Below are 144,179 nucleotides of genomic sequence, written 5' to 3'. Positions count from 1 at the left end.
AGAAAGCAATGCAGTCTGACGGGATCAATCTTGGAAGATGAGACAGTGGGTCTGCATCTCAATCACAGAAGAGAGTGTGAAAAACGATAAGGGTTTGGTCTATTCAGTTTAACCTTAACATTAACATTAAAATCAACCCTTCCTAAGTACCCCCTTTCACACTATATCTCTCTAACCAGCGTAGCACAAGCCCAATTCATGCACGTAGCCTTTGAATTCATTTGTGCAATCATTGTAACAACAGTTCATACTCATAAGCACTCAAATAATCATAAAAGTGTTGTTGCTACCAAGACACTTTCTAATTCCCACATCAAAAATTATTTTCTTGCACTATGCACAAAAGGCACAATTATCAAATCCCTTGTAAATCTCAATCTTCTTGTAAAAGGATAGACACTGCCTGAGAGTTCTCATGGTAAGACCTCCTACCAAAGATGACTGAAGTGGAACATGTAGCAAAATTTAATGGTGAAAATGGGATTTTGGACATCTCTTCTGGAGCATACAACTTTTGTCATCTCTCTTATACAAAGCCTCTTCCAGGCATACACAATTTGATTTCTCAACAGCTCCAAATCCAATCCATAACATGGGCATAGCATTCCCATACATGTAGACACACTCCAACATAATCGGGCATCATAAGACCAACAAAGCTAACCATAGAAGCATCAAATAGAGTGTTTCCTTGTATTTCCAACTATTAAGCCTCAATCAAAATAGAGTAAATGAAGTGGTTAAATATATCCTATTGCTCATGTTGGGAGTATCTCATTATCTATATATGATGGAAAAGTTAAGCGTTTGGTTGATGTGTCGCATGTGCCTAACACTACAAGAATTTGGTTTTTGTTGGGAAAATGGTTGGAGAAGGTATTGCAAGTAAAGTTAAATCAAGATGGGTACTTTGTAAAAGATTTCAAGAATAGATATAAGCTAGTTGTAAAAGACAAGAATGTGGGAAGAATATTGACCTTAGATATAAAAGCACTCAAGTTGACAGTTGCTATGTTTGCACAAGGTCCATGAGTTGTAGTGGATATTGAAATTTTATATAAACACATTGGCCATGAAAATATGGAGTGATAGAAGAATATGCAATCATGTGAAATTGTGAGAAGTTTGCCTAAGTTCAAAGTGAATTAAAACATATCCAATTCTAATTTCCTTAGGGAGGGTAGTTTGATAATCGTCTAGGGACCAATCCTAGTTACCACTATTTGAAATGAGCAGACTTAGGTGACTAAGCATTCCCTAGGTCTACCTCGCATGTAAAGCATTGAGCCTTATTCCATAAGGATTAACTTGCAGTTCCCTAAAGACATAACTATGGTCTTTAGTGGCAACCTAACATCAAGCTTAAAACAAATGCATTTTGCGAATCATCCAAGGTCGTGGTAGGTGAGCACTACACTTGGTTCAATGAGTGAGAAACAAGTAGGAGTTGAGCATTAACCCCTTTGCTTTTGGTATCAGGCTGTTCAAGGATCCTATCACCTTGATATGCTTACGAGGGGCCATTGTGGATGGGAAGGATGAGAAAAAGAAAGGATTTCTACGTAGGGGAATGATGCACAAACTATTGCTAACTGCATAATTTCCTCATCTCTAACTCGTAATTTTCATTCCCTCTCTCTCAATCATCGTCATTGTGTGTTGGAAATGAGAAGAGAGGTCCTCATTTAAATAGTTTTTAAGGGCAATTTTGCCTTTTAGTAAGATTTCAATAATAGAAAACTATTTTTATTTTATTACCTAAGGGTTTTTTTGTTTTTATAAAAAATAAATTTTAATTAATTTAGTGTAAAAATTTTTACATATATTTTTATTTTATATGAAGAAAAGGGGGAAGGTTTTTTTTTTTGTTTTGTGGTTGGGGGGGGAGGGGGACGTCGATGTTGATTGCGTGAGGGCACTGCAAAACGATGGCCTCTCTTCTTGCTTGTATTAGTCTTCTTATTGAGGCTTAAAGCCTTTATGTGTTTTTTTGGTGTGTGTGTGTGTGTGTGTAATTAAATTAAGGGAGTGTTCTTATGACATTAAATAAATTTGGAAAAATTGTGAAAAAGATTTTAGAATTCAAGAGAAGGTCTAGATTAGTTTAAAAAGAAAAGAAAAATTAAAACTAAAATTAGTTTACAAAATTCATTAAAAATTCAAAATAATTTCAAAAAATTAATCATAATTAGAAAAAGCTGACTAACTAGTTCTTTCAACCTTTGGGTCCAACTTACATCCCACTTATCTTGCATGTAATTAGATTATGATGACTATAATCCTTTTGCTCTATAGCCAATAGATACACACTTTTTAGCCTCAAATACTCACTCTCTCCATGCAAAAGGGTTGTAGATGTTATAATCCAATATCACATTTCTACTCATCCTCTTGCATGGATGTAGTTATAGATCTTATAGATGTTGCTTGCATGTAAGTTGGATCTAAAGGCTAAAAGAACTAGCTACTAAGATTTCTGTGATTATGATTAATTTTTTGGAATTATTTTAAAATTTTAATTAATTTTCTATATTAATTTAATTTTTTGATACTTTTATATTTTTTAAATCCAAAATCTCTTTAAAATAAATCAAACCTTATCTTGAATTTTATTTTTTACTTAAAAAATCAATGTCATAAAAATATACCCTTAATTTAATAGTAATAAATAAATACGCACGCACGCACACACGCACACGCACACGCACACGCACACGCACACGCACACGCACACGCACACGCACACACACACACACACACACACATGCATGCACACATTTGTAAATACTCACCTTCTCCATGCAACAGGGTTATAGATGTTATAATCCAATTACATGCAAGATAAGAGTGAGTAGAAATGTGGTATTTGTTTGTATGAGTAGTAGTTATGGAAAAACAAATTGTTGTAGTTGATGTAAAAGAAAAGGTGGTTGTAAAAAAATGGGTCCACAATGAGATACATTGAGTGGGCTACAAGAGTCCTCATCTCTAGTAGGTCTATTGAGAGACCACAGAGTGGCAAGTTGCAAGTAAATAGTACTCCTATGAGGGTAGAAAGTATATCACAAAAGGAAAAATAAAAAGTGGTTGATCCACTTGATGTATAGATATTTGTACAAGTTATTCCCATGTAAATGGTGAGTCTAATGGCTTGGATTGGAGTATGGATGAGGAGTTTAGGATTCCACTTGTTTGTGCACCTAGTGTGAGGAAAGCCAAGGCTAATGTAAAGGGATCAGAGAGTGCTCTGCAAGTGCGCAAGTCAACTAGAGTAAGGTGTCCTATATGCAGAGGTTGAAATATGATGGTTATGTTTCTCGCCATTATGCATGTATACTGAATGTTATACAACTAGTTGAGCCCACTTATTTTATTATTGGTCGTGTGCATTAGGAGAAAGCCATGTATGAAGAAATGGTTGCATTGGATAATGAAACTTGGGATTCGATACCATTCCTCAAGGGAAGTAAAGCTATGGGCTATAAGTGGATTTACAAAGTAAAACATAATGCAGATGCAAGTGTGAGTAGGTACAAACAAATATTGGTTGCCAAAGGTTATGCATAAACTTATGGAATTGATTATGGGGAGATATTTGCTCTAGTGGCAAAGGTTGTAACTATCAAAGCTATCATTGTAGTGGCTATGATAAAAGGTTGGGTCTTGCATCAAATGGATATAAAGACTGCATTCTTGCATGGTGAGTTGCAAGAAAAAATGTATATGGAGAAGCCATACGGTTATGAGAGTATAGTTCATTCCAATTATGTATATAAGCTATGCAAACCCTTGTATGGGCTGAAATAGGCATTGAGAGTATGGCATGATAAGATAGCATACTATCTTGTCTCTATTGGTTTCATGTTGTCAAGAATCGCATGGTGGGGGGAGTTGCTCAAGATGCTGCGCCGAACACTCATAGAATGCACAAGGAGAAGCTCTCTCAAGAGACAAGAAGAGAGATGGAGGCCAAAACGTTTTCTTGCTAGTTTCTTCTTCTTCTTTCACACTCTTTTCAATGTACACAAAGTATAGATAAGATACAACATAGAGGAAAGTGGCCTATTAAGTCAAACAATGCATAACCGAGTACACTAGTCGACTAGCACTATAACTATGCTAGCTGTAAATAGGTGTAACAACCTGAATATAATAAGTAATGAGTCAGTGGCCATGTGAGAGTCATAATGACCACTGACGTACTAAGTGTTGACGTGTGGACCCATCTAACCAGGCGGTCCATCATCAATGTCCGCATGTGTTGAGCTTGTCATCTCAACACTCCCCCTCAAGCTCAACTGCATCTCTGCAACTCCAAGTAAGCTTCGAAACTTTTGAAGCTTCTCTATACCCAATGCCTTCGTGAAGATGTCAGCTATCTGATCCTGTGTGCTGACATACACCAAGTCAATCTCACCTGCTAGTACCTTCTCTCTCACAAAGTGGTAGTGTACCTCAATATGTTTTGTCCTGGCATGTAACACAGGGTTCCTAGCCAACTATATACTACTCATGTTGTCACAATAAATGACAACTGGACCTTCCACTTGCACATCCAAATTAGCCATTAACTTTTATAGCCATACTACCTCACATGCTACAACAACAGCACCTCTATACTTAGCATCTGTACTCGACAAAGCAATTGTAGATTGCTTTTTGCTACTCCAAGCAACTGCTGCACTACCAAGAGAGAACATGTATCCGCTGGTAGATTTTCTATCAGACATACTACCAGCCCAATTTGCATTTGTGTATCCAAACACCTGTACATCTGTACCTGCCTCATAGAAAAGTCCATAATGTAATGTGGACTTCACATATCTCAATATGTGTCTGACTACATCCAAATGTGGCTTTCTAGGTACTTGCATAAACTGACTCACAAGACCAACAGCGTAGCTCAAGTCTGGCCTTGTAATGGTCATGTAGATCAAACTCCCCACTATCCTCCTGAACATAGTAGGGTCTTCTATCGCATCCCCAACATCAGCACTCAACTTTACATTCTGCTCCAACAGGACTGAAAGTGGTTTGCATGCTGTCATACCATACTTGGACAACATATCCAAGCCATACTGTCTTTGGGACAGCCATATACCATCATCACATCTGATCACCTCAATGCCAAGGAAGTACCTTAGCTCACCTAAATCCTTCATCTCAAACTTCTTCTTCAAGAAATCCTTGACTTCAGCAATCCCACTATCACTATCACCTGTAATAATCAAGTCATCCACATAGATGACTATGATGACCAAACCTACATCTCCCTTTCTCACATAAAGTGAGTGATCAACATCAGAAACATAAAAGCCAATATTGACAAGATACTCTCTCATCTTGTCAAACCATGCTCTAGGTGCTTGCTTGAGCCCATTAGAGCGCCTTCTTCAACCTGCACACATACGTGGGATGCTCTAAATCTTCATAACTTTCTGCTTGATCCATATACACTTCTTTATGCAAATCACCATGCAAGAAGGCATTCTTCACATCCATTTGTTGCAACCTCCAACCTTTGGCTGCTACCAAAGCAATCACACATCTAACAATTGCCATCCTAGCAACTGGACTGAAGGTTTCTTCATAATCTATGCCATATGTATGGGCATAGCCTTTTGCAACCAGCCTAGCTTTGTACCTACTAATAGAACCATCTGCATTGTGCTTAATCTTATAAACCCACTTACATCCAATAGCTTTCTTACCCTTCGGCAATGATACTAGATCCCAAGTCTTATTGGCCTCTAATGCAACCATCTCCTCATCCATTGCTGCATCCCAATGAGCATGACCAACAGCCTCCTCAAAACATGTGGGCTCAACATCCTCAATTAGTTTCACCATATAAGCATAATGGTGAGCTACATAACCTTCAAAACCAAATCTTTTAACAGGGTATCTGACCCTGCTAGATCTGCGTACCACCGGATCACTCAATGGAGCCTTTACATTACTATGAGCTCTCTGTACACCTGGTGTCCTGACAGAAGGAATACCAAACTCATCATCCAAGCTCTCTGAGCCATTGGAGTCTCCATCAAGAACTGCATCAATGCCATCTGACACTTTATTCTTTCATTTGTCTTTACCTGTAGTGCTACTAGATGCACATGAAGATGTAGAGGTACTCCTTAGTCCCCCAGACCAAGGACTACCAGATGATGTCTCTGGTCCACTAAGAGTCCGTGATTCTTGCTTTTAAGCCTGCACAAAAGTGTCATGATCATCATCATCATCCAATGCATCACCACTAGATGCATATCAACTGCTTATTTCATCAAAGATGACATCCCTGCTCACTCTAAACTTACATGTGACAGGGTTATAACAGCGATACCCTTTCTACTCTAAAGAGTATCCAATAAAAACACATTTTTGTGCCTTTGGATCAAGCTTCTTCCGTAGCTCATCTGGCACATGAATGTATGCAACATAGCCGAATACGTTCAAGTGCGATACATTAGGCTTCTTGCCAGTAAAGCATTCTTCATGATTCATCCCATGAACTGCAGCTGTGGGAGTTCTGTTCATAATATAAATAGTAGTATGAACAGCCTCAGACCAAAAATGCTTAGGCATATTCTTTTCAGCCCCATCAAGGCGTGTGCAACTTCTGCAATATGCCTGTTTTTCCTTTATGCAACCCCATTTTGCTGTGGGGTATATCTGCATGTTAACTGTCTCTTTATCCCATGAGACCTCAGAAAATCACTGAACTCATTCGAGAGGTACTCTCCCCCTCCATTTGACCTCAAGCACTTTACTTTCAAGCCTGTTTCTCTTTCAACTGTAGCCTTGAAAGTTCTAAAGTGCTCAAACGCTTCACTCTTTTCCTTCATAAAATATACCACAACTTTCTAGAATAATCATCAATGAATGTGACAAAGTATGAGCTCCCTCCAAGAGACACATTTTGTGTAGGTCCCCAAATGTCTGTATGCACAACATCAAGGATATTTCTGCTTACATCTCTATCATGTGAAAAGGGTTGTCTTGCCTGCTTACCAAACTGACATGCTTCGCATACCTTATGAAATTCTGCAACTCTAAATGTAGGCAACCCTTTGGACTGCATTAATTTTAGCCTTTGGACTACCTGTAACCAACCCTTTGGACTGTATTAATTTCAGCCTTTGTACATTTGCATGTCCAATTCGTTTGTGCCAAATTTCAATATCTGCAACAACGCCTTTTCCTTTAGCATACATAGCAGCATTCATAGTAGGAATTCCAACATCCAGTGTAAATATACGTCCAACTCTACTTCCCTTTGCTACCAACCCGCACTTGTCATTGAAGTCTTCTAAAAAGCAGCCCTTTGCATTAAATCTGACTTGCAGCCCTTGCTCTACCATTTGACCGACTGACAACAAGTTCTTTATAATAGATGGCACATGTAATGCATCTGAAAGACTCTTTGTCTTACCATCATGCAAGGACATGGGAACTTTTCCAATGTGTGAAATTGGGTGGCATGAATCATCACCCGTTTGCACATAACCTACATTTTGCAAATATTGTATCTCTCCAAACCATTCTGCATGGCCGGTCATATGATTAGATGCACCTGAATCAACATACCAAACATCATCATGTGTTCCCTTTCCTGTAATAGCATTCAACATATGCTGCATAATAAATAGATGTTCATTTTTATCATCATTCTGTCGTGAAGACGATGCATAGTTTCCTTGTTGCAACTTACCACTACGAATATCATCTTTCTTAGCATAACATTGGGCTGCAATATGACCTGTTTTGCCATAGTAGTGACACACAATACCAGAGTTGTTAGAGCCTCTGTTCTGCCATCCACCTCTTCCTCTAAAGCTCCCCCTGCCTCTAAAGTTACTACGACCTCCTGAAACCTGCATATCGCCAAATTGCTGATTCAATCTGTTTTGCTGGTTGTCACTACCATGTCATGTATCATGGCCTCTTGAAGAGAACCTACCACGTTCCCTTTCTGAACTGGAGTAGAAAGCTTGGACATATTCACCACTTCTTTCAGATGTCTCACTTTACATGTTGATGCCTTCAGTGATCATAAGGGAGACCAACTCATCGAAATTTGGAAATGGCTTTCTGACATATACGAAAGTTACAAAAGACTTCCAAGCCTTTTCATTGTTAAGTCCACCCAAGGTAGACGACACCAAATCATCATCATCGGGCATTGCATCAATTGCTGCTAATGCATCTGCAATGCTCCTTACCTTCAATGCATACTCATTGATAGACATCTTCCCTTTCTTCAATGTATTCAACTCTTGCTTGAGTTGAATCTTTCGTGCCTTTGTATTTACGGAAAACATACTTTCAAGTATGGTCCAAGCTGCATATGAATTCTCTGCATTTCTAATATATCTCAGCATATTATTGTCAATTACTGCAGACATCCAATACATGACCTTCTTGTCTTTTGCATTCCATTCCTTTCGTGCCTTTGTCTCTTCTGCAGTTGGAGGATCACTCACTTCCGGCTCCTTTTCTTCACCTAAAACAAACTCCTAGATGCCTTTTCCAATAAGGAAGTTCGTGACATGGAACTTCCATGAAGGGTAGTTGTTCTTGTTAAGCTTCTCAATGATGGGGCTTCCACGGTTCTCTGCCATTATCACAAAACTAATACCAAACAACAAGCAAATCTTCCACAACCCTCGACCTGTAGTGCACAACAATATACCAGACAGCCTTTTTCATTGTCTACTCAACAATACATGCAATCTGCAACATGTTTGCAGATAAACCTTATGTTTGCTTCCTGTAAACACCTCAAGAATTATAGATTCGCAATTTGTAACCTGCGCACCCACTTTTGTTCAAAATAGCCGAAATCACAGTGTACCCTGAAACTACTGTCCACAACCTTGCCGCTCTAAAACGGGGCCTGAAACGGCCTCTCAGATGCCCAAAATAACTGCGGGCTGGCCCTTAAGGGCTTATTTGTAGAATACACAGTGCTCTTCACGCACACCGAATCTCATTGCAATTTGAGATTTTTGCTTTGCCCTGCTTCCAGTGCCTCCACAGGCACTATCCAAGAGAAAGAGTGGAAGGATGGGAGAGCTTCTTACCCGTGGCTTGCTTGCTCAAACCTTGCTTCTTCTCCTTCACTTCAACCTTTGAAATCAGCCTCTCTCAGTGGCGTGGCTCTGATACCATGTCAAGAATCGCGTGGTGGGGAGTTGCTTAAGATGCTGCGCCGAACACACACAGAATGCACAAGGAGAAGCTCTCTCAAGAGACAAGAAGAGAGATGGAGGCCAAAACGTTTTCTTGCTGGTTTCTTCTTCTTCTTTCGCACTCTTTTCGATGTACACAAAGTATAGATAAGATACAACATAAAGGAAAGTGGCCTACTAAGTCAAACAATGCATAACCGACTACACTAGTCGACTGGCGCTATAACTATGCCAGTTGTAAATAGGTGTAACAACCTGAATATAATAAGTAATGAGTCAGTGGCCATGTGAGAGTCATAATGACCACCGACATACTAAGTGTAGATGTGTGGACCCATCTAACCAGGCGGTCCATCATCAATGTCCGCATGTGTTGAGCTTGTCATCTCAACACATGTTAGAAATGCAAATCACTCACTTTATGGGCACTATAGTGATAGGGGTATTTTGATTACCTTGCGATTTGAGTGTTGGGGGGACAATGTGCAAGAGGTGGATATGTTGACAAAATATATTATGGCTGATTGTAAACTAATCTCAATACCATTAGATTAAAATGCAAAGTTAAATACTAATTAGAGTGAGATATTAGAGGATCCCACAATGTAAAGGAAGTGGGAAGTTTCATCTTTGCAAGGAATCAAACACTATGTGATGGAATGATTTTTGTGGATTGACTTTATCTTTGGCACTTTTGCTGAACTATTTGCAATAATTGTTTTGGATCTAGGAAAATGATGAGATAGTCCCAGTAGCCTCCTAGTGGCATCCCACTCGGTAAGAGCAAGAAAATTTGTACTGCAAGAGAATCCTTATCTAGAAGTAACTCTCATGCGAGCTCCCCAAAAAAAATTTACAAATATAGTGAATGCTTCCTACTTACGCACTTGATACTAAACTCAAGCAAATTGGAAAATTCAAGCAACAACACAATTCTCTAAGCTATTTCATAAGGAGTTGGTACACATATAAAAATATGACATGCACTATGGTGCGCTCTCACATACTATGAGACCACATCTATTAGGTCAATTATCAAATCATACAAACTTGACTCGCCTAAGGAGTGGCTATATCAACTGCTCCTAGATAAGTCCTTGACTGAAGAGGAGTTATATGTTGCTAATTATTTGAGCAAACCCTTATTGCACGATATTAATACATCATACCTATGTGTGGTCATGGTCCAACCTTTTGATCTAGATGCTCTCATTGAGTTTGAATATAATCTTGACTTTTATGATTGGTAGCTTTCTAAAACAACTATTGTGGATAAATAAATATCCCATTATATGTAGATCATAATTAAAAAATATTTTTAAAACCAAAATAAAATCAAAGAAAAGTTATGCACACACTTTAATCGACTCCTCCAAGCTTGAAAGCTTGAGTGCTTTTTCTACAAGGGAGGAAAGCTCAAAGCTATTGGACTTCCTCCACACCCTTCATACATCAAGGCTTTAGCCAACCACATGGAATGATTTGTTGAGTAACTTGATGTAGAGGTAAAAATAAGGTAATGTTAAAAGTGGTCATATCACAAGTTCACAAGCACCCACGACCTTATTTATGGGCACTCTCTTTATTCTTTATTTGGTAATTGACTAGCCTATTTTGTGGTTTGACAACTCCTTTATTTTTGTCTATAAAGGAGAGAGTGTGGCCACGGTCAATCATTCAATCCATTTATGTACTTGTAGGTTCTTGGTATGGAGAGAGGGATCTTGTGGAGTGTGTGAGTTGGCACTCAACCATTGTGCTCTTGTCATAGTGGATTCCTATTTCCAATTACGCCTTCCACATTTGTCTCTTTCATCGATCTTGTGTCTTTCATTATTCCATTGCATGTTTTGCTCTTCTAACATGGTATTAAATGTTTAGGTTGTATGTAGGATATTTGGTTGATTGAATATGATTGCTCATGCTTTCTACTTTTGTGGATAGGTGATCTATTATTTTGACTTTTGTTTTGCTACCATCACCTTGTGTTGTTGTTGATGATGTTGAAGTATTTCTAGTGTAGATTATCAATCAATTGCATTTATTGATGTGTGACTTCTTGTGTTGGCTGGTAATGGCAGTCTCGTTGTTGCTAGTGGTCTAGTTGGTGTGTATGTGGTGAGCTTTTGCTCACATTGATCTATGCAATTGTTTGTTTGACCCTTTTGATTGTGTTACTATTTTGATAGCTTGCGATCCTATGTTGACTTTTCATGAATGATGTGTGATGTTGACCTATGTACACAATTGTGACACGTGCTACATGTATCCTACGCTTACTATGCTTATGGCATGCACTGATCTGACCTAGTCACACTTGTTATCATTGACTGCCACTTCTGATATGTTGTTGCTTGTTGATTATGTGTATTGTACTGCTACTATTGATGTATCTTGATGTGGATTGACTTGGTGGCATTGCCTTGATGGTCAACTATGTTGGATATATGTTGGATTGACATATCTTGATGTGGATTGACTTGGTGGCATTGCCTTGGTGGTCAACTATGTTGGATATATGGCACTAGCTTGTTGCCATTGATTTGTTTTCTTCTTTTGTACACCTAGCTTGTTGTGGTAATGTGAAGTTGTCGTTTTGGCCAGTTGGTTAGCTTGTGTTTCTGTGTAGCTATGTGCTTTAACTTGGCAATCACTTGTGTTTTACCCTGACCTTGATTGCCTTTTATTGTCCACTCCTTTGGACATTTTTTATTATTTAAGCCTTTTTTCACATGTGGAGCTCATTTTGATGTGGTTCATGCATTGCACTTGTGTGATTTGTTTTGATGTTGAATTGGTTATATGAATATGTATATTCACTTGTTATATACAAGCATTCACACTCCATTTTCTACTCTCTCCTGACCGAGGTAACGTGCAAATACTCTTCTTTCTCATTTGACTTCATTATGATCATATATGTTTCCTTATGTGATTGCATGATTCACTATCCTAACATATCTTATGGAGCTATGGTTGACTGTTCTTGTGCTCACTAGTGATTTTCAAAGAAGGTATCAGATTTCTCCAACCTGTCAAGGACTCTCTACTTTGACCATAATGGGACATAGTAGAGGCTATGTATATAAAGGTGAAGAGATGAATGGTGTGGCTTAGTGTCACATTTGAAGAGAAGGAAGATATGAAAGGCATGCTACTACTTTGTGTGGTGGATCTCATGATTGTGCTTGGCATAGCACAAGACCGCATGCATGTTTACATCCTCTTGGTTCACTTGAGGCCTATTGGTGGCTTGAGTGGATGTTTCTTCTCCACTCTAGTGATGTTGCATGCCTGCACATGCTCCTAGCCAGAAGGGGCAAGTGTGTGGATGGAGAGAGGGAATTGTGATGCTCTTTTGTTATTGGTGGATTTGATGAGTGTCATCAAGTTCACATCTTCTAGTGATCCAAACCTTGTACGAGTGGTGTGTCTAGCACCAAGTTCATGCTAGGAAAAGTGACATGATGTGTTCATGTGGTCTCACATGAGGGGACTTGAAGGGAATGCTAATGCTCTAGTGTATGAATCTTGGTATCATGGTGAGCTATCCATGGATCTTGTGTGGCTAGAGGAGGTGTAGGTGGCTAGCTCGACTAGTTTGCTTTTAGAGAGGGCTTATAGCATTAAAAAAAGACAAATAAGATTCGAACTACTATATCCCAACCAAAACAAAAAAATTCAAATATTAAACAAGCTCACCTTTCTACCACCAATACAGAATTTGAAGCTCTCTATATGAATGTTTCCCATCAAGACAAGATGCTCCCACAGATTTAGGAGTCTCCAACAATCACTCACTATCATTGACTTGAACAGTCCACCTAGCACATGAATTTGAATATCAAATTCTTGTCCCATTTTTTCAATGGACTCCAAGTGAATCCATAGCCTGCTTTCTTCATCCACAACATTGATAATATAAGTGCATCTACAATGATGAACATGCAATTAAGTAATAAAATATAACACTAGAGACCACCAATCTACACAAAAACATACCAACCTTTATGTACCCCATCCACCTTATTCCACCCTTCTTCAAAATTGGAATTAAGAAATTCCTCAGTTATGTCCTTACAAATGAACATGGAGGGACATTGATGCGCATTACTGCTTTCAAAGATATATGCAAAACATGAATTGGTACAAATTATGAAATACCCGTTGATCTTGAAGCTCTCCCAAATCTCATTGAGCTATGGATTTCATGTACGATATTCATTTTTAATGTTTGAAACATCCACTCATCTGGAATGGGCCATTCCAAATAATTGAGAGATAGACAAGGAAGTATTTCAAGAGAACATATGAATTAATTGATGTAGGCACTATATATATGAACTTGTAGAAAAAAAGCTTGCAATGTAAAATATATTGTGATGACTTTCCAATCATCATTGTCTCACCCACATCCACATGCAGAGCTTTGTATATCCGAGACAAGCTTCCCAAAGGCTGGTCCTCAACAAGATTCAAAGGGAGAATATAAGCAATGACTTACAATTCAAGGGAAAAAATTATCGAGTAGTCCTAGGAGTAGCTTCAAGTAATTCACACCATGCAAATATCGAATTGACACAACGAGACTACCATCTTGAGCCTCCCAAAACCCAAGCACTTTGCCCTTCCAATAATTTTGTAGTACACCATGACAATGAACTTGATGAGGCCCTATTGCCAAAGGGTGCTCCTTCCTCAACAATGCTCCTTCCTATTTTCCATGTTCATCCTTTGCATTGTGTGCATAGACATTAGACATGGAATCATGGGGTCACCTTTGCTGACATGTAGATGTTATTGGAATGGTAATGAAAGTAAGAAGGTCTATGTGGCTATGGCTATGTGAACACAAAAAGATGAGAAATTTTGTAGAATGAAAGAAATAAAATTACTATGGAAGAAAGAGAAGAATTTGGGTGATGTGTGGCTATGATTGGGAGAATATGGGGGATGTGTGGCTATGGCTATGCTCAAAAGAAAGAGAGAGGTTGGGTGCTATCTGGCTATGGTTGGGAGAAGCTAGGGGCTGTGTCACTATGGATGTGTGAGGATAGAAAGATAACAAGATTTATGGAATGGAGGTAAGAGAATGACCATGGAAGAAGGTGTAATATCTCCGCACAATAAAAGTTAGTTGGTTGGTTCGTAAGTTAGTTAGTCAATTAATAAGTTAGTAAGATTACTAACTAAAGACTAACTAAGGTAAAAACTAACTAACATTAATTATTGACAATTTTTATTTAATTTAAAATATTTTATTTAAAAAAATCAAGAGTCGTAAATTCGATGTTTTTCTCGAATTGGCAAAGACCGTAGCTACCCTTCACGTAAATTGCAACGTGAACGAGACTTATGAGTTATATTAATCACTAGGCTGATGTGTATAGTTTAGATGGTCCAAAAATATTAGATTTTGGGCAAAGCTAGTATATTTTAGATATTTTAGATATTATCCTTTAAAAAAAAGATATGGAGATTTTTAGAACTAGATGTCATTTAAAAGAAAAGACAAGTGATATTTTAGTTAGTTTGAAGATTTTATAAAAAGAAAAATAAAGAAAAGTGAATGGCGAAATCGCGTGCGCCGCGATCGCAGTTTACAAGTAGTAGACAGCACTTCGAACAGAGAAAAGAAGAAGGAGCGAACTGAGAGCTTTCTAATCAAGTGTCTTGGGGTTTTACTCCCCTTTCGGAGCCAATGGAACCATCAGATTTATGATCTGAGCATCAGATCACTGATCTTTCCAAGATCCCCCTCCACAAAGAGCTCCACTTCTCAACCACAAGCCCTCTTCTCTAATTCACTATAAATATGAGGCATGGGAGAGGCATAAAAAGAATAAGGAGACCCCGAGAGGCTGCGAGAGAGAGGTAGAGAGGAGGATACCCCTCCAAGAGATTGTGAGGAAGAGCTTGAAAGAGAACTTGAGAGAGAGAAAGAAAGAGAGAGAGAGAGAGAGAGAGAGAGAGAGAGAGAGAGAGAGAGAGAGAGAGAGAGAGAGAGAGAGAGAGAGAGAGAGAGAAGAGTCACCCCGAGAGGCTGCAAGGAAGAGAATTAGCTCAATTCCTTCTATCTCGAGCCTTGACTTAACCATCTTCTCTTACGCTCTCCCATCTTGAATCTATTCCACCTTCTTAATCTCTTGAGTCTACCTGCGGATGATGGCCTCCAAGTGAAGAATGTCGCGTGCGGATGATAATCTTGCAACCAGCAACAAGGCTTCGAGCAAAGGCATCACCGTCAATCCAACTGCGGTTCCGGTCGTAAGTAATGTATTTTCAAATTGATTGATGCTTGCTTTGATTCTCGTATGAGATACGTTAGGCCCCATACTATTGCATGAGTATAGGTAATGGGAAAGGATAAATTTCATCTCACCTATTCGGAAGATGGAGTTTGTGAAGTGCATATATCAAGGGAAGATAATTGCACCTAGTTACATATGACTTATTTGCTAGTAGAGCAATTACAAGGAAGAATTAGTCAAGCGTTATGAATGGCATAGTCGTCAAAAGAATGACATTAAAAGATTGGGCATATAAGTGCTAGATTAAAGTATAGTCAAGGGTTATAGATAGCATAATTGCTAAAAGAATATGACATTAGGAATCATGAATGGAGAAGTACTAGTTTAAAGTTTAGATACTTTAAAAGTACTTAGCCTAACAGGCCAAATACTAAGAAAAACTAGATTCTAGGTCAATGCGAGGCCTATTGGAGTCTAATTACTTGAGATCATCTCACACTTATCTTATCAAGTATTTATATGTTATGCCTATAACATGTTTGATATATGAGGATAATTTTCTAGTTGCCTCATGACTTGACTCAGAGCTAGTACAAGGAATTGATCATAAGGGTTAAAGCTAGGATGTCTTGAGATCCGTTGGATAACGATGACTTTTGCCAATCCAAATTCAGGGTTGGGTTATCGATCAAGGTAAGTGACCTATAGAACTTACATCATGAATAGTGTTTGAACCCTTAACATATACCCTAGCCGAAGGAAGGAAGTGTTAAGAATATTTTTGCATAATATTGCTCTTAGATCCCAAGGGAAAGAGCAATTATGCAATGGGAAATATTATTTCATCTACTCTTGCATTGTTTTGGAAAGAATGCAATTGGTTTTGTTGGTTGATCAAACAATATCCTAAATGCTTTTACATTCAACTGGTTGTTAGTTGTTGTTTGGATGATTATTCCAAGTGCTTATGATTTATGGTAAATGCATGGCAAGGGTCTGTGATGACAAGTCGCCATGGGATTAAAGGAATGTTTTCTTAGAAAATGATATTAGGCTGAATGCCTTGTTTGTGCTTGATTCTTAAAGGATTTAATTAAGGAAGGATATATTGTACGGGTGGATCACCTCCATGGTCGCACCGCGTAGTAACCCGAGAGGGCACTGCTCGATTCATGGGCCGAAGGTCGAGTGGTGAAAAGGCCAACCACGGGAATGATGTTTCGCTCCTAGACAGCTTGTGGGTCAGTTGGAGCTCTGGACACCCCTTGCTAGGTCAAGAATGGAGTTGAAGACCTCCGTGGCCCCCAACATCTGGGCATGTTGGGAGATCCTATTCTAGATAAAGGATTGAGTTTTGGTGCCATGTGAATTGGACCAGTTACTTCTGCATGGCAGAAGAGATACTTCTGTTGGACAGAAGCGAAACATAATTTCTCCTGTATGGGCAGGAGACAAAGATTAACTTGAAGATAAGTTAAGGAACTTGTTTGAACTTGTTTGTCAATAGATTGCTTTGCTCTGTTTTCGTGTTTGTGCTATAATTTATGCGAACGAACCTTGTTCCCTAAAAGGCTTAATTAATGAAGCTGATTTTAATTGTCACACATAAATGTGGTAGGACCTAATTAGAAAACTAAAGCTATTAAGGGAAGCGGGTGGACGGAATCCCCGATGGGTCCGTTCTATGGCAGGGTGGTCCCAGAGAACTGGGAGGCTTCTCACAAGGTTTTATCGTCATTCGACCTTTAGATATTGATAGGTTAGAACCCGATTCATGCCGTTTTAGGGGACCGGAATGGGATTATGCCCTATGGGCAGAGAGGTTGAGCAATGCATCCCTCTCGTTTTCCATTCTCTTTGAACCAAGTGCGGTATAGATCTGCTTCGGGTTGGGTATCTCTGCGTAAAGTAGGATGTCCAATACCCGACGCTAGAATGCTAACAGGAGACCTTGACAACTAGGAACCCAAATTTCAGGTCGATCCTAGTGGGTTTGGTCGTGAACGTTCCGCTGCGAGGCGGATTCGGGAAACCCTAGGCGACAAAACTCGGAACATTCCTTGGGAGTGCCGGGCAGCGACGCTTAGATTCGTTTCTCGATAGACCGCTAAAAGAGTGCCTAGAAAGCCGATGGGCGGGCACCTCACAGAAGGAGAGAAGATGGGGGTTGTGTGGCTATGGTTGAGAGAAGTTGGGGCTATGTGGCTATGGCTAATTGGGACTAAGAAATTCAAGCACTACATCCTCTATGAAAAGGTAGTATTCTATACGAAGGCGGAAGGACTTAGATTGCTTATCAACAAGCTACAACCGCCTGATCGTTTGGCAAAGTGGTTAATCACTTTGCACGAGTTCGACTATGAGATTAAGAGTAAGCCACTGAGGTTGCAAGGTATTGTGGAATGCCTTGTGAATTTCGGGGAGTTGAAAGAGACTTTGGCTGAAGGAAGTGATATTGAGGAAATGTTTAAAATTGATACAACTTCTATTCCATCTTGGTATGCTGCTATTATGCACTATCTATCAACAGGAGAGACGGGAGCTGGTTTGTCAAGGTCTGAAAAGAGGAAAATCAAACAATAGGCTTTGAATTTTTCCTTGATCGCAGGGACGCTATATCGGCAAGGTGTTGATGATATTTACCACCGATGTGTGATGCCTGACGAGGTTCCTTTTATCTTGGAGGAGTGCCATGACTCTGCATGTAGAGGGCACTTTGCAGGATGGTTGACGGCGCAGAAAGCGTTACGAGCTAGATATTGGTGGCCGTCTATCTTCCAAGATTCTTTTGAATATGTAAAGAAATGTGATACATGTCAAAGGCATGACAGTATAGAGAATAGGAAATGCCCACTTACTCCTATCATGGCTATTCTTCCATTTGAGAAGTGGGGCATTGATTTTGTGGGTCCTATTACTCCGTTGTCTACTACCCAAAAGAGGTATATTATAGTAGCCACTGATTATTTCACAAAATGGTCAGAAGCACGGGCGACGAGGCAGGACAATGCAAAAGAGACTGCAAGTTTCCTGTTAGAGCAGATTATCTGCCGTTTTGGTCCACCGAGGGAATTAGTGTCGGACCGTGGCACTCATTTTTGGAACAAAGTGATTAAAAGCTTGACAGAAGCTTGGCAAATCAAGCACAATAAAACGACTCCTTATAATCCGCAAGCAAATGGGCAAGTTGAAAGTACTAATAAACAGCTTATGGGGATCTTGTCTAAGATAGTCTTTGAGAAGAAACGAAACTGGGACAAGAAGCTGTATGTGGCAATATGGGCGTACAATACCACGTTCAAGCGAGCTACCGGCCATACTCCATTCAAATTGGTTTATGGGGAAGAGTGTGCGTTACCCCTTGAAATCGAGTTGCCAACCATACGGTTTGCAATTAACCATTCGTTGGGAGATAAGGATTCCCTTTTTGAACGTTTCACGACCTTAGCCCACCTGGATGAGCTGAAGTTGCAGAGCTTATTACACAAGGAGGTAGCTAAACGTCAGATGAAGCAGCTACATGACCTTAGAGCGAATAAATATACCTTTAAAAAATGGTAATTAGTCCTCTATTATGATGCGCGTAGGGAGTTGTTTCCAGGGAAGCTGGAACCTAAATGGGATGGCCTCTATAAGATTGTCAGGTTAGGGAAGAATAGGTCTACGGCCCTATTAGCTGATCTACAGGGAGTAGAGTTTAAGAATAAGGTTAATCTTAATAAGATTAAACCTTATTATTTCTAAGTCTGCAAAGAAATGCATTGCGAGTCCATGCTAGAGATATTGAGACTCAAAAGAGCTTAAAGTCGGTTGATGGGGCGGTTAATCCCTTATTTGGAGCACCCATATCTGGAGCAAAGATACCATCAGGGGAAGCTCATCTGGTGGAGCAAAGGATAGACAAGCTATTCAGAAGACGAGACAAGACACATGTAATGAATCAAGGCTACATAAACATCTTCTGCCATCACTGCTTGCGATTGTTGAACAGTATCCTTGTTGAGTTTAATGAAGAAGGTGGGATGGAGCCATCCATTCATCCTCTCAACATCCTAAACTTTGATTACCATAATTACGAATAGAGGAGTTCGTGATGGCAGGCTGTGTAAACCCATTGTGGACGTATACATTATATTTTGACGGAGTGTCCAGGGGCCCTAATAAAAAAGGAAGTGTGGGAGTAGTAATTCGAGACCCCTGACGTAGAGTTATGATGAAGTTAGCACCTTATCTCGGGATAGGATTCACTAACAATATGGCGGAGTATAAAGCCTTGATTATGGGACTGCATATTGCCAAACAAGGTGGTATTTGTCGGTTGTTAGTAAGAGGGGATTCCCAGTTGATCCTGAATCAGCTAGATGGGACATACACAGTGCGGAATCCCATTCTTTGTATGTATCATCGGACTGCGATGACCCTACTTGGAGAGTTTGAGAGAGTGTCTTTTCAGCTGATTCCACGTTACTGGAATCAGTTTGCAGATTCACTGGAAAATCTTGCTTATGAGGAAGACCTCTTCTTTAATTGTGGTCCTAGATTGGATATTGTGATCAATAATGAAACAAGACCCAGTCGCTTGTGGGGTACGTTATCAGAGCATGCAATATATGGCAGACGATGGTTGATATGGGTGATGCAAAGAGTAGCTGGAGCCCCGAGAGGAACACCAAGGAAAAGGGAATTCTCTTGCAAGAAAATCTATCTTGTAACATCAACAAGCTTGTTTATCATGTTTCATATTATCACAATGAAGAAAAGAACACCAGACACAACAAATCTTCATGCAGCATCATGTAGATCTCCCACGGTTTTTAATAGAATCAACCATATTCTTCAACATCTTCACAAAATCCATCAATAGAACAAAGAAAGCAAAAGAATACACCATCTTTGAATGGAAATACATCACATAGTATTCATCTTCAATATCTTCATAATCTTCTCTCTCAATCTCTCATATACAATCACTCTGTTTGAGTAGAATTGGCTATCTCTGACTCTCTCTCTCTCTCTCTCCATCAATAATACATCATATCCTCACTACAATCTCTCAAAAATCACTCTCAATAATCACTCTTAGGTTGTGGATACCCCTCCCAAGAGGTATGTCTGATATGAAGAGTCACCAGAGCCACTACAGTGTCCTTTCATAGCTCACTACTGTCACTTCACTCTAGTCTTCACTTGAGTCTTCAGCAGCTACTTCTTCCACTTCTTTCAGCTCTTTTGCACTTGTATTCACCTCTTTCCAAGGCTAGAAAACTTTCCCAAAGTCACACATAAATTCCACAGAACACTTACAGAAGCATACAGAACAGTACCAGAACAGCTACAATACAGAATAGAACAGAAACAGAACAGAACAGAAACAGAACAGAAGCAGAAGCTCTACAGAAGACCTACAGAAGGTTACAGAAGGTCATCAAAACTACATAACTCATTCTCAAACCATTCCAAACTCTCACAAACCATTCAATAAACTTTCACAATATCTCATTCTTCATCAATCAATACTCTATCCCTCTTCACAGAAGACAATCAGAACAAAACAGACCAAAACATAGCAAAACAGAAGGTATACAGAACCATTCAGAACCTATCAGAACATCACAGAACCACCAACAAACATCATGATCTTCCAAAACACAATCAATATCATCCAAAACATTCTCAAACCACTTCCAAATCAATCAATCATCTCATAAAATCAACCATTCAGCTCTCAAAAACAACAAAAATCAGCCAAAAAACAAGTCATTTCAACACTCAACATATCCCCACACTTAATAAGGAAGCATCCTCGCGACCTAGGAAAAAGGGAATACAAGTTCATGGAAAAGCTCAACTTTGATCTTCAATATCTTCTAAAAAATAATCCATCCACCACGACCCCAACTTATAACCTGTTTTTGATATAAAAATACAAAGAAAGGAAAACCCTTTATACATTAACACCACTTATCAAACAAGAAAATCACAACAAATTTGTAAAGGATATAAGAGTTTGCTTCTTCTTCATCAGCATCAGCTTCAATTCTCCATCCATGACCCCATCACCACAAATCTCCAAAATGTAGCTCGTACACGAAATTCCATAGGAAACCACCACGTTCGTATGACATAAATGAACTCACAACACAAACACTAATACACAACACAACCATCTGAATGACTCCGTCAAAAAGAGAGTTTTTTTTATGAAAAGCTTCCACCATACATTGGAAAGGTATCAATGAAGATGATCCCTCTTAAAAGATTGATGTTGTCGGAATCGATCCATAGATAAGGATTCATCTACAAAGTTTTTGGGAGGATTTTGAAAAAATTGGAGACAGCACATCCTTTCCAACAGGACCAGGTATCTGCTAGGCAAACAAAGGGCATGAAAATACAGTATGTTCAGCTGTTGGGAATCAATGCTAACATTGACATTCATGCACAACTTTGGAATAGGCTTTGAATCATTATGAGAGTGCCTATGCATATACGCCAGGTACCAAGCAAAGTGAGTAGTTAATCTCACTGAGGGATCTGCAGACTGTGAATACTGATGGGCAAAATGAACATAGTTCTGATAAGCTTGACTGGAAGCTGTCCATTCTCCTGGAATTACTAGCCAATTAATCTGTGGTCCTGTAAGGCAATCATCCGAACTCCAGCCCCTTCTTCTAGAAATCTGATTATCAAACTCGTCACAGTCACTAACCAACTGAGGTGGTTGAGATATGGAAGTGTTAGGAGAGGGTAGTGGAATAAGGGAAAGTGGATGTAGGGAGGGATAGGAAAAATCATAAAAGGAAGAAAAGGTTAAAGAAGGAGTGGCAGAAATTTGTAAGGAATCACTAAGGAACGGTATTAACTGATAAATAGGAAATGTGGAGGGGACATTAATGAGGGGTGAAGGACAGGGTGGAGAAGGGGAAAATACCCTATCCTCAATAAAGGAACAGTAAGTGAAAATAGGAATTTGAGGGAAAGATGAAGGTTGGAAAAGAAGGGGTAAAATAGTGGTGGAATTAGATTGACAAAGGGAAATATATATAGCATAGCGGTGAGCCATTTGTTGGTAATAGAGGAGGGTAGGAACAGAAGGTCCTAAGAGAGATCGTCTATGATAGGCATCAAAGAAGGTAGCATCAAATGGATTATGCTTTGAAAGATAGGTTAAGAAATGCATCCTCAGTTAGTTAGTACTCTGGGCAAAGGTAGGAGCTGTGTTTTGTCTTTGATTTAGGACCACCGAATCAATCATGGGATGCCACGAATTATCATGACAATCAGCCACTTTGGAGGAATAACTTTGAAACATGTCAGCTATGCGTAACTCCAAATGATTGACATATAAAACAGCCTGTAAGACCACATCCCCCACATACCATGCCATATCTACCTCATCTGGAATTAACAAATCTCCTCAGAGATACATGTATGACATCAACATGGTATCTGGTGTGACAGAATCTTCAAAAACCATTCTGACTACCTCTGTCAACAACTCAGCAGACCAAGCCCCACTCCAGCCATCCTTTGGAAAAGGTAAATCCATCGTGGAAAGCTTCATGTAGAAGACCAACTTCTGTAAGTGGTAGTGGACAAAGAAAGAATGGTCTGGTAAGACATATTCCTGAAACTGCTCAAAGGTAGACCATAACAAGTCCATTCTGGATTGCAACCTTTCCACTTTATCTTGGAATAGAGGGCACAAAGTAGCCTGTCTCTGAAGAGCAGCCAAGTCCTGCTGTGAAAGAGAAGGAATTAATGGAACAGGAGGGCTTGGAGGAACAGAGCGGGACTTTGCAAGCTGATCTTGCAACTGCTGGATTTGGGAGGCTTGGTTGGCCACTGTGTCATTAGCAATCTGTAAAGCTGAAAGCTTGTCATCTAAGATAGCGTGGAATTCCGTCGCTTCTCTGGACATCCTCTCCTTCTCTGCTGAAAGGCTAGTAACTTGTGACTGAGCCTCGAATAACTGGGTCTTTAATGAAGAAATCTCATCGCTTTGGGTGGCAACCAGTTGGGTTTGCTGTTCCATTTGCTTAAATAAATCTGCTAGGGTATCCTTAGCAGAAGCTAACTCAGATGTTGCCTTATGCAACTGGTCTTTGGACTGCATGAGCTCTGAACACAGGCTGTCACTGACAACTCAATGGAACTTTGAATATCCTTGCAGAGGAAAGGAATGGCATCTCCTGAGACGAGACTGTTCAGGGAAGGAACTGAGATCTCCAAGGATCCTTCTCGATGTGCTCGGAATAGGTTATTACAAGTGAGATACCCAGGGAGGTCACTGCCAGAGGTAGCAGGGATAGGTACTGAAGGAAGTATGGAAGGAGCTTTATCTGCGACCCTCTTCAAGCGTTTGCGCTGTATGACCAGGGGAGGCGGAGAATCATCATCCCCAATGTCAATGGGTGCTGACTCTTCTGAAGGTGGAGGAGGAGGTACTGGATCTGATGGAGGAGGTAGAGGCACAGTCTTCTGTAAACCTGAATAGGTCAAGAAGGCAGACAAATATGATCCATATGTAACATTGGTAACATTACCCCTGGTGACTTTAACAAAATGCTGATCCATTTTAGTAAGGAGGTATGTGCTTCAATCAATAGCAACTCCTTTCAGCACCATCCTGGAAGCTGTGAAAAGCTCTTTGGACAAATAATGGGATGGCGTTTTGGCAGGCATAAACCTGTCCTGAAGAAACTGACACATCGTCTTCCATACGGGATCAATAATCATAGAAAAGGAAACTCCGTAAGAGTTTATCACCTTCTTAACATCGAGGATTTCCCTTGTCTGCTTCTGCAACAGCTTTAGAATCTCTTCATTAGAGAAGAGCTGACGAGTGGTCACAAAAGGTTCTCCTTTGAAGGGTAGAGACAGAGCCTTCCCTAAGCCTCGAGATGTCAAAGTCATAGACATGCCTTGGACTATGCCTGTCTTCTTGCTGTAAGAGGCCAGGAACTCATCACATAACGACGGATCCTCTGGAAGCAATGAAAAAGGAGTGGCCACAAAAGCAGCAAGTCCCGCCTTCGTGAGGGGCTCAAAAGTAAGTAGGGAAGAGTAATCCCTACTAACTAATGGGACGTACTAGATAGGGGGAAGAGCATGAGAAGGCGCCATTCAGATGGTTACACACACACCACAAACACAGACAATCAAGGAGAATGCCTGCAAAGCAACAGACAAAAAACCAAGGATAAGAGAATAACCAAACAATAAAACGTGACTCGACCAACTAACCCCAAGCAAACCACATCCTAGAAAAAATTTGACATGACCTTGAGACAAATGCGACCGAAAGCTTCATGCGATGCATCAGACAAACACCCAGAACCCCGTATTAGGCAAGAAAAGAAAAAAAAACTGCATACTGTACCCATAACCGTAACTAAGACAGGAAACCAAAATAATACCACATTCGACACATATCAAAACTACATCAGTGATAAACCAAGACAGGACCATGGAAAACAACTCTAATGACTGCTCATACCCATCCCACGAAACGGTTCATTGAAAAGGGGAAGTAAGTGCAGTGAGGGGAAATTAATCGAATGAAGGGTTCATTTTAACAAATTATTAAAAATAGGTGAATTTTTATTAGGTGATAAACCTTAGCAAGAAAACGGCGGTTCCTTATTAGAAATTTAATTACCAATTATTAGGTGAAAACGGTGCTTTTATTCGATTCCCAGACTTCGATTCCCGACTGGGTCTCTAAATGCAATTCATTGATTACAAATTAAGGTGATGTGGAGCGCTTTTTTGCCAGCGCGTGCTCATGTGACGGCTGGTTTATTTTATTTAAAATTTTAAAGTGCCTCTTTAGCGCACGTAGCGCGTGCTAAGTGAACGGTTGGTTTATTTTATTTTAAAAGTGTGTGTGTGTAGCGCAAATGCACGTGGAAACTGTGGGTGAATTAAAGGGTTTATTTTAACAATTAATTTGTGATTAAGGGAAAAAATGAAAAATAAATAAAGCACATAAAATAAATACCTGAAAAGGGTGTGTATGTAATGTAGAAATGTGCACGGAAGAGTCTCCCAAAAGAAGTGAATCCAGTAAAGGAAAAGTAAAGATCACTGATGAAACAACAATAACAACACCTTAGCGGATGTGTGGATTTGGGTTGTGTTGGTTGTTTATTTTGATTTTTATTTTTTATTTTTTATTTTTTATTTTTTATTTTATTTTTTTGTGTGAAAAGTTGTGATTATTTATGGTTGAATAAATGGAAAATGATCAAGGGAAGTGAGGGGAATTTTTTAGAATTTTTTTAGAAATTTTTACTATTTTTAAATAAATTTTCTACATTTATTGGCAATTTAGGGGATTAAATGAGGAAATATTTAATTTTCAGAAATTTTAGGGTAGGCAATTGCCAGCAGACAAATTCCCAAAAATTGGCAAAGAACAAAAGGAATTTTTAGAATTTTTTCTGATTTTTTTTAATGGAAAAATTAATGTAGTGATTAGTTAAATCACCTAAATCACATTAATCAAATAAGTCAGGTAGGAATAAGTCAATTAAGTCTGGTTAGTGGGGGTAAGTCATGTTAGTCTACCTAAATCAAGTCAGGTAGGTTAGGCAGGTTAGGTTAAGTTAACTAGGCTCGGGTAGGCAACTAGGTGAAGTCAGCTAACCTGACTATGGTTAGTTAAAACTAACCTAGCTAGGGTTAGGGTTAATTTAGGGGTAGGGTTAGGAGTAGTTTGAACTAACTAGGGTTAGTGGTCCTAGTTAGGTTAGGTTAGTGTGAACTAACTAGGGTTAGTTTAGGTTAAGTTAGTTAGGGTTAGTGACTAACCGTAGTAGGGTTGGAGGAGGCAGTTAGGGTTAGTGGTGGTGGTGGGGAGAGGAGGTGGTGTTGGCGGCGGGGAGGGAGGCTGCAGGCGGTGCGTCGACGGCTGCAGCGGCGACGGCGGGGGACTCCACGGGCGGTGCGACAGCGGCTAGAGAAGGGCGGCGGTCCGGGGCACTGCCGGCGGCGACGAAGCGGCTCCTGGGCGGCGGTGGCGACCAGGCCGGCGGCTTCGGCAGCAGAGGAGGTGGAGCGAGTAGGTGACAGCGGGGGAGGAAGAAGAGGAGGGAGAGAGCGAACAGGGAGGGAGAAGGTAGGAAGGGCGGGCAGGGAGGTAGGAGGGAGGGAGGGGCAGCCGCGCAGGGAAGGAGAAGGGAGGAGGGGAGGTCGCAGGAGGTCGGGGGAGAAAGGAGGAGGAGAGGTCGCAGGAGGTCGGGGGAGAAGGGAGGAGAGAGAGGTCGCAGGAGGTCGGGGGAGAAGGGAGGAGGAGACGCAGCAGGAGGAGGTTGGCGGAGAAGGGAGGAGAGAGAGATGGTTGAGGCGGGAAGGGGTTTGTTGCAAAATAATAATAATAATAATAATAATAATAATAATAATGAAATGGGTGGGCGGGCAGGAGGGGGTGAAGGGGAGGGTCAAAAGGGGGTGGCTAGGGGATGGACAAGGGGTGGGCAGGGGGTCAAACGGGGGGCGTATCCCCGTCCCGCGCACGTACGCGGGGCGGGGTAAAAAAAAAATTTGCCGTGACGGGATTGAAATGACGCTGGGAAGACGGTACGGGTTATGCGGACACGACTGGGGCGCGTGGAGACTCGTAAAATCGAAAAAGGGCGCGTTCACGCGCAAAACAGGCGCGCGAATACACGTAAAAATAAAGAAAAATTAATAACTCCCAATCCGGACGTCAAAACGAAATAGCGTAAAAACAAAAAGTAGGCAAGATGGCAGGTGAAAAACAAGGAAAATACGGGACGGAGATTCCGGGAGGGGGAAAGGGCGGTCACGTGCAAAAAACACAAAAAACGAACCAAAAAATGCAATTAAAAATTAATAGCGAAAAATCCGTGCATCGGAATGAGGTGCAGAAAAAAGAAAAACTGTGCAGAAAGATGTGCCCGACAATCCTATCACATCAAAATAGAGTTCGGACTGAGATAAGACGCGTTCACATGGAAAAAACCCAAAAAAACCCTGAAAATAGGATCGGAAATTAATATCGGACGAACCGTTCATCGGAAAGACAGGCAGTAAGAAGAAAAAATGTCCGCAAAAAGGAGTGGCACAAGGTTATCATGTTAAACCGCAGTTCCGGTGGAAGTAGGAGGGGTTCACATGCGAAAAATGCCAAAAATACGCCCGAAAACTGATTTAAAAATTAATACGTAAAAATCCGAAAGTTGAAAAAGGGTGGAGGAAAAAGGAAAAAGGTGGGGGAAGGCACAGGGGACACGGCTGTCAGATCAAATTGGAATTCCGATGCAAATAGGGCATGTTCACATGGAAAAATAGCAAAAAGACGCAGGAAAAAGTCTGAAAAAACCGGAAAATTAATAATGGACAAACCGTGTATCGGAATGATGCGGAATAAAAAGAAAAAATGTCAGGGAAAAAGTGATGGTCAGGGCTATGACGTTAGAGCATGGTTCCGAAGCAAGAAAAGTACGTTCACATGGAAAACCGGCTAAATTGCGCAAAATGCTTCAAAAATTAATAACGCAAAAACCGTGCACCGGAACAGGGGTAGGTAAAAAGGAAAAATGGTCAGTTCAATGGGAGGAACAGGGCTATAAGGTTGGATTTGGACTTGGTGAATGTAGGGTGCAATCACATAGTAGGACCTCAAAATCAGGGAATGAAGGAAAACTGCAAGGGAACAGCCCCAAGGGTGGATGGAACATAAACGGGTGGGTGGGAAGGTATCCCATGAGGGTAAAAGCAAGTCAAGGCATGCATGCATGAACAGGTTAAGGCATATGCAGAAGGGTATGCAATGTAGACGCGCAGGGACGCGTCCCCACACTTAAGACCTTAACGGACAGGGTTAACCAAGCAATAGGGACCTAGGACCACGCCACAGACCATCCACTAACTTTCCCACACTTAAAACATGAACATCACTAAGAAACAGAAGTTGTAGGGTTAGAAAAACTTGGCCCGTTTCGTCAAGAATCAAGGTTGAGTGTTGACGGCACGTCCATGGTGGTTGACGGCGCTGGAGGGACCAAGGCATCTTCTTGGCACACGTCCGTCATGGCAAGGACCACGCGGCAGCACCCAGGGAGGTAGTTGATGGAAGGAATCGCAGGAAATTCGTCAATGATGAGGGATACTACACTCAACTCACAATCACTCAATTGAAATGAAAGAACAGTCACTCGCCCTATGACTAATATCACCCGAGGAATAAGGATTGAAATCCATATCTCATACCCGGTTGAGGAATCGACCAAGGGGGAATGGTGCAGAAGGAGTATGCCAGGGTGCACAGTTGATGGTGCAGTAGTGCGTCCAACCCGTCTGGCATAGGTGCAAGGAGGAAGGCAAGGGAGCCTTACAGTGCAGTGCACAGAACATGGTGATGTGTCTTGTGATGACAGCAAAGACCCATCCCGTGGGTGCACAGGGAAAGTGGAACATACCTGACTCCAAGTGTCGTAACGTCCCTCAAACGCACCTCTCGGTAATTGATTGAAGAAACTCCAATCAAACTCAACCCACCCTCTGTCTCACTCTCTGTTGATAGATACAGGAGGGCAGACTTTTCCTGAAACCCATTGATATAATCCTCACAGTCACTTGTGCAAAGGTTGTATGCCTTGTGCGCATTTGATGGTGCAACTGTGCATCCCGCCCTGTGCCGGCATACGATGCGAGAAGGAAGGCCAGGGAGCCTTATAATGTAGTGCACAGAAACAAATTGTGCTTTGTGCTGTGAGAGGCCCATCCCGTGCGCGCAACACTTCATTCACACTACTCACCTCTCATTTGATTTGAAGGGAAAAGACTGGTCTCTCACCCCACCCTCTGTCTCATGCTTGGTTGATAATTACAGAGGGTAACCTTACTCACTTCCCCATCCGGTTAGGATGAAAGCTCACATCACTCGATTGTTTGTCGATGAAGATCGTATCATCAGTTGTTGAAGAGGCGTACCCAGGGAGGTAGCCATCAAATCGAACGTTGTGTTGGACAAGAACATGTCGTCTGCTAGAGGACAGTTAGACACTTTGCAGAGAGACCCAGGATGCAGTGTAGCAAGGGAGGCAGCTTCGGAATTGGATCCTGGAAATATCAATTAATGAATCCACTTCTGGACTGCTGGGTGTTACCACCTTTTCCACAGCCAGCTTCTCGCCCAAGGGTGTTTATCACCTTTTCTTGGAACGAGGCCTGCTATGACAGGGAATTGCTTCCTTTTCTCTCATGACAGATTTGTTTTTCTTGTTTTTTTTTTCTTCTTTCGTTTTTTTCTTTTTCTTATTTTCCCCTATTCCCGAGGGTGTTTCCACCTTTTCTCGAAGAATAGGTCGGCATGACAGGGACCTAAGTCCTTTTCTCCCATGACCGATATGTTTTTTTTTTCTCTCTCTTTTTTTTTCTCTGCAAAGTGAGCAAGGGAATGGTAGAAAAACCATGTGTCAGAACCAACCTCTCCACTGATGCTGGTGGAAAATAGAGGATAAGAGATCAAGGCTGGAAGGGGGGTTTAAGGGGACAGAGGGTTGCGCCCACTTCATCAGGAATGATTGAAAAACGGCTATCAGAAGTAGCATCATAAGAAGTACAGTGCCGCACCAACGAGGGAAAGGATCAAGCGTCCGTAATTGTCAAGATCCCCAAGGAGGGAAGTACTTCTTCAAGCGATATCCATTGATCAGAAAGGGATCATCAGAGGTATCAACGGTCTGTACTTGGACAAAACCATTAGGGTTGACTGCAAGTACTTTATAGGGGCCCATCCACCGCTGTTGGAGCTTGCCAGGAAACTTGCCAAAGCGTGAATCATAGGCTAGGACCAAATCACCTTCTTTGAACTCCTTGTGCTTGATGAAGCTGTCATGGTAAGCCTTACGTCGAGCTTGCGTGGCTTCCATGCACTGTAGAGCCATTCTACGAATTTCGTCCAAACATTCCAAGTGCAGGAGACGGCGTTGCAGTGAATCATCCTCCCCCAAACGCTCTTTGATGGCCACTCTCAAAGAGGGCAATTCCAGTTCAATAGGAAAAACAGCTTCTGTACCATACACCAGCTGGAAGGGTGTTTGTCCTGTTGCTGCTTTATGGGAGGTTCTGTACACCCAGAGGGCCTCTGTAAGTCGATCATCCCAATCACGACGATGTGCGGCAATTGTTCTTGTCAGAATCGAGCAGAGGATGCGATTCGTGACTTCGACTTGGCCGTTGGCTCTGGGGTAATAAGAAGTGGACTTGCGATGGCGGATCTTATACAACCCTGTCAATTCTTCCATGACTTTGTTAAGGAAATGAGTGCCTCTGTCACTTACCAGCTCTAAGGAACTGCCAAAATGGGTGATGATATTCTCGTACATGAACAGGGCCGCGCTGTTACCATCGTCTCGCTTTAGGGCTTTAGCTTCACACCACTTTGTGACATAATCCGTACATACAAGGATGTATCGGTTCTGTTTCCTTCTAGTGGGAGGATCGATTGGACCTACGAAGTCAATACCCCACTTCTCAAACGGCTTCAAAGAAAGGATAGGTTGCAGTGGCATGGCACTTGTCTTTGTGGGTTTCCCCATTCTTTGACAAGCATCACATCTTTTACAGTAATCATAGGAATCTTTGTGAATGGTAGGCCACCAATATCTTGCTAGCAGAGCCTTCCTGGCTGTAGCTTCTCCTGCAAAGTGACCTCCACATGGCTCATCGTGGCAAGCCTTCAGAACAATCCCAATCTCATTTCCTGCAACACATCTTCTGAGCACTTCATCTTTGCCTTTCTTGTACAGTGCACCGCCTAGCAGGGTGTATGGGGCTGATTCTAGCATGAGCTTCTTCCTTTCCTGACCAGAGATACCAGGAGGATACTGTTGGGTTGCCAGCAGATTGGCAATGTCTGCATACCAGGGAGTTACAGTTTCTACCAAGAATAGGGAAGCATCAGGGAGGTCTGGATCATCCTGCTCCTCGTCTGCAGTTTGTGGGATACGCGACAGATGATAAGCCAGAACATGGGAACGACCAGGCTTAGTAATCACCTCAAAGTCGAACTCCTGGAATAAAAGGAGCCATCTCATCAATCGTCCTTTCACATCTGCTTTGTTCATCAAGAAGGACAGGGCCTCATGATCCACATAAAATTTAAAGTGGGTGGATAGGAGGTAATGACGAAACTTCTCTAGGGCAAACACCATTGCCAAGCACTCCAACTCTATCACTGTATAGTTCCGTTCCCTATCAGTGACTTTTCGGCTTGCATAATAGATCAATTGATCCAACTTCGAGGAGCCCTTTTGGCAGAGGACAGCACCTAAACCTTCAATTGATGCATCAGTGTGTACATGGAACTCTTTCGTCCAATCAGGAGGTTGCAGAATGGGTGCCTCTATCAGACACTGCTTCAAAGTGTGGAAGGCTTTGTCACATTCTTCTGTCCAAGTAAACTCTACATCTTTACTCAGAAGCTTGTGCAAGGAAGTTCCCTTTGTCGCGAAATGGGCTATAAACCTTCTGTAGTAACCCACATGGCCTAGGAATCCCCTCAACTGTTTGAGGTTGGTGGGTGCTGACAGAGCTGCAATCTTTTCGATCTTTGCAGGGTCTGTTGATATCCCTTGTGCAGAGACAATGTGGCCCAACAGGACTCTAGAAGAAACCCCAAAGATGCATTTGTCAGGGTTGAGGGAAATCCCATACTCCCGGCATCGGTCAAAGCATTGTTCCAGATGTTCCCAGTGTTCACAGATCAAGCTATAGACACAGAAGTCATCTAAATATACCTCAATAAAGTCGTGCAGATGATTTTGAAATGCGGCCATCATGACTCGTTGGAAAGTAGCAGGGGCATTGCAGAGCCCAAATGGCATCACTTGGTAAGCATAGGTCCCCCATTCTGTGGTGAAGGTTGTTTTGGACTGGTCTTCTTCTGCGATCTGCACTTGGTTGTATCCGCTGAATCCATCCAGAAGGGAATAAAGCTCATGTCCTGCCACTATGTCCAACAGTTGGTCTGTGAAAGGGATAGGAAAGTGATCCTTCTTTGTCTTGGAATTAAGCTTTCGAAAATCCACACATATTCGCAATTTGCCATTCTTCTTGGGTACAACCACGATGGGTGAAACCCATTCACTATTTGCCACTGGATAGATGAACTCGGCTTCCAGAAGCTTCAGCAGCTCCGCTTTCACCAATGTGGAATAATTCGGGTTCATTCGCCTCTGTCGTTGCCGTACTGGCTTGGCATCAGGCTCCAAGTCAATATGATGTTGACATATTGTGGGATCAATCCCCTTTAGGTCTTTGTAAGACCATGCAAACACGTCCAAATTTTCTTTCAACAAGTTGTACAAGGTTGACAACTCCTCTTCTGGGAGGCTGCTACCCACCTTCAAGTGGCGTTCAGTGCCTTCTGCATCCACAAAGGTTAACTGCCTTTCACCTTCTACTTCACAGATAAAGGTCCCGCGGACTGCTTCTGGGTAGAGATCCGACTCCTTCAAGGGAGTGGTATCCTCTTCAGATGTCCCACTAAAACCAACTTCTTCGTTTGGTGGAGACTTAGGTTGCTCTTTAAGATGTTGGAATGGGATTAAAGCTGTTTCAGGTTTGGTTTCAAAACTAATTACCTCTTGGCTTGAAGACTCCTCTTCTGATGACACATCCAGGAACGTCACATAACAGGGACCCTCTGATGCCTGTTGGGTTTGTGGGATTGGTGCTGGTTGGCACGGTGCATCATCATCATCTTTCTTTGGCAAGGATGGGTTAGGACGGCAGGAGCCACTCTTGAAAGACGGCTTGTTCTTCTTAATCCATTCCTTATAAAGGTTTTGCATATGAGAAGATCCATTTACCAGACCAAATGGTACCATCACCATTCTGTCCCATAGCATGAGCTCGTCGGCTTCTGATGCTTTTGGAACTTCTTCCTCAAATGTATCATCTTCAGGTGGGATAGACCCTTCCATTTCACTTTCATAATCTTCTTCGTCCATATCATATCCATCCTCTTCTGTCTCTGTCTCTGTCTCTGCTTCTGCTTCTGCTTCTGTAGGAGCTCTGTAACAGAAGAACAGATTCTCTGTTTCCTCTCCTATCTCTGTCTCTAGCTCTGCTATGGCCATATAACAGGGAGAACAGTACATCCATGCTTCTATCTCACTGTCAGAAGTGATTTCAGAAGTCATTCCCGGTTCAGGCAGAAAGTATTCACCCATTGATAATGGCTTTGCATCTTTTGGAAGTCGGCTTACAGTATCCACTGTTAAGGAATGTGCCACTGTTTTCTTGGGAAGGATCTGTTTGACAGCATCTTCGTCTACTGACATTCCATCCGTAACCTCATTAGGGGAGTCAGAAGATAATTCCAAGGAGGTGGATCCATGTCCTTTTTGAGAACCATACAGTTTCAGCACCACTTTATTGGGTCCTCTGCCCAAGGTCAAGGTTCAAAGAATCCGTCCTTGCTCTGGCTTCAAAAAGCCATGGTCTGCCCAGTAACAGAGGATAGGATGTACCATAAGAGTTTGGCTTCACCACCAAATAGGTCAACCAATAATCTTTTCCAGCCACTGTAGTCTTCACATATGGAAGAATGCCCAAAGGTTTGATTCTACTCTGATCCGCCAGTCTGATGAGCCATTGGGTGGGTTGCACACCTTGTAGGCCTAGATCCTTCATTGTCACATCCGTCATAATGTTCACTGATGAACCACCATCAATCAGTGCATTTGCAATGAAGCAGCCTTCTATCCACGCGCCAGTCTCTGGGGTACCCGGATCTAGGAAAGCATTAGCCACATCCACTTCTTTTACAGGTTCTGGAGCCTTGTTGGACTTTGTTGCTATTGAGGGAGCAATCCTTAAACCATGTCGTCTTGTTAGTATACTTTTGAACCTTTTCCGGCAACTGGGAGACAACATCAATAATTGTCGAAATGTAAGGTTTGGTTTAAAGGTATCTAGATCTCTGACCAGATCGTATTCCTTAATAGGATCCACTGGCTTCTCTAACCGGTTAGGGAATGGAGCAACACCCATTTTCATTTTCCCTCTTTCTTCCAACAGAGGAATTACAGGAACTTCTTCTGCCACTTGTGGCACTTCCTCCTCTTCTGTCTCTTGGACCTCTGGTCCTGTCTCTGTAACTGTCTCTGTAACTGTCTGTGGCACTGTAGGGCTCTGTACGACACTGTTAGGCTGTGTTCAGTTCTGTTCTTCTGGTGGAAGATTGAACTTCACTGTTCTGGCAGGAGGGTTATTTTCTTTCTGGATAGGTGGTTCCTTCTGCTTTGCACGCGTGATGGCAGCAACTTCCAATTCCACTAAATTGGAGGTAGGCTCTTGAGCCTTGGACGAACTATCAGTAGCACTGTTTTTCACTGGGGCTGGGCTTGGACAATCTTTTGCAGTGTGGCCTTCTCCTTTGCATCGACTGCATAAGGGCTTGTAATCCACTGACCTTCGAGGATTTGGACAATTTGGTGAGATGTGTCCCTTTTCTCCGCATCTATAACATTCCACTTCTGATCTCTGACCACCGCCAGACTGTCTTCCTCTGTAACTTTGGGAAGGAAATCTTCTGGGTCCGAAACTAGGACCAAACTCTCTAGGCTTGGGTCCAATATCTTGTGTTGTCATTTTGGATTCCTGCAAGTTAAATCTTGCGTCTTCTTCCTTCCTTCTCCTATCATGCATCTCCTTCAGAGAGCAAATGTCCTCTGTATGATTCTTCCGCAAACAGTAGGAACAGAAGGCTCCAGGGATGGTTGGTTTTTGTGTACATTCAGTGGCTAAATGGCCTGCTTGATGACACTTACCACACCAAGTATTTGACCGCATCACATCTCTTCCTGCTCCTGCAACATTGGATATGCTAGCAGTATTCACTTTCAGCTTCTGTAGTTGTTCTGTAATCACATCCATCAACTCCTTTTTTATGTTTGTAACTGAGTTAGATAAATAATCCTTCAAGCTTTCTCCTCCTGACGTACTGGCAGGAGGGTTTTGAGGAGTTTCTGTAATCACTGCATAAACTGGTTGGGCTGGTACAGAGGGGTCTCTGTTCTGGTTCTGATTCAGAGCTCCTGTTTGAACTGTTGGCTGTTGGCTCCAATTGGTAGGATTCCACTGTTGCTGCTGATTTGCCATTGAGGAAATTGGTTGGGACCATTGTTGTTGTGGTTGAGCCACCATTTGAGGCATGGATTGTGGCCACTGTGGATTTGGTGCACTGTACTGTGATACCGGGGGCATCTGTTGGTAGGGGTAGGGAACAGTCCCTGGGACTGCATTTGGTGGATACATCATTCCTGGCATCAGAGGAGGTAGGACTTCTCTTCCTGTATTCATCGCTAATCGAGCTTCCACTTCATCGTACAGTCTTGCACCTTCTGTTGTAGCTTGCAGGGTGGCTGGTCTTTGTAGCTCCACAAACTTACGGACTTCTGGTTGTAATCCTCTGAGAAACACTCCCTTCTGAATACCATCATCTAGATTATGGTTAGTCCATCTCTTCAGGATGGATTCCATTCTTGAGACATAAGCTTCCACTCTTTCTCCAGAGGACTGACTTAGGTTCATAAATTCCTCTCTCATCCGCTCTTCAAAACCTTCACGCCTGAATTTAGTGAGGAAGGCCAACTTCAGGTCGTCCCATGTGCCAAAAGTTCCTGCTGCTTGTCTCTCATACCACTGAAACGCCGCGCCCTTGAAAGTGGCGGGGAATATTGCTAACCAATGCTCAGGGGTTCTGGCATTGTTAGCCACACACGCTACCATAAACTCTACTACATGAAGATCAGGGTCTTCATTGTACTCTCCCTTAAAAACTGGCAATGGGACTACATTCGCTGGTCTGTCATCAATATTTCCAGGACGGATCTGGCTTGGAAGTGGACCTCCAGCAGGAGGAGGAAGGGCTTGATGTGCCATTGGGACTTCTGTAAAGAGTTCCGCAAGGGCGTCAAAGGCGGCTTCTGCTGCTAGCTCGTTCTCAGCCTTGATTTTTGCTTTCTCTCTTCTCACGTACCTCTGGACTCGTTCTAACGCTTGCCTCTTTATTGCGTCATTCATCAGGGGATTGGCTCCACTTATGTTGTTAGTGCTCCACAGAGGGTTAACAGAAGGCCTCAGTCTCTGTAGGACTCTCTTGCCAACATTTCTTCTACTTCTTTCTTTTCAACGTCCCTGAATTCTGCTTTCATGCCACTACACAGGGGAAGGTATTCGGTTCTGAAGGTGTCAAAATGCATACGTCTGAGCATTGTGGTGGTGCCATCATCATAGTAATGCCAGCTTCTGATGGTTTCAACAGTGTATGTTGTGAAAAACACTCTGTCTACCAACTTCCAGTGGGTTGCTAATTGAACAAACAGAAGATTATCAGTACACCAAGCATCCCATGTATCTTGCTGTTGAGCATCCACGAACAAATTCCAACTCTTTTCCTTCTTGTCCCTATGAACCTCTACAGACCAAGACTCCTGAAGCTTCTTCACAATCTCCCACTTGATGTTGTCTGGAAACTTTTCAATGAATGCCAAATCTTCCATGGATGGTCATTCTCTCTATTTCTGCTCTTCAGTTTGTTCCCAAACAGTTTGCCACCAAGATGCAAGTTTCTGCTGCTTCAACAGGAAGAGGAAACTGTCCACCACATAAAGCATGCATCATGATGGTGATGTGTTTCCGCCATTATGGGATGAACTTCTTGTGGAAAGTGGCTTTGATTATGAGGAATTCCAACTCTTCAGTGGAAGAAGGAACTTTACAAACATCCATTGAATTCTTCTCTTCTTGGCAATGCCATTTCCTTCATTTTCAGCCTCTTCTAGTGCTTGTTGATGGCAAGTTTCCCCGGCTGCGCACCAAAAACATGGAGCCCCGAGAGGAACACCAAGGAAAAGGGAATTCTCTTGCAAGAAAATCTATCTTGTAACATCAACAAGCTTGTTTATCATGTTTCATATTATCACAATGAAGAAAAGAACACCAGACACAACAAATCTTCATGCAGCATCATGTAGATCTCCCATGGTTTTTAATAGAATCGACCATATTCTTCAACATCTTCACAAAATCCATCAATAGAACAAAGAAAGCAAAAGAATACACCATCTTTGAATGGAAATACATCACATAGTATTCATCTTCAATATCTTCATAATCTTCTCTCTCAATCTCTCATATACAATCACTCTGTTTGAGTAGAATTGGCTATCTCTGACTCTCTCTCTCTCTCTCCATCAATAATACATCATATCCTCACTACAATCTCTCAAAAATCACTCTCAATAATCACTCTTAGGTCGTGGATACCCCTCCCAAGAGGTATGTCTGATATGAAGAGTCACCAGAGCCACTACAGTGTCCTTTCATAGCTCACTACTGTCACTTCACTCTAGTCTTCACTTGAGTCTTCAACAGCTATTTCTTCCACTTCTTTCAGCTCTTTTGCACTTGTATTCACCTCTTTCCAAGTCTAGAAAACTTTCCCAAAGTCACACATACATTCCACAGAACACTTACAGAAGCATACAGAACAGTCTACAGAACAATACCAGAACAGCTACAATACAGAATAGAACAGAAACAGAACAGAAGCAGAAGCTCTACAGAAGACCTACAGAAGGTTACAGAAGGTCATCAAAACTACATAACTCATTCTCAAACCATTCCAAACTCTCACAAACCATTCAATAAACTTTCACAATATCTCATTCTTCATCAATCAATACTCTATCCCTCTTCACAGAAGACAATCAGAACAAAACAGACCAAAACAGAGCAAAACAGAAGGTATACAGAACCATTCAGAACCTATCAAAACATCACAGAACCACCAACAAACATCATGATCTTCCAAAACACAATCAATAACATCCAAAACATTCTCAAACCACTTCCAAATCAATCAATCATCTCATAAAATCAACCATTCAGCTCTCAAAAACAACAAAAATCAGCCAAAAAACAAGTCATTTCAACACTCAACAGTAGCCGAGACCAATCTACCGTTATTATCCTGGACCCATATGTTAATTAGACAACCTATTATGCGTACACCTCTTGCTATATATGTAGGAGGGATGGGTCATAACCTTATGCATTTAGTTTAGGGCTACGAGCCTGTTTTTCCTCCTTGGGAGGGAACCTATTATTGTATATCTGGATTCTTTCAGGGAAGGATGTGTAGGTGTTATTCTGTTTGATCTCGTTAGGCCAAGAGGGCCTGTTTTGCGAGGTTTTACTGTTTTATTTCATTAGGCCAAGAGGGCCGATTAAGTTTTGTAGTGAAATGTTTTATTTCGTTAGGCCAAGAGGGCCAGTTTTCTGTTTAGTGCAGGTGCGGTTAATGGTTTCTTGTTCTAGTTCCGTGCTTGACAGATTCCGTGGAGTTGGAGGGAGCCTTTGTAGCGGCATCGACACTTCTTGTGGCCAGTCCAAGTGACATCTCTTCTTTATGAGTACTGTGGTTTTCATGCTATATGTGTGTGTGTACTTGTTAAGGGAAATCTCTTTTCTTATTGGGGATCGGCGACCAAGGCATGAAGTCCCAGGTTTAGGTTCAGTATGTTTGAGGGAGGTTGGAGTAGTCATTGCCTCCTGTAAAGACATTTTCAGGCATTGAAAGACCTGTTCTAGAAGGGAGTCCTAGTGACCCTGTTTTGATAGCCTGCTAGGTGGCTGTTCTAGGAGTTCTTGTTAGTTGTGAGGCAGTCAGAGAAGCCTACCGAAGAAGAAAAATAATGATGATAAAGGGAAGAAAATCCTGAATAACTTAAAGGCAATAAATATATACAAAGGTGTGTAAAAAGGGGTTCTAACCCCTATCAAAAAAGAAAAGAAAAGAAAGGAAAATTTATGAGCAGTTGATCATTGCCTTGTGAGGGCCTGGTAGGTTCCTGGGGACGAGTGCCTTGTCTTCCTAGGGGTGGCTTTTTGCTAGGAACGAAGAAAGTAAGGAAGGTTGGAGCGAAAATAAAAGTGAGCGTCAAAAAAGGATTAAGTGTCGCCATGCGAGGGCTTGGTAGGTTCTTGGGTACCGAGACAGGTCCTGAGGCTGATGCCCTGTTCTCCTTGGGTCACTATGCTCAGCTCCCTCCTTTTTACATGCCCGAGTATGGATAATAAATAAAAAAACTAAAAAAGAAAATATACTGAAAGAAAATACTTCTTGATCGAGCTGTAGGAGTCCTCACCTAGTAGGAGCTCCTAGTTGTGTTGTCCTTAGTTAGGTAGGTAGTTTAGACCACCACTTAGGGCAACCTCTTTGATGGATCTTTTTAGTTTGGCCGTGTTGGAGTAGTTGGTTAATAACTAGCTTGGGACATTTTTTCAGATTATGCTAGGCCTACTCCTTGTGGATGTCATGCCTTGGTTCTGTCACAGGGGGTAGGGTGAGCATTGTGCTGTGTTTAATATATATCTCTTTTGTATCAGCTTGATGCTTCCTTTGGTTGTTTTGTGTAGATTTACTGTGGGATTCGACGGGCTGAGTCACCCTATCCCGTGGTCGCCAATGAGAGTGGAATTTTGATGCCGAGAAGTGCTTAAAAATAGCTAAAAATTACGAATATCAAGGGAAAAATATTCAACGTTGAAGGCGGTGGCTCGATCTAGGACGATTTTAAGCGTCAAAGTGCTTTAAGGACGCTCATGCAACACTTGCAGATTTTTAGTAATTTTTCCGTGTGCCTGTACAAGTGACGGAAGTTGCTGGTTAGTTTGTGGACTCAAGACGGTCGCGTAGGATTTTTCTGGGCTCGAATCGGACGCCGGACACGTGAGATATGGAAAAACCCGGGAGGGTGCCCAAAAAAAGGGCCAGAAATGAAAGGGTGGCCACTTGAGGAGTGAAGCACCCCCCCAAAAAAAACGTGAAAGGAAAGGAGGGGGGCATGCAGTAGCGCACGCGAAAACCCCCCCCGGATGGATTTTCTGGCTGCAAGTAAGCCATATCAATGGCAAGGCAAGGCTGATCTACTCCTTCTCTGCTCCGTATCACCTCCTCTCGCGTGTCAAATGGTGGACTGTAGAGAGAGAGAGAGAAAATCAGTCTTTCTCTCTCCTCCCTCTCTCTCTTCTAAGTGCAGATTCATGTGGTGAAGAAGAAGAAGAAGAATGGATGACGAATGCTTGTCCAATGAAGACGGGATTGCTCCGTGGTTCAAGAGGAATGAAGATTGCTGATTGTGGACTGTCAACATTAATGGCTACTGGAAATCAGTCCCGAGACATAGCAAATAAAAACCCGCAACCCGCAAAGAACGGTAATTTCATTTTTACAAAGGAAATTGATGTTTTATGCAATTTGCTTCATGAGTATTTGTTCCCATGGGATGATTATGCATTATGATGTTGCTTGCTATGAGTTTGATCAGTTTATGCTCATAAAATTAGAAAATCATAAGTGTTGTGAGACTGAAATTAATGGTGTAAAGACCGTAAAACACGTGAAATATGGAAAAATTGGGTGATTTTGATATATAAATGGAAAATATAATAAGACACACCAACTAAATTTGTGTTTTTATTGCAAATGAACCTAAAGGCCACAGCCCACAACTCATTTTGTATTTTTAGTTATTTAATATTGGAAAAAAATACAAGAAAAATAGGAAAAAAGGGAAAAAATAAGGAAAAAATGGATTTTGAGTGCCAAAAATTAAGGAAAAATAAGATTTATGTTTTTTATGTATGGGGGGTCTGAAGTATGAGGTTTAGCCTTAGTTCAGCCCTACCTTTATGTTTTAGTGAGTTTCTTTTGCTTTTCATACAACAAAAAACATGGAAATGTTACCCTAAACCTATGCATCGTGCACAACCTAAACGGGTGAGGGGGTAGAGTGTATAAAATGTGTTTAAATGCTAAATGAAATGATGAAAGGCTTGTTGGTTTTTTATGCATACCATTTAGGTTGGTCGATAATTAAAAATTAAGAATCTAGTAGCACGAGGGTTTCTCGGTGCTAGGTTCATGCAACATCGCATACGAGCGATAGTCAAATTCATTGAAAGAATGCTTTTGCACTAAACAAAAATGCTGATTTTTCTTTGTTTGAGCACATGGACATTCACAATTTGCATGAAGCATAAAATGATAAAAGGTATCAGACAATACCTCTTGGATGCATAGCACCTGTATTCTCTAGATCGTGACCAACGTTGAGTGAGACAGGATATCCCAAGCTGTAGGCTAGGCGTTGGGTCTAAGGGGAAAGTAAAGTGAGGTATGGTACATTCTTGGATATGATCAATTGGTACCTTGAGTGGAAATATGTGCGATATTGTGTTTTATGTTTAGCGACGCATCGAGGGGCCAATCCCCAAGGTGTAGGAGAGTCGCAATGAGGTAGCGACAGTCAGCCGTGGGAGGACCTCCTATGTTTGTACTTCGTGCTATTTTGGCAATGTGCTAGGGACTCCCTCTGAGGAGTGTTGATTGGGTTAGAGTTGGATTACAAGATGTTTAGGAAGGCAATGTATGATGTATGTGTCATTAATGCTCCTGGTCCGCGAGGCCGTGGGGTTTTTGAGCGCATGATAGAGGTCCTAGTGCATGAGCAAGTGCCGGGCCGTTTTAGGTCCCATCAAACATTTAGGTTATGTTACGTTGCATAGGTGTAAGGGTTTTATTTTGTATGTATTTTTCGCATAAAATGAAAAAACATGAGCTATGGCACATAAACAAAGCCAAAATGAAGCCAAACTTCATGCCTCAGCTTTGTTATATAGCCACAACCACGAATCATAATTTTTTAGATTTTTATAACGCGAAAATCCTTTTTTTTTCCATTTTTAGTTATTTTTCTCTATTTGTTTATGCATAAAAATAGTTTTTTAAATTTATGATTAGTGACTGATTATGACAGCTAAAAGATGTTTTGCCTCATAATTTTATCCCATGCGCATCTCTTTTCCCCACCCGAAACCAATAAATCCTTCATTTTTACACTAAAAATACACTTTTTGGGCCATAATTTAAATATTACGACTATTTATCATTACGGATCTACATTCCTTTTATGCATAGCTCTCAATCATAATACAAACAAGCTCCAAACAAATTTTTGTTCCATATGAATTCCATTTCAACCATCAAACATAAACAATAAGCAAATGTCCTTTGTAAAATGAGGCATACCGCTTATTTGCGTGTTGCGGGTTTTTTGATTATTTTTCCGGGTTGCTAACAGACCGATCAGCAACAAATCTTCAATGTTGAACATCTCCCCTCAGTCTCCTCTTGATCTTGGAGCAATCCGGGGCAAGCATCCTTCAACCGGTCTTCATTCTTCTTCTTGGGCATGAACTTTCCCTTAAGGGAAGAGAGAGGGAGGAGAGAGAAAGACTAAAAAATGAGATTTTTAAATCCTCCATTAAAACGGCAAGCTTGTAGCCATCTTGTTCCTCTCCCTGCCCTGATGATCGAGAATCTCCCTCTCTCTCTCCAAACGGGTTTGAATCAGAGAGGCATCGAGCAAAAATGAGGAGGTGCATTGACGCTTCCCTTTCGACAGTTTTTGCATTAGTTTCAATGATTTTATTAAGCCTAAGGTTTAAAAATGGTTTATCTTTTTGTGTTCACACTGTCTCGCAAGTGGATTTTTTCACTTTTGAAGGCCCAAACGAGCTCCGATTTGCAATCTAACAGGACACGCGGCTTCGTGGCATCGAACTCCATCAACTTGGTCTCTCCCACGCACTTTACGGCTTCCTAATCTAGTAGCTGCTTTATAACGCCGAACCTTGCAGGGATTAAATAGAGGGTCAAACAACCTTTGATTGATGAATCGAGACTTGTGTTGGATTGCTGATGTCGAAATGCATTTAGAAAAACTCTAGCTCGGCCATCCACCACCGTTTGATTTTTCATGAAGATTATCTCTGTAACGCCTCTTGGGCACTTTTTGGCTTCAAAACGGGCTCCAACGCTCCAAGAACGGGTCCAAATCGGGGCAACTCAGCCCATCGAATCCCATGAATAGATCTGCACATGAACATAACCACAAAGACCATCAAGGTGATACAAAATAGATACACAACAAAACACATCACAGCTCTCCCCCTACCCCTTGACAAAACCAAGGCATGAAATCCACAAGGAGTAGGCCTAGCACAATTTGATAAGAGGCCAGAGCTAGTCACTACCTACTGCTCCAATACGGCCAAGCTACAAAGAACTATCAAAGAGGTCATCCTTAGTGGTGGTCTAAACTACCTTTCTAGCTGAGGACAATTCAATCAAGAGCTCCTCCTAGGCAAGGACTCCTATAGCCTAAGCAAGAAATATTGTCTTTTAGCATATTTTCCTTTTAGACTTTTATATTTCATAGTCGAGCATGTAAAGAGGAGGGAGCTGAGCATAGTGACCCAAGGAGAACAAGGCAGCGGCCTCAGGTCTAGTCTCAGTATCCAAGAATCTACCAAGCCCTCTCGAGGCGACACTTAATCCTTTTCTAATGCTCACTTTTATTTTTGCTCCAACCTTCTTTTAATTCCTTTACTTTTCAACTAGTTGCTACCCCTAGGAAGACAAGGCATCGACACCGAGTCCTGTCTCATCCCGAGGAACCTACTAGGCCTTCACAAGGCGATGAACAATTGCTCAATGATTTTTCTTTCTTCTAACTACCTCACACTAACAGGATCTCCAACTACCTAGTAAGTCAGTAGAATAGGTCACTAGGATTGCCTCCTAAAATAGGTCTTACAGTGCCTGACAATGCCTTTGCCGGAGGCAATGACTACTCAGACCTCCCTCAGAAATACATAACCTAAACTTGGGACTTCATGCCTTGGTTGACAGTCCCCAACAAACAGAAAGAAAGCACCCTCACATACACATGTATCATTATTTGCTTAAGGGAAAAAGACTCAAAAAGGAGAGGAAACCATTGGGAATGGCCACAAGAAGCTTCTTCGTAGCAAAGGCTCCCTCCAGCGACTTCATCAGTCTGTATGGTGCAATCACTAAAACAGAAAACCATTAAACGTACATGCACCAAATAGACATATGGCCCTCTTGGCCTAACGTAGTTCGATCATAATATCCAAAGCAACTAGCCTTCCTAGCCTAAAATAGATAGGTCATTCTAATCCATGCAATACATGGTCTGCTTGGCATATACATCACATCCTATCAAACTAACTAGGATACCAAGGATAGCATACAATAGGATGGCTAGCCCCATGCTACTCATGCCACGTAGCTTAAGGCTTGATCTTGGGGCTTTTGTAAATCCACTAGCCCAAGCCTTTCTACTGATATAACCTCGATATGGCCTATCCTTCCTTGGGTACCTTTGGCTAGGTGAATAACATCATGGGACTCGCATGTCCCACATTTATTGTCATCCAAATGAACTGGTTGTTTAAGCGGCTTAGAGGCTCCTTCGGTAGAAAGAATCACAACTTCGTTCTCATTCAAACCTTCCCTATTTGGATTTTGATATAAGTTAGTGTTGCAACCCAAACTAGGTAGGGTTTCAATCCGAGACCCATCACATAACTTTATCCTAGAGCGGTGCATATTGTCAGATGTATCATTATGGCCTTTTATCACACCTACCTGGGAATTGATCACAATATATTTGCATGGTGTTATTGACCTTGTATCTAACGCACTAGCCACATTTTGAGAGATCTTGGGTTTCCAAACCCATCTCACATCCCTTCTTACATTCTTAGGTTGCCTCGACTGCCCACATTGATCCAATGGACTCATTGTGGATTTATCACTATTATCAGATGGCCTCACAGCCTTTTGGCTTCTATTTAGTACAGGTGGACCTTTGGCATGCCGCGTCTTCTCTACACGAGATGTCTTTACTTGCCTTTGTCCACTCCGCAATTCCCTATTTATAGGAACCATGCTCTTACTAGTAGGAACAACATCTACTCGAAAGCATGACTCATTTAAAAATGGCAAATGTCTCTTTAGAGCCTTTCCATTGGCAAAACCAAATCACCCATAAGATACTTATCCACATTCCTAGGCCCAATGGTTCTATCAATGTTACTGTCACAACTACCTCTCATGGGAGCATTGCAAGCCTTGATGGGACTTATTGGGCTTGGAATATTTTTATCCCCAGGGGATATATTATCCCTACTATTGCCATTTTTTGCTTGGAGATTTTGGCTACCAACGTTCCCCTCATAGGCTACCTTGGTATCAACAAGTGAATTGTCTCCTTGTAGAAATGGTTGAAAGCTAGGGTGCACCTGTACTGAGCGGGGAAAACTCCAAAAGTTTTCCCAACATCTTTGAATATGTCCCTCATAATCAATGGTATGCATCTTTGGTTCCCTTAATGACTTAGGATTCCGCATTCCCACTTGGATTTGCATGTTAATCTCTAAGCCACTCAAAAAGAGCTCAAATAGCACATCACCTAGCAATGCAGTAGCTCTTCTTGGCCAAAGCCTTAGAATATCATCAAAGGCTCTAGCGTATTCTTTAACAGAAGGATAGGACTCTTGCCTAATCTGCATCAGCTACCCTAAAAGGATTTAATAGGAACCTTCTTCTCATATTAATCTAAAAATTGATCACTCAACTCTCAAAGGATTTAATAGACCCCCTTGGGAGGCTCTAGTACCATTTTCTAGCCTCTCCCTTTAGGGTACTTGAGAATACGAGCATCCAATGAATATTATCGAACCCACTTGCAAAGCAAGTTAGGCCGTATTCTCGTAAATGCACCATCAGATCCTCATTAACTAGCACATGAAACACTGGGAGATCCCTATGACGAGGAGGCCATTTAGTCATTTCCTTTGGGATCATCACTGGGCCATTAAAATCCTCGTATTCCTCTTGACCTAGTACCAACATGTTAGGGTCTTTAATTTCTTACACTTCCACCTTTACTGGTGTTGAAAAGTCATTGGCTCCATGAACTTCCCTTTTTGCCAACTCATAAAGTGGTTTAGGGAGGCCAACACTATGCAATATGGAATCTATCCCATCATCTGCTAGTGGTGTTTTAGTAAGCCTATTCTCATCTGCCCCCACTTTGCTCGATCCTAAAAGAGTCTTCCGTGCTAACAATGGTGTTCCACACACATAGACATTATCCAATGCTTTATGGATCTTAGCAATCACACTATGATACCCAACTGGGTCGGGCACTAGCATTAGATGTTTCTTGAGATCATAGTCAGCCTGTCCTTCTATGTGCATATTGACCATTGTTATCACAATCTTTCCTATGACATTATCATCATGAATGATCATAGATGACTATGCCATCTTAGCATTACTTTCAATTTCTCATTTCTCTAATCCCCATGGGCTATTAATCTTAGAGGTAGCTCCATGGATATTTTCCCATAGTGACCCAAACTCAAGCATGGTGTCACTTTCGGGGCAAAGACTAAAATAGTCAATCACATGACACATCCAAGATCCCACTAGACCATTCAGGATAGACAAAGTATCTTTTGGGTTCTCGGGATTTCTTGTATTAATCGTTGATTTGTAGGACGTCCTAGCTATCGAGTCTTGCTAGGCAGGCCTTGGATCTTATGAACAGACTGCCAAGTCGATATACCCGCCGATCGAGTGGTTCTGGGTAGAGGTGCTAATCGAGTAATAATCGATGCTTAACCTGAGTCTCCTCAAAGTGAGAGAGCTCCTTTATCCTCTACTGAATTAGAAACAGTAGATGATCCATCTAGTAGTGAGACATCATCCAGTGATGAGTCTAAAGAGGGGTCCACTACAGAGGATATTTATCAGATTACTCTAAATGAGCCGATAGAGCCGCAAGATAGGATAAGAGACACAAATGTGATTGAGTTGGACCTTGGCACGCCGAATGATTCGCAGCCAATTAAATTAGGTTCTATGCTCAGTTCAGCAGAAAGGGAGGACTATGTGTCCTTAATTCAAGAATTCCGCGACATCTTTGCTTGGAGTTATGAGACTCTGAGGCATTCCTCCCAGCCTGGCTGTTCATACTATTCATGTAAAAGAAGGTAGTCGTCCTGTGCATCAGAAAGTAAGGCGTATGCCTTTTGAATTGAGGGATGGGCTGTTTGAGGAGTTACAGAAGTTACGGAAAGCTGGTTTAATCTTCTCTGAACAACACACAGAATGGTGTTCACCAATTGTTATCAGGAAGAAGAAAAACAACCAGATCCGACTATGTGTAGATTTTAAAGAGTTGAATAAGCCTACGGTTAAGGATTACTACCCATTGCCATTTATTGACCAGATTTTGGATCAATTAGAGGGTAGGAAAATATATTCGTTCATGGATTGCTTTGCAGGATACAACTAGATGGCAATTGCAAAAGAGGATAAGTTGAAAACAACTTTTATTATTTCTTTGGTACTTTTGCGTACCATGTGATGGCCTTTGGTTTGTGTAATGCACCTGGATCATGGCAACGAATAGCAGACAAGACCTTTGGTGACATATCCCTAGATGAGTTGAAAGTATTTATCGATGACTTGGGGGCAGCCACTATGAGGGAAAGGATGTTGATTATTTTAAGAAAGTGCTTTGAGCGCTGCAGACAATTTTATATCGCTCTTAACCCACGGAAGTGTGTCTTTGGAGTGCCTTATGGGCTATTGCTTAGGCCATGTGGTTAGTTCAGTAGGGATCGCAACTGACCCTGAAAAGATCAAGGGTATAGTCACTATGAGTCCACCATGCACTCTGAAAGAGGTACATAGCTTTCTGTCATTGATAGGGTACTATCAGAGGTTTATAAATGCCTTGGCAGAAAGGACGTTGCCATTAACGAACTTATTACCCTTTAGCTGTCTATTTGTATGGAGCGACCCTTGTAAGGTAGCTTTTGAGGATGTGAAACAGGAGCTAGTAAAAGCATTAGTTTTAAAAGCACCTAAAAGAGGCGAGGTATTTTACATATTTTCAGCAGCCACCATGCATAGTATCTGTTGTTTAGCCCAAATCTGGGAGGAAAAGTGATATCATCCGATAGCTTTTGCTAGTCGAAAATTGGGCATATCAGAAATTAACTACACCTACATGGAGAAGTTGTGCATGGCGATGGTCTTTGCAACTAATAAATTCAGGCACTACATCCTCTATCAGAAGGTAGTTTTCTATACGAAGGCGGAAGGGCTTAGATTGCTTATGAACAAGCTACAACTGCCTGATCGTTTGGCAAAGTGGTTAATCACTTTGCAGGAGTTCGATTATGAGATTAAGAGTAAGCCACCGAGGTTGCAGGGGATTGTGGAATGCCTTGTGGATTTCGAGGAGCTGAAAGGGACTTTGGCTGAAGGAAGTGATATTGAAGAAATGTTTAAAATTGATACAGCTTCTATCCCATCTTGGTATGCGGTTATCACACATTATCTATCAACGGGAGAGACTGGAGCTGGTTTATCAAAATCAGAAAAGAGAAAAATCAGACAACAGGCTTTGAAGTTTTCTTTGATCGCAGGAACACTATATCGGCAGGGTGTTGATGATATCTATCGCCGATGTGTGATGCCTGACGAGGTTTCTTTCATCTTGGAAGAGTGCCATGACTCTGCATGTGGAGGGCACTTCGCTGGTGGACGGTTGATAGCGCAGAAAGCTTTAAGAGCTGGATATTGGTGGCCATCCATCTTCCAAGATTCCTTTGAGTATATTAAGAGATGTGATACCTGTCAAAGACATGACATCAGAGAGAATAGGAAATGCCCACTTATGCTTATTATGGTGGCTATCCTTCCATTTGAGAAGTGGGGCATTGACTTTGTGGGTCCTATCACCCCATCGTCTACTACTCAGAAGAGGTACATTATAGTAGCAACTGATTATTTTACAAAATGGTCAGAAGCGCAGGCGATGAGGCAGGACAATGCAAAAGAGACTGCAAGTTTTCTTTTAGAGCAAATTATTTGCCGTTTTGGTCCACCGAAGGAACTAATGTCGGACTGTGGAACCCACTTTTTGAATAAAGTGATCAAAAACCTGACTGAAGCTTGGCAAATCAAGCACAACAAAACGACCCCCTATAATTCGCAAGCCAATGGGAAAGTTGGAAGTACTAATAAGCAGCTTGTGGGTATCTTGTCTAAAATAGTCTCGGAGAAGAAACGAGACTGGGACATGAAGTTGTATGTGGCAGTATGGGCGTACAATACAACGTTCAAGCAAGCTACCGGCCATACTCCATTTAAATTAGTTTATGGGGAAGAGTGTGTGTTACCCCTCGAAATTGAGTTGCCAATCATACGGTTTGCAATTAACCACTCTTTGGGAGATGAGGATGCACTCTTTGAACGTTTCATGACCATAGCCCACCTGGATGAACTGAAATTGTAGAGCTTATTACACCAGGAGGTGGCTAAACGTCGGATGAAGCAGTTGCACGACTTTAAAGCAAAGAAGTATACCTTTAAAAAAGGGCAATTAGTTCTGTACTATGATGCGTGTAGGGAGCTGTTTCTAGGGAAGCTGGAACCTAGATGGGATGGCCCCTACAAGATTCTTAGGATAGGGAAAAATAGATCTACGGCTCTACTAGTTGATTTGTAGGGAGTAAAATTTAAAAATAAGGTTAATCTTAATAAGATTAAACCTTATTATTTCTAAGTATGCTAACACAACGCAATGCATTGCAGGTCCATGCTGGGGCTGATTTGAGACCTGCAAAAGAGCTTAAAGTTGGTTGATGGGGCGGTTAGTTCCTTATTTGGAGCACCCATATCTGGAGCAGAGATACCATCAGGGGAAACTTATCTGGTGGAGCAAAGGATACAAAGTGATTGAGCAAGAAGACGGAACCTTTGTGTGGGAGATCAAAGTCTTCTACCATCACTACTTACGAATGTTGACAAGTATCCCTGTTGAGTTCAATGAAGAAGGTGGGATGGAGCCGTCAGTTCATCCTCTAAACATGTTAAATTTTGACTATCATAATTACGAATAGAGGAGTTCATGATGGAAAGCTGTGTAAGCCCATTGTGGATGTACACATTATATTTTGACGGGGCGTCCAGGGGCCCTAATAAAAAAGGGAGTGTTGGAGTAGTAATCCAAGATCCCCGACGTAGAGTTATGATGAAGTTAGCTGCTTATCTTAGGGTAGGATTCACTAACAACATGGCGGAGTATAAAGCCTTGATTATGGGATTGCTGCATATTGCCAAGCAAGGTGGTATTCGGCGGTTGTTAGTAAAAGGGGATTCCTAGTTGATCTTGAATCAGCTAGATGGGACATACACAGTGCGGAATCCCATCCTTTGTATGCATCATCAAACTGCCACGACCCTCCTTGAGGAGTTTGAGAGAGTGTCTCTTCAGCTGATTCCACATTACTGAAATTAGTTCGCGGATTCACTAGAAAATCTTGCTTATGAAGAAGACCTTTTCTTCAATTGTAGTCCTAGCTTGGATATTGCCATCAATAATGAGACAGGATCCGGTCGCTTGTGGGGAATGTTATCAGAGCATGCAATATATGGTAGGCAATGGTTGATATGAGTGATGCAAAGAGTAGTCGAGACCCATCTGCCGTTGTTATCCTGGACCCATAGGCTGATTAGACAACATGTTATGAGTACGCCTCTTGCTATGTATGTAGGAGGGATGGGTCATAATCTTATGCATTTAGCTTAGGGCTGCGAGCCCTATTTTTCCTCCTTGGAAAGGAGTATATTATTGTATATTTGTACCATTTCGAGGAGGGATATGTAGGTGCTATGCTGTTTTATTTCGTTAGGCCAAGAGGGCCGATCCGTTTTTGTAGTGGAATGCTTTATTTCATTAGGCCAAGAGGGCCATTTGTCTATTTAGTACAGGTGCGATTAATGGTTTCTTGTTTTACACCTGTGCTAGACAGGTTCAAAGAAGAGCTTGGAACGAGCCTATGTCGGTGGAGACTTCTCGTGGCCCTATCCATGTGATATCTCTCCTTTACGAGTAATGTGTTTTTTATGTTACATGCGTCTGTGTGCTTGTAGGGGATTTTTCTTTTCTTGATTGGGGATCGGAGTCCAAGGCATGAAGTCCCAGGTTTAGGTTAAGGTCTATTTGAGGGAGGTCTAAGTAGTTGTTGCCTCCTGTAAAGACATTGCCAGGCATCGAAAGACCTGTTTTAGAAAGCAGTCCTAGTGACCCTATTCTGCTGGCTTGCTAAGCAGCCATTTTAGGAGTTCTTGCTTAGTTGTGAGGCAGTTAGAGAAGCCTGCCGAAGAAAAAATAATGATGATAGATAGAGAGGGAAAAAACCTTGAATATCTCAAAGAAAATAAATATATACAAAGGTGTGTAAAAAGGGGTTCTACCCTTATAAAAATAGAAAAGAAAAGAAATGAAAATTTATAAGTAGTTGCTCATCACCTTGCGAAGGCCTGGTAAGTTCCTGGGGATGAGTCAGACCCGAGGCCGATGCCTTGTCTTCCTAGGGGTGGCATCTCGCTGGAAAAGAAGTAAGTAAGGAAGGTTGGAGCGAAAATAAAAGTGAGCATCAGAAAAGGATTAAGTGTTGCCTCACGAGGGCTTGGTAGGTTCTTGGGTATCGAGACATGACCCGAGACCGATGCCCTATTCTCCTTGGGTCACTACGCTAAGCTCCCTCCTTTTTACACGCTCGAGTATGGGAAACTAAATACCTAAAAGAAAAAATGTGCTAAAAGGAAATACTTCTTGATCAGGCTATAGGAGTCCTCACCTAGTAGGAGCTCCTGGTTGTGTTGTCCTTAGCTAGGTCGGTAGTTCAGACCACCGCTTAGGGCGACCTCTTTGATAGTTCTTTTTAGTTTGGCCATGTTGGAGCAGTCGGTTAGTGACTAGCTTCGGACCTTCTATTAGATTATGCTAGGCCTACTTCTCGTGGATTTCATGCCTTGGTTTTGTCAGGGGGTAGGGTGAGCATTGTGTTGTGTTTTAGTGTGTAGCTATTTTGTATCAGCTTGATGCTTCCTTTGGTTATTTTGTGCAGATCTGTTGTGGGATTTGACGGGCTGAGTCACCCTATCCCGTGGTCGCCAATGAGAGTGGAGTTTTGAGCCTGGGATGTGCCTAAAATTTACCAAAAAATCTAGAATTTAGGGGAAAAATATTTAACATCGAAGGTGGCGGCTGCAGCTAGGACGATTTTAAGCACCAAGTGAAAGACGGCTTTTAAAAGACGCCTGAGTGACACTTGTGGATTTTTTATCATTTTTTCGACTACAGTGCGGGATGCCGGGAGTTGCCAGTCAGTGCAGGATACCGAGACGAACGTGCAGGATTTTTCAGAGGCTGAAATGGAGCCCGGACGAGGAAGACGCCAAAAATTGGCCAAGATTTGAAAAGGTGGATAAAATTTTAGGCCAAAGGGGGGGTGCCCTTTGGGACTTTTAACCCCCCTCCCTTTTTTTGAAGAAAAAAAATGTGGACATGGCGGCAACACGCAGAGAATGGCGTCGATTTTTTCGCTACCCCCCCCCTCCCCCACAAATAGAATTTGGGGCTGTAAGCAACCCATGCAACAGAGATTGGGCATCAACTTCTCCCTCTTGCTTGACTTTATCGCTGGTCCTCGCGTGAGATATGACTATTTGGATGAAGAGATTAGAATCTAGTCTTTCTCTCTCCTCCCTGTCTCTCCCCTCTATGGGCTGTTCATGTGCACCATCTTGAAGGAGGAATCGGGAAGGGAGAATGAAGAAAATGGTGATGGAGATTGATGGAGATGCTGAAGATTGATGTGCAGCATTGGATTGAGAGCAATGGAGGCTCTATTTGCTGGCTATGCAGTCATTTAAGGCATCTCGGGTTACGTAAAAATACGGTATGATCATTTTTATGAAGGAAAATGAAGGATTTTGATAGTTTATGATGGTAATGATGTTTTTATTGGATGAAAATTTGTTTGTGTGCTAGTTGCATCATGATTAATTGTTGTGTATCAGAAAATTCTGATTTTGCAATGATTTACATGCTTTGTTTAATTCCCGTAAACCCGAAATGTGATCTTTAAGCGGTAAAATGGTAGTTTTTCCGTTTCAGGTGGGTAAAATGTGTTCCCATGGGGGAAAAATGGAAGATAAATTGAATGTTAGTATGTTAAAGTGATTGGAACAAGAAAAATCAGAAAATAGCATATTTTATTGCCAAATAAAACAAGAAAATGGGAAAAATAAAGGGAAAAAATAGAAATATACCTTACAAAAATAAGGAAAAATATAAGGATTGTTTGTGGATGTATGGTAGTGGCAAAGCATGAGGTTTAGACTCAGTTTTCCCTATATCCTTGTGAAAGTTTGTGATTTATTGCTTTTTATACATCAAAACATGCCAAAATGAACCTCTACACCTATGCAACGAAAGCAATACCTAAACGTAGGGGGTTGGGATGTTTGAATGGTGTGATTTGTGTACTGATTGTTGCTGATTTTTTTATGCATATCATGACATATATTTCGTGGTATTTTAATTAAGAGGATAGTAGCACGAGTGTTGTCTTGGTGCTATCCTTACATCGCTGCAATGGGTTAGTGAATGAGCATTGGAAAGCCTGGTTGTGCACAACACGTTTCTCATTGAAAATTATGTTTGAGAACTTTAGGATCATTCACCTTTGCATGTCCATGTCAACCATGGTATTAGAATAAGAAGGACTAGATGCATAGCACCTGTTTTCAATGACAATGACCCACGCTTGAGTGTGGAAAGGCATCCTAAGCCGTAGGATAGACGTTTGTTTCTTGGGGAATTATTTGGTAAGGACACATGGTATCTCCTGGAATACTTTCAGAAGGAAAGAGTGGATTTTGTTCATTTGTTCTATATGTTGAGCAGTGCATCAAGGGGCTAACCCTGCGATGTAGGAGAGCTGCAGTGGGGCCACGGTGATTCCACGGAGAGGTTGCCTTCCATGTATGTGATTATCGTGGCATTTATTGCCAATGTGTAAGGGTTCTTTCTTTGTGGAGTTTATAGAAAGGGAAATGTTGGACTACAAAACTATAAATGCATAGATTAGGCTTTAGGACAGTTCGTCCTTGAGCAACAGATAGACGCTCCTGGCTCGCGAGGCCGCAAGGGTGTGTTTGTCTGTCATGAGCATGAGGTCCGGCTAGTGCCATAGCCAGTGCCGGCCCATTTGAGGTCCCATCAACGAGGAAGCATTAGCACCAGCTTACCTAAGGATGACGGTCCTCCTAAGCACACATGCACCATCAATGCATTGATTGATGAGTGAGCTGGTTTTAATATCTTAACCCATGACCATTGGACCCAAATTGGCAAACCGCAGTTGCAGCCCACTAATGCTAAGCTCAACCCTTATGGAGGCCAACCCTACACACTTTTGGGAAAGTGCAAGGTTGCAGTTTCTATCGAGTCTGAAAGTATGCCGATAATCTTCTATGTGTTGCCCACTCTACCTAGCCATAGGCGACGTTTGAATAGTTGCATCTTTTAGCAAGGGCAGCATGACTCCTTCCAAGTTCGCAAGGCCACCAGTAGAGAACCCCACCATCAAGCCTAAGGAGGGGGGTTGTGACTCATCACAATCTGCCAAACCTCAAAGCCGGCAACCCATTGAACCCAACACTGTGATAGAGAAACCCCAATTCAAATGGGTACCTAAGCCATCACAATCTTCCAAACCGCAAAGCCACCCAACACTGTGACAAAGAAACCCCCATTCAAATGGGTACCTAAGCGTTAAGGACTACCACCTCGTAGCAGACACCATGCCCTCATGGTGCTAAGGGCCCACGCTCGAAACCTAGGAAGCCAAGATGGAACTATAAACATCGATGCATAATCAAACCGCAACGGGTCCCCAAAATCTTGTTGTAAGCACAATGCTACTATGAGGGTAATCCCTAGATTTGGCTACCTAAAGCCAAAACACCAAATTGCTACTCCAATGCAATCCTTGAGGTTGGCCACACAAAACTGTGAGATGGAGATACTTAGACCACAAGAGAAGCAGGCCACCAAGTCCATACAAACCACTAAAACCTAACTCAACAATGCCTAAACCAATCTATCACCTAAAATCGTAGTTTGCTACTAATAAAATGCCCAAATCTTGTGATGATAATGCCCCTCAAATCTCAGATGCATCTAGTAGCATGACAACAGCAACAACAATCCAACCCATCAAACATGAAGCCAAGGTACAACCTAAGGACCAAACCAAGCTACGACCATTAGCTATTACACTCTCTAGTTTTGTCAAACCTCAACCACCTGTCAGGTTTAGACCCTCTTATGAGTGGTGATCAATTCTAACCTTGGCCACGGACTTAGCTGAAAATATTGGGGATGACTTGGTTGATTGCCTGAGACGCTTGGATGCTACTTTCATGGCATTGGCTAAAAGCTACGATCGACTAGACTTAGGTCTCTTGGAAGAAGCTATAGAAATGAAAGTATGAACACTCCCTTGCTCTTGGGGGGAGTCGAAATTCGCATTCGTTAAGGCTTCCAAAGCCGCGGAGGAGTTAATTGCAACTGAGATGTCCAAGGACCAAGCAATCAAACAATGTCTCATTATGTTGTATAGCAAGAACACGATCATGGCCACAAACCAAGAAATTGAGAAGTTGAAACAACTTGCTGACAATGACTCCTCCTTCTTGTAGAAATGGTACACTCTATGAATGCAATGGGAGCTAGAGGGATGCCAAATAATGACCAACATTAAGCAGCAATGTGCAATCAAGGCATCAAAATACGACCCAACCTATGTAGTTCCAACTTCATATAGGATGTTGACTACCCTCCGTAATCAACCCCTTGAAGAATACATTAAGGGACACCCTTATTTAGATCGCATCCTCACTGAGAAGGAGCTGCATGTTGCTAGCTGAGTGGACTCCAGTGACTTCTTTCTTGATGTCCTCGCTTACATTACGCATGTAGGAATCCGCCCCTTTGATATGGATAGCTATGCTAATTTAGAATATAATCTGAATTTCTATGCCTGGCTCATGCAAGAGTAAAACACTAAGATTATGTGCTGAAGACCCTTCATCCTCTAATCCTTTAATCGTGGGAAGGATTCTTCTCATTTCAGAAGGGGGAGGGGGTAAGGTGAATCAAACCAAACACATAAGGAAAACAATAAAGGAAAAGCACACATTGCAAGGGTAGGATGCAACAACTTGTAATTGAGAGAAATGTCAATAAAATTTGAAATCAATAGACTACTGGAAAAAAGAAAAGAAAAAATGTCTAGTTCTGCACTCAAGCATTTCAGTTTAGCATCGTTTCTTGTTGCTTGTAATTATTCTGAAAAACACTAATGGTGAATACGGCTTCATGATAGGCACCCATCATGGCAGGCCAAGAAAAGGCTGGCAAATTGCCTTTTTCAGAAGAAGAACAAGAAAAATACAAACTTTCAATGGAAACACGAGTCTTTAACCAGTTCAAGTTCCGGCATATCTTCAACCTAGAAGACGTGGCCATTGAAGAGCGGGCTGTGAGGCAGATAATCGAGCAATGTAATCTGCAAAAATACATGGAAGCAGTAAGCCCACGGGTGGACTGTGCAGAGTTTCTGAGGACTTTCCACAGGAATCATCACGACACTGTAATTGTGCATGAGGGAGAGGGAACTCGTTAGGTGTAGATTGAGTTGACCTTGAAGCTGGTGGAAAAGGCGTTGGGCTTGGTGAATAAAGTAGAGAGGAAGTCGAAGAGAGATGTATATGCCTTTCTAGGAATGGACAAGGTAAAGGTCCACAACAATGAGGACATTAGCTTGGCAAATATCTCAGATCCCGAATTCCAACTCCAAGCCAAGATGGTGCATGCGTTGTTCTCTAGTCAGAGGTACAACACCATTATGAGCCACATCAACGTCCCCCTACTAGAGAGCATTGCAGCAAGGTCACTAGATGAGGTGAATCTCAACAGTTTTGTGAGGAAGACCATTGAGACCTCAGCAAAAGCTTTGGAAATGGGAGGACATCCTACCAAAGGAGAATCTCTTGCCACCAAGGCTATAAGGAAAGCTTCATCTTCAAAGGCTACAACCATCAGATTTGGTGGGGTCCTTACCACGATCATCAGGGAAGCCTTGAGACAAGGGTAAGAAGAAAGAGGAGAAGGAGTAGATTAGATGCCAAGTAGGTCACCACTTCACCAGGAATAGGAGGCGCAGTCTATTGAAAGGACACTGAGTGAGGAAGAAGAATATAGGGAACAAGAAGAGCAGACTAGCCGAGGGAAGGCCAAGAAGATATAGAAGAAAATTGCACTAAGAAAGTAGGAAGAAGAGAGGAGAAAACAAGAGAAGGTGGACTTGCAGAAGACTCATAGGGAGTCCAAAAAGGCTGAGGAGGAAAGAAGGAGAAAGCAGGAAGAGGACGAAGAGGAGTTGAGGAAAAATGAGGAGGAAGACATGGCCCTTGCCGTAAGCAGGTCCATTGAGTAGCACCTCAGGCAGGATGAGCCAAAGCCTGCAAGCCCAATTAGAGAGGAAGGGCCAAGCTCAAGTGCCCATGTGCCAGAGCTCATGCCACTTGCAGTGCAAGAAGGAAAGGGCAAGGCCCCAATCACCTTCATTCCCACTCTCCTAACACTTGCCACCACCACTGCCATCTCCACTCCTAGTTCTACGACCCAGGTGTATGCCAGTAACTTAATGTCCAAGATCCAGTACTTCGTGAATAAATAAGTGAGCCAAGGAACAAGAGAAGGAACCCCCCTAGTAGGAACCAAAAGACCGACTGTGGCAGATGTTGAGTCAAGGCAAGACCTTAAGAGGCAAAAGGTGGCAAGCTCCACAACCTCCGTCTCTGCAACAGAGAGGCTGTCCAAAGAATACGATGAGTATGTCAAAGAGCTCATTTCTCAATTAGAGAAAGCCAAGGAGGAGAAAAAAATCACGGTAGCAGAGCTCGAAGCAAAAAAAGAGGCCATGGCTACATCCCAATTGGAGAAAACACAGCAAATAGCCATGGCCCAAAGGGAAGTTCATGAGTTGAAGGAGCAGCTACAAGCTAAGGAGGAGACAAAAGAGGAATTGCAGGTGCAAGTGAATGAAGAAACTGAGGCCATACAATGCCTACAATGGCACAATGAAGAGATTGTTGCATGCTACAAATATTGACAGGCTGAAATGAAGAAAATCACTACATCCACAGAAGAGCTGGAGGAGCTAAGGAAGGAAAGAGCTCGCAGGTACGAAAGAGAGGTGGAGAAACTAACCCAAGAGGCTGCCTCAACATAGAAAGAGTAGCAAAAGTTAAGGACAAAAATGGAAGATCAAGAGAATGAAAGCTGACAGTGCTAGCACAGAGGCAAGGGAAAAGCCTCAAAGATATTAGCAGGAGGGTAGAAGAATGGGCGAATTAAAACAAAAAAAGAGTCAAAGCCTTGGCACGTCATCTCGCTCAAGTCAAAAAAGAAAAGATACTTATTGAAAGCAGAGCGGGAGCCACCCAATTGAGCTTCCAAAACCAGCAATGTGCCTTCCTGGATACCTTATTGGATGTCACCCAAGTAGAGGAGGGAGAGTCCATAGAGGTAATGAAAAAGAAACTAGGAATGTCTCACAGGGCACTGAAAGCAGGACTGCAGATGCCACCACAACCTAGTAGAGTTGGCCCAATCCTAGAAGAGCAACGCTGTTATCTCCTATTGGTAGGCCTAACCTTGTAGGAAGTGGACACACTTGGGTTCTTTAAAAAAGAGCAGTAGGAACCAAGCTAGGAGAGGGAGGTAGAAGTGAACTTTGAAATGAGACCACATGAAGGAGAGCTTGTCCCACCGCCTCCTTCCCTGCGGCTTGAAGAGCAACAACATGCAGATACGTCCGTAGAAAGAAAGGCGGCACTAAGGGAAAGAAGAAAACAAATGGTGGAGGACACAAGGAGAACATGGAATGCCAAGGGAGTGAGGGCACCCCAGTCACCTATCCCACAATGTGAGGATGATGCCCCAATGAGCTTCCATGCCGACTTGGTAATCTGGGAGAGGCAAGAAATTTTCCAGTAGCCCCTTTGACTTTAACTTCCAATTCCCCACCACCTTGAGTAGGGTCTTGCCCATAAAGGTGGTGGAGGAGATGATTAACATCGGAAGCAGGCTACTCTGATAGAAATGGCTGAAGGAGAGAGAGTAGAATCCCACCTTATGGGCCACTGAAGATGTCGAGTTTTGGTAGAATAAGGTTTTTGAAGTGCCAAGGTCTATGGTCGGCTACGAATGTCAACCTAAATGGAGAAGAAGGGTCTATGACTCCAACCTGGACACTTGGATGGCATTTTGCAACACTCAACCCTTCAAGCAGAATGTCCCAATCTTTATGCCTTACCCTTGAAGGGTGGGAGTGGATTTTGATTCCAGTGTCCATGGCCACTATACACCTTCCTTGTAATCTATAATCCTCATTGTACTACATATGAAGAGGCCCTCGTCTTCACATAAGAGAACTTGTATGATACCCTAATCCAATTCACTAAAAAAATCTCTTCATGCCTTGACCCTACCTTCATTGCCACTTGTAATTACCTTAGACTACTTAGGATACTCCTTAGGCAAGACCCCACCCAGCAGGAGCGCGGGCTTCCAGTACTCCATTTTGATCCTAATGCTATAGATAGTTGCACAATGGCTCGACTAATGATGCATGCTGCTCTATTACCTTCATTTTGCTTAGCACTTGATACTATGAATATACCCATCCCTCTAATGTACTTGTTGTTGAAAAAGGTATTTGAGGGTTACTTGTACCTTGGTGTGTCTTATCTTATTGTAGGCATAGAAACCAAACAACATAATGGGATGGGTGGCAAAGGAGTGGATGTCCACATCTATATGAAACAATGAAGTAATATCCACATCAACATAACAAAATAAAAAACAGAATCAATATCATGTCACCATCTCTTATAAGTATTCATTGTCAATGTTTCCCTTGAGCAAAAACGGGGTCCTCAAGTGTGGGACACCACTGAGAGCAGAAACACCCACAGGTAGTGCACCTTTCTTTTCTTTCCAGGTACAAAAGAAAGGCCTTGACCACCAGCTCCAGGGGCCCCATCATCCATGCAACGCACTCCCCATCTTATGCAACATGTCAGCATGCAAGCACCACAAAGCACGAGGGACGCAATAGCCCACCATTCAAAACATGAACGAAGAAGCTCATTTGGAGCAGCACAAGAGAAGGAAATCAAGGAGGGCCAAATGATAGATTTGTCCAACTTTATCTTCAATTTAAAAAGCATAAATCCCTCCAGCACACCTTCTATAGGGCTCATATAAGGGCCTTTCAGTTCCATAAATCCCTCCAACACCAAGGCTCATTCCAAACTCAAGGGCCTTTCAATTCCATAAATCCCTCCAACACCAGGGCTCATTCCAAAATCAAGGGCCTTTCAATTCCATAAATCCCTCCAACACATGATCCACCAAGGCTCGTATACAAACTCAAAAAAGCCACCTAGCTACTCTAGCAACACGGCCCGCTGACTCACCACCCAGCAGTGCCATTCATGGGACTAGCATTCAACTAGGAGGGGGGTAATGTTTACTGCAAGTGAAGGAAGAGGAAAATGAGGCATCAAAAGGAAATGTGCAAGGTGGAGAAAAGGAAAGGCACCCTACAAAAGAGTGGGCCTGGAGGATATCTAAAAGCATGGGAACAACCACCAGGAGTCCAAGACACAACCATGGAAGTTGCAAGAACCCAAAAGCAAAAATGCGCAGCCAAAACTTTTGTAAAAGAGCGCCAAGTTCCCTCCTGTGAAATCTGTAACCATGAATGGGCAGGAGGACCAAGCTAAGAAGAGAGGAGGCCAAAACTTTTGTAAAAGAGCGCCAAGTTCCCTCCTGTGAAATCTGTAACCATGAATGGGCTGGAGGACCAAGCTAAGAAGAGAGGAGGCCAAAACTTTTGTAAAAGAGTGCCAGGTTCCCTCCTATGCAATTTGTAACCATGAATGGGCAGGAGGACCAAGCTAAGAAGAGAGGAGGACAAATGGGAAAGAAGGGCTTTAGGCCATAGTGGCCCATGTAAAAAAGGGGATAAGGGAATGATTTCCCAAAAGGGATTTAGGGTTTTGTATATAAAGTTCAAAAAGTGAACAAGAGCTCATTATTTGGTGTGTGGCAAAGTGGACTCTTCTTCTTCTCTTCTTCTCTTCTCTTTTCTTGCTTGCTTGTGAGTGCTTGAGAGAGGGAGTATGAGTGAGTGTGTGAGGGTGAGAGATCAATCCTCTTGGATGAAGGAGGTTTTATATGTCTTTCATGCAAAACTAGCAAAAGTTGTGTCCAAGAGAAAAGCTCAGTAGAGATTAAGCTTATGCTAGGAGTAGGTCTAGTAGCAAAAGACCTTATTGCATATCAATCCTTGAGGGCATTGACCTAAAAGAACAGTTCAACTAACTATTCGATCAAGTTTTCATTCCACTGAGTAACTTTCCATGGGAATCCCATGTCTTATTTCAATAGAAAAAGGATGGAACCCTTCACCTTTGTATTGATTACCATGGGTTGAACCAAGTGATAGTAATGAATAAAATACATGTTCCTAGGATTGATAAGCTTCATGATAGACTTCAACGGGCAATTACAATTTTTATAATATTGATTTAAGATTGTGTCACTATCAAATCAAGATCAAGGAAGAAGATATTCCAAATATTTTCCAATACAATGCACATACACTATGAATTTATTGTGATGTCCTTTGGATTGACTAATGCTCTAGCCACCTTCAATAGGCTAGTATAAGATATCTTTAGGCCTTGCCTTGATAAGTTTATTCTTTTTTTATTTTGACAACATCCTAAACTAATCCAAAGAAGAAGAAAAAGAACATGAAGGGCAACTCTAAATTATGTTGGAAATAGTAAGGATGCACAAGCTCTATTCCAAGAAGAGCAAGGTTTTAATTTTAAAAAGAGGTTTTGGGGGATTTAAAAAAGAGAGAATGAATAATACAAAAAATTTGAGTTTCTCTCACCTCATATTTTTGTAAGTAATGGAAACTTGCATTCTAAACCTCATGTTAACTCTCATAGGTAAGAATAGTGCTAATAGAGTTGCAACAAGAAGCTCCATTTAAAAATTGAGCCTCAAGTGTCTATAGATTAAGACTCATGTTCCTATAAATTGAGCCCTGGGTCCCTATTGATTGGGGCTCATCTCAAGTGGTTATGGTATCAAACTTAAGATTGAGACAATAAGGCATCATTAGGCTCGATCTTAAAATTGAGCCTTGAGGATATATTCATATTTAATCTCATCTCAAGTGGTTGATATTGTTGCATCAAGTTCAATCTTAAAATTGAGCATCATGTTGATTAAAATTGAGTATCATGTCAAGATTGTCACTTAAGTTTGAGCCCCTTGACCATCTTGTAGAGGCTCAATTCTAATATTAAGCTTCACAAAACACTATCAACCAATTGACATTAACCTTAATCCAAATTGGTACAAGGACCAAGCTAAATGGACAAGAGGTTCGATCGTATTGCATGAGGCTCAATCTTAAAAGTGAGCCTATTTCCACCACCATTAATTTGAGACATTGTGTAAAGCTGTGATAATATCACATGAGGATAAATTTTAAAATTGAGCATTATATCTATTGAGATTGAGATATAAAGCACAACCTCTCAAATATTTGCATCCCTATTTTTTTAAAGAATCAAGGATTGTCAAGTTTTGCATCATTTCTATAGCAGGGACTTGGGAGAGGTGTTGGAGATGATTCTCCAAATGCAATGCACATCCATGTTTAGAGCACCCAATCTTGCAAGACATGTGGGTCAAGTCACCAATACATTCATCACTCTAAAAAAGGATGGCATGATCTTGCCTTTCAAACTCTAACCTCACCATGATGCTAGGTTGTTAACATTCATTGGATGTTGAAGTATTTCTTGCTAAATTACTTGCATTAGTATCCAATTATGACTTTCACAAAAGACCACCATAGGCACATACAAATATATATATATATATATGCATATATCAAGATAAAGACAAACCATTATGCGATCTTTTAAAGGGGTTCCCTTTATAGGCAAAGAAGATAGATGGGGGAGAGAGAAAGAGTGAGAGAGAATAAGACTAGGAGGGCAAGGGAAGAGGGGTAGCATGATAAATTGTTCATCTGTAATAAGAGAGTGGGTAAGGGCATATAAAACGAGTAAAGAAAATATGTAGAAGTATCATTTTTTGACAATAATAAAACTCTATCCTTTCACCTTCTAAGCTTCTTCCTTGTCCTTTCGTGTGGCTGCCAGCCATCTCTCTCCTTCTTTATTGTCCTTCTCTCCATTTTTAGTATTTCTCCTCCTTGTCTAGACTTTATCTCTCCTATGTACTCTTCTTCTCTCTTTCATGCAGTGTTCTCTCTCGTCTTTCTCTCTTCTCTTAGGTCCCTTCTCATGACAACTGGTATCAAGCCATCTCTCACCTTCTTTCATGTCCTTCTCTCTCCATTTCTAGTATTTCTCTCTCATCATCTCTAGACTTTCTCTCCTCCACACTCTTCTTGTCTCTTTTTTGCAATATTCTCTCTCCTCTCAAGTCCCTTCATGTGACAAATGGTATCAAGGCCATGTCTTTGATCCATTTTTAATTCCTTTCCAAGTTTATTTTCTCGATTTTTCAATCAGATGATCCATGGACCTTCAGATATAGCAAGTACATGCATTGGAGGCCAGTTAGTAAAGATAGCATCACATTTTTCAATTCCATGCCAATTTTGAAGGTATTTTGGACAAAAGAGAGGTAATAGGAGTTAGGGGGGAAACTTAAGCCAAGGTTACTTTTTGAAGGCAGACCTTTTGTTTCCTCTTTCCAAGCTTTAATAATAGACATTTGCCTCTAGCTTCACTTTCTTTCAAGATCCTTTTCTTCTTGGAGAAATGGCTTGTGTAGAGGGATTCTAGATATCATACATAACAAGTAAAGCACCATTATTGATGAGTTGTAAGAACTTTTAAGGAACAATATATTATTTCTCCTCCTTCCTCAAGTTCTCTTTGCATTTTTCATTTGATGAGTTTGAAAGCGGATGCTTCATCCTTAAAGTGAATAGTAGATTCAGCTTCCATGCAATTTGAGGCTTTCATTTTTGAAAGAAGGTGCTACAATTTGTAGGAACCTCAAATGGATCTTTGATTACTGATTCAAATCCATCTTTTGATTATATTCATTTATGTCCACTTGGAGATTTCACAACAAATCTACAGTCAATGCTCTCTGATGACATTCATTAATAGTTGGCAGAGTGTGTGTCAGTTTTGGACACCTAATGTGAAGCTTTAATGGATTCCTTGATCAATATATCTCTCCTAGCCATCTATCTCCTTTGTTATTTCCTTCATTTCCTTACAGAAGCTCACCAAAGGCTTCAGGCAGTCATTTATTCTAGCATGCATTGCTTTGCAAAGGCTCATCAAATGCTTCAAGCATCCCATATTAGGTTGCTTATCTTATTTAAACAAGTTCAATGTCCTATTCAGCTAGATTCTCACTAAGAAAAGCTTGACCTGAAGCACAAGATCACATTGCTACTTGAAGTGCATCGTAGGAGAGAAATCACATCTACAAATGCTAGTTGTCTTTCACAACCATTAGGGGGTGTATCTTTGTGTGTGTCTACATTACAACCACAGAAAGAAGCTAATAGGAAGGATGCAGGAACCAATATATTGGAGACACTCTCCATCACAAGAAAGATTGATAAAGGTATCACAAGCAGAAGGAAACAAAAGAAAGTATTATTACAAAGAAAGGAGAAATGCCATTGTTTTTCTTTTCTTTTTATGGCTTCGATCACATGCTTTGACCTGATGTAAGGAGTAGAAGAAAGATTGCCTAAACCTTCCATTGAAAAAAAAAAGTGTAAGACGCATCCATCTACTCAAAGATAATTTTGAAGCTTTTATTGAAAAATGGGAGGGATCATCCGTTTGAATAATGTTCACCTAGAATTGGAGGCATAAAATAATGGCACCCAGAATTGTAGGCACATGATATGCTAACAAATGTGAATGCTTGTGAGGCCTTGGCAGGAATGTCAAATTCCCTTGTGGATGATTGATAGCTACTTCTCATGTCTTCTAATGCTAAAACAACCTTTGAAAATTTTGGCCTTTTGTTGGGATCAATAGCCCAACATTGATGAACTAAATAATGGTGTTGAGTGTTGAAATGACTTGTTTTTTGGCTGATTTTTGTTGTTTTTGAGAGCTAAATGGTTGATTTTATGAGATGATTGATTGGTTTGGAAGTGGTTTGAGAGTGTTTTGAATGATATTGATTGTATTTTGGAATTTCATGATGTTTATCAGTGGTTTTGTGATGTCTTGATTGGTTCTGTATACCTTCTGTATAGCTTTTGTTTTGTTCTGGTTGTCTTCTGTAAGGAGGGATGGAGTATTGATTGATAAAGATTGAGATCTTTTGAAAGCTTATTGAATGGTTTGTGAGAGTTTGGAATGGTTTGAGTATGAGTTATGTGGATTTGATGACCTCTGTAACCTTCTGTAGGTTTTCTATAGAGCTTCTGTTTCTGTTTTGTTCTGTACTGTAGCTGTTCTGGTACTGTTCTGTGACTGTTCTGTATGCTTCTGTATGTGTTCAGTTGAATGAGAGTGTAGCTTGGGAAAGTTTTCTAGCCTTGGAAAGAGGTGAATACAAGTGCAAAAGAGTTTAAAGAAGTGAAAGAAGTAGTTGCTGAAGACTCAAGTGAAGACTGAAGCGAAGTGACAGTAGTGAGCTATGAAAAGACACTGTAGTGGCTCTGGTGACTCTTCATATCAGACATACCTCTTGGGAGGGGTATCCACGAACTAAGAAGGATTATTGAGAGTGATTTTGAGAGATTTTAGTGAGGATATGATGTATTATTGATAGAGAGAGAGAGTCAGAGATAGTCAATTCTGCTGAAACAGAGTGATTGTATATGAGAGATTGAGAGAGAAGACTATGAAGATATTGAAGATGAATACTATGTGATGTATTTCCATTCAAAGATGGTGTATTCCTTTGCTTTCTTTGTTCTATTGATGGATTTTGTGAAGATATTGAAGAATATGGTTGATTCTATCAAATCCGTGGGAGATCTACATGATGCTGCATGAATATTTGTTGTGCCTGGTGTTCTTTTCTTCATTGTGATCATATGAAACATGATAAACAAGCTTGTTGATGTTACAAGATAGATTTTCTTGCAAGATAATTCCCTTTTCCTTGGTGTTCCTCTTGGGGCTCCATGTTTTTGGTGCGCAGCCGGGGAAACTTGCCATCAACAAGCACCAGAAGAGGCTGAAAATGAAGGAATTGGCATTGCCAAGAAGAGAAGATTTCAATGGATGTTTATAAAGTTTCTTCTTCCATTGAAGAGTTGGAATTTCTCATAATCAAATCCACTTTCCACAAGAAGTTCATCCCACAATGGTGGAAACACATCACCATCATGATGCATGCTCTATGTAGTGGACAGTTTCCTCTTCTTGTTGAAGCATCAAAAACTTGCATCTTGGTGGCAAACTGTTTGGGGACAAACTGAAGAGAAGAAACGGAGAGAATGACCATCCATGGAAGATTTGGCATTCGTTGAGAAGTTTCCAGACATCATCAAGTGGGAGATTGTGAAGAAGCTTCAGGAGTCTTGGTCTGTAGAGGTTCACAAAGACAAGAAGGAAAAGAGTTGGAATTTGTTCGTGGATGCTCAACAGCAAGATACATGGGATGCTTGGTGCACTGATAACCTTCTGTTTGTTCAATTAGCAACCCACTAGAAGTTGGTAGACAGAGTGGTTTTCACAACCTACACTGTTGAAACCATCAGAAGCTAGCATTACTATGATGATGGCACCACCACTGCTCAGACGTATGCATTTTGACACCTTCAGAACCGAATACCTTCCTTTGTGCAGTGGCATGAAAGCAGAATTCAGAGACGTTGAAAAGGAGGAAGTAGAAGAAATGTTGGCAAGAGAGTCCTCCAGAGACTGAAACATTCTGTTAACCCTCTGTGGAGCACTAACAACTTAGTGGAGCCAACCCCCTGATGAATGACGCAATAAAGAGGCAAGCGTTAGAACGAGTCCAGAGGTATGTGAGAAGAGAGAAAGCAAAAATCAGAGCCAAGAACGAGCTCACAGCAGAAGCCGCCTTTGATGCCCTTGCGAAACTCTTTACAGAAGTCCCAATAGCACATCAAGCCCTTCCTCCTCCTATTGGAGGTTCACTTCCAAGCCAGATCTGTCCTGGAAATATTGATGACAGGCCAGCGAATGTAGTTCCATTGCCAGTTTTTAAGGGAGAGTACAATGAAGACCCCGATCTTCATGTAGCAGAGTTTATGGTAGCATGTGTGGCTAACAATGCTAGAACCCCTGAGCATTGGTTAGCAATATTCCCTGCCACTTTCAAGGGCGCGGCATTTCAATGGTATGAGAGACAAGCAGCAGGAACTTTTGGCACATGGGACGACTTGAAGTTGGCCTTCCTCACTAAATTCAGGCGTGAAGGTTTTGAAGAGCGGATGCAAGAGAAATTTATGAACCTCAGTCAGTCCTCTGGAGAAAGAGTAGAAGCTTATGTCTCATGAATGGAATCCATCCTGAAGAGATGGACTAACCATAATCTAGATGATGGTATTCAGAAGGGGGTGTTTCTCAGAGGATTACAACCAGAAGTCCGTAAGTTTGTGGAGCTGCAAAGACCAGCCACAATGCAAGCTGCAACAGAAGGTGCAAGACTGTACGATGAAGTGGAAGCTAGATTGGCGATGAATCCAGGAAGAGGAGTCCTACCTCCTCTGATGCCAGGAATGATGTACCCACCAAATGCAGTCCCGGGGACTGTCTCCTACCCCTACCAACAGATGCCCCCAGTATCATAGTACAGTGCACCAAATCCACAGTGGCCACAATCAATGCCTCAAATGATGGTTCAACCACAACAACAATGATCCCAACCAATTTCCTCAATGCCAAATCAGCAGCAACAATGGAACCCTACCAACTGGAGCCAACAGCCAACAGTTCAAACAGGAGCTCTGAATCACAATCAGAGCAGAGACCCCTCTGCACCAGCCCAACCTGTTTATGTAGTGATTACAGAGACTCCTCAAAACCCTACTGCCAGTACCTCAGGAGGAGAAAGCTTGAAGGATTATTTATCCAACTCAGTTGCAAATATAAAAAAGGAGTTGATGGATGTGATTACAGAACAGCTACAGATACTGAAAGTGAATACCGCTAGCATATCCAACGTTGCAGGAGCTGGAAGAGATGTGATGCAGTCAAATACTTGGTGTGGTAAGTGTCATCAAGCAGGCCATTCAGCCACTGAATGTACACGAAAACCAACCATCCCTGGAGCCTTCTGTTCCTACTGTTTACAGAGGACATTTGCTCTCTGAAGGAGATGCATGATAGACGAAGAAAGGAAGAAGATGCAAGATTCAACTTGCTGGAATCCAAAATGACAACACATGATATTGGACCCAAGCTTAGAGAGTTTGGTCCTAATTTCGGACCTAGAAGATTTCCATCCCAAAGTTACAGAGGAAGACAGTTTGGTGGTGGTTAGAGATCAGAAGTGGAGTGTTATAGATGTGGAGAAAAGGGACACATCTCACCAAATTGTCCAAATCCCAGAAGGTCAGTGGATTACAAGCCCTTATGCAGTCGATGCAAAGGAGAAGGCCACACTGCAAAAGACTGTCCAAGCCCAGCTCTAGTGAAAAACAGTGCTACTGATAGTCCAGCCAAGGCCCAAGAGCCTACCTCCAATTTAGTGGAATTGGAAGTTGCTGCCATCACACGTGCAAAGAAGAAGGAAAAACCTATCCAGAAAGAAAATAATCCTCCTACCAGAATAGTGAAGTTCAATTTTCCACCAGAAGAATAGAACAGAACAGAGCCTGACAGTGCCATACAGAGCACTACAGTGCCACTGAGAGTTACAGAGACAGGACTAGAGGTCCAGGAGATAGAAGAGGAGGAAGTGCCACAAGGGGCAGAAGAAGTTCCCATGATTCCTATGTTGGAAGAAACAAGGAAAATGAAAATGGGTGTTGCCCCATTCCCTAACCGGTTAGAGAAGCCAGTGGATCCTATTAAGGAATACGATGTGATCAGAGATTTAGATACCTTTAAACCAAACCTCACATTCCGACAATTATTGATGTTGTCTCCAAGTTGCCGAAAAAGGTTCAAAAGTATATTGACAAGAAGACATGGATTAAGGATTGCTCCCTCAACAGCGACAAAGTCCAACAAATCTCCCAAGCCCGTCAAAGAAGTGGATGTAGCTAACGCCTTCCTAGATCCGGGTACCCCAGAGAATGGCGTGTGGATAGAAGGTTGCTTCATTGCAAATGCACTGATTGATGGTGGTTCATCAGTAAACATTATGATGGATGTAACAATGAAGGATCTAGGCCTACAAGGTGTGCAACCCACCCAATGGCTCATCAGACTGGCGGATCAAAGCAGAATTAAGCCTTTGGGCATTCTCCCATATGTGAAGACTACAGTGGCTGGAAAAGATTATTGGCTAACCTATCTGGTGGTGAAGCCAAACTCTTATGGTACATCCTACCCTCTGTTACTAGGCAGACCATGGCTTTTTGAAGCCTGAGCAAGGACAGATTGGTTCAAAGGAACTTTGACCTTGGGACGAGGACCCAACAAAGTGGTGCTGAAGCTATATGGTTCTCAAAAAGAACATGGATCCACCTCCTTGGAATTATCTTTTGACTCTCCTAATGAGGCTACAGATGGAACATCAGCAGACGAAGATGCTGTCAAACAGATCCTTCCCAAGAAAACAGTGGCACGTTCCTTAACAGTGGATACTGTAAGCCAACTCCCAAGAGATGCAAAGCCATTGTCAATGGGTGAATACTTCCTGCCTGAATCAGGACCGATTTCCGAAATCACTTCTGACAGTGAGATAGAAGTATGGATGTACTGCTCTCCCTGTTACATGGCCAAAGTAGAGCCAGAGACAGAGGCAGAAGAGGAAACAGAGAACTTGTTCTTCTCTTACAGAGCTCCTACAGAGACAGAAGCAGAGACAGAAGTAGAGACAGAAGCAGAGACAGAAGAGGATGGATATGATATGGACGAAGAAGGTTATGAAAGCGAGAAGGAAGAGTCTATCCCACCGAAGAGGTGATATATGAAGAAGAAGTTCCAGAAGCATCAGAAGCAGATGAGCTCATGTTATGGGACAGAATGGCGATGGTACCCTTTGGTCTGGTAAATGGATCTTCTCATATGCAAAATCTTTATAAGAAAGGGGTTAAGAAGAACAAGCCGTCTTTCAGCAGTGGCTCATGCCGTCCTAACCCATCCTTGCTAAAGAAAGATGATGATGATGCACCGTGCCAACAAGCAACAGTCCCACAAACCCAACAGAAATCAGAGGGTCCCTGTTATGTGACATTCTTGGACGTGTCATCAGAAGAGGAGTCTTCAATCCAAGAGGTAACTAATATTGAAACTAAACCCGAAATGGCTCTAATCCCATTTCAACATCTTAAGGAGCAACCTAAGTCTCCACCAAAAGAAGAAGTTGGTTCTAGTGGGACATCAGAAGAGGACACCACTCCCTTGAAGGAGTCGGATTTGTACCCAGAAGCAGTCCGTGGGACCTTCATTCGTGAAGTAGAAGGTGAAAGGCAGTTAACTTTTTTGGATGCAGATGGCACTGAACGCCACTTGAACGTGGGTAGCAGCCTCCCAGAAGAGGAGTTGTCAACTTTGTACAACTTGTTGAAAGAGAATTTGGACGTGTTTGCGTGGTCCTACAAAGACCTAAAGGGGATTGATCCCACAATATGTCAGCATCATATTGACTTGAAGCCTGATGCCAAGCGGCAACGACAGAGGCGAATGAACCCGAATTATTCCACATTGGTGAAAGCAGAGCTGCTGAAGCTTCTGGAAGTCGAATTCATCTATCCAGTGGCAAATAGTGAATGGGTTTCACCCATCGTGGTTATACCCAAGAAGAATGGCAAATTACGAATATGTGTTGACTTCCGAAAGCTCAATTCCAAGACAAAGAAGGATCACTTTTCGATTCCTTTCACAGACCAACTGTTGGACACAGTGGCAGGACATGAGCTTTATTCCCTTCTGGATGGATTCAGTGGGATACAACCAAGTCCAAATCATAGAAGAAGACCAATCCAAAACAACCTTCACCACAGAATGGGGGACCTACACTTACCGAGTGATGTCGTTTGGGCTCTGCAATGCCCTTGCTACTTTCCAACGAGTCATGATAGCCGCCTTCCAAAATCATCTGCATGATTTTATTGAGGTATATTTGGACGGCTTCTGTGTCTATAGTTCGATCCATGAACACTGGGGACACCTGGAACAATGCTTTGATCGATGCCGGGAGTATGGGATTTCCCTCAACCCTGACAAATGCATCTTTGGGGTCTCTTCTGGAGTTCTGTTGGGCCACATTGTCTCTGCACAAGGGATATCAACAGACCCTGCAAAGATCGAAAAGATTGCAGCTTTGACAGCACCCACCAACCTCAAACAGTTGAGGGGATTCCTAGGCCATGTGGGTTACTACAGAAGGTTCATAGCTCATTTCGCAACAAAGGCAACCTCCTTGTACAAGCTTCTGAGGAAAGATGCAGAGTTTACTTGGACGGAAGAATGTGATAAAGCCTTCACTACTTTGAAGCAGTGTCTGATTGAGGCACCCATTCTGCAACCTCCTGATTAGACGAAGGAGTTCCATGTACACACTGATGCATCCATTGAAGGCTTAGGCGCAGTTCTCTGCCAGAAGGGCTCCTCGAAGCTGGATCAACCGATCTATTATGCAAGCCAAAAATTCACTGATAGGGAACGAAACTATACAGTGACAGAGTTGGAGTGCTTGGCAATGGTGTTTGCCTTAGAAAAGTTCCGCCTCTCTTATCCACCCACTTTAAATTTTATGTGGATCATGAGGCCATGTCCTTCCTGATGAACAAATCAGATGTGAAAGGATGAATGATGAGATGGCTCCTTCTATTTCAGGAGTTCGACTTTGAGGTGATTACTAAGCTTGGTCGTTCCCATGTTTTGGCTGATCATTTGTCATGTATCCCACAAACTGCAGAAGAGGAGTAGGATGATCCAGACCTTCCTGATGCTTATCTCTTCCTGGTAGAAACTGTAATTCCCTGGTATGCAGACATTGCCAATCTGCTGGCAACCCAACAGTATCCTCCTGGCATTTCTAGTCGAGAGAGGAAGAAGCTTATGTTAGAATCAACCCCCTACACCCTGTTAGGCGGTGCACTGTACAAGAAAGGCAAAGATGAAGTGCTCAGAAGATGTGTTGCAAGAGATGAGATTGGGATTGTTTTGAAGGATTACCATGACGAGCCATGTGGAGGCCACTTTGCAGGAGAAGCTACAACCAGGAAGGCTCTGCTAGCAGGATACTGGTGGCCTACCATCCACAAGGATGCCTATGATTATTGTAAAAGATGTGATGCTTGTCACAGAATGGGGAAACCCACCAAGACAAGTGCCATGCCGCTGCAGCCTATTCTTCCCTTGAAGCCATTTGAGAAGTGGGGCATCGACTTCATAGGCCCGATCGATCCTCCCACCAGAAGGAAGCAGAACTGATACATCCTCGTATGTACGGATTATGTCACAAAGTGGTGTGAAGCTAAAGCCCTAAAGCAGGACGATGGTAACAACGTGGCCCTGTTCATGTACGAGAATATCATCACCCATTTTGGCAGTCCCTTAGAGCTGGTAAGTGACAGAGGCACTCATTTCATTAATAAAGTCATGGAAGAGTAGACAGAGTTGTATAAGATCCGCCATCACAAGTCCACTCCTTATTACCCCAGAGCCAACGGCCAAGTCGAAGTCACCAATCTCATCCTCTGTTCGATTCTGACAAGAACAATTGCCGCACATCATCGTGATTGGGATGATCGACTTACAGAGGCCCTCTGGGCGTATAGAACCTCCCATAAAGCAGCAACAGGACAGACACCCTTTGGCAGCTGGTGTATGGTACAGAAGCTGTTTTCCCTGTTGAATTGGAATTACCCTCTTTGAGAGTGGCTATCAAAGAGCGTTTGGGGGATGATGATTCACTGCAACGTCGTCTCCTGCACCTGGAATGTTTGGACGAAACTCGCAGGATGGCTCTACAGTGCATGGAAGCCACGCAAGCTCGACACAAGGCTTACCATGATAGCTTCATCAAGCACAAGGAGTTCAAAGAAGGTGATTTGGTCCTAGCCTATGATTCCCGATTTGGCAAGTTTCCTGGCAAGCTCCAACAGCGGTGGATGGGCCCCTATAAGGTACTTGCCATCAACCCTAATGGCTGTGTCCAAGTGCAGACCATTGATGCCTCTGATGATCCCTTCCTGATCAATGGATATCGCCTGAAGAAGTACTTCCCTCCTTGGGGATCTTGACAATCACGGTCACCTGATCCTTTTCCTCGTTGGCGCGGCACTGTACTTCTTATGATGCTAATTCTGATAGCCGTTCTTCAGCCACTCTTGGTGAGGTGGACACAACCTTCTGTCCCCTTCACCCTACCTTCCAGCCGTAATCTCTTATCCTCTATTTTCCACCAGCGACAGTGGCGAGGTTGGTTCTGATACATGGTCTTTCTACCATTCCCTTGCTTAATTCGAAGAGAAAGAAAAAAAAAAAGAGAAAAAGAAAAAAATACATATCGGTCATGGGAGAAAAGGACTTAGGTCCCTGTCATGCCGACCTATTCTTCGAGAAAAGGTGGAAACACCCTCGGGAGTAGGAGAAAAATAAAAAAAGAAGAAAAAAAACCACAAGAAAAGAAAAAAAAAACGAATCTGTTATGGGAGAAAAGGAAGCAATTCCCTGTCATAGCAAGCCTCGTTCCAAGAAAAGGTGGCAAACACCCTTAGGCGGGAAGCTGGCTGTGGAAAAGGTGGCAACACCCAGCAGTCTAGAAAGTGGATTCATCCATTGATATCTCCAGGATCCAATTCCGAAGCAACCTCCCTTGGTACGCTGTGTCCTGGGTCTTTCTGCAGAGCGTCTAACTGTCCTCTAGCAGACGACATGTTCCTATCCAACACAATGTTCGATTTGATGGCTACCTCCCTGGGTACGTCTCTTCAACAACTGATGACGAGATCTTCATCGACAAACAATCGAGTGACGTGAGCTTTCATCCTAATCGGATGGGAAAGTGAGTATGGGTTGCCCTACTGTATCTATTAACAGAGCGTGAGACAGAGGGTGGGCCGAGTGACCAGTCTTTTCCCTTCAAATCAAATGAGAGGTGAGTAGTGTGAATGAAGTGTTGCACGCACGGGATGGGCCTCTCAATGCACAAAGCACAATTTGTTTCTGTGCACTGCACTATAAGGCTCCCTGGCCTTCCTTCTCGCACCGTATGCCAACACAAGGCAGGATGCACAGTTGCACCATCAAATACACACAAGGCATACAACCTTTGCACAAGTGATCGTGAGGATTACATCAATGGGTTTTAGGATATGGTTGCCCTCCTGTATCTATTAACAGAGCGTGAGACAGAGGGTGGGCTGAGTGTGACTGGAGTGTCTTCAATCAATTACCGAGAGGTGAGATTGAGTGACATTACGACACTTGGAGTCAGGTATGTTTCCGTTTCCTTATGCACCCACGGGATGGGTCTCTACCGTCATCACAGGACACGTCACCCTGTTCTGTACACTACACTGTAAGGCTCCCTTGCCTTCCTCCTTGCACTTATGCCAGATGGGTTCGACGCACTAATGCACCATCAACTGTGCACCCTGGCATACTCCTGCACCATTCCCCTGTCGATTTCTAAACCGGGTATACGATATGGGTTTTAATCATTCTTCCTCGAGTGATATTAGTTATGGGGCGAGTGACAGTTCTTTCATTTCATTTGAGTGCATGTGAGTTGAGTGCAATATCCCTCATCATCGACAAATTTTCTGCGATTCCTTCAATCAGCTACCTCCCTAGGAACTGCTGCATGGTCCCTACCATGATGGATGTGTGCTGTGAAGGTGCCTTGGTACCTCCAGCAGTCGACAACGACACAGGAAGTGCAATGACAATCAACCATGATTCTCAACAAAATGGGCCAAGTTTTTCTAACCCTACAACTTCTGTTTCTCAGTGACATTCATGTTTTAAGTGTGGGGACGTTAGTGGATGGTCTATGGCGTGGTCCTAGGTCCGTGTTGCTCGGTCAACCCTATCCGTTAAGGTCATCAGTGTGGGGATGCGTCCCTGCGCGTCTACATTGCATACCCTTCTGCATATGCCTCAACTTGCTAATGCCTCTATGCCATGCCTTGGTTTTACCTTGATGGGGTCTCTTTCCACCCAACAGTTCATGTTCCACCCACCCTTGGGGCTATTCCCTTGCAGTTTTCCTTCATTCCCTGATTTTGAGGTCCTGCCATGTAAATGCATCCTACGTTCACCGAAGTCCACATCCAACCTTATAGCCATGTTCCTCCCTTTAAACTGACCATTTTTCCTTTTTATCTACCCCTTTTTTGGTGCACGATTTTTGAGTTATTAATTTTTGAAGCATTTTGTGCAAATTAGCTGGTTTTCCATGTGAACACGCTTTTCTTGCTTCGGAACCGTGATTTGAAATCATAGCCCTGACAACCACTTTTCCCCTGACATTTTTCCTTTTTATTCTGAGTCCTTCCGATGCACGGTTTGTCCAATATTAATTTTTCGGGTTTTTAAGACTTTTTCGTGCATCTTTTTGACATTTTTCCATGTGAACATGCCATGTTTGCATCGGAATTCCAATTTGATTTGAGAGCTGTGTCCTCCGCGCCTTTCCCCACCTTTTTTCTTTTTCCTCCCCCCTCTTTTGACTTCTAGATTTTTAATTATTAAATTTTCAATGAGTTTTCAGGCGTATTTTTGGTGTTTTTCGCATGTGAACCCCTCCTACTTCCATCGGAACCGTGGGTTAATGTGACAACCTTGTGCCATCCCTTTCTGTGGACATTTTTCCTTCTTATTGCATGTCCTTCGGGCACACGGTTCGTCCCATATTAATTTCCGATCCCATTTTTGGGTTTGTTTTTTGGGTTTTTTCCATGTGAACGCGCCTTATCTCGGTCGGAACTATGTTTTGATGTGATAGGATTGTCGAGCACGTCTTTCTACACATTTTTCCTTTTTCCTGCACCTCGTTCCGATGCACGCATCTTCCGATATTAATTTTTAATTGCATTTTTTGGTCCGTTTTTTGTGTTTTTTGTACGTGACCGCCCTTTACCCCTTCCAGAACCTCCGTTGCACATCTTTCCTGTCTTCCCCTTGTCGTCCTTCCCACTTTTTGTTTTTACAACATTTTGTTTTGACGTCCGGATTGGGAGATATTTTTTTTAATTTATTTTTCTATGTTTTCGCGCGCCCCGTCTTGCGCGTGAACGCGTCTGTTTTTTATTTTATGCGTCTTAACGCTCCCGGGTCGTGTCCACGTGCCCCATCCCCGCATCCGGGCGCCCTTTCACTCCCGTCACGGCAAATTTTTTTACCCCCGCCCCGCGCACGCGCGCAGAACGGGGGGGTACGTCTCTTCTTTATGGGCCCCTCGCCCATTTTCCCCCTTTGGGCCCCTGCCCATCTTCCAACCCTTACCCTACCACTAACCCCTACCCTACCCCCCGAGCACCCTCCCATGGGCGTACCCCGCCCATTTCCACCCCCATCCCCCTATGGGCACCCCCCCATGGGCCCTGTCCCTTCCCCATACCCTTCCATATCCCCCCCACCCTTCTCTCTCCCCGACCCCTCCCCACCCCAACTACCTCCCTTCTTCTCTCCCTCTCCCGCTCCTGTGTGTTCCCCCCCCCCCTCCCTCCATCTCCATCTTCCTACTCCCTCTCCATCTCCTTCTCTCCCCTCCTCCTCCTCTGTTCCATCCTCCTCCCCTTCTTCTTCTTCTCCCTCTCTTTCCCTTCTTCTCCCTCTCTTTCCCTTCTTCTCCTCCCTTTTCTCCCCTCCTCCCTTCTCTCCTCCCTCCTCCCTGTCATCCTCCTTCTCTGCTCCTCCCTTCTCTCCTCCCTCCTCCCCGTTATTCTCCCTCCCCTCCTTCCTCTCCCTCTTCCCCTCGTCCTCCTTGGCGTCGCCCCCTGCAGCGCCCGCGGCCACGTCGTCCTGCAGCGCCGTCCACTCCAGTCCCGCTGCCGCTCCGCCTCTGCTCCAGCGCCAGTCGCCTGGACGCCCGCCCCACGCCGTCGTGCTGTCACGCACCCAAGGCCCCCTGCCTGCGCCCGCTGGGTGTTCCTCCCTGCCGTGGCGCCTGTGGCCTCTGCCGCCATCTATCCTACCTGCCAACGCCCGCCGTGGAGCCCTCTGACACTGCCGCCCGTGGCCGTGATGCCGCCTTCGCCCGCCGACGCTGCCACTGCGGCCGCCTCCTGCCGCCTTCAGCCTCTCCTCGCCGTCGCTGACGACCACGTCGTCCTCCTCCCGCCTCCCGCCTTCACACCCCATTCAAACCCCCTTTCCCCCCCACCCCCCCACTAGCCCCTTTTCCCCCCAGTTCACACACACCCCCCCCACCCCCCAACCTAACCCCCATTCCCACCACTACCCCCACCCCCATCACACACTTTCCCCACCACCCCTAACCAGGCCCCCTTTCCCCCCACCTTTGCACAAACCCACCAACCTACCCTCTGCAAGCCCCCCATCCCACATATGTCCCCCTTTCTCCCACCCCCAACACACAAACCTAACCTACCCCTACCCAAGTCCCCAATCACACATAAACCCACCTCCACTGTACCCCTTCCCAAACCCCTGTTCCCGCGCAGAAACCCCACCAGCCGAACCCATCGTCCCCCTTCCTACAATAATGTTCCCCCACTGCACCGCAGGAAACCACCCCTCCTACACCCTTGTTCTCCCTCGAGCGGCCGACACACGCGCATGTGGGTGCTTGCGATTGTTCGTGTGCGGGATCGTGTGCGAGAGCTTGTTAGTCGATTGTTGACACGTAGCTTCTTTCTGGGTATATTCCCCGATTTTTAATTCGCACACCCGCCAACCCTTTTAAAATTAAAACAAAAAAAAAACCAAAAACACAAAAAAAACATTGAAAAATAAAATAAAAATTAAACAACACTTAAAATTCGGGAAAATTTCCAGCAAAATCTAGAAAAATTCCTATTATTTCTGCAACCCATGGCCATATTTTTTCTAAACCTCTAAATTTCAGAAAAAACATTTCTGCCCATTTTAAAATTCCCAAATCTTTTCAAAATTTCCAAAAATATGAAAAAACTTCATTAAAAATGCTAAAAAATTCCAAATTAATTTTTGCAAAATTCCTAACACTTCCATTAACATTTTTACTTATTTTTGGCATATTTTTCTAAGCTGTCACAATATTTCATTTCACACCTAAATTCCTTCACAATAAAAAAACAAATCAATAAAATAACAAAAAACATTTTTCATCCAAACACAAACTAAACATCTAGAAAAAATCTAGATATTTTTGGATTGAGGAGAGCGCATTCTTTGCATTTCCATACACCCACTACTAGGTATTTTCCCTTTTATTTGTTATTATTTTTTTTCAGCTATCCCAAAACCCATGGTTAATATAAAAATAAAAAACAAACAAGAAAAAAAACAAACAAACAAATAATAAAAATAAATGAACCCTACACACCACCATGGCACGCGCATTCGCGCTAAACACACCATTTTTTTAAATTAAAATAAACCCGCCGTTCACTTAGCATGCACTAAGTGCGCTAAAGATGCACTTTAATTTATAATTAAAATGAACCAGCCGTCACAAGAGCACGCGCTGGCAAAAAAGCGTTCCACATCACCTTAATTTGTAATCAATGAACTTGCATTTAGAGACCCAATCTGGGTATCGAAGTCCGGGATTCGCATTAAAGCACTGCTTTCACCTAATAATTGGTAAATAAATTTATAAGAAGGAACCGTTGTTTTCTTGCTAAGGTTTATCACTTAATAAAATTTCACCCATTTCTTAATAATTTATTAAAATAAACCTTTCATTAAATTAATTTTCCCTCACTGCACTTTATTTCCCCTTTTTAATGAACCCGGTTTCGTGGGATGGGTATGCGCAGTCTTTGGAGTTGTTTCCATGGTCCAACACTGGTTTATCAACGATGTGGTCTTGATATGTGTCGGTTGTGGTGATGTTTTGGTTTAGTGTCTTTGTTACGGTTAAGGGTACGGTGTGTAGTTTTTTCTTTTATTGCCTAATACGGGGTTCTAGGTGTTTGTATGATGCATAGCATGAAGCTTTCAGTCGCATATGTCTCAAGGTCATGTCGAATTTTTTTAAGGCTTTTGCTTGGGGTTAGTTGGCCGAGTCACGTTTTATTGTTTTGGTTGCTATCTTATCCTTGGTTTTTTGTCTGTTGCTTTGCAGGCATTCTCCTTGATTGTCTGTGTTTGTGGTGTGTGTGTGTAACCATCTGAATGGTGCCTTCTCACGCTCCTCCTCCTATCCAGTATGTCCCATTAGTTAGTAGGGATTACTCTTCCCTACTCACTTTTGAGCCTCTCACGAAGGCGAGACTCGCTGCTTTTGTGGCTACCTCCTTTCCATTGCTTCCAGAGGATCCATCGTTATGTGATGAGTTTCTGGCCTCCTACAGCAAGAAGTTAGGACTTGTCTAGGGTATTTCTATGACTTTGACACCTCGAGGCCTAGGGAAGGCTCTGTCTCTTCCCTCCAAAGGTGAACCTTTTGTTACCACTCGTCAGCTTTTCTCTAATGAAGAGATTTTGAAGCTGTTACAAAAGCAGACAAGGGAATTGTTGGATGTTAAGAAGGTGATAAACTCTTTAGGAGTTTCCTTTTCCATGATCATTGATCCTGTGTGGAAGATGGTCTGTCAGTTTCTCCAGGAGAGGTTTATGCCTGCCAGAACGCCATCCCAGTACTTGTCCAAAGAGCTTTTCACAGCTTCCAGGATGGTGTTGAAAGGAGTAGCTATTGATTAGAGCACTTACCTCCTCACTAAAATGGATCAACATTTCGTCAAAGTCACCAGGGGTAATGTTACCAATGTCACATATGGATCGTACTTGTCTGCCTTCTTGACTTACTCAGGTTTACAGAAGAGTGTGCCTCCACCTCCTCCATCAGATCCAATCTCCTCCACCTTTAGATGAGTCAGAACCCATTGATATAGAGGATGATGATTCTTCGCCTCCCCTGGTCATACAACGCAAACGCTTGAAGCGGGTAGCGGATAAAGCTCCTTCGGTTCTTCCTTCAGTGTCCATTCCTGCTACCTCAGGCAGTGATCTCCCTGGGTATCTCACTTGTAATAACCTGTTCAGAGCACATCGAGAAGGCTCGTTGGACATATCAGTTTCCTCACTGAACAGTCTAGTCTCAAGAGATGCAATTCCTTTCCTCTATAAAGACATTCAGAGTTCTATTGAATTGTCAGTGAATACAGCCTGTGTTCAACAGCTGTACGCTTCCTTTTATGAAGAGCTCATGCAGTCTAAGGACCAGTAAATAATGGTTAAGGAGGTCTTGTATGCTTCTTTAGCATAACAAAAGCTGATTGAACTAGAAATAAGTGTCCGACGGCGAGGCCAACACTGGTTCCAAGGCTCTAGCTGGCAGGCCTCTATGCTCAACCAAAACACCCTAGGGCCTCTCGACTAGGAACGCCCAAAGACTACCCATTGATCAGCTAACTAAATAAGCATTTGTATGATGAAGGAGATGCAATGGTAGTGGGAAGGAGAAGAGGAAGATGTGGGAGAGAAGAGCACACACAATGTAGGTGCTGTCAAGAATGATGTGATAGCCTTATTGCAATATCATATATATATGAATAATGAATATGGGCAGTCACTGTACATGGGCAAGCCCAAGGGCCTTTCAGTTAAAGGGGATGCAATGGCAATGGAGAAGGAGAAGAGGAAGATGCGGGAGAGAAGGGCACACACAATGTAGGTGTTTTCAAGAATGATATGATAGCCTTTTTGCACTTTCATATTATATATGAATAAAAAATGGGTGGTCTATGTAAATGGGTAGGCCGAGTGGCCTTTTACCCCAAAAACCTTCCACTAAAAGGCCAATGGGCCAGGGAGTGAAAAAACAAAGAAAAAGGAAAAGAGACAAGGTAAGGAATCATGACATCTCACCCAATGCCCAATTGGAAAGCGAGCTGTGCAATAAGCATCAGGAACCTCTGTAGAAGAGTGAAGCTTCCCCAAGTCCATGACATATAGGAGATAAGTAATCCTATAACTCCATACAATGGAGAAGTCCAAGAATGATTCTCATGAAGCAAGCACAACTCATAAGTGCAAGGCTATAATTCATAAGCATCAGAGTAGCGCATAGCATTAGCATGGTGCATAGGAGACAACTAAGAGCACATAGACTCTCCAAAGTCAATCATAAAAGAAGGGCTAACATATCGGATGGGGTCTTAAGATAGTATGCGGCCTCACTGAAGTGGAAGACTGGCATATGGCTGTAGCATCAACCATGAAGTGCACTGAATGCACATCAAGAGGCTTGAGAGATGTTTGCGTCTCATAAAAGACAACATGACAGCTGCGTATAGCCTACTGCGCATCCAAATCCCATAACATCTAAGACTGAAAGTCACCATCTCCATAACTAAGGAGGATACATGTGCGTGACATAGGTATATCTGGCATACATACAAATGCTTGGCAGCCAAACATCCTCGAGTAATCATAGGAGGGCCTCATGTGGTGTAATATCATCCAAAGTCAAACACGGAATCCTATTAAGCAAGTAGATTGTCATCATAAGGGCCTCAGTTCAAAAGCCATAAGATAACCCAACTGTGGTAAGCATAGAAGCAACCTTTGCCTGTAGAGTCAGGCACATGCCATGAGCAATCCCGTAATACCGTGGGCATAGGAAATCAATGCCAAAATATTGACAATAGGACACAAAGCTGGGAGAGATAGCATGACTCTCATAATCCATCTACAAGCACCTAGGCCTACAACCAATAGAATCCATAAACCTGTCAAGCATAACTATGGCATTCTCAATCCGTACCAAGGGAAAACCCCAAACACGGTGGGTAGCATGATCCACGAAGGTCATAAAGTACAATGCTCCACCAAGTGACTGTGAAGGCAGAGGTCCATATAGTGCACAATGGACAAGATCTAGAGGATCATGCCTCTCACAATCGCCATGAGCCAAAGGGGCTTTTCAAGGACCATAAGTACAATCAAGGTAAGCATCAAGATCTGCATGTGACAAAGGAGGCAACATGGAGTCTAAACGAGACAAGATCTCCATCTCTCTGTGGTGCATATGGCCTAGGCGATAATGCCATAACAATGCATGTGGTATTCAGATAACTGCAACCATAGAATCTCCCACATGAGAGACATGCACAGGGTAATGAGAACCAACTCTAGAACCTATGGCCAAAACCAAGCAACCACAACAGATCTTCCATGACCTATCTTGAAGAGGAACAAAGTAACCTGCATCATGCAACTGACAGATAGAAATCAAGTTCTTATTGGGCATGGGAGCATGTAGAACATCCCTGAGCATAAGAGAAGTCCCATTAGACAAAGCTAGGTGTATGTCCCCTGTACCAACAATGGCATAAGTCTGCTCAAGGCCCAAATCAATACATCCCATCAACCTCCTTGTAAGAAGAGAACCATGCTCTATGAGGGGTAACATTACAAGATGCCATAGAGTCCAAAATCCAATCAAAGGCATAGGCTTGATCACTAAGCAAGTAAGTTGTAGGGAAACAAGATGACAAGAGTACATGCTCTACTGCATCATCATGGGTAACCACACATACTTCACCACTAGAAAGAGTGGTAACACCCGTTGCATCGCTGAGTCTATGCTCGTGTCGAGTCCGTCTCTGTCTCTATTGCTCTCTAATCCATCTAAAACATTTTCTTCTAACATGACCAAGCTTTCCACAATATAAACATACAACATCTCTAACTGAAGGACCTGTAGAGGATGACAAGGAATCCAAGTCATCATGAACATCTTTAAGTACATCAGTGGTGGTAGAAGCATGCTGCAAAGACTCATGAAACCTCAACAGATGGGAGGACATAAAGGCATCAACCAAGGATGCAAAAGCTCCCACATGAAGAAGAGTCGTAGCCAATTGCATGAAATAGCCAACCATAGTATGGTAAAGCATAATACATCTGTCTCATAAGAGCATATGGTATTCAGCCATGAAATCAGCCCATACATTAGGGCCAAAAACGCTTCAAAAATGGCACTTGTAAGGAAGTGATTAAGTTGCTAATTAGTTGAGGTTTAGGAAGAATAAAACCTCTAAATTTGGTTGTCCAGATGTGATTAATGAGAGAATATTTGGTTCATTGAAGAGGTCGGCCATTAATTGCCCTCATTTTTAATCCAGGTCAGGGGTCACCTTTTCGGCCGTTTATTGTCTTGGAACTCGAGAGATTTTGTATTTTCGAGATTTTCGTACGAACTTCGCATTTGTTTGCTCCCGCGTTTTCTTTCTACACACTATTCTCTTTTACCATTCCTTTTGTTGCACTTGCTTCCTATCACTGTGAGATTCTTGCTCGGTTCATTTGCTAGAATGTCTAGCAATACTACTTCAAATAACACAGGCGCAAGCATACGTAAATACAAGCTATCTATTCAGCTAGATCCGACTTACACATCTTGGGGAAGTATACATCATCGAGTATTGACAGATGAGATTGAAGCCAACAGGTTGCGAACACAAGGAATGAAGCATATAGATTTGTGGGTGGATGGAAATATCTATCCCAAGGATCCTTCTACAGGTAAACCACCTCCTTTTTTGAATGTCCATGACTATATAAGATATGCTAGAGAAGGTTACAATGGAATGCTTGGCTACTGTATGAGGTTATACTCTGCATCTTACACATATATAGCTCAAGTGCACGAAATGAAAAAAGCACTAGAAACTACACAAACAAATATTTTAGAGTTGACAAGTCAGATTGATATTTTGAAAAATGTTAACAATTCATTGCAGGATAAGCTAACACACTTGAGAGAAACTCCAGTAGGATTTAGAGAGAGGAAGAGACCATTAAAAAATATAACCAGCTTGTGTGAGAGAGCAAAGAAAAGGAGACTAAATCTTACAAAGAAATATGTCTCTAACATACTAGGCATAAATATCCGAGAGAATGAGAAAAGAATCAAACTTTTGAAGGAAACCATGAATAAGAAAGATATTTTGAGGATTCTTAAGTCACCAGAAAATGTGGATTTGAGAGGTCCAACTCTGAGAGAGTTAGTGAAGGATTTAAAAGGCACAGTGAAAGCAAATGAAATCGTAGAGACATGTGATACTGTGGGTATAAGTCGAAAAGGTTATCGTGCTATCTCTGGATTATGGTTTAAAATTCTTAAACGCAATAGGGTAACTATATTTGGATTGCCCCGAGCCCTTGCAGTTTCGACTGCAAGAATTTCCATGAATCGCAAGATTCCACATGTTTTTGGAGATTACATTCACATCGAAAGGTCTATGTCCTATGAAAAACAAAAAAAATAGGCAATTTTTTATTACAATGAGTTTAACAATATATGGGTTGATCTAAAAAAGGTGCAAATTGCAATGGTTCACATGCATAAAATCACAGTAGAAGAAAGTTATGCTGTTCTAAAGTTTGCCTTGAAGTTGGATGAAGCACAGATTCAAAAGGGACAGAAGATGGAAAGAATTAGCATTTGCCTCATGAACATGGCATTGGACCATGACAATGGTGAGGGCAAAGCTCCATTGCATAAGATCCAATCCGAGATGGAGATTTGGTGGATTGGTGCAGCCCAGGTACCAATTGAAAATCATCAAACGTTGAAATGGTTGTTCAACCATACAGGTATTCCAAATATCATTAAGTCTCAAAGTGAAGGCGAAATGTTGGTAGTTGATGGGGTTGGTAAATTTAATGTGGAATGGCATATGAATGCTAATTTGAAAACTATCAAATGTATGCTTGGAATATGTAATGGTGCAAATGCAAAATATCCTTGCATTTATTGCATGGAAAGTATTGGATCCAAAGATTGGAGTAGTTTGCGACCAGTAAGAAGAGCCCCAAATAGAGACTCTATAGATTTGAGTAAATTTAAAAACATAGAAGACATCTGGGATCCCATTCTTTCCATCTCTCTTAAGAATGTTCATATTTGTACTTTGCATGCAGAGATTAGAATAATCGATAAGCTTGTCAGGTTGCATCTTGACTACGCATATTCCATTAAGCCATTATCTTTATCAGATGAGTGTATTGATAAATGCGAGGCATTGCTATCGAAAATGGGATTTCATGGGGGCCAAGTTCACTTGAGAAAGGATCCAATACTTTCAGGAAAAACAAGAGATATCTTGGCCGATGTCTCTATGGGAGGCTCAAAAGCTAGACGATTCTTAGGAAACCATTCAGGAAGGCAGGTGAATGCGGCTTGGGAGTGTTGGAGAGAGCTATGTGAGATCACAACAAATGTTGCAAGCATGCCGAGGCTTGCATTTCTTAGAATGGAGGTCTGGATACACCTTGATGTTTTTCTGAAACTCCTCAGGCAACATAAGACAACATATACATATGCAGAAGAGTTCAAAAGATCAATCACAAAGCTTGTTTAGGCGATAAAAGAGGCATGGGGAGAAAAAGATATCACTTTTTATCTGGTAAAGTAATAATTATTTAATATGGGCTTATTTTGATAGGTTTTTCAATTGGTATAAAATTTGTGTTACTTTGTATTGCAGCATATTCTTCATATTCATGGACCTTTCTTTGTGGAGGAGCATGGCCCCTTAGCAACTTATAGTAACCAAGGCATGGAAAAATCCCACTATCAAGCACGCACAAGTTATTTTCGAAGCACAAGGCATGGGGGAGGAGTTACAAAAAGCAATGCTTTGGAGGAGCTATTCAACTGGTCTTTTCGACGACAACTTCAAAGAATGCAAATAAAAGACGGTAATGACACATGAGCAATCGCACTTTTATATATAAGAAAGAATATATACAAAGCTAGTTTTCCAAAACTCTCACATTCTCTTCCTCCTCAGGAATCTTTCCTCTATAACGTAGAAAATTTTTTCTCTTGTAGCCAGCTATAGATTTTACATCAGTTCGGTCTGCAGCTAAGGCGTAGGATGAAAACGCCAAAAAGTATCCTGCTCTAGAAGTAGAGTAACCTGGACCATAGCCAAAAATCCTAATTGCTGCAGTCTTTTCCAAAAACATTACTTTGTGGGCATTATATTGTAATCCTGAGAAACCTAGAAGCCTTGTAAGAGCTTTAATACAAAGTATGGGCCATGCTGCATCCTCTGAGAAACTACTATGAAGTACAAAAAAGGAATCATGGTCAATCCTAGCCAAGTAGTGGCCGAGTGCAATGTCTTTGAATGTGTTACTAGCAGCTCTCGATCCTTTGCCATGCCCTAAGAAGTTATCTGTATCAGCAATCTCCAACTGCAAATAAAACCCATACTGAATGAGCATGAAATGTAAACCTACCAATGTGTAAAAGCAAATTCAAAATTATCTTACCACTTGATTTTCATCATACTCCAATTTAAATGGATTCCATAAATTAATTGATGATGCTGTCTCATTGGTGTTAGTCAATTCTTTAACATATTCAGACTCCTCTCTTCCAAAATTGGAAATCCCGAGTTCGCTTTGAATGCGATCGAAGTCCTCATCAGTAATACTCAACTCTTTCTCAGCTTCTTTGGCCTTTTCAAAACAAAGAGAGAGGGCCTCACCAGCATCAATAAACTTATCATCTAGAGTTTCTTTATCAAGTTTCAGAATCTCTTCCCTGATTCATTTTCTATGTCAATTATCCCATTTGCAGCATCAGAAGCCTCTGCAATAATTGCTAGACAATAATCTTCCCTGAGATTAAAAAGTTTTTGAATATCTGACAGTAAAATGTACTCCTTGTCCTTGAAAGGTATAGATGGTAGGGAAGGAACAATATGGTGAGAACTCTCATCAGGTTGAGGGTTTGTATCTCCTTAGCTCTCCTCAATGATAGTCTCAGCTTTGAAGTGAGCAACATCCAAATTCTCAGCAATAGAAGCCTCAAAATTTGTATCTACAACCTCCTTTGTTTCCTTTTCATCTACCAGATCATCTAACATGCAAAAGCTGGCAGACTTTGCTCCTTCCAACTGTTGCTCCTCAGCTTTCACAGGGTATTTGACAAGGGTGAAAACAATAAAAGCAGCAGATTTTCTCATCATCTTGCAGTCTTTGGAATGAGTGCAGCAAAATATGTCTCTTGAATAAAACCTCTCCAGAGAGTGGGCACTGCACTTTTTAGTAAATACTGACTTTTCATTTCCTGTTGACCCAATGGGAACATGGACATATTCAATTGTGCCAACTTCAACAGAAGGACCTGCAAGATTTTCAAACTCCAAAAAGTCCTCCACAATATATTTTTCACAAGATTTCAAAACTTTGTCAAGTTCCCAATCAGGATTAAACACATTTTTCACAACTCCATAGAATGAGAGATCCATTCCATTCTGAAGCATAAAATCAAGTAGCCTCTCTAATGGAGTGATATCAGTGAGCTCTGATACTCCTTGACCTCTCACTACCGACGTTCGCTTCCTTGGAGATGTACTTGGCCTTCTCACACTGGTGGCAGAGGATGGAGAGGAAAAAGAATGCACAGGCTCATCGCATGTTGATGCCCTTGAGCCTTTTGAAAGCCTTCTTCTTTTACCAGTTCTTGGAGAAACCTTGGATCCTAGGAATTCTATGGGTTCAGACATGTTTACAGCTTCTGCCGATACGGTGCGATAAGAGAGAAACGATTCAGACGGATAGGCCCCCTCGCGCCGTATCGGTGATTCCAGCAAGAAGCGAGAGACCACAATAGTGGTCACACGAGCTTGGATAGAATGAGCATGGGAGGAGAGCTGAAAGAAGACTCTGCAGAACCTCCAAAACGACGCGAAGAGAGGAAAGCGAAGAAGGCAAACAGTCGCTCTCGCGCCGTATTAGGATAAGAAACAGAGGTCCCGAAAAAACTGAAAAAAGCCGTACGGATAAGGGACACACCCTTATGTAGGCACATAATTATGCCACCTGGCAGTATCCGTTGGTCTTCGACACGTGGCAGTAGCCGTTGGCCAACACGTGGCCGATAACCATGTGGCAAACAAGTGGACCGGTCGTTACTTGACACGTAGCATACGGACCATAAATGCAGATACGTGGCACAATCAGCGTCGGACACATGTCCGACACGTGTCATGATTGACGTGGGTATATAAGTGGTTATTTTTCCTACGTGTACACTTTTCATTTCTCGAGCTCTTCCGCCTTGCTTGCCGATACGGTGCGATACAAGACTTGCGTCTTCTCTGTTTCTTATCTCTCGCGTTGTATCGGTGGTCTTTTGGCTGAGTCCTTTATTTGCTAGTCAAAACGAGGTGTGTCGATACGGAGCGAGGGAGTCCAAACGCTGTCGTCATTTCCTCCATATCGCGCCGTATCAGCAGTTTGGTCTCACCAATACGGAGCAGGTTTATTAACATCCCCCTTGTGTCATTGTCAATACGAAGCGAGGGCGTCCATACGCTGTCTTCGTTTCCTCCATATCGCGCCGTATCAGCATTTTGGTCTCACCCTTGTGTCATTGCCAATACGGAGCGAGGGCGTCCATAGGTTGTCTTCGTTTCCTCCATACCGCGCCGTATCAGCATTGTGGTCTCCAATACGAAGCGAGGACGCTGTTCCATTCTGATCGTTTTGTTCATATCGCGCTGTATCGGAATTGCTCATTTTGTCCCTTTTCGCGCCAATTAGCATGTTGGGTTTACAGATTTTTACTATTTCAGTTATTGTCCTTCTGGTTGTTATTTTTGCTTTTCTGGATGGCAAGGACAAAGCAAACTACAAGAAGAGTGTATCTGGATGGGAAGGACAGTGGGGGTAGAAGAAAGTTGAAATTTGATGAATCTGAGGAGGAGCCCTCTTTCAAGTTTCCTGAAGCTGGTCCATCACAGGCCCTAGAGCATTTTACAACAGAAATCCCCCCTACACCAGGTGTTGGCCTAACATCTTCCATGAATGTTTCTTCTCCTGAAGTTGAGGAAGCAAAGGGTGAGGCTTGCCCTGTGAAAGATTCATTCCCTACAATGGCACCTGAGCCTACATCTGCTGAAGCCACTGAACCTCCCAAGCCACAAAAGAGAAAGAGGAAGTCCAGGTTCTTCTATATGCAGAGATGTTTTAGTGAGATCAGGAAAGCCCAGAGAGCTACACAGCATGTCATTCCAAAAGCTGCTTTTATAAGGGTCGTTAAAGAGATCTCTGATAGATTGTCTCAAGTGGCAACTGTCTCTGGTCTAAATAAGAAGTGGCAACTCTCAGCCATTCTTGCCCTGCAAGAGGCCACAGAAGATTTTGTTATTGATTTCATGAACGATGCTTACATTGATGCCGCCCATGCTCATAGGATTACCCTTACGAATAAAGATTTCAGCATCATCAGCAGAGTCAGGTATAGGTTTGACAAAGTGCTGAGGCCCTTGCCTTCCAACGATCAAAAAGCTCTTAAAATCCTTAACATTCCCCCAAAATTGTCCAGGAAAGAGAAAAAGCTAAATGTTGAGGATGTTACTCACCTTTACTCTACAAGGGGTGCCACCCAGCAAGAGGCTTTCTTGAATGAAAAAAATCAGGAGGTGTTTGAAACTGAAGACGATGTTTACAAGAGGAAAGCCGCATCACTTGCTCCCGTCAACAGCAAGAGGATGGGCAAAGTGTATGGGCAGATTCTTGTGAATGTTTCTGAGGAACCTGAGGAGGAATATCTTAGTATATCTCCCAAGGACAAGCCCATGTTGGAAAAAAGGGATGTCCAACTATCTGGCTCCGTGGTTTTTTGTTGCATAAGGTAAGGTTTATATTTTTTTTTTTGCGTAAGTTAAGTCTTATAGGTTCAAGTATATTTTGGATGAAATTTGTATTGAATAGCTTTTGCTATTGACTACAGGGCATTGGTCTCCTCTCTCACTCTCGATATCCGAAGAACCATATACATTGTTGATCCACTTCTCTCTGTGGAATTATTTGCAAAATCTGGTTCTAATATTTCACCGTTTTTTCGTAGCTTCGATAGTGTGACAAATTACCACATCTTTTTCCCTTATGTAGAAATGTATTTTTCTTTTTCTGTAGAGGAAAATTTATATTCATTTTCTTTCACCCTTCTACTCACCTCTTTTATGAATTTGCAGAGGGCATTGGAGTCTCATCTACATTAATTGTCTTTCAAGGGAAATTATCTTTATGAATTCTCTCAGCGGTGTTCATGGTCAAGCATGAATGTATGTTGAAAGAAAATTACTTACTTTGATTTTATTTATAAAGAATATTTTGAACTTACAAAGCTTCCTTTTGCAGTGCTGGTAGACTCGTTTCTACATTTTTGGATACAACATATGAGGATCTTGCTGATCCTCAAAGGCCTTATACTTTTCTTCTACAAGAAGTTCCATTGCAAAGCGATGCGCATTCTTGTGGATGGAGAGTTATCTCAAACATTTGCAGAACAGTGGATTCAAAGTTGTTACAAATAGAAGGAGTGAATGTAAGTTAATTTCATTTGATGTTTGTGTAACCCTTATCATGATTTCTTTTCACTAACTTATAACATTTATTCTTACAGTGTAGAGACTATCCTGAATCATATGTTTGGTGGATAAGGGAGAGATGCATCGAGCTGATTCTGGACAAGGCAATCACACCATATGATCGTGACTCCCCTCTTCCTCCCAAAACTTCAATGGCCAAGGGCACAAGCAAGGGAAAGGGCAAGGGAAAGGGTAAGGACAATGGCAATGGTAAAGGCAAGGGCAAGGGCAAAGGCAATGGGACCACTGCTGCAGAGTCTAAGAAAAAAGGAATGCCAATGCTCTCTCCTCTTAAATTTGATCCATCCCCTCTTAAGCCCCAAGAAAAGAGACTACCTGTAAAGGTGAAAATTTTTCAACAATCAAAGAAAGGCCCTGTGAGAAAAAATATCTTTGAAGAAATCGATAAAGAATGAAAATAGCAAACATAAGCATACACGAGCCTTATTATTTTGGCTTTGTACATTTTTATGCAATTTTTGTACCTCATTGTGTAATGAAAATTTTCACTTGTAAATCGAATGTAATGTACATTTTATTTATACACATTCGAAAGGCAACTTGCTTCATGATAGCTTATGAGTTCCCATTAAAAAATATCTTAAGGACAGTCTATTAAGATAAATTTCTGCCAAGTTTTCATTCTCAAGGCTCAAAACTCACAATTGTGGGAGACAAACAACTCGTACAAAAGAAAGAGCACTCGGCTCTTTTACCAATTTTTACACCATTCACTTTGAACTTATATCTAGGGGATGTATTGTCTAGCGATTCCAAGGTATCCCTCACATCTTTCAGACTCCAATTGGAAGTAACATTCACCTTCTTTACTTCTTCATGCGGCAAAACGTGCACCGCAAGTTTATATGGTGTGTAATCTGTATCGGAATCCAAGGGAACCCAAATACCCAATCTTAGTTTGTATCTCTTGTAATCAAAGCCCAAAGCAAGAGTTTGGCGAGGGATATTGTAAGCCAAAGCCAAGGATTGAGGGCATGCACTGCACCTCAAGATATCACCCTTATGGTCACACTCTCTAGATTTCCAATGTGTCCCTATAGTGTTGTCCAAATCCTCTTCCGAAAAGTTTCTACTTAGCCAGGATACCTTCGTTCTTTGTAAATTTGCTGTTTTGAAGCAAGCCACGAAGATATGGAGGGGTACAAACCATGATAAACGTATTCTTCTTGAGATCCTTCCAGCTGTCATGGACTTTTTAATATCCTGAGATATTTTGAATTTGAAACTCTGCACCGTTACCTTGTCAGGAATCTCCCAGTTTAGAGATGAAAGACTTGGCAATGGCAAATCTTCGATATTCCCATATCTATCCGCTTTAGAGGGAGCCACATACTGTGCATAATATATAAAAACCTTGCATTCACTATAAAAAGACATAGTTTGATCGGCATAAATAATGTCTGCCAATACCTTATGAATGACATGGAAAGTCCCACTTAGGCTTTCCACAGGTTGCCATTCAATACTTGTTGACGGAAAGATATCTACAATGACGAACCGTTTGTTAGAACTTGCATAAATGGAAAAGAATTATATACGTTATTCAACTTATAACTTACAATGTGTTTGTTGGGGAACACGTTCGTTTGGAGGCAAGTGCATATCCTTGGCCATGTAAACATGTTGCACCTTGACAAACCAGCCTTCGGGCATAATTTTGAAGGCAATGATATGCCCCTTCCAATGATGTTTTATATCATCTCGTTTTCTTCTTTTCACCTTATGAGAGCCCTTGCAAGATAGCAACATGGTAACCTAATCGTTTTTAGCAAAGGTTTTGGGCTCAAAATTTCCATCTACTCCCTGGCTATAGACTGTGCAAGAGTGTATTAAACGAGAAGGGCGCCTGGAGGAAGCCATGAAAAGAATGAAAGCGCAGAGAAAGAAGCTCAAAGAGGGGTGAATGAACTAAAAAGTAGCGCCAGCCAAGAACCCAAATGAGTATGTATTGGGCGCCAAAAACAATATTGAAAGATCTCCCAACTTTCAAAAAACTCATTATTAATTTCATCACATCTCTGTCACGTATTTTGTCAGATTTGTAAGTAAATAACGTCTTTGGGACTCCAAAACATGTCAGACTTTAGGGGTTTTGGCTAAAAAAGAAGAGAGAATCACGAAATGGACTCCACTATCTCTAGAAAAGAGGAGACAAGAATACCATATTCTTGCACACGTGGCAAACTCTCTTTGGCCCTTTCCTTAATCCCGTGATTAACAAAAGTGCATTTTTTGAGGCGTTTTTGGCCCTAATGACCATATGCATACGCATAGCTCTGCAATACATCATGCCACCTAGGAACATCCAAGTCAAGTAAAGACCGAAAGCATCCTGCAAGAGTCAAAATCTCTAGGAGAATCCCAAACATCTGTACAAAAACATCCAAATAAGTGGCTTTGTAAGGTACAAGATAGTAGACAAAGTGCAAAGCCGGGTAAGCATGCATAGCATCTGCTCTCTGACATGCACGGGCAACAAGAGACCAAGTAGCATAGATACTAGGCAACAAAGAAGCAAGAAAGCAACAACTACATCCCAAGCTATGTAAAGTCCACTAATCAACCAAATAACATGCAATAAATCCAAGCACCAATGAGCATACAAAGCTCAATAAAACTCTACCAAGACAATGAAGCAACTATGCTCAATACATGTCTGCATCAACCAAACATCGAGGGATCCATAACATCAGAGCATAAGGCCAAGTAGCATCCAAGGTCATAACAGAAAAAGCCAAATCAATGTCCAAATGCTCCACAAAAGTCCTCAAATGCAAGTCTTTTCAAGCCCAAACATTTTCCATACTGCAATTGAACCCAAAAGCATCCAGATTAGACATAAACCCACATGGGTAGCCTAGGCATAAGCAGTCATAAGTGAAATGCCAGCTACAAATAAAAAATGATAGTGAACCATAAAATTGAGCTCTAATTCTTGCTCAAAATCATTCTGGGAGCAAAAATAACCATGTGGTATCATCCAAATACATCAGTACATAACCCCAAATATTCGGGAGCACCCCGTGACCAATAGGCATAACCCAACTATAGCATAAATAGCTTCAGCTCTGAAGTTTCTAGTAGTAAATAAATGTCCAAAACTGAGAAAACAGTGGCTCAATCCAAGCTCAAAACCATAGGCATGCTTTCCCATATGTATAGGCACCAACCGGGCATAATAGTACATCAAATGACCACGTAGTATAAGCATAAAATGTAATGACAAGGGGCTGCCCTATTTTCAGCTGCTTATGGACTATGTAAAATAGTCAATGGTTGAGCAAATTCAGCCCCAAAATCATCTCACATCATAGGCAAACATTTCCTGATATGTAAGCACAATCTGGGCATGATCGGGTATGAAATGATATGGGTAAATAAGCATAGGCATGAAATGTTGGTTGCTGCCTTGTTCTAGACAGATCCTGGAACTATTACATAGTCCATGGCTGAAGTAAAATCAGCTCAAATGCAAATGCCAAGTACAAATACAAGTGTCATGCCTTCAAGACAAGTGCTCGGGGCTTCAATAAGCCATGATTAAGTGCCATGTTGAAGAGGGGAGCTGCCATGGAGGACACGTGCTATCCAAAGACCTGCTATGAACTATGCAAACTACACCTACTACTTGAAGGGTGTGGTAGGGATGATTCAAGTCTTTGCCAAGGTTGGAGGGGTCACGAGAGCCCAAAGAAGGCTTCCAACAAGCTCAACCAAGTAGGGAAGCTACAAGCTTCAAGGGGGGAGCTCAACAATGGCTTCCCTCTCTTCCAAACCCTGATGTGAATGAAGAATGGTTGAAATGAAGATCTCATACCTCATATGAATGCCGGGAAAAACCGAGAAGAGCTTGCGAAGGACTGCTCTGATACCAATTGAAGGGGATGCAATGGCAGTGGAGAAGGAGAAGAGGAAGATGCAGGAGAGAAGAGCACACACAATGTAGGTGCTTTCAAGAATGATATGACAGCCATATTGCACTATCATATATATATGAATAAAGAATATGGGCGGTCAATGTAATACACAGGTAGGCCCAAGGGTCTTTTACCCCAACATATGACTCGTAGTCCAACAAATAATCCTTCCCAAACTCCTCCATGGAGCTCCTACACATATTGGTATTATACACCACGTAAAACAGACACAGGGAGCACCCCTCGGCTAATTTTCGTAGCCCCTATATGGCTCTCCTACACCTCAAGGATTGGCCCCTAGATGCGCCATGAACACATAAAGCACGTACGATACATTATCCTCTCTTTAATCAATCATTCAAGGAGATGAAAGATAATCCTCATTGTATACTCCCCAAAGGATTCACAATGAAGGGTAGACAATGAATTATATGTTTGTCTACATTTAAGTACCATGCAATCTAAATCAGGCCAAAAAAAATACTTAATGCTTTTTGAGGGCTTGTGAATTATAATTGCAGGCACACCAACACATGGAGATGCAAGCAATGACAATGAGAATGGAGCATCCGTGCAAGGAGATAGACTACAAGAAGTGGATGAAGGGCAAGTTGTAGCCAATACTTCAACTATGAGGGGCCACAAGCATTGTAAGACAATTAGAATAACATTGGAAAGAGACCTAGAGGAAATAAAAAAGTAACTGATGGAGTAGTTTTTAGATATCGAGGCCAGATGAGTTGCATGGGAGTGAGAGGCCTTGCAATCTAGTTGAGTCTGCCAAAGGGAGTCACAAGATGCAAATCTATCTTTGCAAAGGGAGTGTAAGAACCATTAGAGCTTTAAGCAAAATGAGACAAAAGCCAATAAGGTGATGAGAGATTTGGCTGCATCTATTCGTTTCTTGTATGAGGTAGCAACAAAATTCTAATGATTCTGATGATTTAGTTAAAACTCCTTGTTGGCATTTGAAATAATCAACAAAATTATTTGAATATCATAATTTTCAAATGTTGCCTTCTATGCAGATTCCTTAATCTTAGTACAATTTGAGATATCCCATGCTTATGTCATAAAATATTTTCAAATGAATGAACAATGATTTAACTAAAGCAAAGTCTTTGAAACCATAAAGGGTGGTATTCTAGCAAGACAAATACCAATAACTAGCACTACAGCTTGGGATACCTCACTCTTAGTGTGGGTCAATGTTTATGAAGACAATTGCCATGCATCCACGATGATACCATGTGTTGAATGCAATGCAACTATGAATGATTCATAGTGCCCACCATTTTTATTCATTTAAAACAACATTGTGACAGTGCGATACCATTTCTTTTCGTACTTTTATTCTAAACATAATTGCTAAGTTGTATAGGGTTAGCACCGAGCATGCTTGTGCTACTATTGAACCCTTTAATTCTCAACACAGATGTATTCTATATGAAAAATGCATCAGATAAATCAAATTCAACATGTAATTAGCACATCCCCTCCTCTCCCTACTCTTTAGAGTTGTGCATTCTATGGTAGGTTTAAAGAGCATTTTGATGTATTTTTCTTCATAAAGAGTGATAAATACTCACTTGAACATAAAGATAGGGCTAAACTGAGGCTAAACCTCATGCCTCAAGATCTACACGGACATATATATTATTTTTTTCTATTTTTAAAGCACAAAAAACCTAGTTTTTCTCATTTTTCTCTATTTTTTCTATTTACTTATCAATAGATACATCTATTTCTTTATTTTATAATATAAATTGATTAAACTTGGTGAGAATTATTTTCATTCCTCATTTCATCCCATGAGAATACCATTGACACATCAAAACCCCCAAAATCCATGATTTACCGTAAAATTGTAATTTTGCAAGTTTTGCGTGTTTATAGAAAAATCAATAGACGACTGATTCTTGTTGATTTTCTTAATATTTCTCATTAATTAGATAATTTAAAGTCAAGAGAAATCATTTTCAACCATTTGCAATCAAGATCTATCATAAAACGATGAAATTTATCATTTATAAAACCATGCTTTATCTCATACATATCTCGTAGTTGGAAGGCCATTGATGCTCACTAATAGTGGCTAGCGCTCCTCCAAACATTGATCTATGCTCCAACATGTCTCAGCATCAATAGCCAATCAAAATCTCTCAAATCAGCCCACCCCCTTCTCTCATAGATTGAACGATAGAAACATGTATCAAGAGGGGGAGAGAGAGAGAGAGGAAAGAGAAAGACAAAATTTTAAAGTTTCCATTCATGCAACAATTTCACACGAGGAATCAGGTGATTAGAAGTAAAAAACATAGAGAAATCATGCTGTATAATCAGATTGGGTGCTTGTTTGTTGCCCCATATCTCCCCTCTCTCCAAATCATCAAGGAATGGTACCATTCTGATCAACGTCACAAAAAAAAAACACTCCCTCCCCCCAAGTGATTAATTTTGGGCCTAAGGGCTCCTAAAGGTTATAACCCTCCAAATCTTGGCCAAAGTTTAGCCCTTCAAACATCCGTCTCCAATTTCTTCCTTGTCCAATGACCAATTCAAGATTCGAAAAATCATGCATGATCGGATAGTTGAGAAGTCATCTTACTTTGATTTGGCACTCAAAAAAATTATAAAAAATTTGCAACCACCACAAAGGTCAAAATTTGCATTCATGTCTTCCATGATCACTTAAAATTGATAGGTCCACATCTTCTACTTTCGTCAAGTTGTAAAATCCGCTTTAAATTTGCTTTACATCATTTCGCTCTTTTCCAGCATGTCTTGGACACGGGATAGGGTGACTTAGCTTGTAAAATCTATGAACTAGTTTGCACAAACAACAACCATAAAAAGTATCAAGCTGCCACAAAACAGAATACACAACAAAGCACAAACACAGCTCTCACCCTACCCCCCGACAAAATCAAGGCATGAAACCCACGAGGGAGAGTTATTGCATAATCTAATAGAAATCCAAAGTGAGTCGCACACCACAACTGCTCCAATACAAATTGTCTAAAAAGAACCATCAAAGAAGTCATCCTAGGTGGTGGCCTGAACTACCTACCCAACTTAGGATAACTAGACCAAGAACTCCTACTAGGCGAGGACTTCTATAGCCTCATTAGCATATATTTTCATTTTATGTTATTTTTCCTTCAAGTTTCTATACTCGAGCATGTAAAAAGGAGGGAGCTAAGCGTAGTGACCCAAGGAGAACACGGCATCAGCCTCATGTCCTCACTCGGTACCCAAGAATCTACCAAGCCCTCGCGAGGTGACACTTAAATCTTTGTTTCTTTCACTCCTTTTATTTTTATTCCAACCTTCCTTAGTATTTCTTCCATCTAGATGCCACCCCTAGGAAGACAAGACATCGTCCCCAAGAACCTACCAGGTCCTCGCAAGGTGATGATCAGCTGCTCTTAAGATTTTGCTTCTTTTCCTTTTCTATTTGAGGGGTTAGAATCCCCTTTTTACACACCTCTATATTTTTATATTTCAAGTATAATAAAAAATTTCTCTTCTTTTTTATTTTGGCAGGCTTCTCTAATTGCCTCACTACTAACAAAAGCTTCTAGAAATAGGTGCCTAGCGGATAGCAAAATAGGGTCACTAGGACTACTTTCTAAAATAGTTCTTAGAGTGCTTGACAATGTCTTCACAGGAGGTGGACAACTACTCAGACCTCCCTTAGACACACCTGACCTAACCTTGGGACTTCATGCCTTGATTGCTAATTTCCACCAAACAAAAAATCCCCCACAAGTACATAAACACATATAGCACAGAGTGAAAGTACTCATAAAGGAAAAATATCACGTAGACTTGGCCACAAGAAGCTTTTGCGCAACAAGAGATGCTCCCCTAGGTTCCGTTGAATCTATGTAGCACATCACTAAAACAAAACCATTAACTACACATGGCCCTCTCAGCCTAATGAAATATAGCACTTCATTGTTGAATAATTGGTCCTCTTAGTCATGAAATGATTCATGAAACGACCATTCAATAGCGAAGCATAAGACTGCTGACCAAGCTTGAGGGATCCTCTGGCCCTACACTAAGTGCATTAAGTTATTGGCTAACCCCCCTTCATAAATAGCAAGGGGTGTTCGATGAATATGATGATAAACAATCCCATGCGTCCATGATAGAATAGGAAGGTGATCAATTGCCACCTGACTCATACTTCACACTAACCAATGGCGGTCAAAATAGGATGTGTCAGTAAGAAATCCCCAAATTAGCCTTGAGCTAAGATTAGGAGGCAATTGTAAGAGAGCCCCATGACCACAATTGAAAAAGATATTCTCAACAGAAGCATAATTGGCGAAGGAATCTGCAAAGCGATTCCACTCTTGAAGAGGATCAAGCTTGGGTGAGTTACTCATGAATATATGTGTGCATCACATGGGTTCAAAATAAGGCATTTTTAAAATACAACTTTTATATATTTTTTACATACAAAAGGGTATAATATAAAGGAGTTATTTACATATTGAATAGAAAAGGGTTATGATTTATTTATGAAAAAATCATAGACAATGATATTTATAAATAGGCCTTGAACGCACGTGATGTAGAGGATATCCATATAGTAACTTCCCCAAGGATATAAGCTGGCAAGTCACTTTCTAAAAAATATGCATTATATCCAAGGTTGTATAGTGGAACATTTGCAAAATAGGATCCCTCACACTGTAGGTCCCATTCAATTGATTGATCACTAGGTGTGAGTCACATTTTACCAATAACCGATGGATACTAGTACATTAGGATGCATTCAGCCCCATGATTAAGGCCTTGTATTCTACCATGTTATTCGTAAAAGCAATGCTGAGATATGCTCCTATTTTTATAACAATTCTATGTTGGGCGTCATTAATGACCACACTAACACTCACATGCTTAGCAGGCCCTCTAGAAGCTCTGTCAAAATACAAAGTATTGATTAGCTCACTTGTACTTATGATAATCAAAGTCAAGCCGAGAGAGAGAATGTATCATAGGTACAATCTCTCCTTCCTTGCTAAACTCAATAGGGACACTCATAAGAATCCTTTGATAATGGTGGCAGTAGACCTTAATATCCCATATGAAAGATTCGTCTTGCCACTCAATAACCTGATAATCTTTACTCCACCAGATCACTTGAACCTAGTGATAACGCTACTCTAAATATGGATGATCAAGATAAGAAATGATTCTTCCCATCTAATTGCCTTAGTACCTACTGCAAGTTAAAGCTGAATCAAAAGGACCTACACAGGTACCAAGCCCAACATTGGCCCTTACATGTAGTAACGCTTCAACTTATTAAATTTTATCTTATTTTTAAACTCTACCCCCTGCAAGTCTACTAAAAGGGTTGTAGAGCTATTCTTTCCTATACTGGCAATTTTAAATGGCCCATCCCATTTGGGTTCTAGTTTACCAAGAAATAGCTCACAATGACGAGCATCATAGTACATCACCAACTAACCCTTCACAAATTTATATTTCTTAGGCTCTCGAAGGTCATGAAGCGCTTTCATTCTCTTCTTCCCTACCTCTTGATGTAATAGACCTTGCAACAATCAAAATTCATCAAGATACATGAGAGAAATAAATCTTTCCTGCAATGCTTTTGCCTCACCCAACTAATGATTGAGAGAAAATCGCACAGTGGGTAACTCTATTTCCAATGGTAAGACACACTCTTTCCCATATACTACCTTGAATTGGGTGTGGTGTATAGCTCTCTTAAATGCCATATTGTAAGCCCAAACCACCACATACATTTTCTTATCCTGATCTCACTTACTTTCACACACACTATCTTGGATAAGATCCCTACAAGCTATTTATTCATATTATGGACTTGTCCATTTTCTTGCAGATTATCACTACAAGATATAGGCCTTATACCGACATTTAAAGCGACAAAAATGCAAATAACAAAATTTTCCCCCGTCATCGCAAAAAGCATTGTTATTGACGATGCCATAGAACAGTCGGTATTACCATCGCTATCAGCATCGGTACGCCAATACCGACACTGATAGAGACGGTTTGCGATGCCTATAACGACACTAATAGCGACGCAAGCAATAAAATTTACGACGCTAATAGCGACGATAATAGGGAAAAATAATAATTTGTGGCAAGGCAGCTAGCACTGTGTGCTTTATGAGAGCCATACAAAATAGTTTCTGCACTACTGTGTACAAAAACAATGTATACTGAAATCATAAAACTGATACATGAAATAAATACATGATCGCATAAAAGCGATTGGTACAATCGTGACAGGATATCTCTAATACATAGAAAATGTCTACATAGATCAGGCGACTCAAAAATAAAGGTGTGTGCTATTGGGATCCAAGGGCAAGCTACAAATCCTCATCCCCCGAAAGCTCGTCCCACCGCAAAGAAACATCGAACAGACTCTGCAGAAAAAGAAACAACACATCAGTCCACCATACAATAATGCATTCAAATATCTCATGGTAACTACGGACAAGAAAGATGAGTGACTTACAGGGCCGCCGTGTCTATACAATCGGTCGATCAATGCAGTGAGACCGTGCTTCTCTGTCTCAAGGCCAGTGAGATCGCGATTTGTAATGGAGTGCTGCAAAGAAAAAAAATGCTAACTGTTAGAAACATGATTATCAGTACAAAGAATATTTCAAAAAAATAAACAAGCAAAACAAAAGAAAAACTTACAAAGTCCTCCAAATATGTACTGTGGCCACCACTCCCAAGATGATGGACCACTCCGGCCTCGAGTCGTGCCCTCGCCGCCTCGCGCTACTAACTCCAACGTCCTGGAGAATCTATAGCCTCCTCCCTCAGTCAGCGCTAGTCCTCTGCATCTAACCACTTGGGCTTTGCAGCCCCACTCTTGATTGCCTTGCGTGCATTAGATCGTCTATGTGACATGTATGAACGCATGCAATCCATCATCTAGCCTGTAGAGAATATATCTACTGCGGCTTGCATCGGAAACTCCTCGTGCAAGGATTCTACTATGTAGTCCTTGCTCCCCTCCAGTATGTTCTTCCAATGATCCAAGACGTTGTGCCGAAAAACTTGTTGGCACAACTCTCTCATGCGAGCCATCACCCTCCTCCCCTCATCATTCATGATGATGGCTCTTGACCTACTATCGAGCTAGATATCCATAACCCCCTGGAGTTTGCCTAAGATGGGTCCTCTCCCATCTGCATCCACGCTCCTAGGCATATCCAGGAGACCCCTGTGCATCCGATGTACCGACGGGGGTAATATCTCTCGGAGTGGCACCCACAGGGGTGCCACCTGCTGATGGCTGCGCAAAAGCCGGAGTAACTGGAGTAGATGTCTCCACAGGTGTGACAAATCCTGGAGGTGATGCAGCTCCAGCTGAACAACAAGATGGAGATACTACGTCCACATCTCCACAGCATCCACCTGAGCCTGAGGCACGCTCCCTGGAAGGGCCACAAGAGCGAGGAGTTGCACCTGTATCCCGTGTCGACCGCGGGCTCACTGCCTCTATATCTCTACAACATCCCCCTGATCCCGATGCACTCCCTTCCTTTGGCTCAAGTCGTGAGCATCGAGCTTGTCTGCTCGAAGCCAAAGCATCCGATCACACTGAAGCAGATCTAGCAGAGCACCCTAATGAAGACCCAAACAGTTCCTGGTCTGCCATCTCTCTGAATCTGGTGATCTGGTCTGGAGACATGCGTGCAAAGATGTCCTGTAACTCCTCATCACTCATCCCTCGACTCATCTTGAAAATATCACTTGCACAGATAAAAAATGATGTTAGAATAATCAATTTAAATCATAAAAAGTACAGTAATATAAATCATTTAAAAAAAATCTCACTTAAAATACATATATTATGTACCCTTATAAGCGATTGGTCAACGAATTGAGTAAGTGGATGCTCCAAGTATGAAGTATCCTATGGTCCCATGTTAACTGAGAACCACCACATTCCATTTGGATATGATTCCGCATGGACCATTTTCAACTCGTACCAGCTTGCAGCGTTCATACATGTTGGAGGTCGTCCAAGGAAACCTTCTCTAAGTTCATGATCCTCCGGCAAGAAAGTAGTGTGTCCTTGATATACCATCTTCTTCATGGTTCGTGACCTTCGGGAGTCTAACTGTGGCCCGCACAATGGACATACATGATAACCTGAGGTAACCAAACCTGTTCCAACACCAGGACCTAGTGAATACTTGGTTGAACGAGATAAAATATAGATACTACCAGTGAGAACGGAGGTCTGCTCACTTGAGCACTCTCATAATCCCGAAAAGTCATGCATCATCCACATAAGAATGGCTCGAATATTGGCTGACTACCGACCATCGCGCTTGCTCATATCTTGCACGATGACCCCCTCCTCCCACAAAATCTTAAGCTCATCGACTAATGGACGAAGATACACGTCCATATTTTTACTTTGTAGTGGCCTGGGACGAGCAAGCTAAGGATGAGATATCCTTTCTTCATAGAAAGCCATGGAGGGATATTGTAGTTGACAAGGACTATAGGCCACACACTGTAAGAAGTTGAGTGCAAACCGAATGGGTTCACGCCATCCATTGCAAGACCAAGCCGAAGATTCCTTGGCTCTCGAGCAAAGCCTGGGAAGGTTGAGTCAATGTGGCTCCATGCGCGCGAATCCGCTAATATTCATTGAACTCCATCCGTGGACCTATTCTGCGCATGCCACGTTGTCAAGCTTGCCATGCCAGATGTACGAAACATGTGGTTTATGCGGGGGATGAGTGGAAAGTGTTTGAGAACTTTTTGAGGGATGGTTTGCCCTTGCAAGTCCTGTCGATACCTATGAGCACCACACTTTGGACATGTCTCCATAGTCTTGTATTCTCCTCGAAACAATATGCAATCATTGATACATGCATGGATGTTATTGTAGTCCATGCCAAGCTTCCGTAAAAGATGTCGTGCATCATCACGAGACTCAAGCATGGTATTTGCAGGTGGTAATATATGATATTTCAATAACCTGAAAAAAATCATAAAACACCTTGAAAAAGCATAAATGTTTGTAATAATAGTGCCGAAAAAAAAATTCAATGAAGCATATGTACAAGGTACCTGAATAACTCGGTCACACTCGTATCGCTCCACCCGTATTTTGCTTGCACACTTAAGAGTGCAAGCAGTGTCTTCAGCTGAGATACTCAGCACCCATCATATAATGGTATGGATGCTTCCTCTCTAAGCGGATCAGAAGTCTCGACATCCATGGGAATCCAAGCATCGATCATTGCCTCCATCTCAGGCTCCAAGATTGTAGGTAGGTCTGGAAGGTTGCCTGTCTCCTCTGGCATTGACGGTATAGATTGGCCTTGCGAGTGGTGGATCGGCTCCTGCACTCCATCCACTGCACGCCCACGTACTCTTCTAATTGGCCGCAAAGGGTGCACTCCCCCTTGGGACGAGACATCACCTCCCTGGATAGAAAATTTGCCAGCGAGACCCAATCTTATTGTATATGGTATTCAATTAGCTTGCAAGTACAATGCATGATTGATATTAACTTCAAATTACAGTTTGCTGAAAATCCGCAATCGCCTGATCAATGATCTCAGATTGAAACTCGTCAAATCGTCGTACTGTTCTATAGGCAATCAGTGTTTTCGTCTAATTGCCAGCTTGCATTGAGAGCAAGGACATGGGACACACTGATTAAGATACGCCTCGTGATCTTGAACAACAGGACCTTCGTTTTCCATTTTGTCTACATTACAACAAAAATTTAATTTTTGTTATCATTCTTTTCTTTTCTTAGATTGTTATCCTCTCCTTCCATCTCTCTCTTTTTCTATGACCTAGCATATAGTATCATAGAACACTAGTATTTAGTACCTAGTACTCAGTACCTAGCACATAATATTTTGTTTTCTCTCTTCCTTTCCCTCTCTCATTTCCTCTCTCTCCCTCGCCCTCACCCTCTCTTTCTCTCTTTCCCTATTAGGTTTAATGATATTTCTCTTTTTATCTCTCCTCTCTCTCTCATTTCCTTTTCTCTCTCCTCTCTCTCTCATTCCCTTTTTCTCTCTCCTCTCCCTCTCTCATTTCTTCTCCCTCCCTCTCCCTCACCCTCTCTTTCTCTCTTTCCCTATGAGGTTTAATGATATTTCTCTTTTTCTCTCTCCTCTCCCTCTCTCATTTTCTTTTCTCTCTCCTCTCCCTCTCTCTCATTCCTTTTTCTCTCTCCTCTCCCTCTCTCATTTCCTTTTTCTCTCTCCTCTCCCTACGAGATTTCCTCTCCCTTCCTCGCCCTCACCCTCTCTTTCTCTCTTTTCCTATTAGGTAGAATGATATTTCTCTTTTTCTCTCTCCTCTCTCTCTCTCATTTCCTTCTCTCTCTCTACTCTCCCTCTCATTCCTCTCCCTCCCTCTCTCTTTTTCTCTCTCCTCTCTCTCTCATTCCTCTCCCTCCCTTGCCCTCTCTCATTCAATTTTCTCTCTCCTCTCTCTCATTCCTTTTTCTCTCTCCTCTCCCTCTCTCATTTCCTCTCCCTCCCTCACCCTCACCCTCTCTTTCTCTCTTTCCCTATTAGGTTTAATGGTTTTTCTCTCTTTTTCTCTCTCCTCTCCCTCTCTCGCCCTCACCCTCTCTTTCTATCTCTCTTTCCTTATTAGGTTTAATGATTTTTCTCTCCTTTTCTCTCTCATTTTTTCTTCTCTCTCCCCTCCCTCTCTCATTTACCTTTCTCTCTTTCTCTCCATCTCTCATTTCCTGTCCCTTCTTCACCCTGACCCTCTCTTTTTCTCTTTCTCTATTATTTTTAGTACTTTTTTCTCTTTTTCTCTCTCCTCTCCCTCTCTCATTTTTTTTCTCTCTTCCTCTCCCTCTCTCATTTCCTCTCCCTCCCTCACCCTCACCCTCACCCATACCCTCTCTTGCTCTATTTGCCTATTATGTTTAACATCTTATCTCTTTTTCTCTCTCCTCTCATTCTCTCTTTTTTCTCTCTCCTCTCCCTCTCTCATTCCCTCTCCCTCTCCCTCTCCCTCTCTCATTTTCTCTCTCTTCCTCCCCCTCCCTCTCCCTCTCTTTAATTTCCCTCTCTTTCTCCCTCTCCCTCTCCCTCATTTCTTCTCCCTCTCTCATTACATACAAATTATACAAAATATAAATAAATAAGAGAGAGAATGCACACACACTCTCTCTCATTCCCTCTCTCCCTCTCTCATTCCCTATCTCTCTTCCTCTCTTCCTCTCTCATTTCCTCCCCCTCCCTCTCCCATTTCCTCCCTCTCCCTCTCTTTAATTTCACTCTCTTTCTCCCTCTCCCTCTCCCTCATTTCTTCTCCCTCTCACGTTATATACAAATTATATAAAAATTAAATAAAAAGAGAGAGAATACACTCTCCCTCTCTCTCATTCTCTCGATCATTTCATCTCCCTCCCTCTTCCATTTCCTCCCTCTCCCTCCCTCTCCCTCTCCTTCCCTCCCCCTCCCTCTCCCTCTCCCTCTCCCTCTCCCTCTCTTTCTCTCTCATTTCCTCTCCCTCTCTTAATATATATACACAAATTATAAAAGCAAAAGGGAGAGGGAGAGAGAGAATGCACTCTCCCTCTCTCATTTCCTCCCCATCCCTCTCCCTCTCCCTCTCTTTCTCTTTCTCTCCCTCTCTCGTTTCCTCTCCCTCCCTCTCCCTCTCTTTCTCTTTCTCTTTCTCTTTCTCCCTCTCTCTCGTTCTCTCATTTCATCCCCCTCCCTCTTCCATTTCCTCCCTCTCCCTCCCCCTCCCTCTCCCTCTCCCTCTCTCTCTCTCATTTCCTCTCCCTCTCTTAATATATATATACACAAATTATAAAAGCAAAAGGGAGAGGGAGAGAGAGAATGCACTCTCCCTCCCTCTCCCTCTCTCATTTCCTCCCTCTCCCTCTCCCTCTCCCTCTCCCTCTCCCTCTCTTTCTCTCCCTCTCTCGTTTCCTCCCCCCACCCCCACCCCCACCCTCTCCCTCTCTTTCTCTTTCTCTTTCTCTTTCTCTCCCTCCCTCTCCCTCTCCCTCTCTTTCTCTCTCATTTCCTCTCCTAAACAAGCAAAAGAGAAAGAGAATTAAACCCTAAACAAGCAAAAGAAGGAGAGAATGGACTCACCGATGAGATATGGTGAGGGTTTGACGGCTCCTCTTCGCGACGAAGGCTCCTCCTCTCCTTCGCGAATGATAGCGGCGGCGGCGGTGGGGCAAGCCTTCTTCCTCTCCCTCTCTCACGATGGTCGCTTCTCGCTCTCCCTCTCAAAACGATCAACGAAAATGCGCAAAATAAACCTGTGCTCAGTTTCGGCCTATTTTTTTCCCTGTGGGGTGTCGCTATTTGCGTTGCAAATGCTATGCGAATAGCGACGCAAATAGCTACGCCGCTACCTGCGTCGCTACCTGCCGTCGCTATAGATTTAAATCCTTGTAGTGTATATGGGGTGGTTTTATTGTGTTTAATCTTCAAAGCTCCCATTAAGGCTACTATAACTTTATTCAGAAAGTGTGTCCCTTGGTTAGGCACTAACTCCTTAGCTGGACCAAAACGGCAAACAATTTGCTCCATAATAAAAATGGTCATCTCCTTGTTGTTATCCTTCATCGTTTCTTGAGTTTCAAACCACTTTGAAAAGTAGTCCATTACTACAATGATGTAACGCTTCTATGTTTCGATGAAGGGTGCATTTGTCCAACAAAATCGATAACCCATTTTTCAAAGGATAACGTAACCGCTTACGATTCTCCCTGGCATCATGTCTTTGATAGACATCACAGTGCTTAGCATAATTGAAATCATCCTAGAAAATCAATGGCTACTAATATATAGTACGAAGTTTTTTTGGGCAGTAAGATGTCCAACAAAATGTCTCCCACATATTGTATCAAGGCATTCCTCAAGAATAAATGGTACCTCATTAGATACTACACATTGATGATAAATCTCATCCATACCTTTCATATATAAGACACCCGCAACATTGAAAAGCATAGTGCTTGTTGCTTAATTTTTCTCTTCTCAAACTTTGATAGAGCAAGTAGATAGATAATGCATTATAGCTACATACTAGGAAGGGATGGAAGCTGTATCAATTTTGAATAAACCTTTAATGTCATTCATTTTGCCTGAATTTCCTTTGGCTTCGTGAAATCCACAAGACATTCCATAATGCCCTGAGCTTTAGTGGCTTACTTCTAATCTCATAATCAAACTCTTGTAAAGTGATTAACCACTTTGCTCAACAGTTAGGCAGTTGCAACAACAGTCTAAGTCCTTTCACCTTCGTAAAAAATACCATCTTCTCATAGAGAATATAGTGCCTAAATTTCTTTATCACAAAAACCATTCCAAGGCACAATTTCTCCATATAAGTATAATTAATTTTATATATCCCTAATTTATGGCTAGCAAAGGCAATTGGATGATACCATTTCTCTTCCTAAATTTGGGCTAAACACTAGCTAATACTATGCATTGTTGTTGCTAAAAATATATAGAAGACCTCACCTCTTTTGGGTGTTTTTTCTAGTTCCTACTTCACATCCTCAAAAGATACATGACATGCTTCAATCCAATTAAATAAAAAATTAAAAGATAACAAGTTCATCAATGGCAGTGTTCTTTTTGCCAATGCACTGATAAATCTTTGATACTATCCCACAGATGTGGCAGAAAGTTATGCACTTCTTTAGGAGTACGTGGGAGACTCATAGCAACTATAACCTTTATCTTTTCAGGGTCAGTTGCAATACCAACCAAACTAACCACATGGCTCAGTAACAACCCATAAGGCACCCCAAATATTCACTTTCGTGGATTAAGAGCAATGCAAAACTACTTGCAATGCTCAAAACATTTCCTTAAAATGATCAACTGTCTATCCCTTATGGTGGCTGCCCCTATATCATTGATGAAAACTTTTAACTCCTCCAGGGGGAGATGTCATCAAAAGTCTTATCAACTATTCATTGCCAAGAACCAGCACATTGCATAACCTAAAGGCCATCACGTGATATGCGAAGGTACCAAAGATAGTGATAAACATCATTTTCAGCTATCTTCCTCCCCAATAGCCATTTGGTTGTATCTAGCAAAGCAATCCATAAATGAATAGATCTCCCTATCCATTAATTGATCTAAAATCTAATCAATAAATGGTAACAGATAATAATCCTTAGCCATTTTCTTATTAGGCTCTCTAAAATCTACGCAAAGATAAACTTGATTATTATTATTATTCTTTTTCTTTCTGATAACGGTTGGTGAACACCACTCTATATGTTGTACTGGAAATATCAGGCCAACTTTCCATAATTTTGTCAATTCCTCAAATAGCCCATACCTTAGTTTGAAAGGAATATGCCTTAATTTTTGATGCACATGATGGCTACCTTCCTTTAGGAGAATGGTATGAACAGCTAGGCTAGGTGGAATACTCTCAACTCATCATAACTCTAAGAAAAAATGTGACTGAATTCCTGAATCAAGGATACATAGTTCTCATTTTCTTCTAAACTGAGCATGGATCCTAATTAATTGGCCTTGAATCATTCATGGTCCCAAGGTCCAACTCAATTACATCCATGTCTCTTATCCTTTCTTAAGCCTCTATCGGTTCACTCAAAGTTACCGGATAGATATCCTCTGTAGTGGAACCCTTTTTGGATTCATCACTTGATGATATTTTGCTAGCAGATGGATACTCTAATATATCTAACTCTATAGAGGATAAAGGAACTTCTAGCTTTTGGTGGAGCCGTTTGACTGTCCATAGGCATGGTCACATTGGGAGGAGCTCATAACATGGGTACATTCTAAATCATGCTTCCTCTCCCATTAGAAGTACTCATGGGTATCTTTTGACCTCCATTTGTCAATGCCAAAGTATTTCCAACACCTAGATTTGGATTCCATTTTGCCTTAGAGGTATAGGCCACTTATACTTGTGACTCTACCTTTGTTAACCCCAAGTCGAGACGGTGGAAAAAGGAAGGAAAAAGAAGAAAAAACATGGAAAAAGAGCAAAGACACGTAGGTGACCTCCAAAGCTAAACCGGGGCAAAAAGTGCAATTTTAAATGAAGGGCGCCTCAAAAAACTCAGAAAACTCTTGTAAAAGAGCGCTGGGCTCCCTCTTGTGCCCATTGTAAAATACTAGACGGGTGTAGGCTAGAGGCATAAGGCTAGAAGAGGGAAATGGAAAAAAGACCTTGCCACAAGGGCCGGTCATGTAAAAAAGGGATGGGTGCCCATGGGATTTTAGGGTTTGTATATATAAAGTTCAAAAAGTGAATGAGAGCTCATTCTTTGGTGTGTGGCTAACAAGAGTCTTCTTCTTCTTCTCTTCTCCTCATCTTCTTACTTGTGTGTACTCTTGAGAGAGGGAGTGTGAGAGTGTGAGGAAGTGAGTGTGTGGGAGTGAGGGATCAAGAGGGTGAAGCTCTTCACCATCTACTCTTCTCTTCTTCTCTTCTCTTCTCTTTTATTGCGCGCGCGGCTATGGAGGATGGAGCTTGCAGATGGAGGATGCTTGAGGATGCTTGAGCTCGCATCTAGGATCGTGGAGCTACCGGGGTGTGTGAGAGAGGAGGCAACTCGTATCGGCATCAAGGTAAGCTCACTACACTCATAGGATCAACGGCGCATCGGCTAGGTGAGAGATAGCCATTAGAGCTCGCTTGGAACACTTGAAACAATAAGCAGTCTGTGGGTCTTGGCGGTTGAGCAAAGGCTCCCACATTTTGGTTCCGTTGCTGGGACCACGGATTCAAGCTTGAGCACTTGCACGCCTCATAGCGAGCATCGAAGTAAGGGATTCATCCCCGAAACGAAGCTTGAGATAGGTAGGAAGTTTGGGTGTTTTTTATCTTCAAAACAAGTAAGTATTTTGAGATATTTTGTTTGTTTGATGATTGGGAAACATGGAGAAAATATTTCAGTTTTTTACTTTCGATTCTTATTGCATTTAGAGTAGGTTAGGATTAGGAAATTGCACGGGAGAAGGGTAGGGTTTACTATTGCAGAGCAGGGCAAAACATGGCAAAAATCATGTAAAACTTTGCAAAAAGCTCACTTGTGATGCCTAAGATCAACAAATGAGTGATTGGGGGCATCAACACCATACAAGGGGCATAAGAGCCAAGAGGCCAAGGTAGAGCTCATTTGTGACCATTTCAGAGAGAGAGAGAGAGAGAGAGCTATCGCCCGATTCGATCCGATCGCACCATTGACGAGCCTATTGCTCTACTCATGTATATGAATCCCTTCCCCTACCCCCTAGATAGGATCTGGAGGTTTGTGCTTGATACTATTGAGTAAATCACAAGAAACGATCGAAATCAAACTCTCGCTGTCGACGTTGCACCACGTTCGGCCCGTCCAAACAGTCACTTCTAGGCCGAGTCCCAGAATTGGCCCTCGGCCCTTTTTCGCTTGGCCCGCTCAACCCAAAACCCTAATCAGTCCTCGGCCCAGACCTACTCGGCCCGTCCGAGTCGACCATTTGGACCATCGACCAATTTGGCGCTTGGCCCTCGGCCCATGTACCTCGGCTCGTCCGAGCTAACCTGTCCGAGCGACTTCATCCAAGTCTGTGCCTTGGCCCGTTAGAGTCTACCTTGTCCAAGACCCAAATTCGGCCCTCAACCCATGCGCCTCGGCCCTTCCGAGTGACCCACCCGGACCCTGCAATTTGGACTAGTTGGGCCGAGTGAAAATTCTTATCAAATTCTTAGAAATTTGACTTGACCTAACTGGAGCAGCGCAAACTGTCTAAAGTCCTTCTGACACTCAGAAGTCGATTCTAGCACTTGGAATAGATGGAATTATAGGGAACAGCCACTTGGCAGCTTGAAGTAGGTAGCAGCAAGACCCAGAGACCTAGACGTAAAGCGCTGAGCAGTTAAAACCTGATTGGCCAAGAACAAACGAGGCAACATACTAGAAAGACCCCGAACCCTGTCAAGGCGGCCATAAAATTGACCAACAAGCCTATCAGGCCCGAAACAAAGCGAGAGTGCATAAGACGCTTCGAGGTTGTTGCTGCACTCACCTTGAATTTCCGCACTTGAATGCACTTAAAGAAATTGAAAGCCTGGTTGAGCACAAGTGCACTAGGAGTGACACGCACGCTGAGTGACCATAAATTGAGGATTGTATTCAATAACTGAAGGAACTCACTCAGATAAACCACTCAAGGAACCCACCAGTGGGAGAGGTCCCAAGACATAGACAGACCATCAACGCACAAAGTAGGACCAAGTAGGTGGCATCAACGACGCGGATCTCACAAATCCACTCAACCTGATCAACAGCTTGGCGAAGCACAACAACATGACTATGGCAGAAGAAGGCTCAGACCATAGGTCTAATAAGGAACTCGACTTAAACATCTTCCCGGAGGCTATTCAGTAGTGGTTAGTGGCTATGATGCACTCGCTCGGTACGAGCATTGCGGCAAGATGGCAGACGCTATCATCGGAGACCTAGAAGAAGAGAGGAAACTAGACCGCAAGGCTTTGCAAAGCATAGTCGAATACAATAGGGACTAGTAGGCTAGGAGCCAAAGGCAAAGCACGGAGTTGCGTGAGGTGCAGCGAGTACTGAACTTAGTAGGAAGAAATCGAATAGATCACGAGAGAGCCCTAGAAGGAGACTTGATGTTGAGCGAGCTTCTCATGAAGCAGCTGCTAGATAACATGGCAGCAGAGCAAAGTGCTGTGCCACTAGTGACATCTCTGCTCGTAGGATTAGGAGCGAACTAAGGCTCAAAGAGCCATTCTAAAATCCCTATTGTTGTTGCCAAGCAACTCGACAAATACCAACCCCACGATGATCCATACAGCTTTGTAGAGCAGTTTGAACAAGTCTGCGAAGCCAACGGCCTCAACGACTTGACTCAACGCTCTCAAGCATTTGGGCTCTACTTAGGTGACAAGGAAAGGACTTGGTATACAAGCCTAGATGCCGCAGAACGAGCCAACTTCAGTGGCCTCAAGGATCTCTTCATTAAGAGATTTGCCGAGCTTGGATACTCCGACAATCTACTAGTATGCTTGATGAACGTCAAGCAAAAGGAGAAGGAGGACATTTGCGAGTGCGTAACCCACGTGAGGAGTCTCTTTAAGAGAATCCCTATGGGCGAGTGACCGACGAAAAGAGCAGTTTCGACTATATTCCTCAGTGGAATTCGAGATGAGGAGTTGTATAAGGCTTTGGCAGGCAACTCGAGCTTGCAGCGAGACACGCTAGCTAGAGTGCTTGAGGAAGCCATCAGAGTCGATGATCAGCTCCGAAGGAGCGGAGATCCAAGAGCTCGAACCTAGAAGAGACCAACTCGCGAAGCTCAGAAAGAGCGTCAGCCTCTAGTGAGTGATCAACCCCATCATCCCAAGATAAGGGGAAGGCCACCGAGACGAATCGAGACTTGGCTGATGTAAAGATGGAGTTAGCCAGGTTGCAAGACATGGTGAGACGACCAATGCGCCCACACGTCCAATGCGTGTACTGTGGCAGAAACCACTTACCAGCCGAGTATCAAGACCCTAGGTCAAGACCTTGTGCTAATTGTGGTAGGTTTGGTCATGACATCGTGCATTGTAGATTACCAAGAAGACTTCCGTATTCGCAACCCTACGACCAGCCTTACCTAGCGAACAGGCTGCAGCTATTCTTCGGAAGGGAGCCCCATTAGCCCTTCCTGCGCCTAACAACATTAAGCCAGTTGTTCCTAGGATGGACATAAACCCTACTGGCATACCCAGACCACCTAGTCCTTATGTGACCCATCCACCGAGCGATGATCCAATCCACTACGTGGAAGAACCAAATGAGGAAGAAGCTTACATATGCCCTTATGTCTTGTAGGACGATGAGGGCAACGATGTCCTCATGGATTATTGCCCCGTGCCGGTGATGGCATTAGGGAGAGGACGAGGTAGAGGTCTAGCAAGGCAGACGCAGGAGCCAATCACCTGCTGGACTTGTGGTCACCCAGGTCATGTCTCATCACGCTGCCCTAAAAGGGAGCAGTAGAACAAAGACAAGGCTGACCAAAGGTGTGCTGAGTGCGGAATCACCCATCTCTTCGTTGATTACCCAAAGTGAAAGTCATCTTCTTGCTCAACCAACATACCATCTGTCCCATTGGGGCTTTTGGAGTCGAGGACCTCAATGGGGAGGCGACACCTATTCCGTTACGGGTCATGACACGTGCCTAAACAAAGCAGGCAGGCATATCACTGCCAGGACCTAGCAACCTTGACGCAGCTTCAATAGGGAAGAAAAGTCGCAGGTGGAAGAAGAAGAGGTCGGAAGCTAAAATCGCATTAAAAACGGAGAGTGCTACAACTCTGCCTGCTGGAAAGAAGGTCTCTGACATAGGGGCAGAGACTTCAGCCCCTAAGAATGGGTGAAAGAGGCTCAAGAGCATCTAAAAGACGCTGAGTCTATCATAGAGGACAAAATTGGTGACCTCTCCAGCATAAGCATGCCAACCTCACCTCCTCAACCAAAGTCGAGAGAAGCAACTGCACCACAAGCAGTGCTGCTAAGGCCAAGCCTTGGTGCTACAGGGCCGCGGTTCAGTCACGGCCATTGGTCAGACGATCCAAGTTAGGAGAGAGACGAGCACCCAACAATCTCCTGACCACATTGGTAACTACCCCTATAACACTTAGCCTGGGAGATCTGCTTAGGCAACACCCCACCCTATGGCAAGATCTTAAGCAGTGGGTTGAAGGGTCACAAGAGCAGGTCACGGCAAACCTCATGACCATGATGTAGAGACGCAAATACTGAGTTTGACGCTGCACTCTATGCCTAAATCCTTACACGTCAATGCCTTCTGGGAAGGCTCTGAGATGCATGTGGTCTTACCAATTCTAGCCCTAGGCGATACAACGAGTAAGGGGATCGTGGACATGGGAGTTGGGGTTAGTGTGCTTAGCCACGCGGTGCTTCAAACTTGGGGAAACTCGCCTGTCAAAACTGCTAGGTTTTATGTCACATTAGCAAACGGTATGAGAGTCAAGCCATTCAGGGTGCTTAAGAATCGGCCGGTGAAGATCGCAGGTGTCCAATTCTCTGTGGACTTTATAGTCGTGAAGGGAGTGGACTACGATATCCTATTAGGCCGACCCTGGATGCACAATGCTAGAGTCATCGAAGATTGGGGTAACGGCTTGATCTTCCTTGGCAATAGGACTGATGCCGTGAGAATAGAGATGGACACTTGGGAGACCTCACCGGTCGACTTAGATGCCATCTCTGCTATGCTTAAGGGTAACACCCAGGTCAAGAAGTCCTATGGGCCCCTGACCAAGTATATCCCATGCCCAGAGAACGAGCGGGATTGGATGCACGTTCTCGCTATAATCGACCTGCCGTTCTCTGATCATGAGGCGTATGAGCAGGCCATCAAAACAATCGGCAAGCCTTACGACACACCCTCCACACCAATCTGCATGATGGCAGGAACCCTTCGGGGGAAACCTAAACCTGTCAACTTCCAAGTCCCAACCAACAAAAGGGAACTCTAGGAGATACTGGAATACTTAATGGACAGACTAGCTAGCAATCTAGCTGCCAACTTCAAACCACTCCAGGATCTCCTAGGTGAATCCAAGTGGCAATGGACTAGAGGGCATGACTTAAACCTCATGTATAACTCGGTCCTAGTTCCTAACCAATGACAAGAGATATACCAAGCCCTAGGAGATGACGAGTAGCCTGACAAAGAGGACTCTAACGACGAATACAAAGACTGCCAATCCTTCAATGACGAAAGTGAGGGTGAGTTAGACACCGTGGAGTACGACACTGAAGGGCAAGAAATAGAGCAAATATGAGTAGACTCCAAGCTGCAGAGAAAGAGTATCTTCAGGATAGAGTGGGGAGTCATGCGCATGGAATGTGATCGTGCCTGGTTGGAACATGTAGGGGCCATAGATCTTAAGCAAGCAAGCCTAGCCCATCCAGGAATGACATCAGTGCTTAGGACAGAGTCGCCATCCGAACTGCGCCCACCAGGGGAGACCACCTCTTCTAGCGACGGCGAGGAGTTCAACTCTGAGTCAGAGATTAGTTTGGATAGTGATCCAGAAATCCCTAGGCTGCCTACGGCTAGACGCACCAAGGGGGATCTACCCGTCCACCTGAGGTGCAGACGATTAAGGAAGAAAAAGGCAAAACAACCCATGGATACACAAACGGAAGAACAACGAAAATCGCAGTACCTCCCTAAACAATTTACGAAATTCACAAAAGGGGATAGGGTAGTAGTTCTGTTAGGTGCCAAGCGTCAAGGGCAAACAAGCAAACCAATTGAGGGACCAGCCAAGGTCAAGGAGATGAACCTAGCCCAGGAAGGGGAAACACCCCGACTAGTATTCATTGCCGATGACTTGACTGAGGAAGAAGAAACGAGTCTTGTCGCTCTCTTGCAAGAGTACATAGACGTGCTCACCTAGTCCTTAGAAGAGATTAAGGAGGTAGATCCGAGTGTCGTGACTCACAACATACCCATGACGCCAGACGCAACGCCGGTCAAGCAACGATCGTACGCTATGAATCCAAAACACGCTCATGCTGTCAAAGAGGAGATTGACAAGCTGATGAGAGCGGGATTCATTTACGAAATTGAATACACAGACTGGGTGTCACCCATAGTCATCGTGATGAAGAAGAATGGAAAAATCCGAGTGTGCGCCAATTACAAGAAGGTAAACGCTGCTACTAAGAGGGACAACTATCCATTGCCATACACCGAGCACATGCTTGAGAGAGTGGCAGGCAAGGAAGCCTACAATTTTCTAGATGGCTTCTCAGGGTACAACCAGGTGCAAGTGCATTCTGCGGACAGGCACAAGACTTCCTTCGCCACTGAGTGGGGCGTCTTTGCTTACATAGTCATGCCCTTCAGGTTGACGAATGCCCCGGCCACCTTCCAACGCCTCATGTGCACCATCTTTAAAGACATGCTTCACAAGGAGTTGGAAGTCTTTGTCAACGACCTCTGTGTCCACTTGATCTGGATCGAATACTTAGACAAACTCCGCGCAGTCTTTGAGCGGTGTCGCTTATATCATCTCTCCTTGAACCCCTTAAAGTGCCAGTTTTGGGTAAAGCATGGATGCCTCTTCGGGCACGTGGTGTCGAAGAATGGCATTGCCACTGACTTCTCGAAAGTCAGTGTTATTGACGACCTTCCACCCCCAATCAACTACAAGGGAGTTCAATGCTTCCTAGGCCATACGGGATACTATCGGCGGTTTGTACTAAACTATGCATTGATCGCGAGACCCTTGTACAAGCTACTGATTGTCTTCGAATGGACCGAGGCATGCCAACGAGCATATGAAGAGTTGAAAAAGGCTCTAACTACAGCACCAATTCTACGAGCCCCAAATTGGACCATTACTTTCCACGTGCATATCGATGCTTCTAAGTTTGCCGTGGGGGCTGTGTTGTGCCAACCTGGTGAACACAACTTAGACTATCTAGTGAGCTTTGCTAGCAGACAACTCATTGAGATGAAAATGAACTACTCGACGACAGAAAGAGAAGGGTTAGCCATGGTGTTTCCTGTGAAGAAATTCTAGCACTATCTATTGGCCATACCTTTTACCTTTTTTGTGGACCATCAAGCCTTGCTCTATCTAGTAAACAAACCTTGCGCTACAAGACTCATAGCTTGGTGGCTCCTTCTGCTCTTGGAATTCGACTTCTCTGTGGTTGTACGAAAAGGAAAACACCACTACATGGCTGACCATATGTCGCGCATGCCCACGGGAGAGGCCGTTGGACAAGGCATTGTTGACAAACTACCCAATGCCCATCTCTTTAACCTATCTAGCGAGAGCGAGATTTATTCAAGGCTGATCTAACGCCATATTGGGCGGATGATATAGTCCAAGTGCTTGAACATGGACTACCTGATCAACCGATAGAAAAAGCCCAACTTAGGCGATTAATCCTTAAGATCCAGCCCTATCAGCTGATCGCAAGCCAACTCTACAGGCTAGGGCAAGATGGATTGCTGCGTAGATGTGTATGCGAACATGAGATGCACAACGTGCTCTTGGAGGCACATAGCGGCATTGCTGGAGAGCACTTTAGCGGAGACACGACAACACGAAAAGTGTTGCAATCTCAACTATAGTGGCCCACGCTTTTTCGCGATGCAACCCGATTTTTCAAGCATTGTGACGAGTGCCAACGGACAAAAGTCCCGATTCGCAAGGATCAGATGGAATTGACCCCTGTTATCGCACGACAACCCTTCAAAAAATGGGGAATTGACTTCATAGGACCCACTAGTCCTGTTGCCCATTATTCACAGGCCAAGTACATCATTGTGGCCATGGACTACCTCATGAAATGGGCAGAGGCAAGAGTGACATGAAAAAAAGACGCTAGGATGACTGCCAAGTTCTTATGGGAGCAGGTGATCTCACGATTCAGCTACCCCATTGAACTGGTCAGTGATCAAGGTACGCACTTCATCAACGAAGTGATAGCGCATCTCCTGTCCACCTTTCTCATCATCCATCGCAAATCCTCGCCATACTGCCCTCAGGCAAACAGCCAAGCAGAATCCACGAATAAGATTCTTATCAATGTCCTGACCAAGGTGGTCTCAGTCTCACGCAGCGACTGGGACAACAAGTTGATGGCAGCTCTGTGGGCTTACCGCACAGCTTATAAAATGGCTATCGGTCAAACCCCCTTCAAGCTGACCTATGGAATCAAAGTGGTTCTACCATTAGAATTCTTCGTTCCTAGCTTGAGAATAACACTTCAAGAACTATGGGAAGGGAAGGAGGCATGGACGCAATGCCTGGTTGAACTCGAGCGCCTCTCAGAGACTCGCCTTCTAACCACTCATGCGCTTATATGTGAGAAGGCCTGACGCAAGACTTGGTTTGACAAGCATGTCAAGCAGCGCGACTTTGAACAGGGCGACTTAGTGCTCCTCTACTCAGTTAAGGGGCATAAGCAAAAAATGAAATTTAGAGGTCTTGGACCTTTCAAGGTTCATACGATCAGCTGCACAGGCAATGTCAAGCTCGAGACCTTAGAGGGTGAGGGCATAGGCTTCTTCAATGGCAGTCTTGTCAAGAAGTACTACCCTCCCACCCATCCTTTGCATGAGCCCTCGATGTTAGAACCACCTATCAAGATACGAGTGGCCACAATCACAGAGGTTGATGATGAGGATGAGGAAGCCATAGAGCCCGCATACCTCCATATTACGGTCACTGTAAAACAAACATGCACTTTCAACGCCTTGATCAATGAGGGAGCAGACTTCAACGTCTTAACCCACGATCATTGGACTCAACTTAACAGACCACCACTTCAACCCACTAATGCAAAATTAAGCCCATATGGGGCCCATTCCTACGCACTTCTCAGCAAGTGCAGAGCCACCGTTTCTTTCAAGTTTGAGACTATTCCAATGGTTTTTTACATGTTGCCAAAGGTTAAACACGCAAGCACGGAGTTGCTACTACTGGGGTGAACTTTCAAAAAGCAGACTCACTGCAATGTTGATTATGAGTCGTAGCACATCCACCTGGCAATAGGCAACGTTCGCATTGTCACAGCCTTCAGTAAGGGCTGCGCGACCTCATCAATGTCTGCAACGCCACCGATAGAAATATCCATAATCAACTCCAAGGAGGGGGATAGTGCGCAACTACCACCGCCCAGATTTCATGAATCACAGCCCACAATAGCAAAATCTAAAGCCTAACAGCCTAAATCTCAATGGCAGCCTAAGCAGCTGCAACCGCCACCTAGGAATCTCCGCTCCTATCCTCATAAAACCAAAAACGCTAAATCTAAGAGGCCAAAATGCAGTCACAACAAGCGCCGCATGATCAAGCAAAGGTGGGTCCCTAGAACCCTCTTGCATGTGCAAGGCTACTACATGGGCAACACCTGGATGTGGATCCCTAAGGCCTACATGGCCAAAGGCACTACTCATACACCACCCTCAAGCTTGATCAACCCAAGTCCCATAAACCCTCCAAACCATTCGCTGCAATGCCCTCCAAAACCATAGCCATCCGACTCATCCACGCCTAAACCCAAGAAAGTCATACAAGCCTATCAGCCCAAACAACAAACTCCGTCACATGAGTCATTACTCGACCAAGTCAACTCGACTACCCAAATCCACCCTGAATGCAGCAGCTCATCTGTCGCTCATGGCTGCTTCTAACCTACCCATAATCCAAGTAGCTCAACCACAGACTCCAGCACACACCCAACCGCAACTCTTCGTTGCCACCAGCACTAGTTCTAGCAAACTGTGACCACCCGTCGGTGGCCTTATGCCCTCCTATGAACGCAAATCCTTTTTAGTGCTAGCCGTCGACCTTGCTGAGGACACCGAGGATGACATGGTGGAATGCATTAAACAACTAGACACCACCTTCATGTCGTTAGCACTAAGCTACGACTGCTTGGACTTAGGATTATTGGAGGAACCCTTTACAACTGAAGTTCAAACTATGCCCTGCTCTTGGGAGACTTTTGAATTCGCATTCGTAAACACTTCTCGCTCCGCTACTGAATTACTCAACAGTGAGATCTCTAGGGAGCAATCCATCAAGTAGCGCCTCATCACATCATACGATCAGCGAACCACTTTTGCTATCACTGATCAAGAAATCACAGTGTTATCAAAGCTCGCTGATACTGACTCTTCATTCTTGAAGCATTGGTACACTCTTAGGCTACAATGGGAAGTCAAAGGGTGCTGCATAATGATCAATGCTGAGCAGCGCCACGCTATCAAAATAGCAGAATACGACCCCAATATGTCGCCCCAACCTCTTATCGAGTGTTAACCACTCTTGGGGACCACCCCATGGAAGAACAGATCAAAGGACACCCCTACCTCGACCACTTGTTGATTGAGGAAGAGTTACACATTACTAGCCGTGTCAACTCTGGTGACTTCCTAACAAATGTTCTCACATACATCACGCAAGTGGGGATTCAACCCTCTAATCTGGACCATGACGCTCACTTAGGGTACAACCCCCAGTTCTATGATAGGCTCCTTTACAAGTAACTCCTATGCCACCATGCCAAACACCCTTGCCCTTCTAACCCTAAATCCTAGGAAGGATTCTTCTCAAGCTGGAAGGGGAGGGGGTGAGTGAGGTGAATCAAATCAGGCCAACCAAATCAAAATTAGTGAAACACATAAACATATATTATGAAAAATGGGCAAAAAGTCAAAGGTTGAAGAGGAAAATCTACAATGGTTCTTAATGAATTCATTAAAAAAGCATAGAGTTTCTCTTTTTTAGCAATCAGCAAATTACTATGTGGAAGCACTAATGAAAATTTTAGTTTATGACAGGAACAAAAAATGTCGCAACAGGACCATGCCCACCGGCTTCCATTCACGAAAGAGGAGAGAGCACAATACAGAATCACCCTAGAGAGCCACGCCTACAACCAATTAAAATGTCACAACAGGACCATGCCCACCGGCTTCCATTCACGGAAGAGAAGAGAGCGCAATATAGCATCACCTTGGAGAGCCGCGTCTACAACCAATTAAAATTCCAAACTATTCATAACATAGAAGGATTAGTGGCCAAGGAAGAGACGGCTAGGACAGTCGTTGAAAGCTGCAACTTCAACAAGTACCTGGAAAGATTCGCACAAGAACCCGACCACACAAGCTGTGTGGAATTTCTCAGGTCTTACGACCCCGACAACGAATGCGACACCGTCACAATAGGAAGGGGACAGAATGCCAAGCAAGTATTAGTTCGCTTAACCCCAGCCTTGGTGGAAAAGGCATTGGGACTACAACCAAAAATGGAAAAGAAGCAAAAGAGAGATGTGTACGCCATGCTGGGGATGAGAAAGGAGGACGTGCTAACAAACAACGGCATCAGCATCCAAGATATCCCCGATGATGCAGAGACCAGACTGTAGGTGAAATTGATAGATGCGCTCTTTTCCAGCCAATGCTACAACGCATTGATGCACTAAATCAGTGTGCCGGTACTAGAGAATGTGGCAGCCCATATCCTGCATGAAGTCGATTGGAACGACTATGTGCGCAAAACCATCGACCAAGCAGCTAGAGTGCTAGCCTTAGGAAGCATGCTTGCAGGAGGAGAATCCCCAGTGTCTAAGGTCGTAGAAAGAAAGAAGGCCTCCTCCAAAGCCTCGTTCATCGCCTATGGGAGCATCTTAACAGCGCTCATCTAGGAGGCCATGAAAGAGACGCAGAATGCAGAAGAGGGGGAAGGGGAAACACCTGATAGGTCACCCCCTCATCAACACCAGGAGAGGTCCAGTGACAGGACTGAGACCGAGGAAGAAGGGGAAGAACAGAAAAGCAAAAAGTAGGTCAAGGAAACCAAGAAGAAGGCAGCGCAGAAGAAAAAGAAACAGGATGAAGGCCGCAAGAAGGAGAAGGAAGACTTGGAAAAAGCAAAAAGACAATCCCTCAGGGAGGCCGAGGAAAGAGAAAGGAAGAGGAAGCAGGAAGAAGAAGAAACAACAGAGCAAGTCAAGCGGGCTAAAAAGGCGTCAAAGCAAGAGGCTGAAAGGAGAAGAAGAGAAGAGCAGGAAGAAAAAGAGAAATTAGAGGAAGAATACAAAAAGGCCAAAAAGGAAAGAAAAAGAAGAGTTGCAGAGGAGGAAGAGGAATTAAGAAGAAAGGAAGAGGAGGACTTGGCCGAGGCCACACACCGGTCCATCGAGCAGCAATGCCAGGCGGATGATCCAGAAGCCTGGAACTAGCCGAGGGAAGAAGGGCCTAGCTCCAGCACGTAAGCACGAGAAGCCATGCCACTCGCAGTCCTGGAAGGAAAGGGCAAAGCACCCCTCCATCCTATCCCCACCCTCATGGCACCCTCCACTGAACCCACTATGCTCATCCCTAGCATCCCCACCAACTTGGAAGTTTCCAACCCGGTGGCCTGGATGCAATACTTCATCAGTAAAGAAATGGCCCAAGGGAAGAGCACGAAAACCATGACCACGGGGCCAAAAAGGCCAGTCGTAGATGTAGAATCGAGGCAGGACCAGAAGCGTCCACGTATGAAGGTCTCAACCACCCCCACACATGCAACAATGACGCCACCAGCCAGTTATGACGAATACGTTGCCCATTCCTTCCAACTGGAGAAAACCCACATCATAGCCATGCAACAGCGTCAAATATTCGAACTCAAGCAAGAATTGAAAGCAAAAGAGGACATGGAAGAAAGCTACAAACAACGACTCGAGGACGAGAATCAAGAACTTGTGCAAATGCAGCGGGAATACAAGCTCCTCCTGATGCAACATAAGGAACTAGAGGCAAAAACCGCCACCATTGAGCAAATGATGGAGAAACTAAACGCCAAAGAAGAGGAGAGAAGAAAGAGAGGGAGCAACAATGAAAAGAGATTGATCAACTACACCTCAGAAGGAAAGAGCACGAGAACATGAACCAAGAACTCAGAGCCCAGGAGTAGAAGCTCGTAATCTTAGCACAAAAGTAGGGGGAGAGCATGGAAGGAATGGGCAAAAGGGCCGAGGAATGGGCCACGCAGAACGAGAGACGGGTGAAGGCACTGTTACGGTGCCTCATCTTGGTGGAGAAAGAAAAAATCTTAGCAGAAAGCAAAGCCGACACCGCCTAGATAGCCTTCATTGCCTAGCAACAGGCCTTCCTCAACACACTACTGGACACAACCCGGCTGGAGGGAAAGGAGTCGTTGGAGGTGGTGCAGAAAAAATTGAGCATCGCACGTAGAGCCCTGCATGCGGGGCTACAGATGCCACCCCAACCTGCAGAGGTTAGGCTGGGCTTAGAAGAACAAAGAAAGTACCTGCTATTGGCCGGCCTAACCCCCCAGGAGGCGAATGCACTCGACTTTGAGAAAGGGGCACAACTAGACGACCGGCAGGGGGAGGACACTGACATTGAATTTGTCATAAGAAGAACCAACGATCAAAGAAATAATCCCACAACCCCCCTCGCCGCATGATCAGGAATAGAAACAACTCGACCCCCCCTGGACGGACAAACCACGCTCAAGGAGCGATGAAAAAATTTAGTGGAAGAAGCCAGAAGGCAGCTGCAAGCCAAGCCAGAGTCATGCTGCCATCCGCATCCCTCCCACCATGCCCCAATGACCTCAACGCAATTCCACGTGGAGCTGGTGATCTGGAAAGAATGGCAGGAAATCGAAAACGACCCTTTTTCTTTCAGTTTCCTTATGCCTAACAGCCTGAGAAGGGTCCTGCCGGTTAAAGTAATGGAGGAGGTGATTGCAGCTGGCAGTCGACTGGGCCAAAAATGGCTGGAAGACAGGGCAAAGACCCCCACTCTTTGGGGCACGGAGGAAGCAGAATTTTGGCAAGACAAAGTGTTCGAGGTGCCACACACTATAAGGGGTTACAACTACCAACCTCTCTGGAGAAGGCGAATATGTGATATTAACATGCTCGCCTGGATGGCATTTTGCAACACCCTACCCTACGAAAGGAACGACCCCACATTCATGGCATATCCTCGTAGGGTAGGTGTGGATTTTGTTGCCACCCTCCATGGGCGGCATGACTTCCCCATCATCTACAACTCCAATGCCACCTCCTTCGAGAATGCCCTCCTTTTTTATTTAGGAAGCCTAAGTGACTCCATGACACGCTTTCTCGTAGACTTCTCCTCCTATCCCAGATCCCGCCTTTATAACTACATGTAATTACCTTAGGCTTCTTAAGCTATTACTCAAGCAAGATCCAACACCACAAGAGAATGGCTTGCCCCCCTCTTTTTTGATCCCAATGCTATTGATAACTGCTCTATGGCACGCTTAATGATGAGAGCTAGCCTACTCCCCTTCTTTTGCCTAGCTCTCCTAGAGGACATGAGTGACATCCAATTTACTAGGTGTAATCACCCCTTCCTCTCCAGCACCTCTCTCCACGTCCGCATGAACCTAAAAGGGTACATGCAAAGCCACCAATTTTTGCACAAATCCATCCGCCCTCCTTCCCCCCTCATTCACATGAAGAGGATTAGGCCTGGCTATCATTCATTCCACTACTGTATTTTTTTTAAAGGCAATAAAAACACTGACTGGACAACATCACCCACTTGCAGAAGTACTTAGCACCACATAAAGCACGATCACTGCACCTAGGAGTTCTTAAGTTAGGTGTGTCCGGTGGCTTCGATTGGCCGGCTCCACTCCCAACCACCTAGCCCTTTTGCTCCCCCACTTCACCTTAGGGCACATCAATGGCAGGACATACCTAGGGAGGTAACACTCGCCTAGACTTGTCACCCTAAGCCACCTGCATTGCACCCCCCTTGGCACAAATGGGGTCCTCAAGTGTGGGACATCACCCAGGCTTGCCTGCGGTTAGACCCACCCCCCTTAGGAACAGCACTGCACCTTCTCCTTCCAAACATCAGAGAGCAACAAACCACCAACTTCAGAGGCCCCGTCAACCATGCAATACCCATTTGGCTCCTCCGACAAAAATTTCACAGCTCCTACAAGCACCTAAGTCTCCAAGTGGCCCTCACCATTGCACCGCTTAGCCAATTGCATGCCAACCTACAACAACACAAAAGTGCCATGGGACTGGCACCTGTCTAGGAGGGGTAATGTTAACCCCAAGCCGAGATGGTGGAAAAAGGAAGGAAAAAACAGAAAAAACATGGAAAAAGAGCAAAGACACACAAGCGACCTCCAAAGCTAAGCCAGGACAAAAAGCGCAATTTTAAATGAAGGGCGCCTCAAAAAACTCGGAAAACTCTTGTAAAAGAGTGCCAGGTCCCTCATGTGCCAATTGTAAAATACTAGACAGGTGTAGTCTAGAGGCATAAGGCTAGGAGAGGGAAATGGAAAAAAGACCTTGCCACAAGGGCCGGTCATGTAAAAAAGGGATGGGTGCCCATGGGATTTTAGGGTTTGTATATATAAAGTTCAAAAAGTGAATGAGAGCTCATTCTTTGGTGTGTGGCTAACAAGATTCTTCTTCTTCTTCTCTTCTCCTCATCTTCTTGCTTGTGTGTGCTCTTGAGAGAGGGAGTGTGAGAGTGTGAGTGAGTGAGTGTGTGGGAGCGAGGGATCAAGAGGGTGAAGCTCTTCACCATCTACTCTTCTCTTCTTCTCTTCTCTTCTCTTTTCTTGTGCGCGCATCTATGGAGGATGGAGCTTGGAGATGGAGGAGGCTTGAGGATGCTTGAGCTCGCATTTAGGATCGTGGAGCTCCCGGGGTGTGTGAGAGAGGAGGCAACTCGTATCGGTATCAAGGTAAGCTCACTACACTCATAGGATCGACGATGCATCAGCTAGGTGAGAGATACCCATTAGAGCTCGCTTGGAACGCTTGAAACAATAAGCGGTCCGTGGGTCTTGGCGGTTGAGCGAAGGCTCCCACAACCTTCTCTGCTCGTGTAATAGCTGTATCAATGTCGGCAAGAGCAACATTGCTCAATTGCACCTAGATGTTAAAGTTCAGTCCATGCAAAATTTATTGTAACTAAGCAGTTGCGAGCAAGCTAAGTCTCCAATGAAAGAGGAAGTTGGTTCTAGTGATACATCAAAAGAGGATACTACTCCCTTGAAGGAGTCGGGATCTATACCCAAAAGCCATCTATGGAATATTTATATGTGAAGTGAAAGGTGAAAATAAATTAACTTTCATGGATGCTGAAGGTACTAAATGTCACATGAAGGTGGATATAAATCTTTTGGAAGAAAAGCTATTAGTCTTGCATAAGCTACTGAAGGAGAACTTAGATGTGTTTGCATGGTCATACAAAGACCTGAAGAGGATTGATCCCACAATATGCCAACATCACATCAATCTAGAGCCTAATTCCAAGCTAGTGAAGCAAAGACAAAGGCGCATGAATTTGAATTACTCTACCTTAGTGAAGGCCAAATTATTGAAGCTCCTTGAAGTTGAGTTTATCTATCTAGTGGCCAATGGGTTTCACCCATTGTGATAGTACTCAAGAAGAATGGAAAGCTACAAATATGTGTGGACTTCCGAAAGCTAAATTCCAAGATGAAGAAGGATCCTTTCCCTATTCCTTTCACATACCAATTATTGGACACAATGGCAAGCCATGGGCTCTATTCTCTCTTGGATGGATTCCGTGGATACAATCAAGTCCAAATCGCAAAAGAAGATCAATCCAAAACAACCTTCACAAACTAAATGAGGAACCTATGCTTACAGAGTGATGTCATTTGGGCTCTATAACACCCCTGCTACCTTGAAAACGAGTGATGATTGTCGCATTTCAAAACCATCTGCATGATTTCATTGAGGTGTACCTGGATGACTTCTATGTCTATAGCCTAATCCATGAACATTGGGGACACCTAGAGCAGTGCTTTAATAGATGTTGAGAGTATAACATTTCTCTCAACCCTGACAAATGTGTCTTTGGAGTCTCATCAAGAGTTGCCTTAATACACAAGGGATAGCAACAGATCTTGCAAAGATTGAGAAGATTGTTGCCTTAATGGCACCAACCAACCTTAAACAATTAAGGGGATTTCTTAGCCATGTGGGCTATTACAGAAGGTTTACTGGACACTTTGCAACAAAGCCAGCCCCCTTGCATACACTCCTTAGAAAAGATATAGAGTTCGCGTGGACGACTTATTGTGAAAAGGCATTCAACACCTTGAAACAATGCCTAATTGAGGCACCCATCCTACAACTTCTTGATTGGATAAAGGAGTTGCATGTGCACACTGATGCATTAGTTGAAGGCCTAGGTGCAGTCTTATGCCAAAAGAGCCCCTCGAAGTTAGATCAACCTATCTATTATGCAAGTCAAAAAGTAATCGACAGAGAACGAAACTACATAGTGATGGAGCTTGAGTGCTTGGCAATGGTGTTGGCGCACTTCAAATTCTACATGGATCATGAGGCCCCGTCCTTTCTTGATGAACAAGGCCAATGTGAAGGGAATAATGATGAGATGGCTCCTTCTGTTTTAGGAGTTTGACTTTGAAGTGGTCACCAAACCTGGTCACTCCCATGGCTGATCATCTTCCCTCAGAGCGATGAGAAAGAGCAGGATGATCCAGACCTTCCTGATGCTTCCTTGTTTCTAATTGAAACTCTTACCCTATGGTACACAAAAATAGCCAACCTTTTGGCAACCCAACAATATCCCCCTGGTATCTTGAGCCATGAGAAGAAGACGCTTATGTTGGAATCAACCCCCTATACCCTATTAGGTGGTGCTCTATACAAAAAAGACAAGGATGAAGATTACAAAGATATGTTGCAGCAGAAGAGATTGGAATAGTGTTGAAAGCATGCCATGATGAGTCTTGTGGGCAAACACTTTGCAAGAGAAGCGACAGCCACGAAGGCTTTACTCATAGGGTATCGGTGGGGTGGCTAACCCTCCACAAGGATGGCTATGACTATTACAAATGTTTTGATGCTTGTTAGAGAATGGGAAAGCCTACTAAATTTAGCGCCATGCCATTATAACCTATCCTTCCCCTACATCCATTCCAGAAGTGGGAAATTGACTTTATGGGTCCCATTGAACCACTAACCAAAAGGAAACAGATTAGATACATCTTGGTCTATACGGACTATGTGACCAAGTGGTGTGAAGCCAAAGCTCTCAGGCGGGATGATGGTAACAACGTGGCCTTATTCTTGTACGTGAATATCATCACCCATTTCAGTAGTCCCCTAGAGCTCATTAGTGGATAGAGGTACTCACTTTCTTAACAAGCTTATGGAAGAATTGACAGAGCTGTACAAGATCTGCCATTGTAAGTCCACACCCTATTACCCCAAAGCCAATGGCCAAGTGGAAGCTATGAATCACATCCTCTGCTTGATTCTGACAAGGACGATAGCCGCACATCATCATGATTGGGATGATCAACTAATAGAGGCCCTCTAGGCATACATAACCTCCCATAAGGATGCTACAAGATAGACCCCTTTCCAAATGGTGTATGGAATAGAAGCTATCTATCCTATTGAACTTGAGCTACCCTCCCTGCATGTGGCTATCAAAGAACACTCGGGAGATGACGAGTCCCTACAATGTTATCTCTTACATCTGGAATGTTTAGATGAGACTCGCAGGATGGCTCTACAGTGTATGGAGGCCATGCAAGCTCGTAGAAAGGCCTATCATGACAGCTTCATCAAGTAGAAGGAGTTCAAGGAAGGTAACTTAGTCCTATCCTATGATTCGAGCTTTGGCAAGTTTCTAGGCAAGCTTCAACAATTATGGATGGGCCCCTACAAGGTACTTGTCATCAACCCTAATGGCTCTATCCAAATCCAGACAATCGCGATGGATGATCCCTTCCTAATTAGTGGCTATCATCTCAAGACATATTACCCTCCCTGTGTCAAGAATCACATGATGGGGGATTTGCTTGAGCTGTTTGTCAAGATTGTGGGAGAGAAGGAAGGAGTCTCACTTGTAGCTTTCTTGCTTGCACAATGAGGGAATACACACAAGGGTGGAGGCTGAAAACAGTTTTCCTCTTCTTAGTTGTGTAAGCCAAAAGAACTCTCATACAAAGAACTAGAAGAACCCTATATATGGGTCTCAAACCAAACTCAACTAACTAAGGTGGCATACTAACTGAACCACAAACTAGAGTAGATAAGGATAGCTGTCATCTAGCAAAAATTCATGGGCGGTGTACCAACCGCATCTGCAAACTAACAAGTCGGTGACATAAATGCACAACGGTCACCTTGGCATATCATGAGTGGAGCTCGATATCTCAACACTCCCCCTCGAGCTCAATCCCAATTCCTGCACACCAAGCAGGTCTCTGAACTTGCGCAGCTTCTCTACAGCCAATGCCTTCGTAAATATGTCAGCTACCTGATCCTCTGTGTTGACATAAACTAGATCAATAAGACCTAGTAAAACTCTCTCTTGCACATAGTGATAATGCACCTCAATGTGCTTTGTTCTAGCATGATAGACTGGGTTATTTGCCAAGTGTATACTACTCATGTTGTCACAATAAATGACAATGGGCCCATCTGTAGACTAATGCATATCATAAAGTAGCTTATGCAACCAAGCTACCTCACATGCAGCCATTGCTGCACCCCTGTACTCAGTCTCTGTGCTCAACAAGGCTACTGTAGGTTGTTTCTTGCTGCTCCAAGTGACTGCAGCACTCCCAAAAGAGAACACATATCCACTGGTAGATCGTGTATTAGAAATACTACCAGCCCAATCAGCATCAGTGTATCCATGCAACTATATCTGAACCCCAGTCTCATAAAATAGTCCATACTACAATGTGGACTTCACATACCTGAGTATGCATCTAGCCGCATCCAAATGTGGTTTCCTTGGAGCCTGCATAAACAGACTTACCAATCCAACATCATAGCTCAAATCTAGCCTGGTAATAGTCATATAAATCAAACTTCCTACTATGCACATGTACATAGTAGGGTCTTCCAGAAGCTCACCTGCATCTGCGCTCAGCTTCACATTCTGCTCCAAAGGAACTGAAATAGGCTTACAACCTGTCATCCCATATTTGGACAGCATGTCCAATCCATACTGCCTCTGTAAGAGCCATATCCCACTTGGTGATCTAATCACCTCAATGACCAAGAAATAACGCAGCTCTCCCAAATCCTTCATCTCAAACTTCTGCTTCAGTAGCATTTTCACATGAAGGATATCTTCATCACTATCACCTGTGATAATCAAATCATCAACATAAATGACAAGCAGCATAATACCTTTCTCTGTTTTTCTCACATAAAGTGAGAAATCTACCTTGGAAATATGAAAGCCAATAGTGACAAGATACTGACCTATCTTGTCAGACCATGCTCTAGGTGCTTGCTTTAAGCCATACAAGGCTTTCTTCAACCTGCAAATAAACTCAGGATGAACAGCATGCACATAACCTGGTGGCTGCTCCATATAGACCTCTTCTTGCAAATCATCATGCCAGAAGGCATTCTTTACATCCATCTGATGTAAAGACCATCCCTTTGATGCAGCCATAGCAATGACTGCTCTTACGATTGCTATCCTTGCAACTGGACTGAATGTTTCTTCATAATCAATGCCATATGTTTGTGCATACCCCTTGACTACTAATCTTGCCTTGTATCTGTTCATAGAGCCATCTGCATTGTGCTTCACCTTATAAACCCACTTACAACCAATTTCATTCTTATCTTTAGGCAAAGGTACCAATTTCCATGTGGCATTTGCTTCCAAAGCATCCATTTCTTCATCCATAGCTTTCTCCCATTTTTCTTTTCCCATGGCTTGCTCAAAAGAAGTGGGTTCTGGTTTATGTATCACTTTGACTATATAGGCATAGTGAATGGCTGTAAATCCATCATATTTCAGCCTATCCACAGGATACCTAGCTTTGGTAGACCTGCGCAAAGTAGGCTCACTTCCAGATGCTCTCAAAACATCCCTGGTCTTCCTTACTCTAGGTGTAACAACAGAAGGAATACCCAACTCATCATCAATGCTCTGTTCTGAGCCACTGGATTCACCATCCACATAAGAGTAACCTGCATTCACATCAAACATGGGCTGATCTACCTTCTCTTTTCCTTTTTGTGATACCTGCATACCACTATCTGCATTGCTTTGAGAAGATTCTCCTGATCTCAATCTGCCTATCCATGCTGAAGAATGTGAACCACTGCTAGAGGACACTCCAGGTCCACTAATATCTTGTGACTGTTGCTATGAATTCTGTGCAGCATTACCATTTTGTGCATCTACATTATCAATCACATTTACTGGTTTATACCAGCTACTCATCTCATCAAAAACAACATCTCTGCTCACTGTAAACTTACGAGTAGAAGGGTTATAGCATCTATACCCTTTCTGCCTACAGAGAGTAACCAATAAAGATACACTTCTCAGCTTTTGGATCCAACTTGGATCTCAACTCATCTGGCACATGAACATAGGCAATGCAACCAAAAAATTTCAAATGAGAAATATCTGGTTTCCTACCAGTATACCTCTCCTCTGGAGTCATGCCATGTATTGCTATAGTGGGAGTCCTGTTCATTATGTAGATTGCTGTAGCAACTGCCTCAGCCCATCTGGCAGGTCTTTTTCATTGAGCATGGCACGAGATACCTCTCCAATATGCCTGTTTTTTCTTTCTGCAATTCCATTTTGCTGTGGGGTATGACTACATGAATATTGCTGCTTTATGCCATGCTCCTGCAAGAACCTTGCAAACTCATTTGAGAGGTACTCTCCCCCTCCATTTGACCTTAGGCATTTTATTTGCAGGCCTGTTTCTTTTTCAACCATAGCTTTAAGAGTTTCGAAATGCCCAAAAACTTCACTTTTCTTTTTCATAAAATACACCCAAACTTTTTTGTTATAGTCATCAATAAAAGTGACAAAATAATGACAACCTCTAAGAGATGCAGCTTTAGTAGTCCACACATCAGAGTGGATTAATTCCAATGGCTTCTTACTCTCTTGAACATGTCTAGGAAATGGTTTCCTTGCCTATTTTCCAAACTGACAGGCTTCACATACCTTATGCATTTCTGCAATCTTGAATTTAGGCATCCACAATATCTTGGGCTTGCATTGATTTAAGTCGATGTACATTAACATGACCAATGCGTTTATGCCAGATATCAATATCTGCAACTACACCGGTCCCATGTGCAAACATTGCTGCACTCAATTCAGGCATGTCTGCATCCAACGTAAACATTCTGCCCTTCTTCTTTCCTTTTGCTATCAAGCGACCTTTATTTTTCATATCCTCAACAAAGCATCCATGAGGATTAAATCTGGCCTGCAAGTCCTGCTCAACCATTTGACCAACAGAAACAAGGTTCTTCGTGATATTTGGGACATGAAATACATCCGATAGGTATTTCTTTTTCCCATCCTGCATAGACAAAGAAATTTTTCCAATCTGCACAATAGGATGTGCAGTATCATCACCAGTCTCCACAAATCCTCGTTTTTCCATTTTCCTTGCATCCTGCATCCATTCTGCATGACCTGTCATGTGGTTTGAGGCACTTGAGTCAACATACCACACTTCGTTGCTTTCTTCTGCACTTGTCACAGAATTGTTCATGTGCTGCACCATAAATAAATTCTCATTTCTATCATCACCCTGTCTATTAGAAGATGCATAATTCCCTTGTTGCAATTTTCCATTCATGATGTCGTTCTGCTTTTTATAGCAGTCTTTAGCCATATGACCCATTTTACCACAGTAGTAACATTCAACATTGCTGTTTGCATTTTGGCCTCTTTGCCATCCACCACGACCTCTTTGGCTCCCCCTGCCTCTAGAGTTACCACGTCCTCCTCCATAGGACTGGTTTTCTTGAGTTTGCTGCATATTCTAATTTCTACCACAGCCTCCAAATCAGCCTCCTCTACCTCTGCCTCTACCTCTTCCAGCATTTGAGTAGAAGACAGTTTCTTTTGAAGTTCCTCCTGAAGAAGATGCACCACCATTTCTCTGCTCCTCAGAAATTAGAAGAGCAATCAACTCCTCAAAATCAGGAAATCTTTCACGGACAAAAATGGATGTTCGGAACTGTGCGTAATCCTTTCCTAGACCATTCAAGGTCACGGAAACTAAATCATCATCTTCCACTGGCGACCCAATGGAAGCAAGTGCATCTGCAATCTTCTTCACCTTCATGTGGTAGTCATTGATGCTCATACTTTCTCTTTGTACATTGTGCAACGCTTGCTTGAGCTGCATTTTCCTGGCTTGCGTATTTATGCTATACATTTTTGACAAAGTATCCCATGCCTCCTTTGGCATACTTGCATCCTAAATATGCACAATCATAGAGTCTGAAATACTGATAGACAGCCAGTACATAACTTTTCCGGCTCTCTCATGCCATCCTTTAAATGCCTGCATTTGCTGTTGATTGGGAACATCAGGAAGAACTGGTTCTTCTTCATTTCTTGCAACAAAATCCCAATATCCTTTTCTCATAAGGAAATTCGTTATTCTAAACTTCCATGCTTGGAAGTTGTTCTTGTCAAGCTTTTCAGTGACAATCTGTGAAAGAGAATCAGACGCCATTACAGAAATCGTCACTAGAAAGTGACTGTGTGGTCAAATACCACTTTCGTCAGTTTTCAGTCACTATAAAAACACAACTTCAGCCTCACAAAGGCAAATCTGCAAAACTGACAAAAGTGGTATTTGACCACACAGTCACTTTCTAGTGACGATTTTGCATCAACAGGCAACAAGGATGATTCTATAACTCCCAATGTCTCTGCGCATAGGCATACGATGCAATTTCTACAGTAACTTTTCACCGACCTGTAGAATAGTGGTCGCACAGCAAAAAACAGGGCCTTTTCCTGAGTGCGTGCAGAAAACTTCCGCCTCCAAAACAGGCCCCGAAATGGCCTCAAATCAAAAAAATAGAGCAACCAGGGGCTAAAGCCTTTTCCCGCAGCATATACTGCCCTCTTGCTACACCACGAACGGCATCTCAATCTGAGACAATGCACTCTTGCACTTTCCGGCTGTGTTAACTAGCAGAGACTTGCTCCCAAAACAAAAGAATGAAAGCAACACTGGTCCTCTTACCAAAACACCGCGAACTTGGCTTGCTTTCTTGAGCTCCTTACCACGAACAAGGCTCTGATACCATGTCAAGATTGTGGGAGAGAAGGAAGGAGTCTCACTTGTAGCTCTCTCACTTGCACAATGGGGGAATACACAAAGATGGAGGCTAAAAACAGTTTTCCTCTTCTTAGTTGTGTAAGCCAAAAAGAACTCTAGTACATAGAAATAGAAGAACTCTATATATGGGTCTCAAACCAAACTCAACTAACTAAGGTGGCATACTAACTGAGCCACGAACTAGAGTAGATAAGGATAGCTGTCATCTAGCTATTATTCATGGGCGGTGTACCAACCGCATCTGCAACTAACAAGTCAGTGACATAAATGCACAACGGTCACCCTGGCATATCACGAGTAGAGCTCGATATCTCAACATTCTTTTCATCTACCTTCTTGACACGACAATTTGCAATTTCATGTCCTTTCTTCTTGTAGTAGAAGCACTCTCCTTGAAAATTTTTCTTACCATCCTTCTTCTTTTTATCACCATTGGTAGAGGAACTGGCTTTTTCTTTTGCATTGGCAGAGAATGCAACATCACCATTGCTTCTACCTTCTTGGGCTTCCATCCTCAACTCCTCCTCCATTAGTAATGCACAATATTCCTCAAACATCCAAGCTTGGGGTCCCACCTGAGTGTTTAAGCAGTTACCAATCCATCAAACTTTGGTGGACAAATCTAAAGATACCTCAAAGCTAGCTCCTCACTAGTCTTTCGTATCCGGTGCTATCCATCTAGTTGTGCAAATTCTTAATCTGAGTGATGAATGCCTTAGCTGTCTTTCCTTCAGCAAACTTCTTTGCTGCTAGTTGATTATCCAAGTTTTGAATCCTTATTTGATTTCACGTTTTTTTACTAACTCCTCAGTGCATTCCAAGCCTCTAATGCCTTGGTTGTGTGCTGAATCAAGCTCAAAACATTGTCAGAACAGCTAGTAACTAGGGCACATAATGCATCTACATTCCTTCATTTCCAAGCTCGTAGAAGATCTACCCTTGGAGGAATCATGATACTAAAATTTGATGGATCAAGGGTGGATTGTGCTTCTGGTCAATCCCAAGCACCATCTCTAGAAGCTCATAAGAATCAAGGATAGTTGTGATTTCAAACTTTCACAAAGTATAGTTTATACCATCTAACTTGCCTTCATTTGAAAGTTGGTAGATGAATCCCTCCAGGTACAACAACAATACCACTTGATATGCTAGAACCACTACTTGATGTAGTAGATGACATTTCTCCTCTTCACTATTGAAGCTCTTGCCTCTTGTATACTCTTCACTCCTCAAAGCCCCTTGGGCTTTGATACCATGTAGAAATTACACAGCACAATATGGACAAAATTTGAGCAAGGAGTAGAGAACATACAATAAATATGAGAAGAATAGATATTTCTTTAATTTCAAATGAATTGATACAAAGATGGCTTTGTCCACATGTACACTTCCATTCTAAAGCTTAGATGGCGATCTAAACATATGATAGGTGAAGATCTTAAGGTATTTGGAAGAACTCTAATTTGGTGAAAGATAGATTGACAATGGCTTTATAGAGGTCTTCCTTTTATAACCGCGAAGGTAGTCTAGTTGACAGTCTAACCATATTATGAACCTTCCCTAGTCAATAAATGAATATTACAAGGAATATTCCTTTTATTGTCAAGCCAAGGATGCTGCCCCTAGACCCCTATCAGGGGGGCCAGTAGCTTCCTTGAGACCCCTCAGTGAAGGACTACTTCTGCGGCCCTCAAACCACCCCACAATAGAGCCCCTGATGACTTCCACACCTACAACTCGATGCATTGTGCCTTGAGTTACTACCAGCATAACTACTCTATCTAACCTAAAGGCTAGATCCACAAAGGTCACCTTTTTGCCATTTGATCACATAAACCTCATATGACATAGAAGTCAGGACTGACCCAATGTCCATGCTCACACATAGCTTCTCCTCATAATGGAAGCCTTACAAGTTAGAGCACCATGGAGCATTGGTGGCACCTACGAAGGTGGGGCATTGAGCATATCTAACATTCACATGGAAAAATGGTAAAAACACCAACAAAAAATACATAAAAACATGCAAAAATTAATAACTGCCAATCCACGTGTTAGATTAATAGGTGGTAAAAAGAAGAAATGTTTGGGGGAAGGGGAGATCAGGGATATAAGATCAAATTGTAGTTTTGACATGAAAAAGGTGCATTCACGTGTGGAAACACATCTAATACATGTAAAGTTTTTCAAAAATTAATAACTTATCAACCATCACTTGGAACATAAGGCCGTAAAAGAAAAAGTGTCCGATTCAAAAAGACAAATAAGATTTAAGGTCAAATTTTGGGTTCGGTGAATGTACAATGTGTTCACATGGAAATATGTCTACAAAGCATAAAAGGGTTCAAAAATTAATAACAAATGAACCATGAGTTAGAAGAGGAGATTGTACAAGGGAAAAATGTCCAATTTTAAGGAACAAATATTAAAAGGTAGTTCTAGTGAAACAAGGATATATCTCCATGGAAAGATGAGAAAGAGAGAGAAATGGCCGCATAGGGAAAGATGGACCCCGGGGAAAGATGGACCTTGGGTACAAAGTGAAACATGATGGGTAGGTGGGGAAGGGACTCCAATAGGATATAGAAGAGACATTGCATAGCTAAATGATCAGATGGTGGCATATTCATGAGTGTATGTAGAAGAGATGTGCAAGGATACATCCCCATACTTAAAGCTTTTCAGACCGGTTTTGTTAATTGATATGGGCCAAACTCTTGGCACTTGATCGAATCCTTCTGTCCCCACACTTAAGACATGGCATACACATATGAATGCAAAGAGGTAGGGTTAGAAACACTTGGCCCGTTTAGTAGATGGTTGATGTGGATAAGCATTGTTAGCCATGGTGGTTTCACACTTTATGTATTATGCCCTTAGCATGGTTTTATCTTAGTTATGTTAGTTCTAAATGTAAGATAGCCCTTAGATGCCTCATGAAGTGCAGTTTATAGGCAGTTGTAAAAATGTGACTTGATGAGGCAAACGGTGTCATTCTCTTTTTTGGGCTCTTCTCTAATGTTCACGACCTGTGTATGATGGATTTTCATTATTATACATTAGATCTGATAGTTGGCACCATCATTCATTGGGTTCTTGTACTATTCTTAGCATGTTCTTTAAGCTCTATTTCTCATTCTTTGATTATGAGTACTGAAGTATGTGTTCTTATGTCTCCATGTGATAATCTTTGAGTTTTTATGAGTTTGTGATATAAGATTAGGTATTTTCCCCATGAGGCACTATCTGTCCTATTATGTATTCTGCATAGATAGGGTAGTGATAGGCCTTGATGTATTCGATGTCAAAGTCATTTGCAGAAGGTACCGCAACTTGCCATAGCATGCTTTGATCATGGTAAGGGGCTATGTAGCAATACCCACCATAGGGGCCACATTGTCTATGAAGTCCACCAGTTTTGAGGACGAAGAATACAATACTTAGCTCAACAATCTCTCATGCAAAAATGAGAGATTAGGTGCTTGCCCCATAGCTAACATTAGTCAAAGAAGAATTGAAGGGAACCCATATCTTACACCTGATTAAGAAGTTGACAAAATTTAGGGGCTCAACTCATCTAGTGCAGGTACGAGAAGGAAGGTCTAGAAGCTTTATAGTGCAATGCACAAAATAGAGTGATATGTCCTAATGTGGTGAGGATAGAGGCCCACCCTGTGTGTGTAAAGGGAAATGGGAATGTACTTGATCGACAGTGTCATAACATCCCTCCATCCTCACCTCTTTGTTAAATGAAGGAAGGATTAGTCACCCTTTGTCCCCCTATGTCAAATGCTCTTTTGACAGATGCAGGAGGGAAATCAGGTTCCTCACACTCATTGATATAATCCTTTTTTCTACTTGTGTAAAGATTTATGTACCTTGTGCTGCGCAATTGATGGTGTAGTCATGCATCCAATCCTATGCTGACATATAGTGTGAGAAGGAAGGCCAAGGAGCCTTATAGTTTTGTGCATAGGAGAAAATCATGCTTCGTGCATTGAGAGGCCCAACCCATGTGTGCAAATATCCATTCTACACATCTCACCTCTCATCGCAATTGAAGGGAACAAGGTTGGTCATTCCCCCCACCCTTTGTCTCATGCTCTGTTGATGAATACAAAGGGTATCCCATACTCATATCCCCATCCAATTAGGATGAAAGCTCACATCACTCAAGGGGTTATCAAGGAAGATTGGCTTCATCTTGTCAATGATGCCAAATAGTGTCTACTGATGAAGAGACGTACCAAGGAAGGTAGCTAACAGATCATGAACTTGAAGTACACTGAGTAGATTTTTTCTACTGTAGGAGTCGGATGCATTATGGAACCACAAGACATAGTGCACCAAGGGAGGCGGCTTCAAAATTCCATCCTGAAGATTGCAAGGGAAGCTTCAGCTATTCTGGATTGTGGGGCGTCACCACCTTTTTTATAGCTAGCTTTTCACCCAAGCATATCTGCCACCTTTTTTTGGAGCAAGGCATGTTATGACAATGAATTTCTTCCTTTTCTCCCATAACAATTTATTAATTTTATTATTTTTTCTTTCATTCTTCCTATTCCCAAGGGTGTCTCCACATTTTCTTGAAAAGTAGATTGATATGGCAAGGAGTGAAGTCCTTTTTTTCCATAACCTATTTTCTATTTTTAAATTCTTAAAAAAACAAAAATCCAAGTGTTCAAAACCATCCTTGCAACATCTATTGGATTGGAAGGAAAGGCAACAAAATAGGGGCAAGAGTTGGAATAGAGGGTACATAAGAAATCATTCACTTCGTCAATAGAATCCACATGATGATAACTATTAGAAGCAACATGAGAAGTATTAAGAAGTGATGCTAAAGGGGGAAAGGGATTGTCAACTGTGATTGTCAAGTTCCTTAGGGAGGAAAATACTTTTTCAGACGATAGCCATTGATCAAAAAGGGATCATCAGAGGCATTTACAACTTTGATTTGTGTTAAATAGAGCTGTTAGGGTTGACTGCAAGTATCTTGTAAGGGCCCATCTAGCATTGTTGGAGCTTTCCAGGGAACTTGTCAAAGCATGAATCATAGGCAAGAATGAGATTACCTTTTTTAAAGTCTTTTGTTTGATGAAGATGTCATGGTAAACTTTATGTTGGGCTTGTGTGGCTTTCATGCATTGTAAGGCTATCTTGTGAGTCTTGTCTAGATATTTAAAGTGCAGGAGATGGCACTACACGGACTTTGCATCTCCCAACTATTTAATGATAGTCACTCTCAAAGAGGAGAATTACAATTTAATAGGAAAAATAGCTTATGTGCCATATGCTAATTAGAAAGTTTGTCTTGTTTTGGCCTTAGGAAGGTTCATATGCCCAGAGGGCTTTTGCAAGTCGATCATCCTAATCATGGCGATGTGCAATAATTTTCCTTGTTAGGATTAAATAGAGGATGTAATTGGTGACTTTGACTTGGCCATTGGATATAGGCTAGTAGGGTGTGTTCTTACAATGGTGGATCTTATAGATCTCTGTTAGCTTTTCCATAATTTTGTTTAGAAAGTGAGTGTCTCTATCATTAACAAGCTCTAAGGGATTGCAAAAGCAGGTGATATTGTTATTGTACAAGAATAAATCCACAATGTTACCATCATTTCTCTTTCTTAAGAGCTTTGGCTTCACACCACTTTGTCACATAATTAGTACAGAGCAGAATGTATTTGTTCTGTTTCCTTCTAGTTGGAGGGTTGATCGGGCCCATAAGTCAATGCCCCATTTCTAAAAAAACTTTAAGGGAAGGATAGATTGTACTGGAATTACATTGGTTTTTGTAGGCTTCATACATCACAATGCTTACAGTAATCCATAGGCATCTTTGTGGAGGGTTAGCCACTTGTATCCTGTGAGTAGAGCTTTCTTGGCTATTGCTTCTCTTGCAAAGTGTCCACCACATGACTCATTATGGCATGCCTTCAACATGATCCCGATCTCATCTCCTGCAACACATCTTTGTAGTACTTCATCTTTGTCTTTCTTGTACAAAGTCCACTTAGCAAGGTAGAGGGGGATGATTCCGATAGAAGCTTCTTATTCTCTCTCGCAAAGATGCTAGGGGGGTATTATTGTGTGGCCAAGAGGTTGGAAATAATTGCATACTAGGGGGTTACAGTTTCAACTAAGAATAGGAAACCATCAAGAATGCCTGGATCATCCTACCCCTCTTTTTTGGTTTGAGGGATCCGCATAGATGATCGGCCAGGATATGGGAATGACTAGGTTTAGTGACCACTTCAAAATCAAACTCGTGGAATAGAAGGAGCCATCTCATCATTCTGCCTTCAACACCTATATTATTCATTAGGAAGGATAGAGCTTTATGATCCACATAAGACTTGAAGTGCATTGATAGAAGGTAATGTCAAAAATTCTCAAAGGCAAACACGATCGCCAAGTACTCAAGCTCGATCATTCTATAGTTCCTCTCTCTATTAGTGACTTTTTGGAAATTTGCATAATAAATTGGTTGGTCCAACTTTCAAAAGCCAATCTGACAAAGAACTGTGTCTAGCACTTTGACTAATGCATCAATGTGCACATGAAATTCCTTCATCCAATTAAAAGGATGTAAGATAGGTGTTCTAATGAGGCACTGCTTCAAAGAATTAAAGGCTTCTTTGCAATTGCATGTCCAAATAAACTCTACATCTTTCCCTGGGAACTTATGTAGGATGGTTCCTTTGTTGCGAAGTGTGTGATGAGCCTCCTATAGTAGCCCACATGGCCAAGAAATCCTCTCAACTATTTTAGATTTGTTGGTGCAATTAGAGCTGCAATATTCTCAATTTTAGCAGGGTCTATTATCATTCATTGTGTAGAGAAAATGTGACTCAATAGAATGCCTAAAGAGACTCCAAAGATGCATTTTTTGGAGTTGAGGGAGATCCTATACTCCCAGCATGGATCAAAACACTGCTCTAAGTGTCCCCAATGCTTACAGAGTGAACTGAAGGCACACAAATTATACGAGTATACCTCAATGAAATCATGCAAATGATTTTGGAATGTAATCGTCATCACTCTCTGGAAGGTCGCAAGGGAATTATAGAGCCTACATTACATCACTAGGAAGGCATAGGTATCTTATTCTATTGAGAATGCTGTCTTGGAATGCTCTTATTTTGCAATCTGCACCTAATTGTATCTACGAAATACATCCAATAAGAAATAAAGCTCATGTGCTACCCCCACTGTGTCTAATAGTTGGTCGATGAAGAGGATATGAAAATGATATATCTTTATTTTGGCATTCAGCTTTCAAAAGTCCACATAGATCCACAACTTTCCATTCTTCTTAGGTACAACCATGATAGGTGAAACCCATTTACTATTGGCCACTCAATAGATGAACTTAGCTTTTGAGAGCTTCAACAACTGTGCTTTCACCATGGTAGAGTAATTTGGATTCATGCACCTTTGTCATTGCTGTATCGGCTTAGCATCAAGCTCTAGGTTGATGTGATGTTGACAAATAGTGGGATCAATTCCCTATAAGTCTTTGTAAGACCAAGCAAAAATATTGAGCTTCTCCTTCAATAGATTATGAAGGGTTAGTAGCTCCTCTTTTGGAAGGTTGTTGCCCACTTTGAGATGTCTTTTCATGCCATCTACATCAATTAAAGTCAACTGCTTTTCACGTTCCACTTCTCAAATGAAGGTCAACGGACTGCTTTTAGATACAGGTCAGACTCCTTCAAGGGATTCATATCCTCATGTGATGCTCCGCGCACTGGTCGACCTTCAAGGGGGACTCATCTAGCTCCTTGGAATGCTGAAATAGTAATAAGTTTTTCTCAAATTTTGTTGGAGAGTTAATTACTTCTTGACTCGAGAACTCATCTTCTAAGGATGCATCTAAGAATGTCACACAACAAAGATCACGGTGCCAAGCAGAAACAACGGGTGCAAGTTGTCTTTAAACTCAATACCCTGTGACAACAGATTCTTCATGATAGCATGAAACTTACTGAAATGAGATGATAGGGATATCCCCTCCATGCGAAGGTCCATTAACTGCTTCAGCTAATACATCTGTGACGCAAGACTGTGCTGCACATAAAGCTCATGAATCTTCTCCCATAAGTCCCATGCACTCTGATTCTCATCTTCAACAACATTATGATGGACCTCTTCTGAGAGTGACAAGATAATGGTAAACTTGCATAGCTCATCAACTTCCATCCAAACATCATCATCCATATCCTCGGGTTTAACACCTTTGAAATGCAAGGGTTTAATTTGCAACTTCTGCACCAAAACCTGCCATATCTGGGACTTCCAATACCCATAGTTGGTACCATCCAACTTGGCAATGTTAAAGATAGATGTATCTTTCAAATGACCAACAATGATGTCCCAAATCAATGCAAAATAGTAAAATTGCAGGTTGTTGTAATTAGCAGAAAATGCACTAAAACCACTGCTAAAACTAGCTGCAAGAGTAGATTTCACCAAGAGAAGCACCTGTCCACCAAATATGATCAAGATAACATCAAATAGAAAGCATTACCCTCATAGAAGTGCTCAAAATCTGAAGATTTTAGCTTGTTGTAATGAATGATAGCAGTATGTAAAACTGTCTAAGTTTTGTTCGAGCTACTGAATTGGTTCTTGTTGGCAAGGTGCATCATCATCATCCTTTCTTAAGAAGGGTGGTTTAGGGCAACAAGAGCCACTACTAAAAGAAGTCTTATTTTTCTTAATCCACTTCTTATAAATCTTTTTCCTATGATGAGATTCATTTACCAGTACAAAGGGTACCATAGTCATTATGTTCAATAGTATGGGTTCTTTAGCTTCAGTAGCCTGTGGGTCATCCTCCTCGTTAGTTTCCTCTTCTAATTGGATAGATTCTTCCATGTTGATTTTATAATCTACATCTTCACTTCCATCATCGTCCTCCTTGGACTCTATCTTTTCATTTATATGGGCACTGTAGAAGAAGAACATGCTCTATATTGCATCTTCTACTTCTACTTATGTATCTACTTGTGCTTCTAACTTTGGATCTGCTATGGCCATGTGGCATAGGGAGTAGTACATCCATGCCTCTATCTCACTATCAAAGTTAATTTTTGAAGTCATTCATAGTTATGGTAGGAGCTATTCACCCATTGACAATGACTTTGCATCTACTAGGAGTTGGCATATAGTGCCCACAGTTTTAGAGATTGTGCTTCTAGTTTATTTAGGAAATTTTTCTTAGTATCATCGTCTTCTATCAATGTTCCATCTACAGCCTCATTAGAAGAGTCAGAGAAAATATCTATGAAGGTGGATCCATGTCCTTTTTGAGCACCATACAATTTCAATACTACTTTATTTGGTCCCCTGCACCTAGGGTTAGGATTCCTTTGAGTTAATCAATCCTTACTCGTGCTTCAAACAGCCAT

This window comes from Lygodium microphyllum, chromosome 1 (genome assembly GCF_053477565.2).
Source record: "Lygodium microphyllum isolate KBCC chromosome 1, Lygodium_microphyllum_v1.1.10, whole genome shotgun sequence".
Taxonomy (NCBI): domain Eukaryota; kingdom Viridiplantae; phylum Streptophyta; class Polypodiopsida; order Schizaeales; family Lygodiaceae; genus Lygodium; species Lygodium microphyllum.
Note: the sequence above shows the minus strand (reverse complement) of the source record.